General features: G+C 37.3%; 1 protein-coding gene across 1 annotated transcript; it reads right to left on the reverse strand.

Annotated features, from left to right (window-relative positions):
* Positions 1-23,447: 23,447 nt before the first annotated feature.
* Positions 23,448-120,736, reverse strand: LOC150082032 (uncharacterized). The gene is made up of 7 exons (XM_090379926.1): positions 120,582-120,736; positions 106,328-106,387; positions 94,943-95,206; positions 63,855-63,927; positions 44,184-44,363; positions 26,351-26,404; positions 23,448-23,817 (listed from the first exon to the last, which is right to left on the reverse strand). Exons 1-7 carry the CDS (start codon positions 120,681-120,683, stop codon positions 23,549-23,551), a joined length of 1,002 nt encoding a protein of 333 aa, XP_090236052.1. The 5' UTR covers positions 120,684-120,736; the 3' UTR covers positions 23,448-23,548.
* Between the last annotated feature and the right edge of the window lie 1,160 nt (positions 120,737-121,896).

The following is a 121,896-nucleotide window of genomic DNA, read 5'->3' on the forward strand; positions in this document are numbered from 1 at the left end:
TTTCCGCATCCTCCGTATTTTGTGGTGACGGGCTTGAACTCTGGTCTAATCAAGGAGCGTGTGCTACGCACTGCTGCTCCTTCCCACCTGGTTACGGAGGCACCAGAAATTACAGGCTTCACAACTACCCTGCAAACAAGTATGACAATTTCAAATCAATGCATTTGCGTTTCTTGACATGCAAAAAGTTACAATACCTCAAATTGCAATTAATGATGCTTGTGGAATTTTTTTTTTTTTTTTTTTTTAAATAAGATGGTCTCCCCCATTATTTTAGATTTTCATAATCATCAGCTTCACATATACACATATGTGAGTATACCCAACCCCAGAGGCCTATTTGAAGAATCAGCTTCACATATTGAATTTCTTGAGATGTTCTTTTAAGTATGGCCATCTTATTCATGACACGATTCTCTTTATACTTCTATTTATTGGGTTTTATAACACGCCGTGCAGCCACTTTATAAGGTACACCTACCTGGTAGCACGTTGAGCCTCCTTTAGCCTTCAAAACAGCCTGTATTTGTCTAGGCATGGATTGAACAATATGCTGAAAACTTTGTGCATGAATGGAATATCATGCAGACATGAGTGTGTCACGCAGTTCCTTGCAATTTGACGGAGGTCGAATTGCAAGGAACTGCAGGCAAAGGCCTGCAGCGAACAGCCCTTTCCAGCTCATCCTAAAGATGTTCAATAGGTTTGAGATCCGTGGACTGAGCAGGCCACTGCAGCAAAGAAAAGTCACTGTCATGTTCCTGGAACCATTCCAGTGATTCGGGCTTTGTGCACCGGCACATTACCCTGCTGGAAGTAACCATCTGACTGAGGATAAACTGTCAACATGAACGAATGGATACACTTGGTTAGCAACGATGTGGCATTCTGACATGAATCTATGGGTATTAATGGATCCAATGTGTGCCAAGAAAACATTCCCCACACCATAACACTGCCCCCCATCACCTTGCACTGTAGTAGTCAGACTTGACGGATCCATTGATTCATGTTGTTTTCGCCAAATTCTGAGCCTTCCATCAACATGATACACCGGGAACTTCAACTCGTCAGACCAAGCAACTGTTTTCCAATCCTCGATAGTCCAGTGCTGGCGTTGCTGTGCCCACAGGAGGCGTGCTCTCTCGTTCTTCATTGATAACAATGGTAGGCAATGTGGTCGTTGGCTGTTGTAGCTCGTTCGTGACAAATGGTCCGTTGCGATATTTTGTTCTGCGCACCAAGGTTGTATTCTGATGTGATGTGTGACATTCTGGCCCGTCTGTTTGTTTGCACAATTCTAGCCATCCTACTCTGACCTCTCATCAACAAGAGGTTTTCCCCCACAGGAGTGCCATTGAGAGGATGATTTCTGTTCGTTGCACCATTCTCGATACACCCTTGAAACTGTGGTGCGTTAAAAGTTCAGGAGAACTGCCATTTCAGAGATGCTTTGTCCAGCACATCGTGCACCTACTACCATGCTATGTTCAAAGTCCGTTAGATCACTCTTTTTCCTCATTCTTGTTACAGTTCATATGCTTAACTGATACTAGAAAGGTTGTTCTACTGCATTTATATCCTCAACTGTGGTTATGTGACTTGCAACGTTGTGGGACAAACTATTTGTGTGCACATCAGGGGCGTACCTAATAAAGTGGCAGCACAGTGTATCTGGAATACCATGTCTTTTCACAACTCACCAGTGGGATGGGGGAGAGAATTACAGTCATTGCTCAAGTTTATGCTACTCAGATCATATGCTACCTAGTGGTTTGGGGGACAATTAGTAATTTTTTTCCCTCACTTGCTTCTGGCAGATATTTTGTAACTGTGTTCATTAAAATTGTGAAATGTAGTTGTAAAGCTACTTTTATGGTTTCCTACATGTATTTGATATTTATGGTATATAGGTTTCCTACTTTGTTCTGTGTTGTCAGGCCTTAATTAATATTGGTCAATGTAACTCTTGCACATACCTTAAGAGTTCTTATCTGTTACCCCAACTGGACGTATTATCTAGATGTTCTGGGGGCAAAGACGTTTCACGTGAGCAGGTAGCTAATATCAGGGAAGAGAGCCTAAAAAACTTCAAGGGTTGTGTTAGGGTTGTTAAATATACAAGAACAGTAAATCTTAATTGTTTATACAGTAACGTTAGAAGTGTCGTCAATAAAATGAGCGAATTCGAACTGCTGGTTAAAACAAGTAACGCGGACATAATAGGGCTTACGGAGACGTGGTGCCACCCGGAAATTGGGGATGATGAGTTTCAGTACGGCTTGTATAATGTATTTAGGAAGGATAGAGTAGATAGAAGGGGTGGTGGGGTAATGCTTCTTATCAGAAGCAGCCTGAGTGCGACGATAGCTTTCCCAGATTCAGACATTTCACATGCTAGTATAGAGTCTGTATGGTGTGAGATAGTTGGAAACAAAGGTACAATGCGAGTAGGCGTAATCTACAGACCAGGTGATTGTGAAGACTATGACAAAAGCCTCTACATGCAAATGGAATGGGCAAGTAAGCGTCAATGCCTTATTATGGGTGATTTCAATTTGCCTCTAATTGATTGGAGTAAATGGGAAGGAAACTCGACATGGGGAACAAAATTTTTAAATCAACTAGATGACTGTTATTTGTATCAACATGTCAGGGAAAGTACTAGAGAAAAGAATATCCTAGACCTCATCATCACACATGAATCAGATGACATAACAGCGCTGACAGTAGAGGAACCAGTAGCAGGAAGTGATCACGGAGTTCTACGGTGGATGATGACGAGAGAGGTAGCAGAAGTAAAAGGCAAAGGAATGGGTTTTAATTTCAGAAAAGGAAATTACGATGCCTTAAGGTACTACATGGCCTCTATTAACTGGGTAGATATCGCGCAGAGAATGACTACATTTGAACTGTGGTACGCTTTTAAAACATTAATCACCGATGCCTTGAATGCGTATATACCATTAAAAAAATACTCCACGAGAAGGGTTCCAAGTTGGATGAATAGTGAAGTTGCCACATTACTTGAGCAGAAAAAGGTGGCATGGAAACGTTACAGAGCAATAAAAAGTACTGAAGCCTATAACAGCTACAAGGTGATGTGTAATAGAGCCACAGAAAAGGTTCGACAGGCAAAGGCAGTTTATGAGAAATCACTAGCAAACAGAGCAAAGAGGGGGGATAAAGAATTCTTCACATATATAAATGCCAAGAAGAGCAGGACAAACCAGATCGGACCTTTACGTAAGGGAAAGGGGATAGTAATAAATACACCAGCTGCCGTTGCAGATGAACTCAACAGTTATTTTGCATCGATATTTACAAATGAAAAGCCTTTTGTGGCAATGGGAAATTGTGGGAGCGAAGTTAAAAAATATGTAATTAATGATATTGAAATTTCGCAAGATTATTTAATGAAAAAACTTTCAAGCCTACAGACTAGTAAGGCTCCTGGAGTTGATGGAATATACCCTATAATCTTGAGAGAGGCGGCAAGCGAGTGCATTGAACCACTGAGGCTGGTTATGCGAGCATCACTAGACTCTGGGGAGATTCCCTTGGATTGGAAAAGTGCAAATGTATCTCCCATACATAAGGGTGGCTCTAAAAGTGAAGTGGGAAATTATCGACCTGTCAGTCTGACTTCAGTAGTAGGGAAAATCATGGAGGCATTGATCAAGGGTGGAATTCAGGATCATTTGGATCGAATTGAAATTCTCAAGGATACTCAGCATGGTTTTGTAAAGGGAAAATCATGTTTAACAAATCTGGTTCGCTATTTCGAAAGGGTCACTCACGAGCTGGATTTAGGGAATAATTTCGACATTGTTTATTTAGATTTCAGCAAAGCTTTTGACTCAGTCCCACATGAGCGGTTGCTTTATAAGCTGGAACAGGTTGGAATCACTGGAAAAATCCTTAGATGGATAGAAGGATGGCTTCAGGGCAGGAGGCAGAGGGTTGTGATAAATGGCTATTCCTCAGATTGGGTTGATGTAAGAAGTGGGGTTCCCCAAGGATCAGTATTAGGACCACTGTTGTTTTTAATTTTCATAAACGACATTGATGAAGGGATAGAGGGCGTGATGTCTAAATTTGCAGATGATGTTAAAATTGGTAGAGTAGTTAATGATCACTGTCAAGCTGAGCTTCTTCAGAGAGACCTAGATAGACTTCAAGAATGGTCAGAAAAATGGCAGCTGTGCTTTAATCCAACAAAGTGTAAGGTATTACACCTGGGAAACAGTAATCCCAAAATAACTTATTCACTTGGTGGAGTTCAACTAAACCCAGTACTGGAGGAAAGGGACTTGGGTGTTACGATACGGTCAGACATGAAATTCTCTGAGCATTGTAAACAGGTTGCAAGGAAGGCCCATGGTGTCCTATCGATGATCTATCGAACTTTTGCAAGTAGAGATAGGGACGTGATAATCCCATTATATAAGGCCTATGTTAGACCACACTTGGAATACTGTGTTCAAGTATGGAGACCGCACCTAAAGAAAGACATCGAGCTTCTTGAAAGGGTGCAAAGAAGGGTAACTCGCCTGGTGAGATCGGCAAAAGGGCGTCCGTATGAAGAAAGACTTCGAATATGTGGGTTGCAGAGTTTGGAAACTAGACACCTTAGGGGAGATTTGATTGAGGTGTTTAAGGCTCTGAGAGGCATCAGTAAAATGAATGAGGACAAAATTTTCAAGATTATAAATGATGCTAGAACTAGGGGACATAAATTCAAGTTACGCGGGGAAATGTTTAGATTGGACTGCAGGAAGTTTTATTTTAGCCAGCGAGTTATAAATTACTGGAATAAGTTGCCTTCATGGGTGGTAGAGGCCGACAGTTTGGGGAAATTCAAAGGTCATCTGGATAGTACTTTCGGGTAAGGGAAGCGCATAGGATGATAGGATTAATTTCCTTTTTATTTAATTTTTAATTTCATTTTATTATTTTTATTTATTTATTAATTATTATTATTTATTTATTTATTTAATTTTTGTTTTTATCATTGTTTTGTTCGGATTTTTTTTTTTTTTTTTTTGTTTTGGCTGGTGCAGCATAAGCCATAGGCTTTCTTGCACCATACGGCCGTTACTAATACTAATACTAATTTTTACTTCTGGATTTATTATTAACCATCCTACAGCCACAAATTATTCTGGAAAAAAAAAAAAAAAAAAAAAATGTAATCCTACATACTGTTAATCCTATGATTTTGAATAGGTTTATGGCAAGTTAAGATTAATCCACTGAATATTACTCATGTATATCTTAATGTGTTATCAAATTAAAATACACACACACTAGTATTAATTCATATTTCTAATCTGAACTATGGTTTTATGTGACCACTCAAAATAATGTAAAATGATTTTTTCCCCCTTAGGAAGAAAACATCAAAAGTATAATGATCACTGTTTAAGCAGAACTCTAAACAAATTTTTAGATTAACTATTGTACTCAAAGCCATTGTACAATTTTTTGCCATTAAGTTTTCAGATATTAAAAACAACTTCTGCATTAACCTTTTCTTTCTTTCTTTTTTTTTTTTTTTTTGCCTCTTGATGAAGTCCTGGGAGTATTATGCAGATGCAGTCTGGATACTAATGGACCTCACTTTGAATGAAGAGAATGTAGTCCTAAACCTAATTTTGTTATTCAAAGGTCTCATGTTTTATGAAATATCAGAAGAACCATGTTCTTGTAATCCTTGCTCAGTTGCAGTTTTTTTTATGTGAATAACGTCTATACTGGGATGCTCAGGGTGTCATGAAAAGTGAAACACCTAACCGCTGCTATATCTCCGAAACTAATAGGCAAAAGTATAAAAACAATTGATAGTCATTTTGTTGGGTATATAATGCCGTCGAGGAATATGCAAGAAAAAATTAGAAATTTTGATATTTAATATCATTTTTTTCGAAAAAACTAAAAAATTCACATTTTGGTCATTTGCCGTTGTGCCTTGGTTACTTTCACTCTCAATAGCAGTGACAAGTACAACATATGCACCCAAGAAAACTTAACTGTATGCAACAAGTGCAGTGACACAACAAGTTGCATACAATTGGGAACAAAATTGTTGCCCTTTGACAGCTCTACAAGGATATATAACTAGATTTCAAATCGGGTTTTTAGTTTTCGAGAGTTGAACAACACATTAAAGTAATTACTTCATTCGGTTACTTTGCATTTGTTGAGCTGCGTGGGGCAAATGCAAAGTAACTGCATTTGTCACGCGCTCTCCATTTAGTTAAGTTGTGACGATGCCGAAAGTTACATCAACCAAACTTGTTCAAATATCGACAAAATCACAAATCTAAATTGAATAGCAAGCACATTCCTCGACTTCATGGAATCAACATTCAAACTCACATCAGATCATACAAAATCTACTATGCGTGATCAATCATGTATCGACTTGGTCTTCAATCAATGTTAATAGTTTGAATTGTTTCAACTATGTATCCTACTTTAGTTAGCACAAACCTTTATTGTTGATCGATCTGCCAACCCACACTGGACTAGCGTGGCAGATTATGGTCCATTTCCCTCAGCATGAATTGTTGAGGAGGCTTCCATCCTGCAGTGGGTTGATAATGGCTGCAATTTACTTTTTTTTATTGTTGATTGTAAATGAAAATACCGAATAAAATAAAACTGATTTTATTAAGCTTAAATTGTATTTTTATTCATTTCACATGACATTATTCACGGATCCACCTTTGGCTCCATGGAGCTAACGCAGATTTTTTTTTTTTTTTTTTTTTTTGTAAATGCAGCTGGAACAGCAACTAAGAAACTGTTTCCTGTTCCATTTGCCACACCTCTGTGATATATTTTCTCAAGACAGTATTATTAGTTCATTAAGGTTAATTTTACTTTTTTTTACTACCCTTACTAACTTTGTAATTACATTTATTTTCCACAAGCTATACTTCCAGCCTATTCAGAGTAAATTTGTTTTAGATACAGAAACAGTGTAGACAATCACTTCTATATGTATTCAAAACAGAATACATATAGAAGTGATTGCTCGTATGACTAGGTGGTTCATTCATTTTCTATGCAAGATGTCTTTTAAACAATACAAAAAAATAAATTAAACATTAATATACATTCGTGATCACTGAATTAGGACCATCCTATCCAAAATGAACTATGCAACATTGGTTGCAGTATAAAAAGGCAAACAGCTTTATACACTAGAGCAGTGATAAATTAGCAGTTATGGGGCATAATAAAGATACCACAGAGTTTCTAAAGGGCTTGACTGGGAGCTTGTGCGTCAGGTGCTCCCATATTGGAAATGGGATGTCTTGTTGGTTGTTCATGGCCCACTGTTAAGGTGTACAAAGAATTGTGGTGAATGGGTCAAACCACCTCCTGCCAACAGAACTGTAAAGGATTATGCAAGGTGAATGTCAGTGGTGGGCAAAGGGTGCAGCACATTGTATGGGGCTCAACAGCAAGCCACTGTGCAACAGTTAACATTGCAATACAATATGGGGAATGTAAGAACAATATCCCAAATGACAATGTGTGCCACATGCACATGTATAGGTTCCACAGTAGAAGACCCAAGAGACCCTCTTCTGACTACTGATCATCCTCAACAGCAAATTCTGTGGTGTCAACACACTGGTTGTACTCTGGAGGACTGGAAACAAGTATGCTGGTCAAACAAATCCAAATATCTGGTGTACCATGTTGAAGGATGCCTTTGTATGTAGCACAAACAATACAAGTCCATGAACCCATAATGCATGGTGCCATGCGGAGATGGGGGAACCACTGGTGCTGTTAGACCCAAAACACTTGTGCATGGTGCCCACTAATCAGAGAGGTGGATAGTGGGCACCATGCAAATATTAAGCAACCACCAGCACCTGGTGGTTGCTTAATATGGAGCATGTTTTGCTGGTAGGAACTAGGATCCCTTGGTGTGTATGGACCAATGTATCACTGATGAGGTCTACTGGCAATTCTTAGGACACCATGTGCACCCTGCTATATACATTTTTTCCTGGACAGAAATGGTATCTTCGAAGACAATAGTACGCCACGTCACTGGGCCTTCATTGTGCACGAGTGGTTCAAGGAACACAGTAAAGATATCACCCATCTTGATTGGCCTCTAAATTCACCTAACCTCAATCCAATTGAACACTTGTGGGACATTTTGGAACAGGAAGTGAAGCATATGAACATACAAGCATCATCTATTTTGATACTGGAAAGCCTTGCAGATTCCTGTGGACAACTTCAGACATCTGGTGGAGTTGATGCCTAGGCAAATAGTGGCTCTTATCCGTGCAAACAGCGGCCCAAAAAACAGTATAAGGTAGGTGGTCAAAATTCAGTGATCACTAAGTGTAAATTATAGGAGACAACTTTTAGAGGCTTTGGAAGGAGATCCATCCAACTGGTTTCATTTACCATATTGCTTTATTCCTGAACTCCTTGCATTTATTCAGTTTCTCAGCAACCTGTACAGAATCAATGGTTATGCATTCATATGAAGTGGAGCAATTCATCCATTTTCTTTTAGCATTAGCAGAGGCATATGATGCAAGAAAGAAAGTTTATGCAGCATCAGGAAAAAAAAACCTCCCATTTTCACCCCCCCCCCATTCATTCCAAATGCCTGTCAAGCTCAGCTTTAAATTTATTTAGGCTATCAACTTGCACAACAAAAGATGGAAGTCTGTTCCAACAATCAACTACCTACTGCCTAAAGGCAAATTTCTGCACATCTATTCTACAACTGTCTTTCCTCAATTTCAATCTGTGCCCCTCAGGTTCTTAATCTGAGCAAGAGGAAGAAACCCATCAGCATTAAGCTTGCTCAACCCATTGAAGGCCTTATACACCTCAATCAGATCACCTCGCAGTTGCCTACTGACCAGATGCTGCAATTTGCAGAACTTAAGCCTTTCTTGGTAAGAGCACCCCCTTGTTCTTCTCACCAATCTTGTTGCCCTTCTTTGTACTTGTTCTAGCAACTCTACATTCTTCCTAAGATGAGATCTCCAGATCTGTACACAGTACTCTAGGTGAGGCCTGACCATTGCCTTGTATAACAGGATAATCACCTCCCTGTCACTGCTAGCAAAATTCCTATATATCATTGACAAGACTACATGACCTGCCCTGGCAGCACTACTCAGCAAACTTCATAGTTGATTTCACAATTATCCACAGGCCTTTTTCACTCTCTCCACTTCCCTGAGTGTAGTACCACACAGTTGGTAAGTTTCTCTGCGGTTATTGCTACCCATATGCAGGACTTTGCATTTGTCAATGTTAAACTTCAGTTGCCACTTCTCAGTCCATTTGCCCAACTTATCTAGATTCAGTTGGAGCAGCATACTGTCTTTATTGTCATTAACAACCCTGCCGACCTTTGTATTATCTGCAAACTTGGACATTAAACCTGATATCAAACCTTCATCAATATCATTGATAAATAAACAAAACAACGAGCCCAACACCGAACCCTGGGGAACTCCACTAATAACATTTGTCCACGAAGAGCAATGTCCATTGATTACCACTCTCTGTCATCTCCCATTCAATCATCCCTTTATCCATTGTAGCAACTTACCCTTAATGGCATACCTTTCCAATTTGTACAGCAGTCTTCCATGTGCAACAGTATCAAAAGCTTTCCTGAAATCCAAGTATATGATATCAAATTTATTTTTGGCATTCAGTTCCTTTGTGACCACATCATAGTATCCAATCAAATTAGTCAGACAAGACCTCCCTTTAACAAACCCATGATGTGTCTAACTATTAACTGCGGTCTTGTTTAGATGATCCTACAATGCTTCTTTAACCAGCGATTCCATTATTTTCATCGGAACACAAGTTAAACTAACAGGTCTATAGTTCTTGTGTCACCTTTTGAACTCCCTGAATTGGTGATACATTTGCACAACTCCAGTCCATGGGGACCTCCCCTGAGTCCAAGGAAGCTCTCATAATTATGGCTAAGGGTTTGCTTACTTTCTTTGCTGCCTCCTTTAATATAACTGGATAGATCCCATCCACCCCATGTGTCTTTTTTATGTTTAACCTTAATTTCTCCTTCACTTTGCTCTCAGTTATTACAAAATCACTTAGCTCACTGTTAGAGTTTGATAAACTTCTGGCACTCCCCTCATTGAATAACTCTTCATGTATGAATGTAGATGCAAAATACCCATTCAGTTTATCAGCTACCCTAGCATGATCACCAATAGTCAGCCCATCTGTGTTAGGTGGTCCAATCTGATTCATCCCTTTCCTTCTAGATTTTACATAAGTAAAGAACTCTTTGCTGTTTTTATTTGCATCCTTTGCCAAGGACGTCTCATAATCTGCCTTTGCCTGCCTAACCTCCTTTGTGACTTGATTACAGACTAGCTTATATCAATATCATAGGCTTCTGTGTCAACTGATACTTTATATGCATTCCATACGTTTTTCTTCTCTGCCACGAGCCTCATTAGTTCATCTGACATCCATTTAGGCCTAACCTTGAACAGTATTTCTTAGTCGGTGTGTAAAGCCTAGTAATCTACAGAATTAAGTCCCTGAAGGCTTCCATTTAGAATTCAACTTTGGTAACTTATCATTTGATCCCACTGTACAGAATTTAAAAACTGTCCGAGACTGCTGTAGTCACCTTTACGAAAGTGCTTCCCTTTACCCTTAATGGTAGTTACATCTTTTAAGTAATTCCCACATCAGTACATTGTGATCACTGGCACCCAGTCGTTACTTTATCTGCAAATTCTTAATGCATGAATAATCACTGCTGATAATCAGATCAAGAGTATTACTCTCTCTGGCTGCCTCTCGAACATGTTGCTGTAGAAAACATGTCTTCAATAAATCCACAAAAATCTTGCTAGTGACAAGTGACCAACTCACTAGTTCCAGTCAATATCTGGAAAGTTAAAATCCCCATTATAAGACATTCTGATTTACTGACCCCACTATTTCTCTACACAATTGCTCATCAGATTCATTAGGCCTATAACACACACCTACTCTCATTTTTCCCTTCCCAGTGCTTATGTCACACCAAACAGACTCAATGTTGCAGTGTCCACCAACATCAATTGGATGCACTTAGATTTTGTGTTTCTTAATTAACAGCATAATTCCTCCCTTCCTGTACATATTGTACTCTCCAAATTCCAATTCTGCACTGCTGATGTCTGTATAACACTACATCTCTGATATCCCAACAATATCTGCCTTTGATGTCTTGACTAACACTTCAAGCTCATCAAATTTATTAACTATACTCTTAGCATTGGTGTATATGCAAGTATACATGTACCTGTTTCTACTCTTAGTTACCCTAACACAGCCCGTGTATTTATTTGTTCCACTATGACTCCCAGCAGTCTTGGAAATCCCCATTGCCTTACTTTCCAGGCTGCTGCTCATTCTCATAGCAGTGCAAGAATCACTTTTGCCTCTGCCTGCAGCCACTGTTAACCTTTTAGTCTGTTTATCCCCCCAAGCTAGCTGTTTTCCGACCCCCTTAACACTGCCTCGATAGCATCAGCAAATATTCTTGCACCCTTTCTATATAAGTGTACCCCATCCCTGTAGAAGCAGTCTCTCCTGTCAACAAGCGCAGACCAGGCTGAAAAAAAATTCTACCCCTTGAGCCTTGCACAATCTTTCCAGGGCCAAATAGATCGACAAAGCTCGTATCATATACTTCCTCCTATTGTATCTGGGCAGAATTGCAGACACTTTCACATTCAACCCTAACTCGTGACTTTTTTCCAACATTGACCTGTACTTGTTGAGTAAATCTGCAGTCTCTTACTCTTAATGTCATTAGTTCCAACATGTACAACAATATCACCTATTGTGCCCTTAAAAGATATCTGTTCTATGTCATCAACTTTTGCTCCTAGCAGACATACCCTGATCTTGTTCCACCTATCCTTCTTGCATAGTATATTCTCCATCTCCCTGACAATAGAGTCACAAACAATAACTAGTTCCTTTGAGATCAGCACATTCTGCCTTGGAGATTGCCTATGTTGCCTGATGCACTGGAGTGACCTCTGTTGTTGAGCTCAGCAGCTGAGAGCTTGATGGACCCCTCATATTAATTTCTTCGCATTTACCCTACACTTCAATCTCTCATTTATTATTTATTATTTATTTTTTTTTTGGTAGTTGTTGGCGCATCGGCTTCTGTGGCCATAGTGCACCCCCCAAGGTTTTTTTGCAGTACTTTGATCCAAGCCCGAGGCGGGATTCGAACCCGCGACCTTTGGGTTGCCAGGAAGGCACTTTACCCACCTGGCTAGCCCGGTCGGCTCAATCTCTCATAAACATCCATCAGAACACTGAGTTGGCACCTAATTTCTTGATGCTCTAGACACCTAGCGCACACACACACACAAAGGCATCCTCCTTGGCTAGATCATGTCCTGTTTCAGAAACATTGGCAAACATTTCACATTTTGCACATTTTTTGAGACTGATGCATTGGAGAAACGCCCCCTTCGTTTCTCCCCTGACTCACAGCACTCTTGCTAGTCTGTGATCTTTGCTTCACAGCTCTAGTCTGGGTCATGATTTTCATTTAAATACAATTTAATTAACAATGAAATTTAATAAGATTAATAATCCAAACTATGGTATAACCCTGGCACTAGGGAATTGGAAGATGAATCTGTGGTAACAAGACAAAGAAAATAACAATGGAAGACCTAGAGTTAATATTACAAAAATCAAAAAATTGAAAAAGCCCAGGCATAGACAATTTGAATATGGGGCATCTTACTAAAATTATTTAGCATATGGCATAAGCAACAGGTACCCAAAGATTGGGAAACAGGAATAGTAATCAATTTACGCAAAAAAAGGCTCCAGAAATAACCCTAACAACTACAGAGGGATAACACTGCTGTCAACTGCTGCAAAGCTATACTCTAATATAGTAAAGAATAAACTTAATAAATACAGTGAATAATTCTTAGAAGAACAATGTGGTTTCAGAAAAGGGAGAAGCACAATAGATGCCATTTTCTCACTAAACAACTTTTGGAGAAAAGAAGAGAATTCAATCTACTTACATTTCTGCTCTTTATTGATTATGAAAAAGCATATGACAATGTGAACCGGGGAAAAAACTTTGGCAGATTTTATGTGAAGAAAATATCCCAACCCAACTCCAGAAAGTGATGCAAAGCCTATATAAAAACTCAAGTCTGTATAAAATATTCTAATGGCCTACTATCAGACCAAATTAACACCAATAAAGGAGTCAAACAAGGATGTGACTATCACTAAATTTATTTAATATCTACATCAATAAAATTCTTAAAGAATGGAAACAAACAATTAACAACTGAACAACAGGAATAAAATCCAAACTATATTATATGCTGATGATCAAGTTATAATTGCAAAATTCAAAGATGAACTACAGATAGCAGCAAATGAACTGAATAAAATAGGTAAAAAGACGAGATGAAAATCTCCACCTCAAAAACAAAATCAATGGGATTATGTGGAAAAAACATGCAAAGAGTCAAAATTGTTATTGATGATAAAATAATAGAACAAATATCTGACTTCACTTATTTGGGAAATTTAATATCAAATGAAGGGAAAGACATGCACACTACAAAAATATAATAAATTGAATGGAATGATAAACGCCACTTCGGAAAACAAATGACAACTGAAACAAAATTACGACTGCACAACGTCACTTCAAAACCAGCCCTCTTCTACAGCTGTGAGACTTAGGTCATAAATAAGAAAGATGCGCACAAACTAGAATCAACACAAATGAGATTTTTAAGACCATTATTAGGCTTTACAAGGCTAGACCACCAAAGAAATTTAGATATCCGCGAGAAATTAAAAGTAGATAACAGTAAATGACATAAAATGGTATCAGAAAAAATGGATCAGCTACATAGAAAGAATGAACCCCGAATGGATCCCAAAATTAGCCTTTAACTACAAAATTAGCCTTTAACCTACAGGCAAGAGGATGTTGGTCGACCAAGACAACGATGGCAAGATCAAGACAACCTCCAAGGGCTACAACAGAACAGATCTTAAAAGACCTAAGCCGGACCAAGTTCATGATAATGATAATAATATTTTTGATTAATTGATAATACTATAATAAGCTAACAGATTCCTAATTGAGTGCTTCGTATTACGCTATCTAGTTTTACTTTATACCTTACGATATCAGTTCGAGATATATATATATATACACATTACACTATTTCTTATTGACTACAATATGGCGGCTAGTTCAACAATATTGGCGCCAACACTGGGAGTCGTAACTTCCAAAATCGCTAGTTTAAATTCAAAACAAGAAGCTAACGAATGCTACTAAACCTATTGAATATCTCTGTAAAACACCGCAATCCCCTAGTGGACACTTGGCCAGTACGGTCGAGTAAATTAGTGCTCCGTTATTTGAGTTAATTATTTTGCGTTTCTCGGATTAAATTCTGGTGTAGTACAATCCATATGAGAAGGTGAGTCTTTTGGTGTCTTTTTCAAGCTGAACTTCTAAGGCGTTGAACAGAAATAGAGATTTTAAAATTTTCACATCATGTCGTTTTTCTCTACGACGTGCACTATGGCGACGCCCTATAGGTTCGGCCATTGTTCTTCAGATTCTAATTAAGTATAAATTAGAGGCGCTTCAGAGGAAATAACTATAACCATTTTAAATCTTCTAATAGAACTGCAATGCCTTTTTAAATTATGTATCCTGTGAGTTTATCATTGTATACTCGTCCAGTTTTTTTTTTTTTTTCCCCGGGAGCTGCTAACTGCTTAGAAAATACAACCACGTGGAGGTGGCCATTCCTTCTTCCCTAGTTGAAGAATGAAGGGGTTAGTCTGCGGTGACTAACTGTGCCACGTGTCACTACTGTGTCACGTGACTCAGTTCCCATTGGCTGACAGTTCGGAGGTTGAAGTAGCGTTGGATAAATTATTTTAGTAATCAAACTGAACCCAATCTAATGATGATATCATGATATGGAATTAATAGTTGATTTTTATTAATATTGTATTATTGGCATCTATTAATAATGATTTTTGATCTTTAATCGGGTGCTAATTAGTGCTAGTTTGTACTGACGTCATATTCCACTGAACTCGTATTACAGTGACGTGTCTTCTAACAGAATACTGAATTAACTATGGTAGATTATGACACCCCCTTCTGAAAGTAATTGGAACTAATAAATACCAGAAGTAAATCTTTAGCCTAAAATAAATTATCTGGAAACCAACACTAAAATTGGTAGACTGCGCTACCTTATCGGATTTTCATCCAAACCAGCACAAACATAACGTATGAGTTCTCGAGAAGAGTCCAGCTCCTCAGCCCCAGAGGATGTTCCTCAGGATGCGGGGGATGAGGCTGAGGCTTCGGGGCCCCCTCCTCCCTAGGGCGCCAGTAAGAACTGCTTCCAGGAAGAAGAAAAAGAAAACTAAAAAGAAATCCAAGTACCGGGAGCCTCACTCTCCCCCTCTGCTTCCCCTTGATGATAACAGTAAGTCTCCTTGTGCCGAGCCCCCAGATTCCGACCCAGACCCGCTGATGTCATCAAAATTAGAATTTAGCATGTCGACACCAGTTGCCAATTCAACTACTAAAAATCCAGCTTCAGATTCTTCTCATCTACAAGCCTCCCCACCACTTCTGAAACTGGCCACTAAGGCTTATTCTGCATCTCCAGCAGCCTTTCAACTTGCTGCAGTTCAACCGATATTGCCAACCCCAAAAGCAGCTTCCGCATTACTCTTAGCAAGCGATGCTACCCCAGTTCCTGCAGTAACTAGCAATACAGCCTCTACTGCCCAACCAAGCTATTCAGCTGCAGCCACTCCTGCTACTCTAACTGCAGCTGCTCTGACACAATCGGCCCTCGATCAAACTATAGCGGCTGGAATTCAAACCTCCAGCAAGCTGGCAATTCCATCTACATTAGTCCCAACTCTGACTGTCAACACTGATAATACTTCATCTCTATCCCTGCATCAGGTAGTAGCAATGCTACACAAAAAACTGGTTGTGTTCCTTAACCAAGACTCCAATAGAATTACAAAGTCAGCTAGCAATACGGTACAAGAGCTTTGGAATAATTTGGAGACTATCTCCACAGCTCTCCTAATAGACAATGAGAAACTAAAAGCAGTTAATGCTGAACTCAAGTCCAAAATCCAGCTATTAGAAAAAGTGGTTGATACAGTCTCCAAGTTCTCACCAAATCTCTCAGAGAGTTCTGAACAAGACATGAGCCCTCCTTTGGAAATTCTGCTGGCACGCACCTATGTTGCTGCAGTGAAAACACAGCCCTCCGGAACCAGACCAGAACCAACCTCCAACCTACGGATAAATAGATCAGAAATGCAGAGCCCACAACATGTCCTACTACTGAGAGCCATTGAAGATTCTGAGTTAAAAACAAGTAGCGCGGTAAAGAACCTTGTTCAAAACACCCTGAAGAATGAATTTAAATCAATCAAAGTCAAGTCACTGCGCCCTGTAAGAAACAGAGGAGTTATTATTGAAACTGCCTCAAAACAGGACCTGGAAAACATCTCTACAGCGAGTTCATTTCAAACTGCTGGGGTTATAGCTGGTCCTCCAAAGATGAGTAACCCATCAGTGATCATCTATACTATCCCCAATTCAATGACCAACGACGAGTTGGCAGAAGACATGTACCACAAAAACCTGGTGGACTATGGAGTCACCTTGGATGAAATAAAGAAAGGAGTAACATTCAGATTCTCCACAAGTGCGAAAGGCAGGTCTACTGCCCATAGAGTCATAAAACTAGACCCCTATCTTTACAAAAAAGTTATATCGCTCAACAGAATTTTTCTGGGCTGTAGTTCCCACAAGTTCAGGCCATTCATCACTGTGGTAACCAAGTGCTTCCTTTGCCTGGGTCATGGGCACACTTCTGTCCACTGCACCCACACTTCTCCAACGTGCGGACACGTTCATGCTGAATGTCCATACCGAGACGAACTTCCAAGCTGCATCAACTGCAAACGGAGAAAGAAAGACCATCAACACTCAAAGAGGTAAATTGCCCAGAGTATCAACGAGCTCTAGAGACTGCACGGCAAAGGACCACTAATGGATAAGAACCTAATTTCTCAACAACAGCTCACCAGACCTGCCCTGGCAGCATCATCCTCAGCAGCCAGTAATAGTCAGAACTCCAGCCAAATTAAATTATGCATCATGCAGATAAACGCTCACCATTCCCGCACAGTTGCGGATGAAATAAGACAGGCAGCCGAGACTCACCAAATCGACATAATTGCAATACAGGAGCCATACACCATCAAAGTCCCAGCAGAAAACACAAGATAGTGGGCTATTCAATGCAGACAAGACTCATACAGCCAGCTAGCACTGACCCTAAGACCTGCATAGTTGTACTCAATAAGCAAATTGATGTCCTTATAATTCACGGGCTCTGCACAAAGTTTGCTACTTGCATCCAGGTTAGGTTCTTTTCAATCACACTATATATCATCTCCCTCTACTGTTCGCCTTCCAGGGATATAGATGACTTCCTAAGATATATTGGGTTTGCCATTGACCTTCTTAACTCTAACAGTATACTAATAACAGCAGACGTTAATGCTAAATCCCCATTGTGGTTCTCAACTTCCTTGGATGCACGTGGGCGACTTCTAGAGGAATTAATTCTGAACAGAAATTTAACCATCCATAACCTACCCAACAATCTTCCGACATATTGTAGCACCACTGGACAAGCTAATATTGATGTCACACTAACCACCAATGACTTACGGACATGCGTCTGGGACTGGGTCACAATACCGGATTGGACGATAAGTGACCATCGGGTCATCTATTTTCACATTGGGACCAGGTGCCTGCCGACAACTACTAAGGAAAGAGTGACAGAATTAGTAAGGTTTTCCCTAAGAACAGTCGACTGGGATGCCTTCGACTTCTCCATCAATAGAGACTTTCCAACACATGACCCTCTCCAATATGAAGAAGCAACACCAGAAGAATACAGTGAAGTAATACAAACAGCAATTACCAGAGCTTCGTATAGAGCAACAAGGAAGAAAGTCCCATGCAACAGACCTTGTGCATGGTGGAACACGGAACTTATGACACTCACTAAGGAGGGAAGTCCACCGCGCACGAAAGCAGTATCAGAACCGACGAAACTGGCCAGCAGCAGACGTCGAAAGGCTACACAGGGAATACTTGAATAAAAGGAATACATACACCAAGGCAATAGCAACTAGAAAGCGAGAAACCTGGGCTACATTCGTCCTAGAATCTGGAAATTCAAACCCCTGGGGGTTACTGTATAAAATCACACGGGGAAAAACCTTCACAACAGATATCTCTGGCACTGTCCAGGCTGATCAAAATGAAACCACCAAGTGGACTGACTCTGTCAGTGCCATCATAAATAAGCTCTTCCCGGACGACAACCCTCAGAATGACTTGCCAGAACACAAAAGTATCCGGAAGAAGAATGCCGAATATATAACACAGACCCAAGCTGAACCCTTCACCGTTCTGGAATTGAATCAGGTCCTCAAAAAAGTAAATACGAAAAAGTGCCCGGGACTGGATTTAATTGAATATGCCTTCATCATTAGATTTCACAAATTAAAGCCAGAACATCTTCTATTATTGTACAATAAATGCCTCCAAAAATCAAAGTTCCCCCAGCCCTGGAAGGTTGCACTTCTCCACCTAATACCAAAACCAAATAAACCAATAACAAACCCTCGTTCATACAGACCAATTGCCCTGCTGGCAAACCTGGGCAAGACCAAGACCTTGGGGAAAGACTAATGGCCATCCGAATCACGAATCTCTTTCTCTCCAAAGGTATGATTTCACCAGCCCAATATGGATTCACCCAGGGCAGATCATGTGAAGATGCCCTCTCTGATTTGATCCTGCATCTGGAAACTTCGCAATCCAAATATGAACTCGCTCTGTTTATTGACTTCGAGGGGGGGCCTTCGATAATGTATGGTGGGAAAGTGCACTGGAACGTCTTTGCACAGCAGAATGTCCAAACAATCTTTACTGGCTGTTCGGAAGCTACTTCTCACAACGTACAATAGTAGTTAAGTCAAAATATCGCCAAGTCCTTAAACCCATCCACCGTGGGTGTCCCCAGGGCCCTGTCCTGGGGCCCTTGGTGTGGAATATGGTGCTCCAGAGCTGGCTCAGTAACAGTTTTGAAAATACGAAAATCATAGCATTCGCCGACGACCTCGCCATCGTGGTCGCTGGTCATTCAAGAGCAGCCCTCGAATCCACAGCACAGCGAGTACTCAACCATCTCTCTCTCTACCTGGACAACAATCAACAAACTGCAAATCAACCCTGCCAAAACTAAGATGATGGTGTTTAAAAACCGACTCGACTTACGAAGGCCTCCCAAGGTCAAAATCAACGGAACCCAGCTAACCTTCGTAGAACAGACAAAAGTCCTGGGAGTAGTATAGACAACCGCCTGTCTTTCTTCCCCCATCTACAGCATCTGAGTTCCAAGACCAAAAGGTTCTCCACTGCAATTATACAGATCTCAAGAAGTGAGTGGGGACTATCAAAACGAACCCTTCTTTATTATAAAGCTGTCTTTCTCCTAATAGTAACCTATGCTGCCGGGGTCTGGTTTCACAGAGTTCCCATCATTAAGATGAAAGAAAAGCTAAACTCTATACAAAGAGCTATGTTACTGGTGACCCATCGAATCTGCCGTACAGTCTCTACAGCAGCTCTCCAAATTATAGCAGGCACCCTCCCTCTCGACCTTTACACAATCTACAAGGGGCTCTGCTATCGAATTAAAAAAAGGTATTCTGGCAACAATCCTGGATATAGAACTCTCACTAACTACGGATATAAAGCAGGAGAAATCTCGATGTCTCAATAAACTCTTCAATGTATGGCAAACCAGATGGGATTCTTCTACTGTAGGGGTTGTAACTCGGAGTTTTCTTCCGGAGGTAACCTTTGCAACCACTAAAAATAACGCCCGATGGTTCTCCCTCAGCCTCGAATCTTCCTTTCTCATTACCGGACACGGTTCTCTAAATGAGAAACTGCATACACTGGGACTCATCGACACTCCCTACTGCTTTTGCGGACAAAGTGAAAGTTGGAAACACTTGCTTCTGGAGTGTGTACATTACAACGACATCAGAAACCGTCTCCAGAATAAGATCCAGGACTTCCCACCAGCAGATCTGCATCAACTGATATGTACCCAAAACAACCTCGAAGCCTTCCAGACCTTTGCAGCTGAGGTATTTGTCTGGAGGAGGACACTGATTGCCAATTACCAACGTGGAAATGCCGATCATTAACAATTCCACTGCCAACTGAAAGTCACCCCTTCTACTATTTTTTTTTTTTACCTTTTTTCTAACCTCCGTTCTGCATTGTTTCTGGGTCCTGCCCTGGAACTAGGAGCAGCTTTGGCTCACCTTTTCTTCTTTCTCACTCTGTGCAGGATAGATAACCACTCTCCTATTTTTTTCTTTTTTTTTTTCCATTCTCTCTCTGCTGGCACCCGATTTACATCTTTCTCTTCACTGTAGCCAGGGTGTGGGATTAAAATTATTTATTTATTCTTTAATTATTTTTATTTTTTATTTATTTATTCATTTATTTTTATTTATTTATTTTTTTTTTTCATTTACTTAGCTTCATCCCCCCCCCCCAACCTGCGTTCTGCACTGATTCCGGGTCCTGCTACTAGGAGCAGCCTTGGCTCACCTTTTCTTCTTTCTCACTCTGTGCAGAATAGATAACCACTCTCACATTTTTTTTATTTTTTTTTTCTTCTTACTCTCTCTCTCTGCTGGCACCCCGACTTACATCTTCCTCTTCACTGTGGGATTAAAATTATTTAAATATTCTGTAATTATTATTATTATTGTTTATTTATTTCTTTTTTTTTTTTTTTTCATTTACTTAGCTTCATTTTTTTTTCATCACAGGGAATTTATTTTAATTTATTTTTTATTTTTATTTTATTTATTTATTTATTATTATTATTTTTTTTCATTATTTTTTTATTTATTTAATATATTCTCTTTTTCACCACGGGGAATTATTATAACTATTTATTTGTTTATTATTATTATTTTTTTTTTTTTTTCCCCCCTCTCTGGAGTGGGCCCCCAGAGAAATCTGGCCCACCTTTTGGCAACATCAGGTGGTTCAGAGTCTCGTATCGAGACAGTACGTGCTCCATTGGTACTGGCCCACCTTCCCGTGGTGTGGACGAGTACCCAGAATCATCTGTCCAGGTGACTGATGCTTCTAGGTAGCCAAGAGGCCAGAACAGAACACACACACAATACACACAAACCGACATCACACACATCTGGCCCATTTGTAGTGATACTGTTCTTCACAGAGATATGAGGCGGAGTTGAACTCACGTTCTAGGAGCCACCCTTTACAAAAACACATGTCCATCTCTGTAAAACACAATGTAGTATGTTAATTATCAAAGAATACAGTAAAAATTAAAAATACTTATCCCTTTAATAATCCACCAATCATCAATAGCAGCCAAAAATCCACCAACTGTTCTCTTCCGCGACTAGAGCTTTAACTAGTCAAGAATATTAGCAAGGGACTCTTTGCTTTAACAAAAGCAGAGTCCCTTGCTAATATTCTTTGCACTCTTAGTGAAACTGTTTGTGCACCTTACCATGTTTCAGCCCCCTAAATAACTAGATTATACTAATTTATATGTACTTTAAGCTTCTGTGCTGCATGATAACTTAAACATTCCAATGCATTTTTTTCTCTGCCACTGAACTCATCAGTTCATTGAACATCCATTTTGGTTTAAGACCTGAACATTTTAGTTGGTATAAAAGGCTTAGTAGCCTCTGTGAGCACTTCAATTGTTTAAAATGGGAAATGTTTACAGAGGCTACTAAGTTTTTTAAGGAAAGTGCTTACTGCTTCCCTAAGCACTTTCTATTTCTTAAAAATCAGTTGTCAAATTGCAAATATCATTTAAAATAGTTTAAGTAATGCCTGAGCTAATATCACCTTTGCAAAAACAAAGTGTATCCTATCCCTGTAGAAGCAGTCTCTCCTGTTAACAAGCACAGACCAGGCTGGGAAAAATTCTACCACTTGAGCCTTGCACAATCTTTCCAGGGCCGGATTGATCGACAAAGCTCCCATCATATACTCCCTCCTATCGTGTCTGGGCAGAATTGCAGACACTTTCAAATTCAACCCTAATTCACGGCTTTTTTTCAACGGTGACCTGTACTTGTTTAGTAATTCTGCCAGTCTCCTACTGTTAATATTATTAGTGCTAACGTGTACAACAATATCACCTTTTGTGCCCTTAAAAGATGATATCTGCTCTACAATGTCATCAAACTTTGCCCCTGGCAGACATACCCTGGTCCTGTTTTTACACAAAATGTTCCCCGTTCCCCCTGACAATAGAGTCACCGACAACTTCTAGTTCCTGTGGGACCAGTGCATTCTGCCTTGGGGGTTGCTGCCGTGTTGTGTGATGTTCAAGTGCAAGCTCTGCCATTGATGTGGGCAGCTGAGAGCTTGATGGGCCCCCTCAATTTAGATCATTCGAGGGCATCCACCCTGTCCTTCAAGTTCTCATATAGGCCCATAACAACACTGAGTTAATCCAAGCTCAGAAAAATTCTACCTCAAAGCCTTTTACAATGTCTCCAGAGCCAAAGCGATCTAAAATTTGAGACACTCAAATTTATTTGTAACTTGTAGATTTTTCTCAGCATCACCTCATACCTTTAAGTAAAGCCTCAGGTTGCCTATATAACAATCAGTTTTTGTGCCTTTAAAATATGATAATTGTTTAACAATCACTAACTTTTGCCCTGGTAATATGTGATGTTTTATTAATTTAAATAATTGGTATCAAATTCTTAACCAATGGGCAAGATATTTAACTCAAACTGCCTAATTATCATAGGACAGAAAGAGGGCATTAATTAGTTATTTTATTATTATATCTAGTATAAAACATATGTTAAAATATTATGATATCCAGTCAAATACAGTATAATAAGTGTTTGAAAGTAGCAGGAGACCAGTGCTGCATAGAGCTTGCTACTCATTGCCTTTAATTTTTAATTTGTGACTAATGTGATTTTATCTTCAATAAATAATCATCTACCTGTAACTAACCTCGTGAAATGGGAAAGGATAATGGGAAAGTATTCAAGTTTTGTATTTTAAGCAAAAATTTATTGATCAATTAATTTAAAAAACCATTTCTTAAAAAAAAAAGTGTAAAAAACTACAGAAAACATCTTTGATGAAATTACATTTAGAAAAAATATAAAAGGTACCAATCCATTTATTTCCTCACATCACCATTGATAAAAGATATTTTTTACAATTACATGTACTTTACCTCTCCATAGGAGATAATTTAATTGTTAGGCCACATTAGCTGTATTTTCTTCAAGCTTAAGAATTTTGAGTTATATTTTCAGAAACCATTACAGAATCCCACCATAAAATTGACTGCTGTTTTAAATTAGCAAAATATAATTCACTAACATGCCATAATTTAATGCTCTCTTGTCTAGTAAACCTCCAGGCTTCTTGTAATACTTCCTGTAAATCACCTAGGGTATTAAGGTCATGGCCTAAATATAAATGAACTGCTACTGCATACCCCATTATGGAAATGTAGATAAAAAATAGCAATCCAAAAAACCAAATTATCCTTGAACCTAGAAAATAAATTTTATAATTAGTTTAAAATAATTATAAACTAATTATAATTAGTTTAAAATAATTTTAGATAACAGACATGTCCACAATAACACTACTAGAGAAAACTAATGATGTAGAATATACAGCAGATTCTGATTAAGATAGCCTTCCATGCCACCTGAGTTGGAAAATTAGTAGTAAACTCAGTCATACACAAATTTCTTGAAATAAACCTAATCATTTATATAAAGAATATCTATACAGGTACAGCTCACCCAAATGATTACCAGAGACTGCTTGAATAAAAAAAAAAGTTATTCACAATTTCAATGCTTTGCATTTTTTTCTCATTTCAACTACTTTTAGTAATCTTTATATTCAAGTGAAGTCCTTGTAATTACTAGTGCTCAACTTCTGTACAGTAAATATCTCAGATATGATATTCATCTGAAAAAATGTTCTGAACATATACTGTTATTGAAAGAGGATTATCCCAATCTGAAGTAGTATTTCATGTTGGAGGATTCACTGATCATCACAATTCCCATTACTAGGCAGATTATATGCCAGAAGTCAATTTTATTTAGAATGAGTACCACATACTTTGTTGTGTTTGTATCTATTAAAGGGACACCACAAAGAGTGAATGCCCCCTTTCAGATGTTTTAAATATCACATGGCCAACTGTTTCATTGGCTGGTCATGATCCAGTGGTTAGTATGAATGGCTACAACTAGAGGTAGTGGATTCAAGCCCATATGCCACCATGAAAATTGCACAGCCCATTTGCTAGAAAAATCCTCCTGACTGCCCTTAATTTCATACTTTTGCATTCACAATAAATATGTAAAATTTTCTGCCCTCAACTGTGATGAAAAAAAAAAAAAAAAAACACAGAACTTTTATTTTAAATGTACAAAAAAAAAAAAAAAAAAAAAACATTATAGACCTGCTGTTCGTGCAAGATGGTGCCCCTCCACATTTAATGCTAACCATCCACATATGGCTGAATAATCACTCTTTCAGGAGGTGATTAAGGACAGTACAAGTTAGATCTGGACTCTCAGCAGATCGTTAATTTGTCTGCTAGGGGTTTAGATCTAACACCTTGCGACTTCTTTTACTTAGGGCTGAGCAAAAAAATAAAATCCGAATCCTTTTGAATAATTTTTTATCTGGTACAGACACTCACATAAAGCAAATCGAAATATTAAAATGTAGGTAAGCATTAATTTTTGATGAAACATTTCACAGGACATTTGGATAATTCTTGCAGAACACCAATTGAAAAATACTGGTCTGGAATATATCAAGAATGGTCCAACCACCATAAAAAATTCAGCCAAAAGCAGTCCTGCAGGCAGAGACAGTAATTTGAGAGACCAATGAAGGGTGAAAAGAATTGCGCAGTCTAAAAGATCAAACTTGGTGAAACATTTCACAGGACGTTTGAAAATTCTTGCAGAACACCAGTTAAAATACTGGTCTGGAGGGTATTAAGAATGGTCAAACAACCATAAAACATTCAGCCAAAGGCAGTCAAGTCCTGCATGTGGAGACAGCTAGTTAATTTGAGAAGCTAATGGAGGGAGAAAAGAATTGTGTAGTCTAACAGATACGCACAATCAGTCAGATGATGTCACACAGTACAACAGTGGTGTGCAAAGGGATATCAAAACAGAATACATCACACACCTAACCATGGATTGGGAGCAGATGACATTTGGAGAGGGAGGGGGCATTCGTGTAACTATGGTCATAGAGGGCACAAAGAACACTGACACTGGACATTTGAGGAGCAGGAAAAGGTTATTTAGTCCAACAAATCCTGTTCCACTTGTTTATTGCTGATAGCAGATCGTGTTTAGGGCATAGCAACAACACAAATCAAATGGATTCATCATGCCAGAAGTCAACACTACAGGCTGTCAGTGGAAGTATGAAGAGCTTGTGGCATACTTTAGCCCCCCCCCCCCCGATTAATTTCAGTGATCTTGAATAATATTCAAGTAAGCTGTGGAATTCGAAAATTGCTCAGGAGACTTAAAGTGTGCCACAAATTCTGCAAGTTTGCAATTGCAGAATTTGTGGCACACTTTTTTTTTCACAGCTTTTGTTTGCAACTCATCCCACAGCTAATCTAAAACAACTGTAGGATGCAATCGAGTCTACATTGCCCAGCATCACTGCACAACTTTAGTACCTTTTTGAGTCCACGCTCTGAGGCTGTTTCAGAGCTAAAGAGTGCTACTTGCTATCAGGTTGGTGTGCCTCATAAACTGGCCACCCAATGTATATTACAAACTAATGCACAAATCGTTCCTACATATGTTGCGCTTTTGTAGCTTAAACAAAATGAAATTAGGAAGTCACTTCACCACAGATAGTTTAGATTTACATATCTTTAAAACTGATAAAGCATTTTAAATTGAAAACAATACCACATTGATTATCAAATCAACTCTAAAGTGAAACTGAAATAAAAGGATTATAAGCATTAATAAACTACCCTTGTTCAAACAAATTACTTAATTTAAATGTAATACATACATGATTCACTTATTGCACTTTTATGATGTAATGCATCTCCATTCTTCTCAGTACCTAAAGAAAATGATTGGTAAATAGTGTTAAATACTTAAAATATTTATTTATATTAAATACATTATTTAATGAAAAATGCTATATTTTGAACTTTAGAATTTATTCAAAATAAGTGAAGTTAAAATTATTTACAAGATATTAATGAAAGCTGTCCTTTCCTCATATGGGAAGGAGGATATCAGTGCAAAACTAATTTTGGATAGCCCATTACAAAACTGTTTATCCATGTGCAGATAATTATGATCATTCTTTATTGAACAGCCCTCATATTTTTAACAATCTAACAACATAAATTTACCTAAGTGTACTCCATATGAAATGATAGTATAAACCAGAGCTACGATGCTCAAATATGTTCTACGTTGATTTCAATATTTGAAAAAGTTTACCTCAATGTGATATGTACAACACTTCCATATGATACTCTCCAGAAATTAAAATGAATGAAACATTAACACAAAATGATTATAGTAAAAAAATTAAATTGAACACAATTAAAAAATAATTAAATTAATTTTAAAATGTTTAATATAAATTTTAAAAAACATTGATTTTCCTTCCTGAAGCTGACAATGCTTTGACCATATTTTGCAATCACAGGAATGAAAATTACCGTGTATGTGAACATGAATCTTAGAGATTGATAGTCTTTGCGCATGTGCTTGTAAAAGACCACAAATCGGAGATTAGATATGGCTAGCGAACGTTAAAAGAATTCATGTAATTTAATTTCAACGTTTCTGTAATTAAGTCTTATATAATTATGTTGGACACTAAGTATTTTGGTCTCGTTGAATAAAAATGTACATTTTTCATTAACAGCATGAAAGACTAATTCTGATGCTGCTAAACAAGAAGCACAAACTGAGGCCGCGTGTTGATTAACACAAATTCAGATGAAACCACGTAGAACCTTAGTAAGATAAGTCACAATCACCACAAAAAAAAAAAATGTTGTATAACAGATCATTTATTTGTGTTGCAAAAGAGGAAAGAACTGAACAATTTTTCAGTATAGCATGTAATTTCTGTATTGGTCTGGCCACAATCTTAAATTCAGTATCTTTAAAGAATGTGTTAAGCTGTTTGTGCCACTGTTCAACATATGGACAGAAATAAAGTATTTTTGATGCTACTATTGTTGGTTGGTGCAGTTTTTTTGTATCCTATCCTTAGCTTGTACCTTAATTCAGTTTATAGTAGGAAAGGGGTAACTGTTGTTTAAGAATCTGCTGGTAAATATCTGTATTTCTGAGTCTAAAGCAGATTCCATCACTGAATATTTATAGGCATTGAGAAATTGGTTAAAAGATAATAGACCTCTTGTAGTTGAACAGGTGATAGCTGTTATAATGCAGAAGCATACCGGTGTTTGATGGTTTATGATAGATGTTAAATTGGATTTTATTCAAGACCTGAGTAAGCATGAAATTTTAAAAATTTAATGACTTAGTATCAATATTTTTCCTTTCCAATGTAAAATTGAGTCTGGGATGAATATTATTAAATGAATGTAAAATGTCTTGGCTAGGGCTACTATCAGTAATAACAAGAACATCATCTAAATATCTCCCATAGTATGTGATATGGGGTAGAAAAGGGATCAAATGTAAACACTCAATCGTTGAGAGACAGACCTCTGATATTAAGCCACTTAAACTTAATTCCATTGGCAAACCAAAAATTAGTTTGTACACTTTTTCTCAAAAGGATGTAGTTGGCTTCAACTAAGAGTTTAAGTGAAAATTTTCTTTAATAGGAAGCTTCGTATAATTAATCGGTATAGAATTATTATTTAACATATCCCAAAGAATATCTAATGTGTAATCAATGTTTACATTCATATGAAATGAATGTAACATCCAGTGAGAATAAATTATCATCACCGAGTCTCGAGTCCTTAAGATTATTAAATAAGGTATCAGTTTTTTATGCCAAATCGTCTTGCCCATCTAAAGGGTTTTATAATACTGTATGCATATGTGGCTAAGGAGGAAAATGATGAGTTTCTGAAAGAAACAATGGGCCCAATAGGAAAACCAGTCTTGTGCAATTTTATCTGACCAAAAAGTGCAGAAATATTGTATGTTCTGGCCTTCCAATTCCTTTAACTGAGACATAATGTAGTTATTTTTTCTATAGAGGGTTAACAAGTATCAAAATTGGATTTCAGGAAAGCTTTTGATACTGTTGCACATGGAAGACTGCTGTACAAATTGGAGAGGTATGGCATTAAGGGTAAGTTGCTACAATGGATAAAGGGATGGTTGAGTGGAAGATGGCAGAGTGTGGTAATCAATGGACACTGCTCTTCGGGAACAAATGTTGTTAGTGGAGTTCCCCAGGGTTTGGTGATGGGCCCATTGTTGTTTTGTATATTTATTACTAATTCAAATCAAAAGGGACTATGAAGCCCAATAAGTCCTATTATTATAATAATATTATATTATAGGTTAAAACCTCATACCTTTGTGTAGGACTGTTAATCTTTCAACACTCAATTGTGAATGATTATAATATGAACTTACCCCCCCATGTATTGTAATATATAAATCAAGTTAAAATAACTATTAATTAAAATAAGCATGTATTCAACTCTCATATCACGTCGAGGGAATCGGAAAGAATCACAGAAAGAATCACAGAGTCTGAGGTCGAGGGTTTCCTGTGCGGACGTGCCTTTCTGCCGCTCTTGGAATAGAGAAGTTTTTTCTGATTTATTTTCTGCTTTATTAGTTTAAATTGACATATTAACTTATTTCCGGTACTTAAAGTTAAAATAACTTAGATAGAGATTTTGTAGGTATTACTTAGTATCGGAAAGGGTATCAAATCCACGTGTTTACCGTTCATAAACGGCCGCCATTGTTACGTGAAAATTAATCAGTAAAATCTATTAATCTTGTCGAACTTCATTGGCAATTAAATTGTAATTTTAACTATACATATAACCACTTAGGTTACGGAACATAAATAATTAGTAAAAATAAATAATTAATACATAACTTGATACAGAAGTTATATAAAGGGATTTCGTAGATAACACTCGTTACTGAAGCGCGATACAGCACATCCGGAATTCGATAGCATTAGCTTTGTATAGTATAGTGCATAATATAATATTGTCAATTAATCAGTACATCTATTAATCTTGTTAAACTTCATTGTCAATTAAATTGTACTTTTAACTATATATATATATATATATAGACTTAGAGTACAAACGTAACAAATAATTAATACATACTTGATACGGAAGTTATATAAAGGGAACTCGTAGATAACACTCGATACCGAAAAATAAATATAGCGTTATAACTGTGTTAAGATACAAGTTTAAGGTTTTAATTTTGTTCTGAAATTGTAATTTTATTGACATTTAAATCGAAATCATGACTCTGACCAGAGCAGCAAAGCAAAAGGCTCAAGCTAATGGGAGTGCTGTGACTCAGGGGAGAACTGAGGGGGGCGGTTGCCCCCCGAATCACGGCCTTTTAAGATGCACTGTTTGCTTGATGTTTGCGGAGCAATCGGGTACGGGACATGATACTGCCATGGGGGATGTCTTTGTGTGTGCACGATGCAAGGAGTGCAAGGAAATTAGGCGACAACGCGGCGTTGTTATGGGCCTATATGAGACCTTGAAGGACAGGGTGGATGCCCTCGAAGGAAATAAATTGAGGGGCCCATCAAGCTCTCAGCTGCCCACATCAACACCAGAGCTTGGACTTGGTCATCTTGCAACACAGAGGCAGCCCCCAAGGCAGAATGCGCTGGTCCAACAGGAACTAGTAGTTGTTGGTGACTCAATTGTCAGGGAAACGGGGAACATGCTTTGTAAAAAGGATAGGTGGAACAGGACCACGGTATGTCTGCCAGGGGCAAAGGTTGATGACGTTGTAGAGCAGATATCATCTTTTAAGGGCACAAAAGGTGATATAGTTGTACACGTTGGCACTAATGATATTAAGAGTAGGAGACCAGCGGAATTACTTAACAAGTACAGGTCACTGTTGAAAAAAAGCCGTGAAGTAGGGTTGAATTTGAAAGTGTCTGCAATTCTGCCCAGACACGATAGGAGGGAGTATATGATGAGAGCCTTGTCGATCAATTCGGCCCTGGAAAGATTGTGCAAGGCTCAAAAGGTAGAATTTTTTTCAGCCTGGACTGTACTTGTTAACAGGAGAGATTGCTTCTACAGGGATGGGATACACTTAAATAGAAAGGGTGCAAGAATATTTGCTGACGCTATCGAGGCAGTGTTAGGTGGGTCGGAAATCTGCTAGCTTGGGGGGAGACAAAGACTAATGGATTAACAGTAGCCACTGGCAGAGGTGAAAGAGATTCTTGCACTGCTTCTATTGGAATGAGCAGAAGCCTGAAAAACAAGATGCAGGATATTTCAGAGACTGCTGGAAGTCATTGCGGTACAAGTAAACACATGGGTTGTGTTAGGGTAGCTAAGAATAGAAACAGGTGCATGTATACTTGCGTGTACACTAATGCTAGGAGTTTAGTAAATAAATTTGATGAATTTGAGGTATTACTCAAAACATCAAAGGCAGATATTGTTGGGATATCAGAGACGTGGTGTCACACAGATATAAGGAATGCAGAACTGGAATTTGGGGAGTACAACGTCTACAGAAAGGATAGACAGGATAGGAAGGGAGGAGGGGTTATGCTATTAGTTAAAAAACACATAAAATCCAAGGAAGTGAAGCCAGTTGACATCGCTGGACAGTGCAGTGTTGAGTCAGTTTGGTGTGACATAAGCATAGGGTTTGGGTTTTTTGGTTTTATTGGCGCATCAGCTACAAGGCTATAATGCGCCAAGACCACATAAGCATAGGTAAATCAAAATTGAGAGTAGGAGTGTGCTATAGGCCTAATGACTCTGATGAGTATAATAAGATACTGTACAGGGAAATAGAATGGGCCAGTAAATCAGAGAGTCTTATAATGGGGGATTTTAATTTCCCAGATATTGACTGGAATTTGTGGGTTGGTCACTCACACACTAGCAAGGCTTTTGTGGATTTATTGGATGATTGTTTTCTACACCAGCATGTTCGGGAGGCAACTAGAGGGAGTAATACTCTTGATCTGATTATCAGAAGTGATTCTTCATGCATTAGGAATCTGCAGATAAATGAACCACTGGGTGGCAGTGATCACAGTGTGTTGAAGTGGGATTTACTCAAGGAGGTAACTACCATCAGAGGTAAAGGGAAGGGTTTTTGCTTTCGTAAAGGCGACTATGATGGTCTGAGACAGTATTTAAATTCTATACAGTGGGACCAACTGATGATGTTACCAACAGCAAATTCAAAATGGGAAGCATTCAAGGAACTAATCTTGGAAGCTACCAGGCTTTACATACCAACCAAGAAATATTGTTCAAGGTTCAGGCCTAAATGGTTGTCAGATGAACTAATGAGACATATGGCAGAGAAGAAAAATGCATGGGATACATACAAATTAATGGGTGACGTGGAAGCCTATGATAGATATAAGTTGGTCTGTAACCAAGTCACAAAGGAGATTAGGCAGGCAAAAGCAGATTATGAGAAATCCTTGGCAAAGGATGCAAAGAAAAACAGAAAAGAGTTCTTTACCTATTTAAACTCAAGAAGGAAAGGGATGAATCAGATTGGTCCACTGGATGTTGATGGTTCAACAGTTGAGGATCCAGCTCAGGTGGCTAACAATCTAAACGAGTATTTTGCATCTACATTCACACATGAGGAGTTATTCAGGAAGGGGAATGTCGTAGGTGAAGTAAACATTGGCAGTGAGCTAGATGATTTTCTAATAACTGAGAGGAAAGTGGAGGAGAAATTGTTGAGGATAAACATAAAAAAGGCACCCGGGGTGGATGGGATCTATCCAGTTATATTAAAGGAGGCAGCAAAGGAAGTAAGCAAACCCCTAGCCATAATTATGAGAGCTTCTTTGGACTCAGGGGAGGTACCCATGGACTGGAGATGTGCAAATGTAACCCCAATTCACAAAGGAGGATCAAAGGCTGACACAAGTAATTATAGACCTGTTAGTTTAACTTCGGTTCCAGGAAAATTAATGGAGGCACTGGTTAAAGAAGCACTGCAGGATCATCTGGACAAGAATTCAGTTATAGCTCAGACACAGCATGGGTTTGTTAAGGGCAGGTCTTGTCTGACCAATTTGATTGGATACTATGATGTAGTCACAAAAGAACTGGATGCAGGGAATAACTTTGATATTATATATTTGGATCTTAGAAAGGCTTTGATACTGTTGCTCATGGAAGACTGCTGCACAAATTGGAGAAGTGTGGCATTCGAGGCAAATTGCTGCTATGGATAAAGGGATGGTTGAGTGGCAGAAGACAGAGAGTGGTAATCAATGGACACTGTTCAACGTGGACTAATGTTATTAGTGGAGTTCCTCAGGGTTCAGTGTTGGGTCCATTGTTGTTTTCTGTATTTATAAATGATATTGATGATGGTGTATCAGGCTTAATGTCCACGTTTGCAGACGATACAAAGGTTGGCAGGGTTGTTAAGGACACTACTGATACTATGCTGCTGCAACAGGATCTGGAAAGGTTGAGCAGATGGGCTGAGAGGTGGCAAATGAAGTTTAACATTGACAAATGTAAAGTACTACATATGGGAAACAGTAACCCCAGATCAACGTATCAACTCTGTGGTACTACGCTGACAGTGGTAGAGAATGAAAAGGACCTGGGGGTAATTGTGCAGGCAGATATGAAGTTCTCTGAGCAGTGCAGACGAGCTGCAAGAGTAGCTCATGGTGTCTTGTCAATGATATACAGGAATTTTTCTAGCAGGGACAGGGATGTGATTATTCCCTTGTATAAGGCATTGGTCAGGCCACACCTTGAGTACTGTATACAGGTCTGGAGGCCTCATTTTAAGAAGGATGTAGAGCTGCTGGAACGAGTACAGAGAAGGGCAACAAGATTAGTGAATGGAACAAAGGGTTGCTCTTACGAAGAAAGGCTTAAGTTTTGCAAATTACAGAGCCTGGAGACTAGGCATCGCCGAGGTGATCTGATAGAGGTGTACAAGGCTTTGAATGGCTTGAGCATGCTCAATGCCGATGGGATTCTTCCTCTTGCTCAGAATAATCACCTGAGAGGGCATAAATTCAAATTGAGGAAGGACGCATGTCGGATAGATGTGCGGAAATTCGCCTTTAGCCAGCGGGCAGTTGGTTTGTGGAATAGACTTCCATCGCTTGTTGTTGAAGTTGATAGCCTAAACAAATTTAAGGCTCAGCTGGACAGGTATTTCAAACGAATTGAGGGGTGAAATGGGAGTAGTAGTTGTTTTTTTTTTTTTTTTTTTTTGGCTGATGCTGAATAAGCTTGCTTTCTTGCATCATATGCCTCTACTAATGCTAATGCTAAAAGGTGGCCACCAACCTCCAAAAACCAACCAACAACACAAGCCATAATGAGAATTGAAAAACAGTTGTTGGGAAATTATAAAAACGACGACACTAATAAATTAATTCACACATAAGTTAAACTTTAAAATAGTTATTAACTTCTTTTAAGAGACCACCTTATTTGGTTTGTTACCGTGTTCACAAGAAGTACAAAAGTGATTCACAAATGATATCCCCCTGTTTTATATCAAATTAACGACACCTGAAACGAGATTTATATAAACCAATGTATGAATTGCTATTCATGCATGCGCGTAAGAGTCCACGAGTCTACGAGTCTGAAATATTATAAGGTCTGCATATATTAATAGAATTAACATTTAATTTCATTTCTAATGTTTCGGCAATTAATAATTTAAAATATTCATGCTGTTTATTAAGAACCTTGGGTTCATTAAAAAGAAACACATGTCCATCAGTGATTGCATGAAACACAAGCTCAGATGCACCCATCCTACCTGCTCTAACTGATGCCAAATGCTGCTGTATCCTTACCGAAAGTAAATTTTGGGTCGAGCCAATATAAGTAGAATTGCATCCACCACAAGAAATATTATACACATTGTGAGCTTCCATGGTAGGAACTACATATGCCCTATATTTTAAGAGAGCATGGAGCTTACTCGTGGGTTGTGGAACAATCTTAAATTCAGTGTTCTTAAATATGTTAATAAATATGTATATACGGAACTTTAATAAAATGTTTGTAATCTGCCCTGTCATTTGCTGTACCCGTCTCTAATTTATATTTCACCTGTTGACTAATCTGCATAATGGTACCTAATGAATAACCTCTATTTAAAAATCTTTGTCAGTTCCACGAGCTCATCCAATAAGGATTCTTGAGTAGAGCTGTATCTATATGCATTATGAAACTAGTTAAAAATAATGCTCCTTTTATATGTAAAAGGGTGGTAGTTCGAATGTTCTAATCTGAACGATGTCCATTTCCACTTGCAGTCTTCCAAACCCCATCGTTCTAATCTGAACGATGTCCATTTCCACTTGCAGTCTTCCAAACCCCATGTACTTTTTCTGACTGAATCTCAGTTATCAGTTGATTCAACTACTGCTCATCTCAGATGTCCAAATTATTTGCTGTATGATTCCTTTCGCCTCAAAGGTGGTACTTGTGCATATGTCCGTTCTGATATTCCCTGCCAAAGACTTGGCAATTTGGAATCTCCTCTCTTTGATCTTCTCTGGCTTAAAATCTCTCTACCTCATTGTGTAAAATTCATCTGTTGTCTCTACCATTCTCCCAACTCCACTAATCACTTGGAGCTCTTTGACTTCCTCTCTTTGCAACTTGACTTTCTCCAGTCCAACTTTCCTAACAGTGAGGTAATTTTCCTTGGTGATTTTAACGTTCACAACTCCAGCTGGCTTCCATTTTCTAGTCACACCGACCCAGCAGGTCGAGATGCTGAGGCTTTTGCAATTACTAATGACCTAGCACAGATTGTTCATTTACCTACAAGAATACCGGACAATCCTAATCATACAGCCAATACGCTTGATCTTTTTCTCACAAGCAACCCTTCTAAGTACAAGGTTGAAGTGAGAGGTCCTTTAGGCACTTCAGATCACAACTTGGTGATTGTCTCTTCTCCAATGGAACCTTTATCTCATGGCTATTCCGAACCTCGTATTGTTTGGCATTACAAGAATGCAAAATGGGATGACCTGCGAGACTTCTTTTCTTCTTTTCCTTGGTCTGATTACTGTTTCAAAACTTCTGATGTCAACGTTTGCTCAGATCGTGTCAGTGAAATTATTCTTGCAGGAATGGAATCCTTTATCCCACACTCCACTTTAAAATCTCGTCCTTTATCTAAACCTTGGTTTCCAATAAATGTGCTAAGGCTGTCCAAGAGAAGAACGTTGCATATCGTAATTGGCTTGTTTCTAATTCTTCAGTTTCATTTTCTGCCTACACCAAAGCTCGCAACAATTGTAAAGCAGTTATTAATCAGTCCAAACTAGAGTTTGAACAGGCTAAGAGTAGAAAACTTGCTTCTTGCCCTAATGGTAGCCGAGCATTCTGGTCTCTTGCCAAAGCTATTGGCCGCAACTTTTGCACATCTCTGCTCCCACCTCTGTCCAAACCAGATGGTTCTGTTGTCACTTCAGCCAAGGATAAAGCTGACCTGCTAGCATCCCATTTTTCTTCGAGCTCATGTATTAATGATCTTGGTAAAAACACCTCCCACCATTCCTAACACGCTCCATTCAATGCCTCCTGTGGTCTTCCGTCAAAAGGATATCAGAAGGATTTTGATGAATCTTGATGCTAAGAAAGCTCCAGGTCCTGATGGTATTTCTCCACTTGTTCTCAAAACCTGTGTTCCTGAACTTACTCCTATTCTTTGCCGCCTTTTTTCACTTTCTTATTCCAAAGGTGTTTTTCCTTCTGCTTGGAAATTTGCTCATATCCAGCCAGTTCCTAAAAAGGGTGACAAATCCCTCCCATCCAATTATCGTACCATTGCAATTACTTCTACTCTTTCTAAAGTAATGGAGAAATCAATTAACCGCCAACTCTTAAACTACCTAGAAACGTTCCATCTGATCAACGATCGCCAGTATGGATTCCATCAGTGTCGATCCACTGGTGATATTCTGGCTTATGTTACCCATTTATGGACTAATTCAATGGAAAGGTTCGGTGAAACACAAGTAGTTGCTCTTGACATCTCAAAGGCTTTTGATCGTGTTTGGCATAAAGGTCTTCTAAACAAGCTTCCATCTTATGGTTTGCCAACTGTTTTTAGTAATTGGTTATCCAGTTTTCTCTCTGATCGCTCACTGAGGGTGATGGTAGATGGCTCTCTGTCTTCTAACTTCTCCACTAATGCCAGTGTCCCCCAAGGTTCAGTTCTTTTCCCCGCTCTTTTCCTCTTGTATATCAATGACCTTCTTCCATTGACTGGAAATCCTATCCATAGTTTTGCCAATGATAGCACATTGCATTCCACTTTCCATTTTGAGAAACTTTGCCCTGCTCAATCAGCTTCAACTTCTCGAATATGTGCTACCAATTTCTTAAATGCCGATCTCCAGGTAATTCTCCAGTGGGGAAAAAACAACTTAGTTGATTTCAATCCTACTAAAACTCAGTCTTGTCTTATATCTCGCAAAAAGGATTCTTCTGCTCCTATGCTTATCTTTGGTGACACTGATTTCTAGGCAAAATGATATATCTCTTTTGGGGATTACCCTGACTTGTAATCTCTCTTGGCACAAGCACATTACAAATATTGCTTCGTCTGCATCTAAAAAACTTGGTTTTCTCTTTTGCTCTCGGCGTTACTTTTCTTTCAAACAGCTGCTCACTCTGTATAAATCGCAAATCCGCCCTGCCATGGAATATTGTTCCCACATCTGGGGTGGTACCCCCAACACCTCTGTCAGACTTCTTGATTCCATTCAGATGAGGGTAGTTAGGTTAAGTAATGATTCATCTCTAACAGAGTCTCTCCACTCGCAGTCTCATAGACGTACTGTTTCTGCTGCATGCCTCATGTAGAGATACTTCCATGGGCACTGTTCTTCTGATTTGGCTTCTATAATTCCCGCTCTCTCTTTCAAAACAGTACGAACACGAACAACATCCATTTACTGTCCAACTTCAAACTCACAGAACCAACTTTTCATCTTCCTCATTTATTCATTCAACTGTGTTTTCTGGAACAACTTTCCTTCATACGTATTTCCTGAAAATTACAGTCAACAGAAGTTCAAGTCCAATGTCAACAAATATCTTCTTTCGTCTTCTCAACCTCCAACCCATGCACAGTACTAAGTACTATAGGTTCTAATACCTCTCATGTTTGGGGTTTACATAAAAAAAAAAAACATTTTCTAGAATTTAATATTGACGATTTGAATCAGTGACTACCACATATAAGTGAAATTTCCACACTCTCTCATTCGATATTTTAGTGTTTTTAGTACTTTCTCGCATCAAAATTCTCTTAGCAACTGTTACTGTTACAGTAAAAGAGTTGAATTTTCATAGAAGAAAAATTGAAAAAAATGTTTCTGAATGGCAAAAAAATTTATCACTATCATATTTCAAGTCCAATATCAACAAATATCTTCTTTCGTCTTCTCAACCTCCAACCCAAGCACGGTACTAAGTACTATAGGTTATAATACCTCTCGTGTTTGGGGTTCTCAAAAAAAAAAAAAAAAAAAAAAAAAGAATGGTGCAAAACCTTTTCCGTATTCGTTGACTTCCTATAAATTTTAAAAATATGTTTTCATTAATTCTGGTTAAAGTAAAATTTATAGATTTGTGATGTGGGATTTCCATTTATAGAGTGAACTTAAATCAAGCATGAATGTTATATTAAATGTATCCAGGACCTTCTGTACTATATATTTATTGGTAATTATTAAGATGTTGCCATAGAATGTTATATTAGGGATATGTGGTGTTAAGTATACCTGCTCGATCTTATTTAGATAAATTTCAGCTACCAATCCACTCAGGCTAAGTTCCATTGGTAACCTGAATATCTGCCTTTAAATTTTATCTTGGAAATTAATATAATTGGTTTGTACAAGAAATTTAATCAAATAAAATATTTCATTTCTGGGTAAATTTGACATGTTTAAACAGATTGTCTGTCTGATCATTGATAAGGTCCCATGTTATGTCAAGGGCATATTCTACATGTACGTTGGTGTACAAGGAAACATCTAAAGAGAATAATTCGTCATCTCCATTTAGTGTTTTTTCTTTTAATTGGTTGAACAACATCTCTGAATTCTTTAGACTAAACTTTAATGTTAAATGCAAAGATTTAATAATGCTGTGAAGATACGCCGCAAGCGATTCAAAAGCTGTGTTCCTGTAACAAACAATAGGTCTAATAGGATATTCTATTTTATGAAGTTTGACTTGTCCGAAAAGAGTTGGTATCGCATTAGTCCTAGCCTTAAGGGATTTTAAAGTGGCCATCAAAATATAGTCTACCATGGAAGCTCACAATATTGTTTACAATATTTCTTGTGGTGGATGCATTTTTACTTATATTGGCTTGACCCAAAATTTACTTTCGGTAAGGATACAGCAGCATTTGGTATCAGTTTGAGCAGGTAGGACAGGTACATCAGAGCTTGCGTTTCATGCAATCACTGATGGACATGTGTTTCTTTTAAAAGAATCCAAGGTTCTTAATAAACAGCGTGAATATTTTAAATTATTAATTGCCAAAACATTAGAAATGAGATTAAATGTTAATTCTATTAATATATGTCGACCTTATATTTCGGACTTGTGGACTCTTACGCATGCATGAATAGCAATTCATGCATTGGTTTATATAAATAATCTTGTGTCAGGTGTCATTAATTTGATATAAAACAGGGGAGGGATATCATTCGCGAATCACTTTTGTACTTCTTGCGAACACAGTAACAAACCAAATAAGGTGGTCTCTTAAAAACTTAATTTATTAGTTTCGTCATTTTTAGAATTTCGCAACAACTGTTTTTTTAATTCTCATGATGGCTTGTGGTGTTGGTTGGTTTTTGGAGGTTGGTGGCCGCCGTCTTTCCGATTCCCTTGACGTGATATGAGAGTTGGATACATGCTTATTTTAATTAATAGTTATTTTAACTTGATTCATTTATGACAATACAGAGGGGGTAAAAGTTCATATTATAATCACTCGCAATTGAGTGGTGAGAGATTAACAGTCCTACACAAAGGTATGAGGTTTTCACCTATAATTTAATATTTGTATATTTATCAATGATATTGATGAAGGTATATCAGGTTTAGTGTCCAAGTTTGCAGATGATACAAAGATTGGCAGGGTTGTTAACGACAGTATGCTACTTCAACTGGATCTAGATAAGTTGGGAAAATGGACTGAGAAGTGGCAACTGAAGTTTAACATTGACAAATGCAAAGTACTGCATATGGGTAGTGATAACCAAAGAGAAACATACCAACTGTGTGGTACTACACTCCACTCGGGGAAGTGGAAAGTAAAAAGGACCTGGGAGTAATTGTGCAGTTAAATATGAAGTTCGCTGAGCAGTGCAGATGGGCTGACAGAGCAGGTCATGGCATCTTGTCAATGATATATAGGAATTTTGCTTGCAGGGACAGTGAGGTTTGGGTTTTTGGGTTTTTGTTTTATTGGCGCATTAGCTACTAAGGCTATAATGCGCGGACAGTGAGGTGATTACCCTGTTATACAAGGCAATAGTCAGGCCACACCTAGAGTACTGTGTACAGGTCTGGAGACTTCATTTTAGGAAGGATGTAGAATTGCTAGAATGAGTACAAAGAAGGACAACAAGATTGGTGAGGGGAACAAAGGGGTGCTCTTACCAAGAAAGGCTTAAGTTCTGCAAACTGCAGCACCTGGAGAGTAGGCACCTGCAAGGTGATCTGATTGAGGTGTATAAGGCCTTGAATGGGTTGAGCAAGCTGAATGCTGATGGGATTCTTCCTCTTGCTCAGACTATGAACCTGAGGGAGCACAGTTTCAAATTGAGGAAAGATAGTTGTTTTTTAGTTGTTGGCACATTGGCTTCTGTGGCCATAATGCACCTCCCAAAGTTTTTGCATTTATTCTGATCCAAGCCCGAGGCAGGATTCGAACCAGCGACCTTTGGGTTGCCATGCAGGCACTTTACCCACCCGGCGAAAGATAGTTGTAGAATAGACATGCAGAAATTTGCCTTTAGCCAGGGAGTAGTTGATTGGTCAACAGGCTTCCATCTTTTGTTGTAGAAGCTAATAGCCTAAATAAATTTAAGGCTGAGCTGGACAGGCATTTGGAACAAATGGAAGCATTTTTTTTTTTTTTTTTTTGTCTGATGCTGCATAAGCTTGCTTTCTTGCATCACATGCCTCTACTAACGCTAACGCTAACATTTTATTGTACTGATTGATCAAATTGGTAGAAAGTGCGGGTCTACTTCAAGATAAGTTGAATAGACATGGAAGTTCAGCTTTGTGAACTTCTGGAAAATAAAGACGTTATTATTCAGAGAGCAGAGAAAGGAGATACAGTTGTAATACTCGATAAAACTGATTATATAAATAAGTTAGATTCAATTAGCATTAGCATTAGTAGAGGCATTTGATGCAAGAAAGCAAGCTTATGCAGCATCAGCCAAAAAAAAAAAACCCATTTCCACTTCACCCCTCTGTTCGTTCCAAATACCTGTCCAGCTGAGCCTTAAACTTATTTAGGCTATCAACCTCCACTACAAGGGATGGAAGTCTGTTCCACCAACCAACCACCCGCTGGCTAAAGGCAAATTTCCGCACGTCTATCCTACATCTGTCTTTTCTCAATTTGAATTTATGCCCTCCCAGGTGATTATTCTGAGCTAGAGGAAGAATCCCATCAGCATTGAGCATGCTCAAACCATTCAAGGCTTTATACACCTCTATCAGATCACATCGCTGGTGCCTAGTCTCCAGACACTGTAATTTGCAAAACTTAAGCCTTTCTTCGTAAGAGCACCCCTTTGTTCCATTCATTAATCTTGTTGCCCTTCTCTGTACTCGTTCCAGCAGCTCTACATCCTTCTTGAAATGAGGCCTCCAGACCTATATACAGTACTCTAGGTGTGGCCTGACCATTGCCTTATACAAGGGAATAATCACTTCCTTATCCCTGCTGGAAAAATTCCTGTATATCATTGATAAGACACCATGAGCTACTCTTGCAGCCCATCTGCACTGCTCAGAGAACTTCATATCTGCCTGCACAACCACCCCCAAGTCCCTTTCATTCTCTACCACTGTCAGTGTAGTACCACAGAGTTGATACATTGCTCTGGGGTTGCTGTTTCCCATGTGTAGTACTTTACATTTGTCAATGTTAAACTTCATTTGCCACCTCTCAGCCCATCTGCTCAACCTTTCCAGATCCTGTTGCAGCAGCATAGTGTCAGTAGTGTCCTTGACAACCCTGCCAACCTTTGTATCGTCTGCAAACTTGGACATTAAGCTTGATATACCATCATCAATATCATTTATAAATACAGAAAACAATAATGGACCCAACACTGAGCCCTGAGGGACTCCACTAATAACATTAGTCCACGATGAGCAGTGTCCATTGATTACCACTCTCTGTCTTTATTTTTTCTATCTATTTTTATCAATTATATCAGATACCTCCACTTATCTTGAAGTAGACTTGGCACTTTTTACCAATTTGGTCAATCAGTAGAATAAAACACTAAAAATGTATCGAAACAATGACTACATTACTATGTCTCATTTAAAGGAATTGAAATCCAGAACATACAATATTCCTGCACTTTTTGGTCAGGTAAAATTGCACAAGACTGGTTTTCCTTTGGCCCACTGTTTCTTACAGAAACTCTGCATTTTCCTCCTTAGCCACATATGTATACAGTATTATTATTCAGAGAGCATTATAGAAATTTAAGCAGGTGATACAATTTGGGTTAAAAAAAACTGATATATTATTTAATAACCTTATGGACTGTAGACTTGTTGATAATGATAACGTATTCTCACTGGATGTTACTTTGTTATATACCAATGTAAACGAATACCTAATGTGAATACACATTATATATTCTTTGGGATATGTTAAATAATAACTATACCAATTAATTATATGAAGCTCCTATTAAAGAAATTTTTCACTTAATTACACTGAGTTGAAGCCAGCTATATCACATTTTGAGACAAAGTATACAAACAAATTTTTGGTTTGCCAATGGGTTAAGCGGCTTAATATCACAGGTCTATCTCTCAATGATCTATCACATACTTGGGAGCGATATTCTTGTTATTACTGATAGTAGCACTAGCCACGACATTTTACATTCGTTTAATAATATTCATCCGAGACTCAATTTTACATTGGAAAGGTGAAATATGGATACTAAGTCATTAAACTTTCTAAATTGCATGCTTACTTTGGGACTGGAACAAAATCCAATTTAACATCTATCGTAAACCAACAAACAGCGGTATGCTTCTGCATTATAACAGCTATCATTCGTTCAACTACACGAAGTTATTATCTTTAATTTCTCAATGCCTATAAACATTCAACAACAGAATCTGCTTTAGACTCAGGAAATACAGATATTAACCAGCAGATTCTTAAACAGGGGTTACCCCTTTCCTACTATAAACTGAATTAGGGTACAAGCTAAGGATAAGATACAAAAAACTACACCAACTAACAACAGAGCATCAAAAAAAAAATACTTTATTTCTGTCCCATATGTTGAACAGTAGCACAAACAGCTTAACGTATTCTTTAAAGATAGCAAATTTAAGATTGTGGCCAGACCAATATTTTTTTTTTTTTTTATGGAAACCCCGAACACGAAAGGTATCGAAACCTATAGTACTTAGTACCATGCATGGGTTGAAGGAGAAGTATGGGGGGGGGGGATGCCGGAAACTTTGCTCTAGAGACTAAACACGGGTTTCACCACTTCAAGCCTCCAATAAGCAAAGTGGTGGTATTTCACCAGTTGATGAAAGTCATCTACCACTTACAATATAGAAATTACACACTATACTGAACAGTTGCCGTTCTTTCCTCTTTCACAACACAAATAAATGACCTGTTATACAACATTTCTTGTGGTGATTGACTTGTCTTACCAAGGGTATAATGCCGTTTCCTCTGAATTTTCATGTTAAACAGCACGCATTCTCAGTTCGTGCTTCTCATTCAGCAGCATCAGAATTAGCCTTTCATGCCGTTAATGAAAAACCCATTTTTCTTCAACGAGACCTCTCCTCAATGAATAAGTGACCTCCATACAGGTCTGGAGGCCTCATTTTAAGAAGGATGTAGAGCTGTTGGAACGAGTACAGAGAAGGGCAACAAGATTAGTGAATGGAACAAAGGGTTGCTCTTATGAAGAAAGGCTTAAGTTTTGAAAATTACAGTGTCTGGAGACTAAGCACCTGTGAGGTGATCTGATTAAGGTGTATAAAGCTTTGAATGGTTTGAGCATGCTCAATGCTGATGGGATTTTTCTTCTTGCTCAGAATAATCGCCTGAGAGGGCATAAATTCAAATTGAGGAAAGACATTTGTAGGATAGATGTGCAGAAGGTTGCCTTTAGCCAGCAGGTAGTTGATTGCTGGAATAAACTTCCATCTGTCGTTGTAGAAGTTGATAGCTTAAACAGATTCAAGGCAGAACTAGACAAACATTTGGAGTGGGTGGATGAGTAAAATGAGGTGTATGTGTGTGTGTGTTTTTTTTTTTTTTTTTTGGCTGATGCTTTCTAGTATCATGTGCCCTTGCTAATGCTAATAACTGACTAGAGCTATCACCTGACGTTTTTCTTTTTTTTGAATGAACTTCCTTGTTTTCAAGTTTTAGTTTTTCCTGGTGCAATTTTTCTTCCCTTTGTGCCCTCAATTCTGCTTTGCGCTTTTCTTTTTCCGCTTTCTTTAGTTTCCTCTGTCTTTCAAGTTCTCGTTCTTCTTCAGCCTTACGAACTGCTTCCTTTTCTACATAGAAAAAAATTGAAAATGTTTAATTTTTCTAAAAATTAGATTGAAATACTTTCAGAACTTCAAAGTTCTGGTGAATTTCATCCAAGAATCTTAATAGGTTACTAAATATGCATTACTAAAGACCTGATTTAACATTTACAATTCTAGCCTAAATAAATGCAAAATTTCCAATGTACAGTAAGAATTTGACACCACAAACCTTAAACTTACAAACTTCTGCTAAATTCAACAACAAAAAAAGTTACTTTTGAAAGTAACACATATAAGGATATTTTACACCTAACTTATATACACTCTACATACACGTACAATAGAATACAGTACTTTTTTGCTGAAAAGTGTTGCGCTGATATAATTTTTGTTAAACCCAACATAAAATGCCTAACTTGATATTTATCATATAGTAAAGTGCAGCACATTTATCATACATTTCTTGTTCTTTGTGTTTTTAGTAACTACTCAAGCCATAGTGCGTCAGTACTTAAAGTACTATTTAGTTCATATTCATCTACATTCACACATGAGGAATTCTGCAGGGAAGTGGAGAGGACATAAGCTTATTTCAGAAGTTAAATTTTTAACAAGGAGCCAAATGACTATAATAACTGAGAGCAAACTGGATAACCAATTAAAACTGTTTTTTTGTAATTGGTTATCCAGTTTTCTCTCTGATCACTCATTGAGGGTGATGGTAGATGGCTCTCTGTCTTCTAATTTCTCCCCTAATGCTGGTGTACCCCAAGGTTCAATTCTTTCCCCCACTCTTTTCCTCTGGCATATATTAATGACCTTCTTCCTTTGACTGGAAATCCTATCCATAGTTTTGCCGATGATAGCACATTGCATTCCACTTTCCATTTTGAGAAACCTTGTCCTGCTCAATCAGCTTCAACTTCTCAAATATGTGCTACCAATTTCTTAAATGCCGATCTCCAGGTAATTCTCCAGTGGGGAAAAAAACTTAGTTGATTTCAATCCTTCTAAAACTCAGTCTTGTCTTATATCTCGGAAAAAGGATTCTTCTGCTTCTATGCTTATCTTTGGTGACACTTGGATTTCTAGGCAAAATGATATATCTCTTTTGGGGATTACCCTGACTTCTAATATCTCTTGGCACAAGGACATTACAAATATTGCTTCCTCTGCATCTAAAAAACTTGGTTTTCTCTTTCGCTCTCGACGTTACTTTTTTTCCAAACAGCTGTTCACTCTGTACAAATCCGCCCCCATGGAATATTGTTCCCACATCTGGGGTGGTGCCCCCAAAACCTCTCTCATGCTTCTCGATTCCATTCAGAAGAGGGCAGTTAGGTTAATTAATGACTCGTCTCTAACAGAGTCTCTCCACTATCTCATAGACGTACTGTTTCTGCTGCATGCCTTTTCTACAGATACTTCCATGGGCACTGTTCTTCTGAATTGGCTTCTATAATTCCTGCTCTCTCACAGTCCGAACACATGCTGCCACCAGCCAACATCCATTTACTGTCCAACTTCAAACTCACAGAACCAACTTTTTATCTTCCTCGTTTTCAACTGCCGTTTTCTAGAACAACCTTCTTTCACACGTATTTCCTGAAAATTACGGTCTACAGAAGTTCAAGTCTAATGTCAACAAATATCTTCTTTCATCTTCTCAATCTCCAACCCAAGCACAGTACTAAGTACTATAGGTTCCAATACCTCTCGTGTTTGGGGTTTTCATAAAAAAAAAATAAAATATACAGCATCAGCCAAAAAAAAAAAAAAAAAAAAAAAAAACCACTTCCCATTTCACCCATCCATTTGCTCCAAAATGTTTGTGCAGTTCTTCCTTGAATTTATTTAAGCTATCAACTTCCACAACAACAAACTCTTCAAGGCATTATACACCTCAATCAGATCACCTTGCAGGTGCCTAGTCTCCAGACGCTGCAATTTGCAGAACTTAAGCTTTTCTTGATAAGAGCAACCCTTTGTTTCCCCACCAATCTCATTGCCCTTCTCTGTACTCATTTAGTAGCTCTACATCCTTCCTAAAATGAGACCTCCAGATCTGCATGCAGTACTCAAGGTGTGGCCTGACCATTGCCGAAGATCTGAAAATCATCATATAACTCCATAATTATTCAGAACTAGATCCATGTTTCATACAAGTTTTCAAAATATATACATCCTGTATATCTTTTGTGAAGTTCACTTCAAATAATACGTTCATTATGTATAAAGTATCTTGTAATCTTCTAGTATGTACTGCCATCTCTTGCTTGTCTTCAACTAATATATGGTTGCAAAAAATAGCTTTTATGTTAATTATAAAAGCTTTTTTTTCTTTTTTTTTTTTTTGCTTTATTTCCCTTGTGAATCAGAGGAGAAACTAGAGTGGTGATGAATATATCATTAGGTTATATTAGTTGTCTGAGCAGGGCTTATGCATGCTAGAAATTTTATGTATTTATGTATAACTTGATTAAGTTTCATCAATTCCAGTAGTTGATGAAATTGATTCAAGTTATACATAGAGGTAGTGGATATCACTGCATCAAATGAATAAAGTAACTTTCTTTTTTTTTTTTTGATTCAATATCTTTTAAATTTATATTTAAACTTAATATCTTTAAATTTTAATTTGTACATATTTTGACTTTATTACCCAATGTTAGCTTAAATTATTATTCTGATCTGATTTTTGGCAATAAATTCACTCAAGTTTTGGGTAACAGTCAGAAGAATATGAACAAATTAACATTTAGAAATATTTATGTTCAAAGGTTTTTTTTTTTTACTAAACTTAATTTCCACTAAAACTCCCTCCACACAAAGCATGCCCCTAGCAGAAAACTCATTTCACCAAACCTAACTATGTGATATTAAGTTCAGCAAACTCACTACTGAAAGGATTGACTTACATTAAGAAAACCATACATTACAGAAATGGGAGTGACAAAATTCACATTACAATACACTTTAATACAATTCACATTACAGATGATTTTACAATATATTTTTGGAATTTATATCAGTTATGCATGATTGTAATAAATATTTAGATAATGACAATCAGTGTACATGTTTCCATGCAAATTTGAAAGCTTTGTTTGTTATTTGTTATTTGGTTTTTAGGAGCATTAGCAACTAAGGCCATATTGCTCCGGGATATGCGGTGGTTTTTCCGCATCCACTGTATTTGGTGGTGACAGGCTCGAACCCCGGTCTAATCAAGAAGCATGTGCTACGCACTGTTTCTTGATTAGAAGCAGTGCGTAGCACACGCTTCTCCTTACCACCTGGCTACGGAGGTGCCTAATTTGAAAGCAAAGAATGCATAGCATGTTATGATTGTTATTTTGGTTTTTTTAAGGAGCATTAGCAACTAAGGCCATATTGCTCCGGGATATGCGGTGGTCATTCCCTGACCTTTCCGCATCCTCCATATTTGGTGGTCACGGGCTCGAACCCGGTCTAATCAAGAAGTGTGTGCTAAGCACTGCTGCTCCTGCCCACAGAGGCGACGCGATTGTTATTTTGTAACTTTCAGTTTAGTATTAGCAACATGATGCACGGAAGCAAAGCTTATATAACAGATGTGGCTGAACTGTGGCTCACGGGCCATATGCAAACGCTTTAAAACTTGAACTGTGGCTTCTGAGAAAATATGGACTGGGAAAATTGATGTCTCCAAATAATACCTCAATAGGAAATTATTATTAAAAAAAATAACTTCTGGGCAGAAGCCAAATATTTAATATCAGTTAGAATATTTCAAGAACAAAAGCTCAGTACAAAAATTCCCAGGGCTAGAGGAAAAAAAAAAAAATTTGTGCCTTTATTCAGGTGCCATTTCACTACTGGGAGTTTCGCCTCCAAAAAATCTGCTAGCCTATTTTTTAAACAGATCCTAAGATATGAAATTAATCATAAAATTCAGCTCTAGTTTTTTCTGGCTGTATTTTCCTCCATCAGTTTACAATGAGTAAATTTTTTTTTTACTTTATTCATTAATGAGTTAAATGTAGTTAAAATAAAGCTATTAACTGATTATGAGATAGCTCAATCTGAATATTAAATTTTCCCTGCTCATGTTAATTTTATTTATTAAAAGTCACCTAAGCACGTTTTGAAGGTGTGTACTTCTCAAATATTTGAAAATTATATTGTCTCTTGTGCTGCCAAATACCATCTTTGTATGGCTATTAAGTTTTGGTACCCATTAATAGAATCAACAAAAAATATTTCATTTGCCTATTCCTTCTAATAACACTGGTGAAAAACAAAAAAGTACCACCAGAGCAACAAAAGATAGATTCTACAGGAAATTGATTTGCTGATTCAAAAATCACCAAAATTATATCTTTAATCAAACATATAATGTACTATGTACATTCTATTTCCTTAGAAATAGTTTTCTACCCAAAGAGTTCCTTATAGTCCATATTTTTTCCCTCTTAAAGAGTAATATCCAATCGTGGCATACCCCAGTGACCTTGGTACTGCTTTTCCATTGTGGATATGTCCTGATGAAACACACCACTTACATTTTACAGACTGAGGATGACACAAAGATGGCAATGAAAAAAATGAATTTTCAAAGACCATATCTTTATAACATTGCAGTAAAGTTGACGCCAGAGATTCATATTTATCTTCTTTCCTCCTTTCAAATCCATGCAAACTGCCTTTAAATGGAGAATTTTTTATTTGAGCTCTAATGAAAATTCCTTCTTTCAGTTTTGTCATTTCCAGTCTTAACAAAATTCTTCCTATTAATCCAAGCTTTATACACAAAAATGGAAGAACTTTCTTTGGTTTGCCAAATGAAACATTTTTTATTACTTCTCAATAGTAACTATTCCTCCCTCTTTTCCCACCACTGCACAATCTATGTGTGTGTGTTTTGCACAATTGTCCCACAAACAGAAAAAGGGCAGTATTTTGTGAAGCCTCCCTGTAGACAATGAGTATATCCAATTACCTTAATACTAACACTGTCATTCCAAGCAAAGCCATGGTACTTTACTGCACTCAGGATCTTGAATATACTTTCATATGTTTCTTTCACGTCAACAGCATGAATTATTGGAACTAATAGGAATGCAGTTCCATTGCACATCAAAACGGTTTTTAAACTTAATTTTAAGGCATCAATACATATATGTCATTCATTAAGATTGTGTTCAAAGGCCAGTTCATTCAGAAAGACCATAACACCTTTATAGAAACACATACTGTCTTCTATAATGAAATCTTTTGGAACACCTTGTGACATTTTCAATATACTGAAATTTTAGTTCCTGCTTCAAGTAACGTCCACCATTGTAACCAAGAACTGCTTGCTCTTTAATAAATTTAAATCATAAACTAAGTCACTCAACTCTTCTTACTTAAGTGTGGCATGTGATAATTTTCTGGTTGGTAGTACAAATTGTTGAATGTCTGAAATACAATCCTAAATAACTGCTTTCTTTATCCCATGATTTTGGGGGATTTGGTATCAATAGTTCTTCATTATGTGAAATAGGCCTTTACTGCAGATGATGCTGTGATTGCTGCATAGTTTGAACAATCAAAATAACAATCAATGTGATTGAACAGCAAAAAAGCACTTTTAATTTTCCCTGTTAGCCTCAGACTTATGGTGCAAGTAATACACACATGTGGAGCTCAACTTTGTCCTGATAACCAATGTTGCAACCAGAATACAAACATGCTTGTTTGGCAATACTGTAGATTTTTTTCCTAAATGAGTTTTTATTGTAACATTTTAACGTTTCATAACATTTTAAACGATTGTAAACTGTCCACACACATAGCAGAAATTCAGAGTGATTCAGACACTTCCTTTACTTCTGCTTAAACATTTTAACAATTCAATGCTAAGCAAAACACAGGAGAAACAAAACAATATGCAATAGATACACAGTTAAACACTTCAGATGTACTTGCAACTGTACAAATGCCTTTCTGTTACTGAGAGGTGGGAGTCAGACAAACAAGGCAACATGCTACCTTTCCCAACATTAGTGCCATTTATGACATGTGCATACATTACTATATTTGCAAGTAATACAAACAGATCATTGACATTCCTATATCCTTAAGTGTAATGAGATGTGTGATATGATGGGTAAACACAAAAAGCTGTATATGCAGAAATTGTGAAGTGTGAAATTAAGAATAATTATTTTTGAAATCTACACATAAAAGCTGAATGCACACAGCTAATATATTAGCAGGCATAAAAATCATCTTGACCATTATAATTTGTCCATGCCTAATAAAATTTATTTGAAATACCCACTTCCACAATGCAAAAATGTTTTCAAACTATCAATTATTTTCTGACTGAATACAAATTCCTGCACATCTATACCACAATCAATTTTATTTATTCATTTATATCCCCTTGTGTGAATGTCATCTGAGAAAGAGTAAAGATGCCATCAGCATTTAGTTTACCTTGCTTAACCATCCCTTTAAAGCCTTATACACTTCAATTAGATGAAGTGCATCGCCATACAGATGTTGAGTTTCCAGATGCTGCAATTTACAGAACAAGTTTTTCTTCATAAGAGTACAAACCTTTGTACTGTTACTCTTCTCTGCACCTGTACAAGAGATCTACATCATTCCTAAAATGAGGTTTCCAAACTTGTATGCAGTATTCCAGATGTAACCTAACCACTGTCTTATACAATGGGATAATTATATTTTTTTTGTCCCCACCAGCACAGGTCTGTATAACACCAATGGAACCTCATGAGCTGTTTTAGCAATCGAAACAGTTATGCAAACTTTGTCAGACTGTACAAGTTTATCCCAGGTTATCTTAACCAGGGGATTTTTCCTTATCAATTATCTTGAGTTTAGTACAACCAAATTGGTAGGTTATTCAAAATTACTGCTACCCAATTTCAGTATTAAACCTAAACTGCCATTTTTAGCCCACCTTCCTAGTTTACACAGATCTTAAAGCAGCATACTGATTCCTGCCATTAACCACCTTGCTCACCTTCATATCATCAGCAAAATTAAGACAAAAAACATGAAATTCCTATATCAATTTGTTATTAAATATTAAAAACAGTAATGGGCTCAATACTGCTGATGTGGTACCCCACTTGTAACATCAAACCAAGAAGAGCAGTGGCCATTAATTAAAAATTCAAAACTTGATTTTGAACAGATGAATGCAGCTAAACAGCAGTCATATTGACTGAAGCTGTGGAACAGCAGCTAAAATTGACCTCTTAGCAAAATTGGTTGCATAATTTTGAAATTATGTCATGTAATTTTTTGAAATAATTCAAACATTATTATAATCATTTGCCTTTCAATATACAGCTTTCCTTCACTGCTGAAATTTAACATGGTACACCAAAATTATTTTTTAATGATAGTGTAAATTACAGGATATTAACAAAAAATTAAAGACGTTCTTAAGCAAATAATTTGTGGCAATCCAACGCCAGTTTATCAGAATTTGCAGCAACTGCTTCAGGTCAGATCAGCTGAAGAACACTAAAAAAAAAAAAAACATTTCAACTATGGGGGAAAGTGTAACATTCGGGCAGTGGATGCTCAATTAATTCTGCTAAAAATAAGAAATAAACATAAGTATGAAATATAAAAAAGAAGGTATTAATATCCCCCATTTTCCAGTTTATAAAATCATCAAGCATGTGAAATTTAAAAATTATGTCCGTGCACATATTTCTGCTAAAATATGTATATAAATATTTTCCAAAAAAAAAAAAAAAAAAAAAAACACCAGAGTTGGCTTTGCATTAACAATATCCACCTAATACCTGGTAGGTTTGCGTTTTGCCTGTAATAGAGTTTGTAGACGTCTTGGCATGAAATCCACAAAGTGTTGCAGGGTGCCCTGTGGTGATGTTACCAGGCATTGCACAATATCTCCAGAGTAATGCCCACAAATTGTCAGGGGGATAGTCATAGCATCGAATGTCCTTTCGTGGTAGGTCCAAAACATTCTCAACTTAGCAAAAATAGTGAGTTGGGAGGAGAGAGAGAGAATTCATTGTCGTGTCCCAAAACCAGTCAGTAACCTGCCAGGCCTTATCATGGCACACTGTCTTCATGGATGTCAGAGTTCCTGGATACATTATCATCATGAGGAGACGTACTTGGTCAGTGATAACAGAGAGGTAGGCATTCTAATCAAGTTGTTGATTAATGATGATCAGAAGACACAAGACGGGCCATGAAAACAGTCCCCAAACTATAACATCACTGACTCCAAGCTTGCCAACCACCAAACATCCAAGTAACATGGCTTTATGCTGCTTTCTCCATTAGCATGACAGAGTTGGAAATGGGATTCATCAGACCAGGTGACAGGCTTCCACATGTGATGGTCCAGTGTTGGTACTAATGTGCCCGTGTAAGGTGCAGTTTGTGTCTCACAACAAGCACGGGTACCCATGACAGCTGTTGGCTACCATAGCCTGCATGATCTAATGCCAGGCATATACTCCATGTTTGTTGTGTCCCCTTTCTTCTTTAAGTCTTGCTATTGTTACATCGTACTGGGTGGTTAGCTAGTAGGTACACTAACACACAGAATCTATGGTACAAAACGAAACACACTGCATTCACCACAGGTATCGACTACAAGTGGCTACCTGCGTGACCTTTGGCTGGTTGTGTGGCTTCTGTTGAAGCAGTCATTGTAGACTTCGCACCACAAAATGGGAGCACTTAAACATGTTGGATGTTATCAAGATACATCTGCACATCTTGCCCTCACTCTCATTCCACATTCAAAGTTGGAAAGATGGCACCAACCCATTATTCCTTGTAGACACTCAAAAAAGTGATTATCACGTGTGCAAACTACAACCATATGGTAGTTCACACACGATTGAAATTGAGGAAGGACAGATGCAGAATAGATGTGCAGAAATTTGCCTTTAGCCAGCAGATGGTTAATTGCTGGAACAAACTTCCATCTGTCATTGTGGAAGTTGATAGGTTAAATAAATTTAAGGAGGAACTGGACAAACATTTAGAGGGGATTGTTTTGTTATTTTATTTATTTATTTTTTTTTTTTTTTTGGCTGATGCTGCATAAGCTCATACACTTGCTTTCTTGCATCACATGCCACTACTACATATCAGCCATTCCCAACTTTGAGCCTTCACCAGCATCAGATTAGTCCATTCCTGCACAAGTAGGTGCTACTAATGCAAATCCAACTTCTGTGTATAAACACACACACACACACACACACACACACACTTTTTTCAATATGTATATTAATATTAAATGCTATTAGTTGCTTCCATTTTCACACTTCAAATTTCTTGTGCTGTTAACACTTTTGCTTCTGACTTTTCTGACGACCTTTTTGATGCAAGATTGAAAACCATGGGATTGAGTCAATCTGGGTTGAAAAGAGCAGAGACATTTTAGGGCTTTCTTTTCACTATGACTGAGTTAATCAGCCTCCAGTCATCTTTTTGAAGGTTGACTGACAAAAATATCTGTTTTTCTTGTTCAAATTGGAAGTTCTAAAAGTAGAGTGGTTTTCCCTTCAAGCAGATTCAAAATCCAAAGCCACAAATTTGAATGAGAAAGCAATGAATGTGTTAAGCAAGCAAAATTTCTAAATTATGCATTTGAACATTTTTATGTATATAAATGTAATTATATACATATATAATCAAAATAGAAGAAAAAAAATTTTTTTGGGAAGCATCTGTGAGGTACCAATACAGCTATTAAGCAAAATTTATTGCTAGAATGCTCCTACAGCAAAACTTCAAACTATATATCTCTACAGTTTGAACTTTTGTCGTTTACCTTGAATGAACTGTTTCAGAAGGAGCTCTTAGGTTCCTTTCAAGCATTGCCAGGTTAAGGCATCTAAATGAAAACCTCAAAGAAAATGAATACCTTTTTTTACCAATAACCATTGTTTCCAATGGAACAATGCACAGGCAACACTATATCCATTTGCAATATATTACAAATTTAAAAGCTAGAACATACTAGTTGTGTTGCTATATCTGGCTGCTTAATCCATAATACTATAATTATTCCCTTTTTAAGCAATTACTGTTACATTTTATTATTGGCCCATATTAACATAAAGAGATGGAGAAAGGACAGACAGGACGGGTAGAGGGGTTGATTGGTTGGTTGGTTTTGATTTTATTGGCGCATTAGCAACTAAGGCTAAATGCGCCAAGACCAGGTCATATATAAAAAATTTTAAACTTTCAGTGACCTAATTACTTAGGTCATCTAGACGCTACATTCCAGCAGCCTGCTGACCCACACACACCGGAACAGCTACAGCTCTGCACGGAAAATGAAACATATCACACATCTGCAATTGAAGAACCCTTCACCACAACCGAGCTCAACTTAGCTGCATCTAGAATCAGAAACAAGAAGGCTCCGGGCAGAGACATGCTCGATCCAGAAATCGTCCAGAAGGCCATTGAACTTATTCCCACTACAATACTCAACCTGTTAAACCACTGTCTCCACCAAGGATTCTTCCCCACACAATGGAGGACTGCAATCCTTAGACTTATATTGAAGAATGCAACCAAACCACATGATCTGCCACAATCTTACCGGCCCATTGCACTGCTGCCAGTCTTCAGCAAACTTCTCGAACGGATGATCTCCCATAGAATAGAAGCCCACTACAATGACGCTGGTCTCTCCTCACCTAAGCAGTACCGTTTCCGGAAAGGACGCTCCACGATTGATGCACTGGAAACAATCATTGAAGCTGCTACCAACTGCAACTCCAAATACTTTCTACTAATCTCCTTTGACTTTGCTGGTGCCTTCGATTCCCTCTGGTGGCCCAGCGTCCTGGGCAGGCTCCGAAGAGCGCATGTCCCAGAAAACTTATATAGATGCATCAAGACCTATCTCCAGGACCGGCGAGTTGTCGTGTCTGCTCCCCACTGCAGTGTCTCCAGACCAGTCTTCAGGGGATGCCCTCAGGGATCTGTCCTGGGGCCTCTCCTCTGGAATCTGGTGCTGGATGATTTCCTGAACACCAAACTCAACAATGTACAAACCCAGGCCTATGCAGATGACCTGGTCATGCTCTTTTCTGCCAATAACAGAACCCAACTAGAAGCAACTGCCAACCACGCCATCTCCACCCTTCAAGCTTGGGCAGAGCATAACAACCTAAAGATCTCCCCAGAGAAAACCAATTCGATCCTACTAAAAGGCACCCTTGATTTGAGAAGACCACCCCAAATCAAGGTCAATGGTGTTACAGTAAAACTAAAAACAGAGCTTAAATATCTAGGTTTGATCTTAGACAAAAACCTTTCCTTCACTCCTCATCTAGACCAACTCAGGATTAAGATCAGGAAGTATGCTGCCCAAGTCTCAAGAGTTGCCCGGAAGGACTGGGGCTTAAAGAAGAGAACACTGTCACTCTTCTATAAGGCAGTTTTCATCCCGGTTATCACCTATGCTTCTGGAGTCTGGTACAAGAAGGCCAATACCGTAGTAAACAGATCGCGCCTAGGAACTATCCAGCGCTCTCTTCTCCTTCTGTCCTCGCATGCCTGTCGCACTGTCAGCACCCATGCGCTCCAGGTCCTCACTGGATCTCTTCCACTGGACCTGGAGATTGTTCGTCATGGGTTGCTCTACCAAATAGCCAAAGGAAGAGCAGTTACTTGTGCAGGTTTCACCACTGACCCAGCAAATAATAGAAATGCTGAAAAGAAGAGACTTAATGAACATCTAACAGACACCTGGCAAGAAAGATGGCAGGCATCAACTAAAGGCGCTGTCACCAAAAGATTCCTCCCTGATGTCAGGGCCTCCTACCCCCTCACACCTGTCTGGTTTTCACCAGGACTCTATGCTACCTACCTCCTCACTGGACATGGCTCCTTCCAGAAAAAACTACATGACTTCAGAATTTCAGACTCACCCCGCTGCCACTGTGGAGAGGATCAGACGTGGGAGCACCTTGCCCACTGCTGTGAAATCTACGAGGACTTCAGGAGGATCCTAATAACAAAACTACGCTTCAACTACCAAAATCAAGAACACCTCACCCTACAGAATGAAGAAACTTACCGAGCTCTGACTCAATTTGCAATGGACTTATTTACCAGGCAGAAAGCGCTACCACCACCTTAGTATCCGAATCAATAGGTCATAACAACCATGACTGCCAATTGTTGCTACGCATCATTGAGCCATGGATGCTAACGCCTTGGACCAACTTGCACAAGACTTGACCAGCAGTGCAATAAAAGACAGGGTCCGCACATACCTTGACAAATTCCTCATCATTGATTTCTGGACAAACTTCTCTCGACCAGATGTGACATTTCATCAAGAAGAGGCCTAGCATCGATCCTTGGACTTGACCATCAATCTTGGACTCCCGGTTTTGACCACCCACACTGTTCGTTCTGATGGACTACTGGACCAGCCTTCAGTCTGGATGCGACACAGACTCACCAAATGGAGCCCCAATGACGGCACCTGAACTAGACCTTACTGAACATGACCCATCCACCATAGCAGCACTCACACTGCTGGATTTCCAGCAAGTTGTCGGCTCCAACTAACTGGCCGTGCTAGCTGTACCTACCCTGAACTTGCGGAGTATATCTCTCTCTCATTTTTTATTTTATTTTTTTATTTATTTTTTTTTTTTTCGGCTTCTTTCTTCTGTTTCCTGCCATCCGTTCTTTACTCCCCCCCCCCCTATTTTTCTCTTACAGAATGATTTTTTTCACTCCTCTCTCTGGTGAGGCACTGGGCATGCCACACTGTCATCAGGGGCCATCTTCCCTATTGGCCCCTTTCTTCTGTTTCCTACCCTCCAGTTTTCTGCCTTCCTCCCTTACTTTTCTCTTGCACAACGTTTTTTTTTATTTTTATTTAGTTTATATATATATATATATTTATGTGTGTGCGTGTGTGTGTGTATATACATATATTTATATATACACACACACGCATTCCCCACAGGTCTAAATCTAAAAACATCAAAATTACTGCCCGACCTATTTGGCCCTAGAACAAGTTATCAGCAAACAACCCTACGCTCTGTTAAAATTACAACCGTTGCTCAAGAAACAGCGATCATCTCATTCTCAAATCTGGTCCTAGCCACTGAAATCCCAGGAAAGTAGGTGGCAGGACCCGCCAGAGTACTCTAGCTACAGTGGTACACCCGGTCAGCCTCCCCGTGGCATGGTGTGGTAACGTCGGGTCCCACTAGAGGCTCGGCGGCTAATAGACCGGAGGAACAAAGGGCACAACACAATATACAGCACATGACCCCCACACACTTCAAATCTCTGGCCCCGATACAATGTACACCCGCGGAGATGGGAGAAATCCCAGGAGCCGTTAGACACTAACATACCTTATACCTTATGTCAAAATATATAACAAATGTATAAAAGATAAATCAATAGAAAATCACAATAAAATGTAAATTTTATATACGAGAAAAAACATTTATTGATTTTAAAAAGCTAAAAACAGCAGACACATGGTCACTGTCGGATGAAATCTGACTGAGTGTATAAGGCTCAGCCGGATGACTAAAAACGGTGGGGGAGTCATGCTTTGGGTTCAGAGGTACACAATCTAAAAAAGTGCATCCAGTTGATGTAGGTAAAGTGTAATGTTAGGTGTCAGTTTGGTGTGACATATGCAAAAATGAGAATAGGAATGTATAGGCCAAATGACTGTGATGAGTATAAAACTAACTATACAGAAAAAGAGTGGACCAGCAAAGCAGAATGTCTTATAATGGGGATTTTAAATTTTTAATTTTAGATTGCTGTACATGTTGTTCCGACATGTACAGTAATTTTCTATGTACAACTGGAGCTTATGCCTATGTCACATACTTGATTTTGATCAAAATTAATAATATTGCTATATTTATCTTGTATTAGGCAGACATTAACTATAGCCCAATGACTGCTAGTTACTGTCTTATTAATCTAATATTAAAAATAGCAAGAGCTTCTTTTTAAGTAACTCACCTCATGCACTAGCATTTAACTAAAATTGGTGGTCACTATTAGAACAGCATATCTGTAAACAGCGAATTTGATATTTAAATTAATTCAAATCGGAATTAAGGAATAATTCAATAATTACAGTAGGGTTCTCAAAGCACAATCTTTGAGTGCACAACCCAGCTCATGTGCAACCATCCTCCTTATCCATACCTGTATCGTGACTCGTAGTTATAGTTTCTCTGTTTTGTGATGGTAGCCACTGACATGTGAGAGGGGTAAGAAGGAAAGGTCAATGTCACATCAAATATGTAGCAAATGGCTTGATGTTCAGAAGAGTAAGAGTTCTTTACTTGAACTATATGGTACCTTATGGATTAATAACTATAATGTGTGTATCTTTATAAGGATAGACTCATCGTGACTATACTTTAAGATTTATGTACATCCAATTTACAAAAAGTTTATATACATGCATACAATTATTTATGTGCGTGTGCCTAGTTTTACATTAATATTTTACCTTAGTGCAATAGTTTTTATATGTGGGGGGCCCCAAACTCATGTACTTTGAAACTCTACTTATATTGAATTAGTAATTCTGGAAATTGACAATACTAAAAAGAATTTTTTAAATTAGTTTCATCATTTGTAAGGTAAGTCACAAACAGTTACAGATTTTAATGCTAATGAAATCCCAGATTTTCTGACCTGTATGCTATATAAAAGGGAACTCCCATAGGCTATAAGGAACAGTTTTAATCTGTAATAATGTCAAAGGTTTCAAAATTTCTTATTGAGTTTTATATAGGTAAAAATGGCAATTTGAATCTGGATGTCCAACTGTATGGTATATAGCTAGAGTTCAAACAAAGAATTCTACAAAATGAATTAATTTCTGTTACTAATAAAGTATAGATGGATTCTGGATAATTATTGTGTCAATGGATCCATTTTATCTTGGCTATTGTAATGAAAATTGTGGTTTTTTTTGTTTTTTTTAAGTACATTCAAGAATAGAAGGGAGTTGTGTTCTTCCAGTTTGAAGTTGCTTTCATGTAGGCTGCTGATGTGCAAGTGGAAACTTGCACAAAGCCTCTGTTGTAGCACTAGACTAGAAATATCTCATTCATACATTGGGCCCACAGCTTAGATATGTCTGAATGTAGCTATAGCGTCTAATTCTAGATCAGTCATAAAGACCTCAGTAGGGGGGGGGGGAATCCACATGAATTCCAAATTATTAACTCTATCACATGCAGTAAAGTGTTACCGCTCCACAGTTATAGTTACCTAGATAATAAAGCATGCCCTTTACCTTGCACACATCAGAACTGCTTTTACTTCATTTTATTTCCTTTTTTTGTGAATAATAGAAATTAACCTTCAGTTTCTTTCAGTACACAACTGTATTGTGGGCTGAAAGGAACTGCTAAACTGCTAATACTAAATTGATAGCTCCACTTATGTTAACAGTAAACAATAAAGAGAAATACCCTCATGCAAGTTGAACAAGTATGCAATTTACATTCTAACAAGAATCACTACTGTTTTAACAGGAATAACTACTCTCATTCTTTTCCATTTTTAGTTGATTGGCTGGAAAAGTTGTCACTTTTCTAGCCAAATAAATCTTCATGCTAAGTTAACAAGTGGGCATGGTGAAAGTGACAACTTTCCTAGTCATGTCCACTTGTTTACTTAGCATAAGGGTAAGTAATAAGTACAAAGGGTACTAGGAAAGTTTTGCAATATGACGCAACAATGAATCACAGGAAGCTGCTTGTTGAGACATGTTCATACGTGCATAGTAGCCGCCGCGCCAAGTCGATGGGCTCAGTTATTCATTAGTAGTGAGAGTGTAAAGTGCTTGCGATGGCATCGTGGTCACGAAATGAGATAAGGACAGTTTTGCGGTATAATTTCGTGCGTGGTTTAACCATAGACCAGTGCTTAGAAGAAATGACTCTTGCACTAGATGATGATTGTCCACATCGTACAACGATATTCAGGTGGTATACAGAATTCCAAAGGGGAAATTTCACTCTGGAGGATTCTGAGAGGCCGGGAAGGCCACGAACATCAGTTACGGAGGAAAACGTTACTGCTGTGAGGAAAATGCTTGACGAAAACAGGTGAGTGACCTACCAACAGATAGAGGATACTTTGGGCCTAAATGCACCAGCAATTCGTTCGATTCTGCAAGATCATTTGCACGTGAAGAAACTTTGTTCTCTCTGGGTGCCGCATCAACTGACTGAAGAGCAGATGACACGACGTGTGACTTGGTGCCGGGAGATGTTAAAAAAGTTTGATAAGGGACAATCTCGGTATGTGAACAACATCGTGACAGGTGACAAGACTTGGCTGTACTATTACGATCTGCCGACCAAGGCTCAAAACAAAGTTTGGGTCTTTGATGATGACGACACACCCGTAATTGTCAGAAAATCCCGATCTGTAAAGAAGAAAATGATAGCTGTATTTTTCAAATCTAGTGGAATTGTGGAACATGTCGTTTTGGACACGTAGAAGACAGTCACAGCTAAGTGGTATACTGAACAATGCCTGCCTAAAGTCATTGGATCTATGAAGAACCTGCGGCCAAAGTCAAGAATGGACACCTGGTACCTCCATCACGATAATGCTCCAGCTCACCGCGCCAAAGCCTGCACCGAATATTTGACCACGACAGGACTGAAACTTCTCGAGCACCCTCCCTACAGTCCAGACCTTGCTCCCTGCGACTTTGCACTGTTCCCGCATGTGAAAATGAAGCTAAAAGGGAGGCGGTTTTCCAGTGATGAGGACCTTCTACGGGCTTGGGACAACGAGTGTGCTTTACTCCCTAGTGAAACTTGGCAGAACTGGTTTAAAGATTGGTTTCGGAGGATGGAGAGGTGTATTGAATGTAGAGGAAATTACTTTGAAAAAATTAAATAAACAAAGCTGTATTGCAAAACTTTCCTAGTACCCTTTGTAGTTATTCTTGAACAGCAATAATCATTGTTAGAATGTAAGTGAAATGACAAGACTTTTTTGTATTAAGGAAGGGCCTAGAAACTGGTGAATAGCATATTCCGGTTCCCATACTTACCTCAATAACATGATCACTCTTTTCATTCTCCTTTATCTGTAAATATGGGCATACATAATAAACTATTTCTCTAGCCTATTTACAGGTTTACATGTCTTAAATGAACCACAAGCAATACACAATGCCATTACCTCATCTTGATACAGTTCTGGGAAAATCTAAATAACACTATTCTGCATTATTAAAAAACTCATTGATGTTTTCTCAGAAAAGGGTGGGTGTTTCTGAATCAATTTCTAATGCTGATTTCAAAAATGACTTCCATCATTTGTTTCCATCACATCAGGTTTCTTCAAAAATTACAAAAATTTTCTTTTGAAAAATCAAAAGAATTTGATTTTTCTTTGATTATAATTTGTATTTTCTTTCTATTTGGAATACTGTGTTCAAGTATGGAGACCTCATCTGAAAAAACAGTTTCTTGAAAGGATCCAAAGACAACTTGAATGGTGAGATTGGCAGAAGGACAACCATATGAGGAAAGACTGATTATGTGGGCTACAGAGCTTAGCAACCAAACACCTCAGAGGTAACCTGATTGAGGTTTATAAGGCTGTGAGAGGGATTAGTAAAATGAATGAAGGTGGAATTCTCACTGTTATAAATAATTGCAGGACTAGGGTTCATAAATTCAAATTACAGGGGTTGAGGTTTAGATTAGATTGTAGGAAGTTTTCTTTTAGCCAATGAGTTGTTGACTGCTGGAACAAGTTGCCCTCTCAGATAATTAAGGCTGACAGTTTGAATAAATTCAAAGGTCAACTGGATAAGTGTGTGAGGAGGGAAGCATAAAATTTGTATTTTATTATCTATTTGTTTGTTTGTTTGTTTTTTTGCCAGTGCAGCAAAAGCCTGTGGCTTCCTTGCACTATACAGCAAATACTATGATTATATTACTAAGCCAGAGCTTACTCCTTGTTCGACTGTCCCACTCACACAAAAATCAAGGAATGGAATTTTTGTGTAGCCAGATACCTGCCCAAGTAACATGCTTATCACTCTAAAGTCAGCACAGACCAATCAACCATGTTTTTCATACTTAATATTTGTCAACAATTTTCAAGTTCTGATATGTTTCTTTCAAATGCACAGAGTGAGCTATGGAACTGACCCATACTTATTTCCATTGAAGAGCAACAACCTTTGAGACTCGTCTTTGATGAGTTAATAAAAAGTCTTCACTGTGTAGGACCAACTAATTCCAAAATAGTTCATTAATATATTGCTGCAAAAAAACATAGAATCATCCTCACAAAAGTAGGAGACTAGATTCTCATTCTCTGCATCTGTACCATGTGCTGGAAGATTTTTTGACTTAAGTCTAGAACCAAGGAGTCCTGCAAATAGGTAAATTTAAATCTCTTACCAGATCACTGAGTTCATGGTGTGAAATCAGTTGAGGAGTGGACTCATATGTATTCAGGCATGTAGACTTCAGTTTCATTGTCGAAAGCTTCACTTTCAGCACTCTCTCTGCCACTACAGTCTCCAATATAAGTAGAGGGCATGAAATTACAGATTCTCTATGTGAGACTTCTAATGACAGATGGAATATTAGGCTACAAAATGCCCTTCTTAATCTTTGCACTGTATCTCTCTACATTAACTATGCAAAACTAGTTAGTGTCTTCGCAAAAGTAGTTAATACTTGTCGCAGTGGTTTGTAGGCTCCAGTCAAAGGCATAGCCTTCCTTTTACCACTTTCTACAATCTCAATGCTTCAACACAGGTTCAGCAAACATTATGTGAAGCCCATTATCTTATTTACAGAGTTTCACTCCAAAATAACTCAATACACATTTTTTACAAGTTCTGTAATACCTTTGTCTTTGTTTGAGAACTGCATAACTTCCACAAATATAACAAAATAAGTTACAACATTTGTGTGAAGACATTTCACTTGCTCATCAGCACAAGTTTGACACGATAATCTCAAAAATAAACTGAACTCACAGTGATAAACACTGTGTGCATGGTGCTCACAAAGCCAAGAAACAAATGACTGAAGGCAGTGTTGCCAACGTGTGAAGATTTAGTTAAATTCCCAACATTTACTCCTAACTTAATATTCAGTAATATAACTCGTGATCTGTAAAAAAACAGAATGTGATAGAAAAGAAATTAATAGCATTTCTGAAATCAGCATAAAAAAACTTAAAAACATCATTAGTTTACAAACATCAAAAACCATGCAGAATGGCGTAGTCACCTAACTCCTTACGTAAAGTTTTATTAAAAGTTGTTGAACTCTTATGAAGGAGAATATAGTTAGGTTCATATTTCTTCACTATTTTTGACATGCACAATAATTATTTATACCACCTGCATAAATAATACATACATAAGATTTGTGGCTGGGTAATATAAGAAATGGGCTAAACCAGATGATAAAGAATAACAAATACCCCTTTCTTCTTTAAGTCTTTTTTGCTTTTCTCTCTCTAAATCAGATTCCTTAGTCTTCATAAATGCAACCACCTACAAACATTAATTATCATAAATTATGTGGTCATACTTCAAGATTATTGCAAACTACAAAGTAAATAAACTGATTTACAATTACAATAACTAGCAAAAGTAATGCTGATATGTAACGATAAAACCTGATAATCATTACCTATCAAGTTTATGTTCATTGTACTTTCAACATTCTCAGAATGCTGTAGTTATAATTTGTACAGTCAGACTCAGTTATGGCACCACTGAAGAGACTAATATTATTAAAATTATAACTGAGGTTGATGTTTTACCTTAAAAATTAGTAGATCAATTAAATTAACTTGAAACTAGTAATTTTTAATAATTAAATTTTATTAACAGATATACAATGCATACATATCACACAGTTATGACTCCAGTTACACTAAATACTGTTCATAGGCAATGCAACACTATTTACAAAACAAATTAATGTAAGTATTTTTACGGTATACAGAAATCTGATTTGTTTCCTGACCATTTTTTCCAAATTATATTCAGTTTCTCTGCAGTCTGTGAAACAATATTATGATTGTACTCTGTGTTCTTATAAAAACAATCCAAAATTTTAACTGCTTGAAGTGTTTTACTAATAGTTGGAATGTCTTCATCTTGCTCTTTCTCATCCATCCGATTCATCACCTTTTCAATATCGTTATCTGTTAAAATTTGTGATGTGATTAGATCATCAACCTTAATATAAGTGTCCAATGTGGACTGATTTAAATCCACATGATTTGTTTTGTAAATCTATTCTGATAAAGGAGTTTTAATTTTCGAAAAGCTGGAAATCAGGTATTTAGAATCAGGAAGAAAACAGATTTTCAAAAAATAAAACCGCAAGTGTTTTTTTTTTTAAATACACACTGCACTATAAATTGAATTTCACTAACAAAACATACATTTTATATCAAAATACAGACAGGATTATTTGCCGAGTATAGTATGTTTTCAAAAATTCACTTAGGATTTCTGTTCAGATTTTCTGCTAGATATTGACTGATTTTTATCGCTTCACGAAAGAAAGATACTGTTGTAGACTTCACACCTCTTCAAAGAAATGTTGAGTCTGAGTTTTGTTTATAACAATGTCATGCTATTCAGACTTGATTGTCAAAGATATTTCCAAAACCTCTTGGCAAAACCCTTTCTTCCTCTTGCATGAAGATGCATAAATTCAAACTGAGAAAAGATGGGTGATTGCCGAAAAAACTTCCATCTGTTGTAGTGGAAGTGGGTAGTCTGAATAAATTCAAGGGAGAACTAGATAAGTTATGGAGGGGATAAGCAGGTAATGTGAAAAGTGATTCTATTTTGAACTGGCACACTTTCAATTGTTGTCAGGAAACACTTGGGTCTTCTCAATTCACAACAGAAAATCAGCTAATACCAAACTAATTTATGAAATTTATTCATAATATCATACAGCATCTGCTATCACAGTAATATTTCATCTTTTCTTTATTTTATTTTTTTTTTTAATGAAACCCCAAATATGAAAGGAATTAGAACCTATGGCACTTAGTACTGTGCACAGGTTACAGAATGAGAAGATGAAAGAAGATACTTGTTGATATTAGACTTGAATTTCAGTAGATGGTAATTTTCAGGAGAGATGTGCAAAAGGAGTTTGTACCAGAAAATGGCAGTTGAAGGGGAAAAAAAAAGTTGGTTCTGTAAGTTTGAAGTTGGACAACACAAGAAAGAAAGAAAAGAATGTTGACTGGTTGTGACATGCATTCAAACTTGTTTAGAAGTCGGGGGGGGGGGGGGGGGCATTATAGAAGCCAATTCAGAAGAACAGAGCCCACGGAAATATCTACAGAAAAGGCACAAACAGAAAGAGGGTTCATTAACTAACCTAAATGTCCTTTTTTATAGCTGTTTAAAAGAAAAGTAATGCCAAGAGCAAAAGGGAAAACCAGTCAATGAAAGGAAGTCATTAATATACAAAGAAGAAAAAGGTAGGAAAAAGAACTGAACCTTGAGGAACACCAGCATTAGTGGAGAAGTAGTAGAGACATGATGCAAGAAAGCAAGCTTATGTAGCATCAGCCAAAAAAAACCCCAACATTTCACACATCCATTCCCTCTAAACATTTGTCCAGTTCCTCCTTGAATTTCAACTTCCACAACAACAGATGGAAGTTTGTTCCAGCAATCAACTACCCACTGGCTAAAGGCAAATTTCCACATAATCTATTCTATAACTGTCTTTCTCAATTTGAATTTATGCCCCCTCAAGTTTTGTAATCTGAGCAAGAGGAAAAATCCCATCAGAATTGATGCCTGCTCAACGCATTCAATGCCTTATACACCTCAATCAGAACATCTTGCAGGTGCCTAGTCTCCAGACACTGCAATTTACAGAACTTAGGCCTTTCTTGGTAAGATCAACCCTTTGTTCCCCCTCACCAATCTTGTTGCCTGTCTCTATACTCACTCAAGCAAATCTATATCCTTCCTAAAATGAGGCCTCCAGACCTGTATGCAGTACTCAAGGCATGGCCTGACCACTGCCTTGTACAAAGGGATAATCATCTTTTCCCGACTAGCAAAATTCCTGTATATCATTGGCAATACCCCATGACTAGGGTTTTTCGAGTCAGAGTACTCAAACTCGATGAGCCTTTTATGATACTCAGACTCTATGAGCCTGAATCTTGCTTTTCCGTTGTTTTAAGTACTGTTATCTTCACTTACCTGTTAAATGTTCTAAATATAATTATGATCTAATCAATATTGCTTTTTTTTTCATCTCATATGTGAGATGGCACTGCGTTGCAATAATTCATCTAGTTCATTCATAAACTTATAACGCATCATATCAAAAAAATGATTGTGATGCAAATATTTTAAGATTTATACAAGAGTTTCTTTACTGTTTCTGCACATTTTATGCATTTTTGCAAGCTGAGGTTAGATATTAAGTGATTTATTTTGTAGTTATTTTTCATTGTCTGTATTATATCAAGTTTCACAGAAACTGAGATTCTCTGAACAGTTCGAATTTATAACTAGGAATAACCTTTACTTTTAACAAATTAAATTTGTTACTCTACTCTCATGATTATCTTGTCTTATATAAAATTTTAAACACATCTTTACCTGTTAACTTACTTGTTAATCTTTATTTAAATATCTATTAAAATGTACAAAAACTAATTTAATATTAGTTTTTGTACAATTTCAGATAATTTTTAAAAAAAACTTTAAATTATGCCAAAGGAAAAGAGCTTAAAGGTTTGGGAACACTTTGCAGCAGGACCGAACTCCGAAATCCAATGCAAGAAATGTTCAATAAAATTATCAAACAAAGATGGAAACACTTCAACTATGATAAAACATTTTAAAAACTAAACACTGAATAATTTTACAAACAGAAGATGAAAAACAAAAATATAGTTCTTCCAAAAAAGTAAAAATTTTAGATAATTATTTTGTTAAAAAATCTTTGGAGGAGATTGTTTTGGAATTAGCTGCTTGATAATATATCTGTAAGAGCGATTACAAATTCTAGTTTTATTCAAGAAAGTCTTTGTAATTCAGGTTATAAGCTTCCTAAAGCAGAAAAAGATGTGATGAAATTGATTCACAATTTTTATAAAATTAAAAATCAGAAATGACAAATTTAATACAGAAAAAATTGAGTAAGAGTAAATGATTTAGTGTCTCTCTCTTAATGAGTGGACAAGTACAAAAATGAGACTATTTTTAAATATTAATCTTCATGGAAATGGTGTAACATATAATCTTGGTTTAGTTCAAATTCAAAATTGATGTTCAGCTCTGCAATTAGAACTTGTAAGAAATCATTTGAAAAATTTCAATATCAATTTTGAAAAACATTGTTGGATCAACTGGTGAGGTGTTAGTATTATATTAAAATATGGTTGAGTCTCCTGTACCATATCATTTGTGTCTTAACCATACAATACATTTAGCTGTATGTGATGTTTTGTACAAGAAAAGCATGAGTTACGAGGAAAATGAAGTTAAAACAGTTGATAACTTTGCTGATTCAGATTATTCAGAAGATGATTTCTCCTTTGACGAAGAGCTGTGTTATCAAAGTCTTATGACTTGAAGAAAAATATTCAAGTTGTTCGTCAAACAGTAAAATATTTGTGCGCAACGGTTTTCTACAACAGAAAATAAAATGTGAATTAAGATATGAAATGGAATTAATCACAGATGTTAAGACGCATTGGAATTCATTACTTGATATGATTTTAACTTTTTTAAGACTGTTTCAATTTGTTAACACTGTTGAACAAAAGCCGAGAATTGGGGTTGAATTTGAAAGTGTCTGCAATTCTGCCCAGACACGATAGGAGGGAGTATATGATGAGAGCCTTGTCGATCAATTCGGCCCTGGAAAGATTGTGCAAGGCTCAAGGGGTAGAATTTTTTTCAGCCTGGACTGTACTTGTTACTGTACAGGGACTGTACAGGGATGGGATACACTTAAATAGAAAGGGTGCAAGAATATTTGCTGATGCTATCGAGGCAGTGTTAGGTGGGTCGGAAAACTGCTAGCTTGGGGGGAGACAAAGACCAATAGATTGACAGTAGCCACTGGCAGAGGTGAAAGAGATTCTTGCACTGCTTCTATTAGAATGAGCAGAAGCCTGAAAAACAAGATGCATGATATTTCAGAGACTGCTGGGAGCCATTGCGGTACAAGTAAACACATGGGTTGTGTTAGGGTAGCTAAGAATAGAAACAGGTGCAGGTATACTTGCATGTACACCAATGCTGGAGTTTAGTAAATAAATTTGATGAATTTCAGGTATTGCTCAAAACATCAAAGGCAGATATTGTTGGGATATCAGAGACGTGGTGTCACACAGATATAAGGGATGCAGAACTGCAATTTGGGGAGTACAACGTCTACAGAAAGGATAGACAGGATAGGAAGGGGGGAGGGGTTATGCTATTAGTTAAGAAACACATAAAAACCAAGGAAGTGAAGCCAGTCGACATCGCTGGACAGTGCAGTGTTGAGTCAGTTTGGTGTGACATAAGCATTGGGAGATCAAAATTGAAAGTAGGAGTGTGCTATAGGCCTAATGACTCTGATGAGTATAATGAGAAACTGTACAGGGAAATAGAGTGGGCCAGTAAATCAGAGAGTCTTATAATGAGGGATTTTAATTTCCCAGATATTGACTGGAATTTGTGGGTTGGTCACTCACACACTAGCAAGGCTTTTGTGGATTTATTGGATGATTGTTTTCTACATCAGCATGTTCGGGAGGCAACTAGAGGGAGTAATGCTCTGGATTTGATTATCAGCAGTGATTCTTCATCCATTAAGAATCTGCAGATAAATGAACCACTAGGTGGCAGTGATCACAGTGTGCTGAAGTGGGATTTACTCAAAGAGGTAACTACCATTAGAGGTAAAGGGAAGGGTTATTGCTTCCGTAAAGGCGACTACGATGGACTGAGACAGTATTTAAATTCTATACAGTGGGACCAACTGATGATGTTACCAACAGCAAATTCAAAATGGGAAGCATTCAAAGAACTTATCTTGGAAGCTACTAGGCTTTACATACCAACTAAGAAATATTGTTCAAGGTTTAGGCCAAAATGGATGTCAGATGAACTAATGAGGCATATGGCAGAGAAGAAAAATGCATGGGATACTTACAAATTAACACATGACACAGAAGCCTCTGATAGATACAAGTTGATATGCAACCAAGTTACAAAGGAGGTTAGGCAGGCAAAGGCAGGTTACGAGAAATCCTTGGCAAGGGATGCAAAGAAAAACAGCAAAGAGTTCTTTACTTATGTAAACTCTAGAAGGAAGGGGATGAATCAGATTGGTCCACTTGATATTGATGGGTCAACTGTTGATGATCCTGCTCAGGTAGCTAACAAACTAAATGAATATTTTGCATTGACAATCACACATGAGGAGTTATTCAGCGAGGGGAATGCCAGAGGTGTATTCAACTCTAGTAGTAAGCTACAGAATCTTGAAATAACTGGGAGTAAAGTGGAGGAGAAACTGTTGAAGATAAACACAAGAAAGGCACCCGGGGTGGATGGGATCTATCCAGTTATATTAAAGGAGGCAGCAAAGGAAGTAAGCAAACCCTTAGCCATAATTATGAGAGCTTCCTTGGACTCAGGGGAGGTACCCATAGACTGGAAATGTGCAAATGTGACACCAATTCACAAAGGAGGATCAAAGGCTGACAAGTAATTATAGACCTGTGAGCTTAACTTCTGTTCCAGGAAAATTAATGGAGGCACTGGTTAAAGAAGCACTGCAGGATCATTTAGACAAGACTTCAGTTATAGCTCGGACACAGCATGGTTTTGTTAAGGGGAAGTCTTGCCTGACCAATTTGATTGGATACTATGATGCAGTCACAAAAGAACTGGATGCAGGGAATAGCTTTGATATTATATACTTGGACCTTAGAAAGGCTTTTGATACTGTTGCACATGGAAGACTGCTACACAAATTGGAGCAGTGTGACATTGGAGGCAAATTGCTGCTATGGATAAAGGGGTGGTTGAGGGGGAGAAGACAGAGAGTGGTAATCAATGGACACTGCTCATCGTGGACTAATGTTATTAGTGGAGTCCCTCAGGGCTCAGTGTTGGGTCCATTATTGTTTTCTGTATTTATAAATAATATATTAATGATGGTATATCAAGCTTAATGTCCAAGTTTGCAGACGATACAAAGGTTGGCAGGGTTGTCAAGGACACTACTGACACTATGCTACTGCAACAGGATCTGGAAAGGTTGAGCAGATGGGCTGAGAGGTGGCAAATGAAGTTTAACATTGACAAATGTAAAGTGCTACATGTGGGAAACAGCAACCCCAGAGCAACGTATCAACTCTGTGGTACTACACTGACAGTGGTAGAGAATGAAAGGGACTTGGGGGTGGTTGTGCAGGCAGATATGAAGTTCTCTGAGCAGTGCAGACGGGCTGCAAGAGTAGCTCATGGAGTATTGTCAATGATATACAGGAATTTTTCCAGCAGGGATAAGGAAGTGATTATTCCCTTGTATAAGGCAATGGTCAGGCCACACCTAGAGTACTGTATACAGGTCTGGAGGCCTCATTTCAAGAAGGATGTAGAGCTGCTGGAATGAGTACAGAGAAGGGCAACAAGATTAGTGAATGGAACAAAGGGGTGCTCTTACGAAGAAAGGCTTAAGTTTTGCAAATTACAGTGTCTGGAGACTAGGCACCAGCGAGGTGATCTGATAGAGGTGTATAAAGCCTTGAATGGTTTGAGCATGCTCAATGCTGATGGGATTCTTCCTCTAGCTCAGAAGAATCACCTGAGAGGGCATAAATTCAAATTGAGGAAAGACAGATGTAGGATAGATGTGCGGAAATTTGCCTTTAGCCAGCGGGTGGTTGGTTGGTGGAACAGACTTCCATCCCTTGTAGTGGAGGTTGATAGCCTAAATAAATTTAAGGCTCAGCTGGACAGGTATTTTGAACGAACAGAGGGGTGAAGTGGAAGTGGGTTTTTTTTTTTTTTTTTTTTTTTTGGCTGATGCTGCATAAGCTTGCTTTCTTGCATCAAATGCCTCTACTAATGCTAATGTTAAATTTCGGTAATTTATTCGGTAATAAAAACAGTAAAATATTTGTGCGCAACGGTTTTCTACAACAGAAAATAAAATGTGAATTAAGATATGAAATGGAATTAATCACAGATGTTAAGACGCATTGGAATTCATTACTTGATATAATTTTATCTTTTTTAAGACTGTTTCAATTCGTTAAAGCAGCTCTTGAAGATCTCGGTAATATGGATTTAATAAAAAATGAACATTCAATTGCTTCATGATTTGAGCAACTCCTTAAAGCCGATTAAATTACCTATAGAAGCACTTAGTAGACAAGATGTAAATCTTTATTTAGCACATTTGGCAGTTAACTTTATGCTAAAAAAATCGGAAGAAATTCCAGGGAATTTATGTCAAGGACTATTAAATAAAATGAAAACTCATAAATGAACGTCAAAATGAAAATCTTGAAGACATTTTGGATTTTCTTGTAAGTGCTAACAGATTACCAAAAAAAACGGCTTATAGATTTTGCAAACTTAATGATTAGACTGTTTCCAAGTGAAATTGTTCAAGTTAAAGAGAATCAAACTGATTATAATGAGAATGTCGCGAATATTGTACACCATATGACAATGGAAGAATTAAAGACGATTTTAGAAAATGCAAAAAATCCTCGTCCTCCACTTTCAGAAACAAATTTTAATAAATTTATGCAAGAATTAATGTTATTTTTAAGTACTGAACAAAGAAATGAAAATCTGAACAAATTATATTATGCTTTATTAACAATTCAACTTGCATTCAACAACTGTCGAGTGAACATTCTCTATTGCGGCAAACTTTTGCACTAAAGTACGTTCTAGATTATCTGACATATCACTAAATGCCTTAAGTTTTTTTAATAAAATACTGGTTTTTAAATAAAGTTAAAAGCGTAATTTATTTTATTTATTGTTAGTTATTACTTCTGGATGTGAAATATAAATCTAAATAAAAATTTACTAATGTACATAATACCCATTTGTTACTCAATTAAAAAAATAGATTGCTCAGAATTTTTTAAGCTAGGACATCGGCTCGGACCCGAACTCGGTATCTTGGACTCGACTCGGACACAGACTCACTTAGCCCTAAAATACAGTCTTCCCAAACCCTACTCATGACCTACTCTGGTAGCCTGGCTGCGCTACTCAGAAAATTTCATATCTGACTGCACAATTACTCCGAAATCTTTTTCATTTTCTACCACCTTAAAGTGTAGTACCACACAGTTGGTATGTTTCTCTGGAGTTACTACTACTACCCATATGCAGTACTTTGCATCTGTCAATGTTAAACTTCGGTTGCTACTTCAGCCCATATACAGTACTTTGCATTTGTCAATGTTAAACTTCAGTTGCTACTTCAGCCTATATGCCCAACTTTTCTAGGTCCTTTTTTCAGTAGCACACCGCATTACTATAATTAACAACCCTGCCAATCTTTGTACCATCTGCAAACTTGGACACTAAGCCTGATATACCATCAATATCACTGATAAATATACAAAACAGTGGTCCCAACACCGAACGCTGGGGCTCCTAATAACATTAATCCACAAAGAGCAGCATCCATTGATTACCACTCTGTCTTCTCCCACTCAACCACCCTTTTATCCATTGTAGCAACTTGCTCTTAATACCATACTGCTCCAATTTGTACAGTAGTCTTACATGTGCAACACTGTCAAAAGTTTTCCTGGAATCCACATACAGCCACTCCCCAACTTACATAAGGGTTGTGTTCTGTGAAACTCTACGTAAGTTGGAATTTCCCTAAATGCTTATGCAGCACTCAAAAATTTGACTGCACATCTCATTTTACAAAAATTTCAAAATTATAAAATTACAAAAGAGAGGAGACAGGCATAATGCCAGCAAGTTTTACCTTTCAAATATCGTTGCCAGAATTAACTCTCCAACTGATAAGAACACCGCTACAGAAGTTGAGAGCTGTGGAGATTTAGAAGGGGTTTTTTCCAATGCATCACAAAATTTCTCTGCAGCCACAGAATCAGCACTGGCGACTTCACCACATACTTTAATATTTTGGAAACCAGCACGATGCTTCTACCTAAAAACCACCCACTGCTTGCCATGAACTTGGCTTGGTGTTCACCGTACTTATCCTTAATATCTTCATAAATACTTCTTGCTTTTGCTTGAATGGCCATTGGACTCAGGGGCACTTGCTTCTAAATCTGATTTTCCATCCATATTATTAATAGCTTTTCCATCTTCGACATAGCACCTGAACACTGTTTTGTGATCACTGTTGATCTTAAATGTGCTGATCCTTTAAAATGTTCTTTTATATGCACACCATCCCTTAAAATAGCATTCACTGTTGAAGCAGCAAGATCTAATTCCCGTGAAACAGATGATAAACTTTGTCTGCTTCGTACTTCTTAATTAATCATCTTCATTTCTAAATCAAATTTGTTTCATTTCCTAGACTGCCAACACTTGCATTTTCCATTGGTCCCTTTTCCTTCACTATTGTAATAAGTAAACAGGAACGAAGAGAAGATTCTGAAAATTTATTTATGTTTTTTATATGATTGAAGATTTCAGTGAAGGGAAACTCATTTTACCAATAACACCACAAAGCAAAAACCCACAGAATTCCAATTACTGATATTATCGCAAATGCAATAAGATAGTTTACTATCCGTTTGTAATAGGTTGCGCTAACAGAAAAACCCAATAAACCAGAAAGTGCAAATTGTTTTTGTTTTATGGTGGTGACTTACAGAAATGTGTTTTAGAAAGATATCACAAAGGCATTCAAAATTGATTCTTATAACAGAACATATGATAACGATGAAAGTGTAGTGCAATTTCCATTATAAAACCTTTTACAGAGATAAATAGCTTAGTTATATAGCAAAAATTTCAACTTCCGAGGTGTTGGAATGAATTACCACAAAAAATGTGTAATTCAAAAAATGTCTTATTACGTTCACATTACGATATTTTCATGATACCTCCATTTATTCCTACAGGATGCAAAATACATTTCCACGATTCTTTAAAGTTTGCACGGGCCGACAATAACTTATGTAAAGTCAAATTTCCGTAAGTCGAATATTATGTAAGCCGGGGAGTGGCTGTATATGATATCAAAATTATTTTTTGCATCCAGTTCCTTTGTAACCACATCATAGTATCCAAAAAAATCTGTCACACAAGACTTTCCCTTAACAAACCCATGCTGTGTCTGAATTATTACTGCAGTCTTGTCTAGATGATCTTCCAATGCATCTTTAACCAGTGAGTCCATTAATTTCCTCAGAACAGAAGTTAAACTAACTGGTCTGTAATTACTTGTGTTACCCTTAGATCCCCCCTCCCCTTTCTGAATTGGGAATATATTTGCACATCTCCAGTCCTGTGGGAACTTCCCAAGTCCAAGGATGCTCTCATAATTATGGCTAACAGTTTGCTTACTTCTTTTGCCGCCTCTTTTAATATAATTGGATAGATCCCATCCATCCTGAGTGCCTTTCTTATGATTAATTTCAACAATTTCTCCTCCACTTTGCTCTCAGTTGTTAAAAATCATTAAGCATTCTGTTACAGTTTGATAAACTTCTGGCATTCTCTTCCCTTAACTCCTCACGTGGGAATGTAGATGCAAAATACTCATTCAGGTCGTCAGCTATCTGAGCAGGATCATCAATAGTCGAACCATCGATATCAAGTGGACCAATCTGATTCATCCCATTCCTTCTAGAGTTTATATACCTAAAGAAGTTTCTGCTGTTTTCCTTAGCATCCTTTGCTAAGTGTAGAAGGCAGAGCTACCTAATATCACTTGCAGCAAGTGGTCAGAGAGAAAAGTGGATAACCAATTACAAGAAAAAAAAAATTGGTGAAATAAGAAAGTGTAAAAAGGTGACAAAGATGCAATCCATAAGATGGAAGCTTATTTAGAAACACAATCAAATGACTGAGATTTCAAGAGCTGGTGAGGGGAACAAAAGGGTGCTCTTACGAAAAAAAATCTATAAGTTCTGCAAATTGCAGCGTCTCGAGATTAGGCACCTGTGAGGTGATCTGACTGAGGTGTTAAGGCCTTGAATCCCATATCAATGCTGATGGGATTCTTCCTCTTACACAGATTGAGGGGGCAAACCTGAGGAGGCATAAACTGAAATCGAGGAAAGACAGTTGTTGAATAGATATGCAGAAATTTGCCTTTAGCCAGTGGATAGTTGATTACTGGAACAAACTTCTATCTGTCGTAAAGTTAATAGCTAAAATAAATTTAAGGGAAAAGTGGACAAACTTTTGGAACAAATGGATGGAAAGGTTTTTTTTTTTTTTTTTTTTTTGGCTGATGCTGTATAAACTTGCTTTCTTACATCATATGTTTCTACTAAAGCTAATAGCCTTTTTTTTTTTTTTTTGTTAGTTGTTGGCGCATCGGCTTCTGTGGCCATGATGCACCTCCCAAAGTTTTTTTTTTTTTTTTTTTGCATTTTACTCTGATCCAAGCCCGAGGCGGGATTCAAACGGGCAGCCATTTTACCCACCTGGCTAGCCCAATCGGCACTAAAAGCCTTTGATATTTCAAGAGCAACTGCTTGAGTTCAAACTTTTCCACTGAATTTGTTTATTGATAGGTAGCATAGCCAGTATATATTACCAGTGGATCAACAAGGGAATCCATATTAGCAACCACAATCAGATGGAAGGTTGAGGAGTTGGCAGTTAATGGATTCTTCCATTACTTTAGAAAGGGTAGTAGTGCAATAGGATGATAATTGGATGGGAGGGATTTGTCACCATTTTTAGGAACTGGCTAAATGTGAGTAAATTTTCAAGCAGAATGAAAAAAAAATTGGTGAAATAAAGTGTAAAAAGGTGACAAAGAACAAGAGTAAGCTCAGGGGCACAGGTTTTAAGAACAGGCGGAGAATATCATTAGGTGATGATTTTTGGTTTTTATGTCACAAAAACATTGAAGGTTATAATGCACCAGAAAGAAATACCATCAGGACTTGGAACTTTCTTGGCATCAAGATTGTTCGAAATTCTTCTGACATGAACTTTCTTGGCGTCAAGGTTGTTCAAAATTTGAATTTATGCCCTCTCAGATGATTATTCTGAGCAAGAGGAAAAACCTCATCAGCATTGAGCTGCTGAAACCATTTAAGGCTTTTACACCTCAATCAGATCATCTCACACAATCATATCATTTGCCTTTCTTCTGTTTTCCGTACATATCTTTTTTTTAAACCATTTTCTTACTTATACAGTAAGCAATGGTTATAGTGATCAAGTTTGCAAATTGAATTTTGATTCTAATAATGGAAATTCTAATAGGCAAAAATCGACACCACAGGCTAGAAAAATAAAGATATAAAACAAAAATTTACACTTTATTACCAAAAGTTTATTACCAATTAAATGACATGTGAAAATTGGAAGAATATTATCCACAGGCTAGCAAAATAAAAATAAATTTATACTTGCATACATAGCATAATTAATATATATATTAAATAAACATAGCACTTTGTAATATGATTATTTTTTTTTTAGTCACTTATTTTAGATTGTTTTAAATTATCACTACCAACCCTATTTATTTATTTTTCAATATTGTATAACAGTCTATATTCATGATCATTTGGACCAGTTTCTTCCAACGCTCTCCTCGGGATGGCTATAGCTTCACGAGTTTGCCATTTTGTAACTGGAATTTGTTCAGGTTAATCTTCATTTTCCTCCGACTTGGCAAAATTATCAGTAACAGACTAGGCAATTTCTTCATCTGTTAAAGCTGTAGTAACTTGTATTCATCTATATCCATCCAGTGATTAAATTCCTGTTCACCCATATCTTCAGGCTTTTCAACATGATCAGTATTGTGACTTAGTTGAATAATGAATAATAATTAATCAACTTTTCTGAAACAGTTGCTAATGTTCCCAAAACCATCATCTATAGATAGGATGATTCTTCACCTCATATCTGAGCTATAAAAGGTCTTAAAGATTTTTATTATTCCCTGGTTGAGAGTTTGAATTAATGATGTGGTATTTGAAGGTAGAAAAACTAATTTAACGTTTCTGAAAATCAACTTTAGATGAGCTGGGTGGTTATCCAAATCCACTGCAATTTTTTGTTTGTTTTTCGTATCCAATTGCAAATCCCATTTATGAAGAAGAATCTTCAAATAAAGAAGCTGTCATCCAAACATTGACGTTATTGGCATATTCAACAGGTATGCTGGTTTACTCCTTTAAAATATCTAGGTGATTTACTCTTGCCTATAACTAATGGCTTCACCTTGATTGTTCCCATCACGTTGCATGTTAAAAGAACTAATCCTGTCTCTGATCTTTCCTGCAGATGCAAGAATTTTTTTTTTTTGGTAGTTGTTGGTGCATCGGCTTCTGTGGCCATAATGCACCTCCCAAGCTTTTTGCAGTACTCTGATCCAAGCCCAAGGCGGGATTTTTTTTTTTTGAACCCGCGACCTTTGGGTTGCCAGGCAGGCACTTTACCCACCCGGCTAGCCCGGTCGGCAGAGGAATTTTTAAAAATCATGCAATGGTCTAAGGTAAGCCCTATAGTATAACCTTGTTTCATCTGTATTAAAAATGTCAGCTGCAGAACCACCGGAATCCTGTTTTTTCTCCGTGAAGTTTTTTTTTGCAAACAATGTCACTGCTCTCCTTCCATCTTATCAGTCATCCATCTGTCGCCTTAGACTCTTAGTATAGTTTTTCAGCAAAATCATTAGCTTTTTGAAGAAGAATGCTATGACTGACTGGTGCATTAAATGAGTTGGCCTGTTCAAAGCAAATGAACAGAGCTTCATTACTGTTTGGCATTTCCCTTCACACTTCCTTTTTCTGGTTTCACTAATTGATTTTAATAATTTTGATAAAGATGGCTGAGGCACTCCTAATTTTACTGCTGCTTTCCTTTGAGACATTAATTAAGTTTAATTTGTCGTATGTTTCTATAATTCATAACTTATCTTTTACACTCAATTTCATCTCTTTCTGTTCACTGATTTTTTTTGGGGGTAGTAAAATTAAAAACACAGTAAAAAAGATAAGCATCAATCAATAACAAAGCACATGGCACACACAAATTTGAATTAACACAACATGTGCAAGTGAGATACGGAGTAAAACGTTTACGAAGTTTAGATAGAGGAATGAAGAGCAGATTCTGAAAATTTATTGTACTGTAAATTTCAGTGAAGTGGGAAACACATTTCACCATAATACAGTAATGTAAAAACAGAAGTCTAGCTATCAGTGTTACTACAAATGCAATAAGACAGAGTTGACTACCTGTTTATAACAGATTGTACAAACAAAAAAGCCCAATAAACCAAAAACTGAAAATTGTTTTTATTGTTATATGGTTGTGACCTCTAGAAATGTGCTTTAAAAAAATATCACAGTGGGATTCAAAACTGATTGTTATAACCAAAGCTGTGATTTTAATAAAGAATGAATGAAATTTTATTTACGTGAATTGGTTCTTTGAAATTTGATTGTATAAAGCAGTTGATTCTAATAACAAGTGATCACTATAATTGGCACTTACTGTACTTCATCTTCACTTAAACTTAGACATATCACACACAAAGCCTGTTCTAATTTACCAACCTACCTTTCTTTTAGATTTGCCTTATTCATCTTTAATTTCCCTTTAAATCCACTTATACTGCATACCTTGGCTTGTTATTATCATAGGTATACATTGACTCGTTATTATTATTTTAATTTTATTTAATTTTACTTTAATTTTACCCTAATTTTGTCACGATCACTGCATTGGGATTACCCTCCCTATCTTTATGGAAGAATTTGCTAGGTTTACTCTCATTATAAAAAAATTAAATATTTTTAATACTTTCTTTTTGCATATTATTTTCATTCTATCAAGATATCCTTTTTAAGGTCTGTAGTCTAACGAAGGACCCTTATAATGTCACTCGATTGTCTGTCTGTCTGTCACAGCATTGTATATCTGGAACCACTCAAGCTATTGACTTGAAATTTTGCATTGGTGTGTACATCATGTGGGCCAACATAACCTCATATTGATCATTGTTGACAAAAATTTGTCTGAGAAATGGGGGTAAATGTTGGGGGGTGGCAAAAATGTTGTTGCCAACCTATAGCTTATTATACACCATTGGAACAAGTAGGTTTAAAAAATAAATTTTAAAATATATTTTTTAAACCTACCAAGATTGAAACTAAGTTCCTCTTACTGTCCTTTAGAAATAAGAATAGAGTTCGTCCTTAAAAGAACAATTTATTTATAAAATTTTCTGCGAAATCCACTATCCGAAACAATTAGCATCAAAGCAGCGATTGCATCTAAGCTCTCCAGAGGTCTGCTTTTATCTATTCAGCAGTGACCAGCGATTGGTCATTGGAAAAGGAGTGGGATATGTTTTACAGCTCAATGATCCACAAACTTATTTCGCTCGCGACCCCCTTTATTAAATATAAAATGGACGCGACCCCCTCTATGTAAACCCCGAGGTAGGATGACCAGATTTTTAGAGAAGAAAAATGGCATATTATAAATTATGTATCAGAAAATTTTATTTGAGTACTGAGAAAGGAATAAAAAAAATTGTTTCCTTTTAATTTACACATTAATATAATTGTTCATTATTTTATTTGAATACAGCAAAAACAACAAATCATTCTTATTCTTCAACTAAGATTACAAAACATTAAAAAATTAACAATTACAAAACAAAACACAAATCAGAAGGATGAGCCTCGATAACCAATAATATTTGGTTCATATTTGGCACAATATTTGAAATTGCTACTCCCATGTCATCATCTGGACCAAGTCTGCAATGTTGTTTTGTTTTTATAGCTGTTAATTTTGAGAAACCAACCTCACATAAATATGTAGACCTGAAAGATAGCAATGTTTGTATCGCTATTTTCAATAATTATGGATACTTGTCTCAAAGAGAAAGCCAAAATGTTTCACAAGTTGTAGTCTTGCAACAAGCACATAATTCTCTGTCAGAAGACAGGTCGATAAGATCTTCCTTTTGCTGAATGGTAATTTCGAGACATGAAGAAATTCCAAAAGCAAATGGATCACAAATCCAATACAACTTTTTTTCTGGAGTTACATTAAAGTGTTTATTAAAATCCTTAATTAGCATTGTTAGGTGGGTGGCAATGATATCCGTAAATTGTAAAATGTCAATATTATTGCTATGAACAAAAAATCAGAAAAACATGGGAACATTTCAGTATTACATTTTTGAATTTTTGGAAAACTGAATTTGAGTGTAAACTCAAATTCAGTTTTCCAAAGAATAAGTTTCTTTTTGAAGGCTTCTATTTTATCACTGGGTATTAATATATTTGTTCCTTGCCCTTGAAGATTTAAATTTTAATCATTAAGTTTTCTAAATATGTCAACAAGGGAACTAAGTTTTCCCAAGCCATTTTTGATTTGTAAACAATTGAGCAAGGTTCAGATTTTTATCCGATAAAAACACTAAAACTTCATTTTTGAGGTCAAAGACGTAGCAACACTTTACCACTGGACAAGCACCTCACTTTCATATATAAAAGAAGCGCTTCATAAGTGGATCTCATTTCATTACAAAATACAGAAAAAAGTCTGTTATTTAAGCTCCTAACTTTTAATTAAGTTGATCACACTTACTGCATCTTTCAAAACTTTGTGCAAATCAGTTTGCATTTCCTTTGCTACTAATACTTCCCTTTGTATAATGCAATGATTTAAAACTATATTTGGAGCAATTTCCTTTACTTTGCCTTTTAAACCTTTATTTTCTCCTGTTAATGGTGCCGAACCATCAGTATCACAACAGTTGTTCCAAGTTATGAAAGAAAATATTTATAACATCAAAAATCTTTTCGTCCCTCTTTCTACTTTTAATAAAGCTTTGCAAAATAGAAAATCCTCCAAAATATCCACTCATAGCAGTATCTGACATACAGTAAGTTGAGCAAGGTTGTGTGTGTGTGTGTGTGTGTGTGTGTGTGTGCGCGCGCGCACATGTGGATTTGTCTAACTGTATTGCAAAAATTGGACTTTCAATGGATTTAAAACATTGAATTGTTGTCTGCAATAACTGTAATACGCTGCGACATTCCTAAAACCATTCCTCTGTCTGTGGACAGAGGAATGGTTTTTAAATTGTTGCTGTACTTTTCTCCATGCATAATTGAAATCATATTTATTGCAGTTGGGAGAACAAAAGATTCAGTGAAAGATGATTAAATTTTTTTTTTATTAGCTCTGGATGTTTTGTATGTGTGTGTCTCTTTAATTTAATGGGTTTCATGTTTTCTTTAGCCAGTTTTTTGTAACATGTTACGCACACAAGACTTTGCTCATCATCAACAACACTGTAAGTGAAGCAGTACTTCATAAATTCCTCTTGATAATTTCTCTTCTTTTTCATTCCTTTTGATTTGGAATATGATGGCTCTCTACCAGAAATTGGTGGTTGCACTACACTTGAAATCATTAGTATCCAAATTTTCAGATGATATATTTCTTACCTTATTAACTTCTGAAGTACTTGTAGAAACATTGTGGTCACTCCTTGGCAGTTTTGTTCTAATAAACAATGTCCACGGAAAAATATTTTTTTTTCTTCTTAAAAACAATGATAATAATAATGAAATATGTAATATAAAAAGTATCGGTAGAATGAAAAACACAGCCAAGTTGACATGAAAGCACCAAATTACAACGCAGAATAAAGTATGCATGCAATAGACTTGCTATATAACATATACGAGGGAGTATCACAAGTTTGTACCATTACCTAGAAATAAAATAGCCCTAGAAAGGTGAAACTTCACAGGAACTTTAATCCTTTTCTATGTACTCTCCACAAATAGTAACACATTTCTCCCATCTATGGATCAGTTTTTTAATGCTTTGATCATAGAAGTCCAAATTTTATGCCTGAAATTGATATTAATCGTCACACGTCTGTCACTCAGCACCAGCTGTTTAACCTTTTCAAAGGTTAAACATCTGGTGCTTTTAACCTGTTCAACCGTCTCATTGTCTGTGGATGTTGTTGGCATTCCTTCTCTTGACTCGTCAAAGACACTTGTACAATTGCACTGGAACTCCCATTTCCACTTTTTTACAGTGTCATAGGATGGGAGTTCTGCCCACACACACACAGCTTTCATTTCTTCAGCTTTCTTGCCCTGCAAATGCAGGAACTTGATCACTGCTTGATGCTCCACTTTGTCAACCATAGCATCCTTCCTCAGATTCCAGGCTCCACACCTCTGGTGTATGATCACCTACCGGGATGAAATTTCACATGTTAGTTATTGAATATGTAGAAAACTTATATTAAAAACAGCATCTTCCTACTGATCTAGGTCAGGGTATGAACTTTTGATATCCCCTCCTATTTACTCCCACCGCATATTCACACCTCTTGCCTTTCGGCAATACAGGCAATTTGAGAATTTGTGCCGTATGAAGCATGAATTAAGAGCTAGATGGATTACCATTCAAAGATTGAGTAATACTGGGAAATCACTAGTCAGCTGCTTTCTGTGTGTCCCATAGCCAGTGAGCAAATTAAGGCGTATTCCCGATGGGACAATAAGTAAGAATGCCACCTTCGTCACATGTTTAATCCTAACAAAATAGAGTGGCAGTAGCATTCATTTGTATCTTGGGCTTCATTCGAGTAGTAAGGTCTCTACGCAAAAATAATTTTATTAAAAATTTCCGTGACCCCTTTGATTTATCCCACGACACCTCTATGGGTCACGCCCCACTGTTCTAGACAATGGATTTCACAGGCAATTTTGCAAACTTTTTTTTTTTTTGAAGGAAAAGTAGGAACATTCTTCTCGTTTGTAAAGGATGGCAAGAAGCACCTGGTTTGCTGTACACAGTGGTATGTTCTCTCGTTATATCTGGGACGTGCTTGTTACATCCAAACAATGCTGTGTGTTTTTAAATGAGACCAAATGAAATATCTCAGTTTACTCGTAAGCGGGCTCGTTATAAATGAGTTCAACTGTGTGTGTGTGTGTGTGTGTGTGTGTGTGTGTGTGTGTGTGTGTGTGTGTGTGTGTGTGTGTGTGTGTGTACTCGTGAATTCTTCTTCACATGTATCCCTATACAATCAGAACATCCATTACACAGCCTTGTTTTTCATATTTTTTTACATCAATCATTCCATATCTAAGGATTTCCACATTCTCCACACTAATTTATGTTTGGATGATTAAACAAACTTAATATTCAGTTATTTTTACTCCTTTTCCCCCACTTAATTTGACGGGGACATTATCTGCAAGAATGAAAACTAAAAAAATTTTTTGTTCAACAATGACATCATTCTAGGTTGGAGATCACAAGTGCATCCTAAAGGAACAGTGACATTCCACCATCTTTTATTGGTGTTCTAATTACTACACTTTTTTATATATAAAAATGTATCCTTTTTGCAATTCATTGTCCTATAAAAAATAAAAATGAAGATTTTTAATTTTTAAGTTTTATAGCATAACATATCTTCTGAGTTACAGGTAAGCAATATGCAAAAATTCTGGCTTATCAGCATTTGCAAAAGCATTTGATGCAAGAAATGCAAGCTTATACAGCATCAGCCAAAAAAAAAAAAATTTCACCATTTCACCCATTCATTCACTCCAAAAGTTTGTCTAGTTGTGCCTTGAATTTATTTAAGCTGTCAACTTCCACAACGACAGATAGAAATTTGTTCACAATCAGCACCCACTGGCTAAAAGCAAATTTGTGCACATTTATTCTACAACTGTCTTTCCTCAATTTGAATTTATGCCTCCTCAGGTACATAATCTAAGCAAGAGGAAGAATCCCATCAGAATTGAGCTTGCTCAAACCATTCAAATCCTTATACACCTCAATCAGATCACCTCACAGGTGCCTAGTCTCCAGGCCGTGCAATTTGCAGAACTTAAGCCTTTCTTGATAAGAGCAACCCTTTGTTCCACTCACCAATCTCATTGCCCTTCTCTGTACTTGTTCCAGCAGCTCTACATCCTTCCTAAAATGAGGCCTCCAGAAATGTATGCATACTCAAGGTGTAGCCTGACCATTGCCTTATACAAGGGGATAATCACCTCCTTATCCCTGATAGCAATATTCCTGTATATCATTGACAAGATGCCCATGAGTTACTCTTGAAGATTGTCTGCATTACTCAGAAAACTTCATATCGGACTGCACAATTACACCTAGGTCTTCTTCATTCTCCACTACCCTGAGTGTAGTACTGCACAGTTGGTAAGTTATTCCGGGGTTACTGTTACCTCGCAGCACAGGCAACTCTCAGTTTACGAACATTCGATTTACAAACATTTGCTATTACGAACATCACAATTCATTCAAAATTTGTTCAAGTCTCCAATAGATAGTTCCTTATAAAACAAAATGCCAAATGTATAATGAATACAATTGTAAGATTTAAATAAACTTTTAAAAAATGTATTTATTACAATAATTATCAGAAAATTATTATATGATAATTATACTGAACTGTTCTTGGTTAATAAAACTAAAGCATACAACATTTATAATGCACTGCAAAACATTGCTGGTGCCTGGGGGGGGGGGGGGGAGATGTGAAGGAAACAAACTGAAGTGGTGTACGGAAAAAAAACGTGTCCACGGTTCGTGAATAATTTAAGTGATTTTGAGGATCTAGTAGTACCTGTGACTGAAGAAATTGTTGAACTGGCCAATAAAATGGACCTCGACCTTGATGAGACTGATGTGAGAGAGCTATTGGACTCTCATTTTGAGGAATTAACAACTGATGAAATAATTGAAATAGACATCTAAATTCTGAAGTAACAGAAGAACCAGATATTACACAGCCTCCCAGAACATTTACTAGGCAGAAAATGGCTGCAGGTTTTAAATCAATTTCTGAGGGATTGGCAATCTTTGAAGAAGACAAATATGGAAAGAATTGCAAAAGTGAAAAGAGGCATTTATGACTGTCCAGCATGCTACAGTGAGAATTTAAGAAAAAAAGAAACTAACTGTGCAATCTTCTATAAAAACATTTTTAAAAAGTGGAAAACCCAGCTGTTTCTTCATTATCAGATGCTTCCATCCACCTCATCTGCACCTAGTGTCACTTATGTGGAAAATATTGAACTCTAATGAAGATACTGACGAGTAAAAGTTGAATACATACGTATGTACAGTACATAAATTATGTTAGTACTCATTTTCTTTATTTCTATTTTGTAACTCTTATGTTTAATTAAAATTAAAGTATGATATCTTGTGTTTTTTATTCTACATTATGTATCGTATACGATAAACCATAATGCATACATACATTATAATAAAATGTATTGTATAGACCATTTAATGTTTAGTACATGGTTTTAATGCTTTAAAATGGCTGCTAATGTATATGTAACGTATCGTAAAAGTTCAGGAATGCAAGGTATACATAATGAACATCTTGGAATGGAACTCATTCGTAACCTGAGAGTTGCCTGTACTTTGTAGATCTTTTCTAGATCTTGTTGCAATAGCATACTATCATATGTATCGTCTGCAAACTTGGACACTAAGCCTGATATACCTTCATCAATATCACTGATAAATACAGAAAACAATGGGTCCAACTCCAAACCCTGTGGGATTCCACTAATAACAAGTCCACAAAGAGTAGTGTCCATTGATTACCACTGTCTTCTCCTACTCAACCATTCCTTTATCCATAGCAGCAACTTGCCCTCATTACCAAACTGCTCCAATTTGTACAAGTCTTCCATGTGCAAACAGTATCAAAAACTTTCCTAAAGTCCAAGTCTATGATATCAAAGTTATTTTTTACATCCAGTTCGTTTGTGTTCCCATCATAGTATCCAACCCAACTGTCAGAGAAGACTTCTTAACAAACCCATGCTGTGTCTGAACTATAACTGCAGTCTCGTCTAGATGATCCTGCAATGCTTCTTTAACCAATGACTCCATTATTTTCCCAGAACAGAAATTAAACTAACAGGACTGTAATTAGTCGTCACTCTTTGTGATTTGGGGATACATTTGCACAATTCCAGTCTGTGAGGGTCTCCCCTGAGTTTAAGGATGCTCTCATAATCATGGCTAAGGGTTTGCTTACTTTTCTGCCTCCTTTAATATAACTGGATAGATCCCATGCATCTCAGGTGTCTTTCTTATGTTTAACTTCAACATTTACTCCACTTGCTCTCATTTATTACAAAATCATTTAGCTCCTTGTTAGAGTTTAATAAGCTTCTGACCTCCACTTCCCTACAGAATTCCTCACATGTGAATACCTGAGAAGAATCATCAACAGTTGAACCATCGATGTCAAGTGGACCAATCTGATTCATCCCCTTCCTTCTAAAGTTTAAATAAGGAAGTCTTTGCTGTTTTTATTTGCATCTAAAGATTTCTTATAATCTGCTTTTGCTTGCCTAACCTCCTTTGTGACTGATTACAGACTAGCTTATATTTACCATAGGCTTCTGTGTCTTCTGATAATTTAAATGCATCCCACGCATTTCTCTTCTCTGCTATGAGTCTCATTAGGTCATTTGACATCCATTTAGATCTAAACCTTGAACAATATTTCTTATTTGGTATGAAAAGCCTAGTAGCTTCCAAGATTAATTCCCTGAATGCTTGCCATTTAGAATTTGCTGTTGATAACATCAGATGGTCTCTCTTTTATAGAATTTAAAAAATGTCTGAGGCCACTGTAGTCACCTTTACGAAAGCAAAAACCCTTCCCTTTACCCCTGATGGTAGTTACATCTTTGAGTAAATTCCACATCAGTACACCGTGATCACTGCCACCTAGTCATCCCTTTATCTGCAGGTTCTTTATGCATGAATAATTATTGCTGATAATCAGATCAAGAGTATTACTCCCTCTCAAACATGCTGATATAGAAAACAATCAACCAATAAATTCACAAGTCTTGCTAATGCGCAAGTGACCAAACCACAAGTTTCAGTCAATATCTGTGAAGTTAAAATCCCTCATTATGAGGGATTTTAACAATGAGGGATTATGAGACAATCCAATGTACTGGCCCACTATTTCTCTGCAGCTATTCATTGTACTCAGAGTCATTAGACCTATAACACACTCCTACTCTCAATTTTGCTTTCCCAGTGCTTATGTCACACCAGACTGACTCAACATTGCACTGTCCACCCATGGCACTTCCTTAGATTGTGTTTTTTAACTAACAGCATAACTTCTCCCTTTCTATCCTGTCTGTACATTGGAATTTGTACTACCCAAATTCCAATTCTGCATTCATTATATCTTTGTGACACCAAGTCTCTGATACCAAACAATATCTCTGATATCTTAACCAGCAATCTCATATTCATGAAATTTATTTACTACTCCTAGAATTGGTATAGATGTGCAAGTATACGTGCATCTGTTCTTACTCTTAGTTACACTAGCACAGCCCATGTATTTACTTGTTCCATTATGACTCCCAGCAGTCCTTGAAATCCTCAGCACCTTGCTTTCCAGGCTACTGCCCATTCTAGTAGAAGCAGTGCAAGAATCGCTTTCACCTCTGTTTGTAGCTACTGTTAATCTTTTAGTCTGTGAATCTGCTCAACCTAGCAGTTTTCCGACCCACTTTTTGTTGCCTCAATAGCGTCAGCAAATATTCTTTTTCACCTTTTATATTTAAGTGTATACCTCATTGCTGTAGAAGCAGTCTCTCCTATTAAGCACAGACCACATGGAGAAAAATTCTACCTCATGAGCCTTGCACAATCTCTCCAGGGCTAAATTGACTGACAAGGCTCTTATCATATACTCCTCCTATCGTGTCTGATCAGAATTGCAGACACTTTCATTAACCCTAACTCATGACTTTTTTTTTTTTAACATTGGCCTCTACTTAGCATTAGCATTAGCAGAGGCATATGATGCAAGAAAGCAAGCTTACTCAGCATCAGCCAAAAAAAAAAAAAAAAAAAAAAACACCCACTCCCATTTCACCCCTCCGTTCGTTCGAAATACCTGTCCAGTTGAGCTTTAAATTTGTTTAGGCTATCAACTTCAACAACAAGTGATGGAAGTCGGTTCCACCAACCAACCACCCGCTGGCCAAAGGCAAATTTCCGCACATCTATCCGACATCCGTCCTTCCTCAATTTGAATTTATGCCCTCTGAGGTGATTATTCTGAGAAAGATGAAGAATCCCATTGGCATTGAGCATGCTCAAACCATTCAAAGCCTTATACACCTCTATCAGATCACCTCGCCGGTGCCTAGTCTCCAGACTCTGTAATTTGCAAAACTTAAGCCTTTCTTCGTAAGAGCAACCCTTTGTTCCATTTACTAATCTTGTTGCCCTTCTCTGTACCCGTTCCAGCAGCTCTACATCCTTCTTGAAATGAGGCCTCCAGACCTGTATACAGTACTCAAGATGTGGCCTTACCATTGCCTTATACAAGGGAATAATCACCTCCTTATCCCTGCTAGAAAAATTCCTGTATATCATTGACAAGACACCATGCGCTACTCTTGCAGCTCGTCTGCACTGCTCAGAGAACTTCATATCTGCCTGCACAATTACCCCCAGGTCCTTTTCATTCTCCACCACTGTCAGTGTAGTACCGCAGAGTTGATACGTTGCTCTGGGGTTACTGTTTCCCATATGCAGCACTTTACATTTGTCGATGTTAAACCTCATTTGCCACCTCTCAGCCCATCTGTTCAACCTTTCCAGATCCTGTTGCAGCAGCATAGCGTCAGTATTGTCCTTAACGACCCTGCCAACCTTTGTATCATCTGCAAACTTGGACATTAAACTTGATATCCCATCATCAATATCATTCATAAACACCGAAAACAACAACGGACCCAACACTGAACCTTGAGGAACTCCACTAATAACATTAGTCCACGTTGAGCAGTGTCCATTGATTACCACTCTCTGTCTTCTGCCACTCAACCATCCCCTTATCCATAGCAGCAATTTGCCTCCAATGCCACACTGCTCCAATTTGTGCAGCAGTCTTCCATGTGCAACAGTATCAAAAGCCTTTCTAAGATCCAAATATATAATATCAAAGTTATTCCCTGCATCCAGTTCTTTTGTGACTACATCATAGTATCCAATCAAATTGGTCAGGCAAGACCTGCCCTTAACAAAACCATGCTGCGTCTGAGCTATAACTGAATTCTTGTCTAGATGATCCTGCAGTGCTTCTTTAACCAGTGCCTCCATTAATTTACCTGGAACAGAAGTTAAACTAACAGGTCTATAATTACTTGTGTCAGCCTTTGATCCTCCTTTGTGAATTGGGGTTACATTTGCACATCTCCAGTCTATGGGCACCTCCCCTGAGTCCAAAGAAGCTCTCATAATTATGGCTAGGGGTTTGCATACTTCCTTTGCTGCCTCCTTTAATATAACTGGATAGATCCCATCCACCCCAGGTGCCTTTTTTATGTTTATCCTCAACAATCTCTCCTCCACTTTCCTCTCAGTTATTACAAAATCATCCAGCTCACTGCCAATGTTTACTTTACCTACATCATTCTCCTTCCTGAATAACTCCTCATGCGTGAATGTAGATGCAAAATACTCGTTTAGATTGTTAGCCACCTGAGCAGGATCCTCAACTGTTGAACCATCAATATCCAGTGGACCAATCTGATTCATCCCTTTCCTTTTCGAGTTCAAGTATGTAAAAAACTCTTTTCTGTTTTTCTTTGCATCCTTTGCCAAGGATTTTTCATAGTCTGCCTTTGCCTGCCTAATCTCCTTTGTGACTTGGTTACAGACCAACTTATATCTATCATAGGCTTCCATGTCACCCATTAATTTGTATGTATCCCATGCATTTTTCTTCTCTGCCACATGTCTCATTAGCTCATCTGACAACCATTTAGGCCTAAACCTTGAACAATATTTCTTAGTTGGTATGTAAAGCCTGGTAGCCTCCAAGATTAGTTCCTTGAATGCTTCCCATTTTGAGTTTGCTGTTGGTAACATCATCAGTTGGTCCCACTGTATAGAATTTAAATACTGTCTCAGACCATCATAGTCGCCTTTACGAAAACAAAAACCCTTCCCTTTACCTCTGATGGTAGTTACCTCCTTGAGTAAATCCCACTTCAACACACTGTGATCACTGCCACCTAGTGGTTCATTTATCTGCAGGTTCTTAATGCATGAAGAATCACTACTGATAATCAGATCAAGAGTATTGCTCCCTCTTGTTGCCTCACGAACATGCTGATGTAGAAAACAATCATCCAATAAATCCACAAAAGCCTTGCTAGTGTGCGAGTGACCAACCCACAAATTCCAGTCAATATCTGGGAAATTAAAGTCCCCCATTATAAGACTCTCAGATTTACTGGCCCACTCTATTTCCCTGTACAATATCTTATTATACTCATCAGAGTCATTAGGCCTATAGCACACTCCTACTCTCAATTTTGATTTCCCTATGCTTATGTCGCACCAAACTGACTCGACACTGCCCTGTCCATCTATGTCGACTGGCTTCACTTCCTTGGACTTTATGTGTTTCTTAATTAATAGCATAACCCCTCCTCCCCTCCTGTCCTGTCTATCCTTTCTATACACATTGTATTCCCCAAATTCCAGTTCCGCATTACTTATATCTGTGTGACACCACGTCTCTGATATCCCAACAATATCTGCCTTTGATGTTTTGAGCAATACCTCAAATTCATCAAATTTATTTACCAAACTCCTAGCATTGGTGTACACGCAGGTATACATGCACCTGTTTCTATTCTTAGCTACCCTAACACAACCCATGTGTTTACTTGTACCGCAATGACTACCAGCAGTCTCTGAAATATCCTGCATCTTGTTTTTCAGACTTCTGCTCATTTGAATAGAAGCAGTGCAAGAATCACTTCCACCTCTGCCAGTGGCTACTGTTAATCTATTAGTCCTTGTATCCCCCCCAACTAGCAGTTTTCCGACCCACCTAACACTGCCTCGACAGCATCAGCAAAAATTCTTGCACCCTTTCTATTTAAGTGTATCCCATCCCTGTAGAAGCAATCTCTCCTGTTAACAAGTACAGTCCAGGCTGAAAAAAATTCTACCCCTTGAGCCTTGCACAATCCCTCCAGGGCCGAATTGATCGACAAGGCTCTCATCATATACTCCCTCCTATCGTGTCTGGGCAGAATTGCAGACACTTTCAAGTTCAACCCTAATTCACGGCTTTTTTTCAACAGTGACCTGTACTTGCTAAGTAATTCCGCCGGTCTCCTACTCTTAATATCATTAGTGCCAACGTGTACAACTATATCACCTTTTGTGCCCTTAAAAGATGATATCCGCTCTACAACGTCATCAACCTTTGCCCCTGGCAGACATACCCTGGTCCTATTCCACCTATCGTTTTTACAAAGTATGTTCCCCGTTTCCCTGACAATAGAGTCACCAACAACTACTAGTTCCTGTGGGACCAGCGCATTCTGCCTAGGGGGCTGCTTCTGTGTTGCCTGATGACCAAGTGCAAGCTCTGGCGTTGATGTGGGCAGCTGAGAGCTTGATGGGCCCCTCAATTTATTTCCTTCGAGGGCATCCACCCTGTCCTTCAAGCTCTCATAAAGGCCCATAACAACGCTGAGTTGTCGCCTGATTTCCTTGCACTCCTTACATCGTGCACACACAAAGACATCCCCCTTGGCAGTATCATGTCCCGTACCCGACTGCTCCGCAAACATCAAGCAAACAGTGCATTTTAATAGACTGTGATTCAGAGGGCAACTGCCCCCCTCAGTTCTCCCCTGAACCACAGCACTCCCATTAGCTTGAGCCTTTTGCTTTGCTGCTCTGGTCAGAGTCATGATTCCGATTTAATTCAATAAAATTCAAAACAAAAATTAAATCCTTAAGTTATATCCCAAAACAGTTATGTTATATATATATTTTTTTCGGTATCTAGTGTTTTCTACGAGTTCCCTTTATACAACTTCCGTATCACGTGTACCACTATAGTTATGTATTAATTATTTGTTACGATTAAGTCGTTATATATATATATATATATATAGAGTTAAAAGTACAATTTAATTGACAATAAAGTTTATCAAGATTAATAGATTTACTGATTAATTGACAATATTATATTATGCACTATACGACACTAAGCTTATGCTATCGTGTAAAAATGGCGGGAATCACGAACGGTATTTCTACGGACTCGTAAGTATTGATTAGCTTCCAAATCTCGCTATCTCAATTTAGAATAAACTAAGGATCCTGACTAGGTCTATAATCTACTTATAGATGATAATTTGATATAACAGTTGGTTAATAAATCGACTAAATTTGGTTAAAAAAAAATTTGGTTTGTGACACGTGGATTTGATACCGTTACCGATACTAAGTAATATCTACGAAATCTCTGTCTAAGTTAAACTTTAAACTAAGTATCGTAACTAGGAATATAAAGCTACTCTAGAAAATAAGTTAATATGACAATTTAAACTAATAAAGCAGAAAATAAATCAGGAAAAACTTCTCTGTTTGAAGAGCTTTAAGGAGCAATGTCCGCACAGGCTAACCTCGCACCCAGACTCCGTTACTGCTTACTCCGTTACTTGTTAAGTAATTCCACAGATCTACTATTCTTAATATCATTAGTGCCAAAGTGTACAACAAGATCACTCCTCGTGCCCTTAAAAGATAATATCTGCTCTACAACGTCATCAACATTTGTTGTGGCAGACATACCCTGGTCCTATTCCACCTATCCTTTTTGTCCACTATATTTCCCGTTTCTCTGACAATACTCTGTGACTATCGTCAGAGAAATGGGAAATATAGTGGGCAACTAGCTCCCGTGGGAGCAACACATTCATGTTGAAGACTGCCACTGTTTTCCTGATGCACAAGAGTGAGGAGTCTGGTGTTGAGTTGGGCTGCTGAGAGCTTGATGGGTCCCCATTTTAATTCCTTCGAGGACACCTACCCTGTCTTCAAACTCTCAGGCTTCCATCAGAATGCTGAGTTGGTGCCTAATTTCTTAGCATATGTCTGCAAATGTTACAAGTAGCATCACATTTTTTGTACAACTTCCCCCCCCTTTAGTTCTCCCCTGAGCCACAGCACTCCTGCTACTTTGTGCTCATTGCTTTGCTGCTCTAATCTGGGGCATGATTTCCATTTAAATACAATTTAATTAATTAACAGTGAAAATTAATAAGGTTAATAAATTTAATTGATTAATTAGCAATACTACACTAAGCTAATGCAGTGATACGTATTACACTGTCTAGTTTTATGTTATACTTTACACTAACAAGTTAGAGATATGCTATACCGTAATGATCACAATGTTAGTTAAATTAGTTATATCCTTAGCTAAATAAAAAGAATATATGCCCAACAAGTGATTAAAACCTTCAAACTACTTATTTATTACAATAAGTAGTTTGAAGACCCTACTATTCTTCTGCACTACTGGTTATGGGCTACAATATTTGAGCCAAAACACCGATACAACAGCGACATGGGTAGTGAGTCATAACTTACAAAATCACTAGCTAAATTTAAAAAATAAGCTAAGGAATGCTGAGCTTATTTAATCTATTTGTAAAATGCAATTTAACATGTTAATTAATCGAGAATACAGTAAAAATTCCAAAAAACCCATCCACTTGCAGGAGTTCAAAAAGTCTACGACTTTGCACTTAGTCTTGTTCCCCATATATGAAATTTAACAAACATGGAGGTAGCAGACCATTGAATGCTAACAAACTGATCTAAATTTACTTAGAGAAATTAATTAATTAATTAATTATCCAGAAAGTAAGATAAATGTGCCAAGCAGGAGATGCCATGTGTACAACAGAAAGTGTAATTACATCACGTTGCAAGAGAGTCAAGAGTTAGAGGTGTGTTACCAGTACAAATGTTAAAAATGAAAGAAAACATTGACCAAAAAAGGGTGGGGTGTCAATGCACTAGTTGTCTCGTGTTGAATAAAGTGGGATGTAATGTGCCAAAAAAAAAAAGCCTAGAACTATTGCAAAAAGATGTGTGCTCTTGCTTCATGATATCACACACATTTTAGAACATCCACTATACAGTCAAATTTAGTAATTGGGCAATTTATAAAATTACCCCCCTTGGGTTACTCAGACATCTTTTTCTGGATTAAAAACTGTCACTTAAAGATCAAGTGGCCTTGCTGCAGATGCTCAACTAGCATGACAGTCATTTACTATTCATGCACTATATCCCTGTGAATAATCAATCAACATATCTTTCTTAATTTCTGGACACCACTTGCATACACATAAAAACAAATATCAAATTGTACTTTTAATTCACAAAATACTGATTTAAGCAACTTTACCTTTTCAGCACACAACTGACACTGTTTTTCATCCAAACAGTCTCCAGCCACACTGCTTATTCCAGGATCAAGAGGATTATTTTTTAGATCTAACCATCGCAGATTCTTCAGCCGAGCAAAACTGATTGGCAGCTTTTCCAGTTTATTACCATATAAATCCAAGTATTTAAGATTTAATAAATTGCCAAAGTTGTCTGGTAACTCTTCCAACTCATTTTTAGACAGATCTAATTTCACAATATGAGTAAGAGATGCAAAATTTGCCTGTTAAAAATAAACTAACATTTATCCACTAAGGTTGAAACATTCAATATTTACCAAGCAAAAATTGAAATCATGTAAAGTTATAAGATACACACAAAATTTTGATGAATCTGAAGGAAATTATAATGCACTATATATATAAATATATATATATATATATATAAAGTTAAATCAGTACTAGACACACCAATGTGCTGAAACTTTAATTTAGAATAATTAATAACTATAATTTTAACCGATAACCACATGTTCCAGGAAAATCAACATCATTATAGAATCTTCTACCACTCCACACATCACAACCAAAAAATTTCAGTCCTACCATCCCATATATTATGGGTCTTTTCCTAACTGAATGACATGAAACATACACAGGACTTTAGCCCTAATTTTTTTTCAATAATTAATGTACACCTGTGATATTAACATGTCCATTAGAAAAATTTATCAGTATTGTAATAGTTTATCATTCCATGCTTATAACCTCAAGACGTGATATTAAATCACTGATTTGCTAAAGTGATCAAACAGAAAATGTATTCATTTATTTAAATAAAAATAAAATGTACGAAGAGAAAAATAAATTATCTTCCTTCTTCTCAACCCTTGTTTGTTTTTTTGTTTTTTGGTTTTTTTAGGAGCATTAGCAACTAAGGCCATATTACTCAGGGATATGCGGTGGTCACGGGCTCGAACCCCGGTCTAATCAAGAAGCGTGTGCTACGTACTGCTGCTCCTGCTCACCTGCCTACAGAGGCATCTCAACCCTTGTGTATTGCTTGATAATACAAGATAATTGATGTTGGACTTTAATTTCTGTAGATTGCAACTTTTGGGAAATACGTGTGAAGGAAGACTATTCCAAGAACAGAAATAGAAAGGATAAATGAGAAAGAGGAAAAGCGAATTCACTGAGCCTGCAGTTGAACTGTGAATGGATATTGACTAGTTCAGACTGTTTTGGAAGAAATAGCTAGATTACAGATACTGACTGCCATGCTGCCCATGGAAATAACTACAGAAAAGACATGCAACAAAAAATGAACATCTGTGTGACATGGAGTGTAATGCTTTTTTAGCAAGGATTTATAAAACAGTAAACTCTTTTATATGGGTAACTAAAGAGCATTGGGTTTTAGAACTGAAATTTCTTTCTCCCTATTAGAAAATTACTCTGAGATCTTGAACTGGGTTTGTGAAAGGGTGTGTGTTTGACAGTAAACCATATTTCAGTGTAAAGTGAAATATGGTGTACTATCATCAAGAAAACTATGGAAAAATGGAAGACCAATGGAAGCTGGTTATTGACATTAGAACGAAGAGAGCAAAAGAATGAATCTCCAACCAGGAGAACTCCAATATCAGTTGAGGAGTTAAAAAACAAAGAAATTATCATCACATTCAGTGAGCAGTCAGAAAGGAAACTGTCTACCCAACCACAAAAATTGGAAGGCAGATTATAAGAAAATAGCTTGTTTAGTAGATGTTCATGCCATACAACTGAAAATGTTAAAAATATCAAAAGCAATTTCTAAATTTTTTCAGGGAATTTTTTGAAAGATGAATAAAATAAACAAATATTACATCAGTAAGTTAATCCTGATGGAATCATATCGGTGAGTGTTAACAAGAATATAGGTATCAATATAGCGCAACTGTTGGTCAGAGGCAGAATGGTTGTAATTGGTCCTAAAGGTCCCAAAAATATTTGCCCCCCCCCCACAACAGTAATACTATAAATACTACTGGCCATACAGACTAGATGCCTCTTGAAACAATTTTGAAAGGACAATCATTGGAAGGGAGAGATTTTACCTTTCTAGGAATCAGCTATAAACGGGAAAATTCAAATGCAGAGAGAAAAAAGGCTAATCAAAATGGGTGTTAGCACTGGAACCCAGTATTTAAGACAAATGAAAAATGCTACCAAGATCCAGATGTCTTAACATCAAGATTTAAGGATTCTTCTATCTTTCTATTGTAAAATCAAGGCATTAAAATATGTTTAGAATAGTAGAAAAATATTTACCAGGATCACCAATGCAAGATGTTAGAAGAAGTAAGATATTAATAAGGTGGACATTTATCTTTACATGAAGATGAATGGAGCAATCAGAATGTAATATAACGTAATCAGAAGCGTAGATGGTTGGTTGGTTGGTTATTTGGTTTTTAGGAGCATTAGCAACTAAGGCCATATTGCTCCGGGAATATGCGGTGGTCATTCCCTGACCTTTCCGCATCCTCCGTATTTGGTGATAACGGGCTCAAACCCCGGTCTAATCAAGATGCGTGTGCTATGCACTGCTGCTCCTTCCCACCTGGCTACGGAGGCGCCAGAAGCGTAGAGAGACAGAAGTTGTGGCCAATAACTGTAGTAAGAGACTGCATGTTTGAACTGACATAAAGAGATAAGTTACTCACTTAGCCTTTTTGAAATAATCTGGAGTTATCAATGTAGATGAAGACAAAATCTAGAGTTATCAATGTAGATGAAGACAAAATCTAGAGTTATCAATGTAGATAAAGACAAAATCTAGAGTTATCAATGTAGATAAAGACAAAATCTAGAGTTATCAATAAGATGAAAATTCATTCTCTTCATGCACTTAATGCATTGTAGAGCACATAGAAAATAAAAATAGGGATTTAGATACAAGCCAGAGGAAATATGCTTTAACAGTATAAGTTCTGGAAAAATTATGCAAGGAAACAAAGAATATACAGCATCAACAAAAAAAAAAAAAAAAAACCAAAACCCTCTTGCCCCCTTCATTTCCCTTTTACTCTAATAAATTGTTTAAGCCCTTCAATTATTCAAACTACTCATTTTTACCAAACCACTAGATGAAACTTGATTTCAACTATCAATCATCTATTTTGCAGCCATCCCAATTTAACTTGGCATTAGTGGTGCTCCATTTATAGCAAAGGTGGTGGGGCATCTGATAGGTGTCCAAGTCCATTTTACTTGTAATTTTTGGAAAAACTTTTTTTTGTTTTTATTCTGCTTGAACAATACCAATATTTCATCTTTTCTTAATGGATTGCAATATTTATTGTAACTCTGTTTTAAAAAAATATATTAAACTCCTTAAAACACGCAGTAATGTTTTGCACTTTTCAAACAAACACACACAAATTTTTTATAAGGATACAACAGTATAAAATATTATTAATTAATGGTATATGAACCAGGAACACTGCTATAATTATGCAAAAAGAACCCACCGACCATAACGGATATATAAGTTTGTAGGTAGAGAATGGCAAAGTGTTAACGGAACTGAAATCATAATTACGGAGAACAAAGAAGGGACCAAAGATAATAAGTAATAAGAAGTACTCAGTGGTTGACCCTGGTGCAGGTGCTGAAGTCATAAGATACACAGCATTAAGTATTTCTTATTATCCTCGGTCCTTTCTTTGTTCTCCATAATTACGATTTCAGTTCCATTAGCCATTCTCTACCTAACTTTATATTCTACATATATTCTATATATATATATATATATATATATATATATATATATAAAATGTAATATAAAATCTTGAGTTTAAACATGTAGTTTCAGTTAGTAGATAAAAATATAAATAAGTAAGGTATGATAGATGCACCAAAACATGCAAAGCAGCAGTAAAGGATGCAAAAGTTTATATATGTATGTAGGAATTGATAAGTCTGATAAAGTTTGATAAAGGTGTGCAGATGGAAGTGAAAAATACACAATGCCAGGAACTAGAAGGATGAGGATAACAGAAATAAGTACTGCAGGTTTGTAAAAAGAGAGAAAGAATGTGAATATTCTATATGTTATGATGAATTAAGAAAATTATAGTCTGAATTGCAAAGCCAATCAGTGGTGAGGGAACTATAAAGTAAAATGATTAATACAAAATGATTAAACAAATAAAATAAACGGTGAGATAGCTATCACATCAGAAATGGGTGGGCAAATTTAGTTAAGTCAAAAAAAGGATAGCAAAAATCTGATGTTAACTAAAGTAAATATTGATATATAGTCAGGTATTTCATCAGGGGACTACACCTGACTATGTATCAGCAACTGCATTTCTATACTTGTCCATAACAGTGGAAGAGAAGTGAAATAAAGTATAAAAGAATAAAATTGCAAGTGATAAAGTGGAACCACTCTCACAGTATGAACAAGGTAGTCCCCCAACACAGTTTCAGTGATATAAAAATAAGATAAAATAAGGATAAAACCAAAATCAAAATAAGTTTTCAGAGTAGAGCAAAAAAAAAAAAAAAAATTATGTAGGTTTTATGCAATATTGGAAAAAATATTAGTGCTGGAATTTGGTGGAAAAAGTACATAAATTTGATAAATTAAATTTAGAACAAGCAAATGGTACATGGTAAGGTATTAAACTGAGGATAGGGAAGGGATAAAGGAGTAATTAAATAAAGATGAAAATAGCAATAGAATGAGGATAGCTGTATCACCCTCGTATTGCACTAATAACTTTGCGAACGGGGAAAAAGGTAGAAGTAGAAAGTAAAAAGTATAGAAAAAAGATATTGAACGTAGTAGGCTAGTTGGGGGTGTAAAGCCCAACCTTTTAGTTAGGGCCCTGGCTTTGTAAATGTTAGTATAAAAAGGAGACTAATACCATATGCTTGTAATGAAGGGAAAACGAAAGCGAAAATCAAGAGCCGAAAAATGTAACTCAAAACATGCCTAAAAATGAGCCAAAACGGAAACCAAATTCTGATAAAATGTCAAAGTTTGCAAATGCTACAAAGGTTGGCAGGGCAAGCTACTGCAACAAGATCTAGGAAAATTGGGTTAATGGGCTGAGAAATGGCAGCTGGAGTTTAACATTGACAAATGCAAGGTACTGCACAATGTACTAGTAACCCCAAAATAACTTATCAACTGTGTTGTTTCATTCTCCACTAAATTCAGGGTAGTGGAGAATGAAAAAGACATGGGGTAATTGTGCAGTCAGACATGAAATTCTCTGTGCAGTGCAGACATGTTGCCAGGACAGCTCATGGTGTTTTGTCAATGTTATACAGAAATTTTGCTAGCGGGGATAAGGAGGTGATTATCTCTTTGTATAAGGCCATGGTTAGGCCACATCTTGAGTAATGTATACAGGTCTGGAGGCCTCATTTTAGGAAGGATATAGACTTGGTGGAGCGAGTGCAAAGAAGGGCAACCAGATTGATGAATGGAACAGAAGTGTGCTCTTACCTAGAAAGGCTTGTTTTGTAAATTGCAGCATCTCGAGTCCAGGCACCTGCACGGGGTGCCTCCGTAGCCAGGTGGGAAGGAGCAGAAGTGCGTAGCACACGCTTCTTGATTAGACCGGGGTTCGAGCCCGTCACCACCAAATACGGAGGATGCGGAAAGGTCAGGGAATGACCACCGCATAACCCGGAGCAATATGGCCTTAGTTGCTAATGCTCCTAAAAAAAAATCAAAAGCACCTGCACGGAGATCTGATTGAGGAGTGTAGAGCAGCGAATGGATTGAGTAAGCTAAATGTTAATGTTATTTTTTCACTTGTTGAGACTGCACACGGGGGGGGGTTATAAATTAAAGTTGAGCAAGGATGGTTGCAGGACAGATGTGCAGAAGTTTGCCTGAATGCAAACTTCCCCAAGGTGGTTAATTGTTGGAACAGGCTTTAGTATGTTGTTGTGGAAGTGGATTGGTTGGATAAATTCAAGACAGAACTAGACAAATTCTCAGAGGATATGGCTGGGTGAACTGGGTTTTTTTTGACTAATGCTATATAAGCTTGTTTTCTTTCATCATTTGCCATTACTATTACTACATTATTCAGTATTACTACATTACTCCTTTATCCACAACAGCAATTTTCCTCAATACCACAATTCCTTTGATTTGTACAACATGCTTATTCTGAACAGCCTTAGCGTATTTTAGTGGGGGGGGGGGGGAAACTGGTTTAGATAAAGTATGAAGTATAGGTCTGACCAAACAAGTCTGACCAAGAAAAAAGGAATAAAAATCATGTAGATCATTCACTTTGGCATTCATATAATTCAAATGACATTAGGTTCAGGCTTAACTGGAAAAAAGATTATCACCACTTTTTTATCTGAAGTGTCTAGATGACAGCTTGCATTAACTATGTACTTCAAAGGGTTGTTGATAAAGAAAAGTGTTAGGTGTGCTAACACATTTTTCAAAAATACTGTTCTGGAGACTAAAAAAAAAAAAAAAAAATTTAGTAAGTTTAGAAATAAAAACACTAAAGGTGTACTTATATATTTTTATTCATAGGTAACACAAAAAAAAAAACAAAAAAAAACGGAACTTTCAACCACAATGACACATGTATAGGCCTTTAACAAAAATAATTACTTATTCTTTGCTGCACCATTTTCGAACTTCATTTCTTTGCTGCTAGATCTATCACTCTTTTCAGCAAGAGTAGTTGAGTTGGACAGCATTCAGTTTGTTGATTGTCGATTTTCATGTATTGTTTAATTTTGTTAATTGGCAAGGTAATAAAACTGTAAATTTGTACTTTATAACTTCATTTTTACCTGTGGGTAATATTTCTTTGATTCGCTTATTAGAATTGCCATTTAATGGAATCAAAATTCAATTTGCAAACGGGATCACAATAACAGGCAGTTACTGTAATTATTTTATGGCACCAGTATAAAAAAATAACTAAATTCTGGCATGTTTGGATTCTTGATGCTCTACTGCACAACAATTCTGAGACTTGGTGTGCCTGATGAGTTCCGTTCTGCAATGTACATAGGAAGAATATAGGGTTGAGTCCTGAATTTTTTTTGGACAGCAGTGATTCATGGTGTTTCCATTGCATGAAATGTTTTATTACCCTTTCTCCCCGATTCCAGTGATGAATCTACATTTCACTGTTAATTACAATTCTCAAAAGAAACAATGTGATCTGCATAATGCATTGGTATGGTGTCCACAAATTTTAGACTGTTTCTGAAGAGGTGCAACTAGCAAGAACTAACCTTCAACATGGTCAAGTGTTCGTAGAGGATATGGTCAGTATTAAAGTGCCAATCACAGACAGACAATTTAATACATTTCTCCTGCATAATTACATATTCAATTTTTTTGGCACATCTTTGCAGTTATTACTTTTGCTGGTCATCTTGATGTCATCTGTGGATACTCAACCCCATTTCACATGTTAACTGCACATTAACATGTCACAATGGAATCATGGAGTTTTTAATCCAGTTAAATGGGGAACCACCCAACTTTAAGAACCATTGTATAGAGAAATAGGGTGGGCCAGTATATTAGATTGTCTTATAATGGGGAATTTTAACTTCCTAGATATAGACTGGAATTTGTGGGTTGGTCACTCGCACACTAGCAACACAGTTCTGGATTTATTGGATAATTGCTTTCTACAACAGCATGTTTGAGAGGCAACCAAAGGGAGTAATACTCTTGATCTGATTATCAACAGTGATTATTCATGCCTTAAGAATCTGCAGATAAAGGAACCATTAGGTGGCAGATGTGGAATTTACTCAAAGATGTAACTACAGTGGTGGAAAAAAAAAACTGCATCACCTTTTGAATTTTGCAAATAATGTTTTACTCTCCATTGTGGGTTGCAGAAATGTTCGAAATGCATTTGTTAGATGGGATATATATCTCTGTGAATGAAATTCAATAAAGACTCCACCTGATATATTAATTCCCATAAATATCTTCCCAAAGTGTAAAATGCTTAATTAATGGAAATATCAGAAATCATGCAAGTGGCAATCATAACAACCAAACATACATCTTATTGCATTTACATGTACAAACTGAAATGACAAGTTAACATAATAGTATTATGTACTGTAAATCAGAAAAACAAGTCCTCAATATTTTGTTGTTCTTCCTTGAGCTACAATTACAGCCTTGCAACAATCTGACATAGAGTTAAATCAACTTCTGGATATACGGTTGCCCAAATTCATGGTACCACACCCTGACAATGCTCTCCTGCAACTGAATCTTGTTGCCTTCTTCTGAGCAATTTTAAATGACATTATCTACCAGCAATTTTCAATAGGGTTCACATCTGAACTGTTGCTGGGCCAGTCCAACACTGTAATGCCAACATTTCTGAGGTATGACTGCACCTTAAGGGAGAAAAACCAAGGGGAAACATTGGTGTATGTTTTAAGCCTTGTGAAACAAGGAGACAAGCTCATTATTAAATCTAAATAGAATAAAACTTACCAATTTTATGTGTAGCAAGGTGCTGAGGCCTGTTGAAAAATGCAGTTTTGAACATCTGTGTGGTGATCCCTAATAACGGGTTTCAGGCATTCCTCCAAGATAGCAGTGTAGTTTTCTGCATTCACCATTCCGTTAATAAACTTAATTCACCCCCATCCCTTTGCTTGCTATGCATCCCCAGACCATCTGACCGGCGGGGAACTTTACAGCCAGTGTTATGCAGTCAGGATGGTATGCCTCAGATTTTTGTCATCTGACGCATCGCTTCCCATCCGAGCCATGCAGTTTGAATTTCGATTCATCAGAAAAGATGACTGTGCCCCATTGCTTTTATGTCCACGAAACATGCATTTTAGCCCAAGCAAGTGGCTTCTTCCTCATTTGTTAAGTCAACAAAGGCTTCTACTTGGGCCAATAGGCATGAAGATAACATTTTGAAAGCCATCTTTGGATAGCTCGTGCACTTGTTTCAACACCAGAGGCCATCTCAAAGCCCAGTTTTAAATCAGCACTAGCATGGCGATTACGAAGGCACAGCAGTTTCAATATCGATCTTGGGAAGGAATAGTCACTTCATCAGCTGATGAAGAGGCACTTCGCTTCGAAAGCTACTATGTATTTTAATGCTTTTATCTTAATGTTTTTATCTTAATGTATTTTAACGCTTTTATCTTGTTTTATTTCTGTTTTATCTTATGTATATATCATTTTTATTTTAATAAATTTATTTTAACCAGTTAGTCAGTCGTCACAAGAAACTTTAATAATATAATGCAACCCGACGCACAAGGCCTGTTTTCTAATGCAAACTGAGTGATCACTGAATTATGACCACTTCTATGAAAACTGAATGCGATCTGCTGACCACGCAATGTACGAGAGTGCACAGTTAGTCGGCCTACGCAGCATAGATAAGGTGTCAGTGCTTCAGTAGGTATTAAAATTCCGAGCGTGATGGGTAAAATGAAAAATTTATCAGACTTTGATAAAGGACAGATTGTGGGAGCTCGACGAGGTGGTGCCTCGATTTTCCAAACGGCTGAACTGGTGGGGTGTTTGAGAGCCGCCATTGTTAACGTGTACCAGGACTAGCGTCAAAATAGTCAACCAACGACCTGCAGCAAAACTGCAAAGGTCAGCGAAAGATTGATGTTAGAGGTGAGTGCCGGGTCCGACGACTCGTACAGGTGAACAGGCGCAGCACTGTTGAAGAGTTGACTACCCAATACAACATGGGCCAATCCAGAACAATATCTGCATGACCATGCATCGCACATATGGGCTATACCAGCAGATGACCCCTACGGCATCTTCTCCTAACCAAAGTTCATCGGCGTAAAAGACTCTCCTGGTGCAAAGAGCACGCAAGTTGGACATTAGAAGACTGGAAGAAGGTGTGCTGGTCAGATGAGTCACGTTATTTATTCCACACCGTGGGTGGTCGTGTACGGATTTAGTGTCAACAACATGAGGCCCTTGTTCCATCATGCATGGTATCAAAAGTGCAGGCCGGTGGAGGCGGTTGTATGGTGTGGGGCATGTTTCACTGGCAGGAACTTGGACCGCTGGTGCACGTGGAACAATGTATCACAGGTCTCTGCTATCATGAACTCCTTGCTGATTGTGTACACCCCACTATGTTACACTTTTTCCTGAATGGTAATGGTATCTTCCAAGATGACAATGCACCAAGCATTGGGCACTTGATGCGTAGGAATTGTTTGAGGAACACAGTTCTGAATTCCAACATATCGATTGGCCTTTGTACTCCCGCAATATTAATCTGCTGGAGCACTTGTGGGACACTATAGAAAGGCATATCAGGTGTCTGGATACACTAAAATCACCTCCATACCTGAATTGCTGACCGCATTACACACAGCTTGATTGGCCTTACCTCCCAAAAGCTTCCGACATCTTGTTGAATCAATGACACATCGGATAGCTGCTGTACTGTGGGCAAAAGGAGGAACTACGAAGTATTAGGTAGGTGGTCATAATTCAGTGATCACTGAATTATGATTTATAGTGAAGGTAAATTAAACTTATTGAACATCCCTCATAATCCCATGTAATAAGAGGCTTCTACTTCAAAAGTTTGACAGTTCAGGCTAAAAAGAGAATTTGTTATCTTCATATACACTAACTGTAGAATGCTGTATTAAAAAAATAACAATCATGTTTTTTTAATAAATTTTATTTTCTGAATTCACTTCAATCACATCGTGTATTTTACATAATTTACTGCATTCCAGTATAATTATGCCATTTTGCATCCATTTCTGTTATACTGGAACTGATATCATGAAACTTTAATGTTTTTTCTTAAACTACCCTGTTTTTTAAAAAATTGCTAAGAACATTTGATTTCTTCTGTTGTCAGGCACCTACTATAGAATTTGTCTTTCATCTGTAATCAGTTCACTTCGTTCTATGTAGTAAAATCTTTATATGTTGAATATAGCTGTTTCCAAAAAATAAATCAAAATCCACAAGATCAATCACATTTATATCAATTCAGTGGTAGATGACTTTCATCAACCAGTGAAATACCACCACTTTGCTTATTGGAGGTTTGAAGTGGTGAAACCCATGTTTAGTCTCTAGAGCAAAGTTTCCAGCATCCCCCTCCCACCATACTTCTTCAACCCATGCACGGTACTAAGTACTATAGGTTTTGATACCTTTCGTGTTTGGGGTTTTCATAAAAAAAAAAAAAAAGTCCTTTATAAATCTTAAAGCTAACCACATTGCATTGCTCAGTCCTTAAACTTAGGTGGCTACAATAGTTAGATACTGTAAACATTATTACTAATTAAATTTAACATAAAAGTATGATCTCTATATACAGATAACTCAATTTCTGAAATAATCTTATTGAACTTACAGGAAGAGTTTTGATATGGTTGCAAGACAAGTCCACATGAGTTGCTTTTGGCAAGGCAATCTATGAAAAAAATAAAATAAAAGTTTCAACTATTAGGACATAATATGTAAATAAAAATTTACACCACATCAAATTACACTATTACAAGGAATACAGATATACAGTTGAAGTGTTGTAATACTAAGATTTTCAGGCATGCAATATTAACTAGTACTATTGAAATATTACACTGAATGGCCACTTTATTAGGTACACCTATCTAATAGCAAGTTGACGACCATCTTTAGCCCTCAGAAGAGTCTTGATTTGTTAAGGCATGGACTCAACAAGGTGTCTAAAGAGTCATAGGGATGGTCCATGTTGATTCAATTGCTTCCCACAGTTGTTGCAAACTGGATGGTTGCAGATATCTGAAGGAGCTCATCCCGCCTCATCCCATAAGTATTACTGGAATGAGATCCGGTAATTGGGGAGACCACTGCATTATGATGAATTCACTCATGTTCCTGGAACAAGGTCTATACAATTCTGGCCTTATAACATGGCCATCATTTACAGGCCAATTGTAAGATTATCCAGCTGAAAGAACCCATTCACACATGAAACCAAGAAGGAATGTGCCAAGTTTGGAAACAATTTCAAGAAGCAACACAAAAGCAATATCAATATGTTGCTCCAGGGTATCACAGTCCAATTTGCACCACAAAACATTCCTCACAACATCCTGTATTGTGGACACCTGACAGGATGTATCCATGACTTGTATTCTGCTCCTTCCATTAGTGCGAAACAGCAAGAACCAGCATTTTTCAGACCAAAAGCAAGATCTTCCAATTCTCCACTGTCTAGTGTTGCCGTTACTGAGCCCACTGTAACCATACCTTGTTTTCTCTGACAGGAATGGCACCTGGTTTGGTTTTATCTCTGTTGGACTCTTCATCAATGAGCTATTTCTACAGGATTGCCAGTTATTTGTTAACATTCAGTTATTAACAAATAACTGAAGTGGACCGACAATTAACTGGAGTGATCCAATCTCATCAGCAACCTTGAATTATCAAAAATAAGAACTTTTTATTAATATTATTATTGATTTCTCTCATTTATTTTTGTTCGACATTTTGTAATTGAGTTTAACAATAATCTTAGATCATGGAAATTAGTGAAATAATGAGCACTTCAACCTGTATGGAATCTGCCTTTAATTTCTTAAATAATTTCAGATTATTCTCAGATATTTGATGGTACTTCCTGTAGTACCACTGACTGTAAAGATAGCAAAAATGGTAAATTACGGTGATTTCATTTACAGAGTTGTTAATTTGATTACAAATTTCTTATTCGTTAAAATGCAAGAAAGCAAGCTTATTCAGCATCGGCAAAAAAAAAAAAACCTTCCCATTTCGCCCATCCATTCACTCCAAAAGTTTGTCCACTTCTTCCTTGAATTTCTTTAAACTACCGACTTCGACAACGACAGATGGAAATTTGTTCCAGCAATCAACTAACTACCCGCTGGCTGAAGGCAAATTTCCACACATCTATTCGAAAATTCCCCTGGGGCTTACATCTGGTGAGTATGGGCTTGGCACACCCAGGGTCCTGAGATGGATATCATCATTCTTTTCTTTCTTGGTGATTCCCTTCTACTTCTCTCTCTTGGGGTAACTCAGGAAATTTTTTTTTTTTGGCTGGTGCAGCATAAGCATCAGGCTTCCTTGCACCATGTAGCTAATAATAATAATAAAATAATAATCGTCTTTCCTCAATTTCAGTTTATGCCCCCTCAGGTTTGTAATCTGAGCGAGAGGAGCACTGAGCCTGCTCAATCCATTCAAGACCTTATACACTTCAATCAGATCACCTCTCAGGTGCCTAGTCTCCAGATACTGCAATTTGCAGAACTTAAGCCTTTCTTCGTAAGAGCACCCATTTATTCCCCTCACTAGAGTCTTGTTGCCCCTCTCTGTACTCATTCTAGCAATTCTACATCCTTCCTAAAATGAGGCTTCCAGACCTATATGCAGTATTCAAGGTGAGGCCTGACCAGTGCCTTATACAAGGAGATAATCACCTTATCCCTGCTAGCAAAATCGCTATATATCATTGACAAGACCCCATGACCTGCTCTGGCAGCCTGTTTGCACAGCTCAGAAAACTTTATATCTGACTGCACAATTACCCCAGGTCTCTTTTATTCTCCCTGAGTGTAACACCACACAATTGATACATTTCTCTGGGGTTACTGCTACCAATATGCAGTACTTTGCATTTATCAATGCAAATTTTATCATAATATTATTATGAGGCTTTAGTAATTATATGTGTAATAGATACTGAATTAGTCAATCAGTAGCTATTGGTAAACATCGGGAAAAGGTTAATTTTAGTAATTTAAATTATTTTTTAATTTCGTTAATTAGATCAAATTTAATAAAATTAAACTTAAGTAAATAGATAATTATATTCTTGCAATGCTGTCCTGATAACACCATCAGATTTATATACCAAGACAGTGGTTTACAATCAATTATATGTTCCATAAGTATTTTACAATATTCCTATTGAATAGTAACAACAGTCCTTACAACCTGCTGGGCAAACATGGAGTCATTTATTGAATGTTGTAATGTGTGTATGAAACATGATTGTAACTGTAAACCATTACCAGTGACACCAGCTACCATATTTGGTCCAGAATATTCCAGTATAAGGAAGACTTTTTTTGAGATCTTATATTCTTCTAGCACATAGTTCAACTCTTCACTGATACATATCCCTGTATAAAGGCCTGAAAATGGAAGAATTCTTAGGACAGCCCTGTGTTGTTGAAATTCATTTGAAAACCAGTGGTCTGTAATACTCAGAAATGGATAATTATTTGTAGTAGCTGTCCAAATATCAGTGGTTAAAGAAATGTTGATGGCTCTATCAAGGGATGTTTGAAGTTTTGTTTTTACCTTCTGAAATATATCTGGAATGATTTTATTAGTGAAATATTTTCTACTTAGGATATTGTAATTTGGGCAATTTTTTTTTAATAGCCTTTGGAATCCAATATCATGTGTTACAGAATATGGGTGAATGTCAACAGCTTTCATTTCTCCAATTAAATAATGGATCTCTTTGGCCTTGTGGTCATTAATATCCCAAAGCTGCTTCTTTGTTAATACTGCTTCTAATAGTAGTTTGCACTTTAGCAGAAAGTTCAATGATGCTGCTACTTCCTGAACATTCATCATATGTCCTTTTCAAGTTATCTGATGCTTATGTTTCTTTTGACATTTCTTCTGGATGGAACTTTGAGATGATTCATCATATTTATGGTTGTAAATGTTTTGGCTGTTTTATCACCCCTTGATATGGTGGTATCACAAAAATTACATATGCAAACAGTTTTGTCCTTTGGATTTATCATAAAATACTTCCATGCAATACTTGGTGCCATATGGTCACCTTGACAATTACTCAAATCCAGGACTGTAGCGGAGGGTATATGCCATATACCCTCTGAATTTTTTTTTTTTTTTTAGGTGAATAGCATATACCTTCTGGTTTTTGAAAAACTTGAAAAAACAAATATTATTTAAATATTTACTGAAAATTAAAAAATAAGTTTATTGGAATTTGATTCCTAGGTAATACCTATAGTATGCGACCGAAGCAAATTCGATTAATAAGCTGATATGCACAGTATGCTTTCCGCTTTTCTAACATTCATAGAGTATACCTTCTGCTAGTTTTATGACTACAGTACTAATTAAATGTTAATAAAATTTAATCTGAAAAAATATTGAGGATTAGAAACACATTATGGTTTAATAAGGTGTACAAACAAACTGAATACAAAATGGGGCGAAGGTAAAGAAAGTCGACATGAGAACCACAAGAAACTAACCAATAACACTAGTCTGTTTACCGATAATGCAGCGAGAAACTGTGGTAGCAGCAAAGCAATTTGCCGTGGTTCTCGTGTTGGATTCTGTTCCAAATTTTCAGCATCTCCCTCGTAAATGACTTTATCAAGTCCCAAGTTTGACAAAAATAACCATCAAATATATTCTAACACCATTATTAATACTGCAATAACAAAATATCACTTCAATTTACCTATAAAACCATTAAAATCATTAAACTTATTGGTGTCGAGTAGAACTGTCAAAAGTCCAGAACAGTAGCAATGTAGAAAGACTTGAGTAGAAAAAAATTTTTTTTCATCCACAAGTTAAATTCTTCTTAACAGGTTCAAGTGAGATGGGCAGACTATTGAAGGAGTCATGTGACTGGTGTTTAACTGTGTGTATCAGGGAAGTGCTTCTGAAATGCAAATGATATATCAGTGTCACTGGGATGCAAAAAAATGCCTGCTGGAGAAGGTGGTCTAAAAGAACTAGTTATAGATAGTTTTAAAACAAGTTACAGATATGTAACTAATTCTGTGATTGAACACTTAGACATTAATCATTGTAATATTCTGTATAGTAGAATTATTTAGTTGATATTTGACTGTATGTACTGTAATTAAGCAATAGTGGGCTGCTGACTATTAAGGTGGGAAAGCAGTGTAATGACTAATTGGCCAATTTTCTTATCGGTGCAACTCTTTTGCACAGATAGAAAGAATATCTTGACAGATGAGGGACAAAAACTGGAGGAGACAGTTGAGTTATGGATGAGCAGCTTCAGAACAGGATCTGACAAAGCATTAATTAAACAAACTAAAGAATGGTAAAGCACTAGGATGTGACATTACCTAGGAGCTCCTAAAAACCTGGGTGAAGTAACCAAAATTGTAGGTGGTAGATGACTTTCATCGACCGGTGAAATACCACCACTTTGCTTATTGGAGGCTTGAAGTGGTGAAATCCATGTTTAGTCTCTAGAGCAAAGCTTCCGGCATTCCCCTCCCCCCATACTTCTCCTTCAACCCATGCACGGTTGCTAAGTACTATAGGTTTCGATACCTTTCATGTTTGGGGTTTTCATAAAAAAATAAAATAACTATTTAAGATAATAAACGACACTTACAAAACTGGTATAGTACTGGATGACTTTGAGAAAAGCTTGATAATTCCAATTCAAAAAAAAGGTCAAAACATAAATGTGAATATCATACAACACTTAATTTAACACATGCTTACAAGATAATAAAAATCACTGCAAGAAAAATTTAACATAAAGAAGAAAATATCTTGAGGGCAAATTTGGAGTTATAAAAACAGAACTACAAGAGAAGCAGGCTTCAACCTTAGAATAGCAATGAACAAGTTATAAAAAAAAAAGCAACTTTTATGAGAGAAATGAAGACATTGTTTCAGAGAATACACCACAATGCCTATGGTGTAATCACACACACACCAACAAACAATATCCAGTGTTTCAGATACAATATATGGTGTATATGGACAGCATATGTGAAAGAAAACAAATAACTGCCAGATTTCCATTGATCCGATTTTAATGAAATTTGGGAGGTTGGATGGACAAAGAAATAAAAATTGCCATATTTCTATCGGTCTGCTTTCAGTGAAATTTGGGGTGGCTTAACAAACCTTTCCAAAAAACAAAGCTAAATATAAAATTCCATAAAAATCCATCTGCTAGGAGTCAAGTTATTACAAGAGGATGATACAATAACTTTACAGATTACATGAAGGTTTGGTAAGATAGTTAATGAGGGGGATCAGGATATGCTACTACAAGATCTAAAAAAATTAGGCAGATGGCAACTAAAGTTTAACATTAACAAATTCAAGGTACTGCAGCACATGGATAACAGTAATCCCAGAATAACATGCCAACTGTGTGGTACATTATTCTAGGACTGGGGTATGCACTCAGCATAGTGAAGTGTCAAAAAAGATTTGGGGGTAATTGTGCAGTCAGACATGAAGTTCTCTGGTAGTGCAGACTACTTACAGGACAGATCATGTGGATCTGTTGCAACAGGTGCAAAGAAGAGCAATGTGATTAGTGAGGGGAACAAAAGGGTGCTCTTACTAAAAATGGCTTCAGTTGTGCAAATTACAGTGTTTGGAGACCAGACACCTACGAGGATATCTGATTGAGGTGATTAAGACTATGAATATATTGAGTAAGCTAAATGGTGATGGCATCCTTACTGTCAATCAGACAACACGTGAGGGGGCATAAATTTAAAGTGAGGAAATATAGTTGCATGATAGATGCTCACAAATTTCTCTTAAGCCAATGGGTAGTTGATTGCTAGAATAAACTTACATGCGGTGATTTGGAAGAGGGTAGTTCGAATGAATTCAAGGAACTGCAAAAATTATTAGAGTAGATAGATGGATTTTTTTTTGCTGATGCTACATAACGCTGTTTCTTACATCTTTTGCCACTACTATACTAATTATTGTTTACTAATTTAATAATAGTTAATGGTTTATAATTAAAACAAGAGAAATTATCTCACAGATCGCATTTAAGTGCATAAGTAACCGAGGATTAATTAGCCCAACTGCCCTCTTTCGTACAGCCTTGGAATTTACGAGAAGTTTTAAGAGCACCCCATCATGAAACATTGTTCTGACACCACAACAGATGTCAGAACAATATTTCATGGTAGGGAATTTTCATAACATATGAAGTTTTCATATGTTATGAAAGGAAGGATATATAGTTGCTAGAACGAGTACAGAGAAGGGCAAAAAGACTGGCGAGGGGAACAAAGGGATGCTCTTATGAAGAAAGGCTTAAGTTCTTCAAATTGTAGTATCTGGAGACTAGGCACCTGTGAGGTGATCTGATTGAGGTGTATAAGGCCTTGAATGGATTGAGCAGGCTCAAAGAGGGATTCTTCCTCTTGCTCAGATTACAAACCTGAGGGGACATAAACTGAAATTGAGGACACAGTTGTCAAATAGATGTGCAGAAATTTGCCTTTAGCCAGTGAGTAGTTGATTGCTGGAACCAACTCCCATCTGTCATTGAGGAAGTTGATAGCTTAAATAAATTCAAGGAAGTGGACAAACTTTCTGGAGCAAATAGATGGGTGAAATGGTAAGTTTTTTTTTTTTTTTTTTTTTGGCTGATGCTCTACTAATGCTAACATAAGATTGTTTGTTATTTGGTTTTTAGGAGCATTAGCAACTAAGGCCATATTGCTCCGGGATATGCGGTGGTCATTTCCTGACCTTTCCGCATCCTCCGTATTTGGTGGTGACAGGTTCGAACCCCGGTCTAATCACGAAGCGTGTGCTACGCACTGCTGCTTCTTCCCACCTGGCTATGGAGGTGCCCTAACATAAGCAAGATATCAACTGTAGCGATACAGACAATCTAACTGGTTAGTGTTAATCAGAAGCAAGGTTTTAGAATGGTGGAAGAGTTGACAATTGATAGATTAAATAGGCCAAAAACTGGAAAGAATATAGTGAAAGAGGCCTATGCGCTCCGGATTCATATTATTAAAATGAAAATTATAGTTCCTCAGAGCGGTTTAATATACTTAGAACATGCATACAAAGAACGGTTTAATATACAAAAAGCTTTCGGCTGAGTAGACAGCCTTCTTCAGTTAAACAGAAAATATTAAATGACAGTTAGAATGGAGATGTGCACTGCCAAAATGGTGCGTGAGGCACGTGGCTAATTGTTTGAGGTTGAAGTTTGTGGCTGTGACGTATGGTGGTGACGTGGCCAGCGTTTGTCTATGGACAGAATTATTGCTTCTGTGATGGGGTTAACTTGACAACCACTGTTCCTGCTCAAAGAGGTATCCGAGCATTTTATGTTTAACGATTCCAACAAGGTGCGTCGTAGGTAATGGTGGGACCTGTCCACAACCATGACATCGCGGTGTGGGTCAATGTCGTGGTGGGTTGTCCAGACGTGCTCGGCAATAGCTGAGTGCTCCACATCTGCCAAACGGATCGCCCTTTTATGTTCTGAGAGGTGTTTCTCGAGCCGACGTCCAGTCTCTCCAAAGTAACAGCTCGTGCAGTCACGGCAAGAGATGCGATAGACCAAACCGCTCTGCAGAAGGGTGGGGACAGGTGTTTTCACGTTGGAAATGAGAGAGCGTAGTCTCATGCCTGGGAGTTGGATGCACTTTATCCCATGTGATTTTAGGATTCTACCGATCCGTTGCGACAGGTTAGGGTAGTATGGGATAAATGCCCTCGTGGATGACTCACCACTGTTGATGTTACTGTTGGTCGCTACGTTGTCGCTACAAGTAGGTATCTTAGTGTTACAATAAGTGATAACCCGGTTATCAAGTATAACTCCACAGTATGGGAGATGTCAGTCTTCTTCACTGGTGAAGCGTTTATTATTCGCGGTAGTGCAATATCAGGGCAACTCATTGTAAGCCACTGGCAATATGAAATATAACAAAAATTATGCCATTTCACCTACTTCGGTGATTTACTACAAACTAACATGATGCCATGCACCAACTTGTTCAATTAGTGAATTTTTCTTAGTCTGAGGCTTTTAGCCATAAAACCTTTAGTCTATGCTGTTGCACACCATCTAGCAACTCTCATATTGTGGAGTTATATTTCATAACTGGGTTATAACACCGGGGTACCCACCCACCGATAAGAGGACAAAAAGCCCTGAAACGGTGAAGTCTGGAGCCTGATGTTTCCCTTCATTACCAAAAATAGATAAGTCTTCCCTACTGAGGAAACATCCATTTGAGGGATTTATGAGTGAGCTGGTTGAGCGAGTGCGAGTTTGAGGAGTAACTGCCCCTTTCCTCTCTCGAAGGCATTTCTTCTTAAATCGACAGTTTCCTCTCCTACTATCAGTTTCCTATACCTTTTTGCTTTTCTAGGTCTAATTGGGACAGAGATGTGGATAACAGAGTTTTTATCCAATACCCATTTACAAACTGTGCCATCTGGGTGGTGGTATCTGCCAAAGAATAAGTAACATTAGTCTTCTTCACTGGCAAAGCGTTGCTTATTTGAGGTAATGCAATATCAGGGCAACTCACTGTGAAGGCATTCACAATGAGATATAATAAAAATGATGCTATTTCACCTACTTCGGTGATTTACTACAAACTAACATTATGTGCTAACTTGTTCGATTAGTAAATGAACAAGTTATGCAAAATCACTGGAAATAGCAGAGCCCCTCAACATTTCTACCAGCAGGTTCATATAACTAAAAATTGAAGAACACTAAAATCACAGAGGAAAATTAATTCACTGTTAGGAAAGCCATACTAGAAAAAGTTCAGTTTAACCACAACTACCAAGTTCATTGAATCGATTACTGTATATGCTATGCTGGTGTTCCACATTTAAAAAATATTCTCCTCCAAATAAAAGTGGGATAAACAGCATTGAAAATAAACACATCAATTAGTGACTATTTTTTAATTTAGAGTAAATATGAACACCTTACATTATATTATCAAATGTAGTGATAGAGACAATAAGTTCTCCCCAGGACCTATTGAATGGGTGCATTGCTTGGCTAAAATTTAAGCAATTTTGCAGTACTGCTCACTGATCTAAATCATTTTTAATTTGAATATACTATGCAATCGAAGTCAATGCGACAGGAGCATGTAAAGTTAAATTATTATGCAATTAATTTTTGCTCTGGATCTTAGATCACATTTATAAATAACAGAAAATTTTATAATATTGCGAAGTATTACACTTCCCCACCCGGCTACTTCATAATGCCACCTGACTAGCAAAATTTTCTGGGGAGAACACTGAGTGAGTACTAAGAGAAAATACAGTAGTTCACAGATCAGATCTTAAATTCTTTTGGCCTGATATATATGGTATCACCTTCGTAGTACACTTCCCATCAAATTATAAAGTGACAATGGAAATATTTTTCCATACATCAAAAATGCTTTATAATTGGATGTACCCCATAGACAATATCTTGCACATCTTTCTAATTTGTTCTATTTGGCTGATTGGTACAGTGAGTCAGACCAATTATTTTCTCCAATTGTTACATTATTTTCTCCAAACCAAACAGTCACACCAAGGCCTATAAGACAACAACCATGTATTTTACAAAAATAATAAGATACTGCACCATAAAACTGAATCTGCATTGAGAGAGTTCATTACCGAGGTTGGGAAAAGATCCCTCCTGCAAGGTAGTCCACAAAACCCATTATTCTAACATATACATCACGAAGAGCAAACTAACTATCAGACAACCACCATTATGTGCTTCAAAGTTAGAATGATGTCATCCTGCTGAAAATAGTCCCAAGGTGGGTTGACATTATTGCTGAATTTTCAGCTTAAAGAAAGTAACATAGTCAGATTAATCACATTTGAGAATCTTTTTCCACTCTTCTAAAGGTTAGTTCCTTCAAACACAATCTCATTGCACCTACCAGTGTGCACTTCATTCTTCCAATGAAAGCTTTGTGGGCAACAGCTCATCCAGAGAATTCCTTTTAATGCATACGGCACATGCAATTACAACTACCTCTTCCTAGACCTCTTGGGTGTTCATTGTCTCATGATAACACAACTAACCATTCAACAGAGAGACTGACTGGTTGGAGCCATTGGCACTTGGTCATAAAGCACTGGTTCATATGGTACTAGATGTGCTATTTCTAATCTGTATTATGTCTGTATAAATGTGTGGAAACATTGATTTTCATACTGCAAAGGCTGTAAAACTCAGAATAATTTAGAAGTGCATATTCCTTCAACTTAAGTGGTTAAAAATCTCATCAAAATAATGCAGCCTCCAGAGTCATTGTTAACTGATTTCTACTGACACATGATATTCCAAGCAAAGGTTTCTGATAGGAGGGGAAATTTCAAAATCACACGACATAAGTTAATTCTTTCCTTATAGCATATGGATTGTATTTAAATTATCCAAGCTTGTTGCTGTCACTCTCAGTAGAGGGGTTACAGCATCCACACCCAATCATGACAGAAAAACAATGCAGAGTAGTGTTATTTTCTAAATTAGTTTAAATAACCTACATTGAAATAACAACCTGCTTCTTTATTAAATCAAGCTTATTTCTTCAAGTCATGCCAGTTGTAAATGGCACCTTTACTGTCTGCAGCCTATTTATACCTCCACTGCTACCACACTGTCATTTGCATCATTCATTACCTCTGTGCTACCATCTAAAATGTTTGGATATGTTTCATGTCAAAAATTGACATTGAACACACTTCTGATAACGCAATTTATGTGCACATTAAAGAGTAAACTGTTTGGTACTTTGCAGGTTGGCAATAGACTTTTGTAGCAAAACTGCAAAAAAACACTCTTAAAACTGTTCTGAAACCAAGGGTAGATTGAACCATCAGAACACTGAAATTTCTCAGTGGGTCCACAGGAGCAAGACATTGTATATATTGTCATGTAAATTTTAAAACTAATGTCATTTTCTTAAATTTTTTAATAATATATTAGTAAAAGATATAAATTTATTATAAATTTGGTCATTCTTGGCATTCTGGTTCCATCACGGTAAACAGGATTTATCATGTATTATGGACACATCATCATCAGCCATTTTCAATCCACTGCAGGATGAAGGCCTCTCCAGCAACTTTCCAGTTCCTTCTGTTTTGAGCACTGGCCATCCATTTACTACCCACAAACTCATGAATTTCATCTATCCATCTCCACCTTTGTCTTCCAGGTTTTCTTGTAGCTCCTCTTGGATACCATTCTGTTATTTTCTTAGTCCATCTGTCATCATGTCTTCGTACTATGTGTCCTGCCCAAGACCATTTTAGTTCTTTAGTTTTGATAAGAATGTCCTTTACTTGAGTTTGCTGCCTAATCCATGTTTTTCTCTTCTTATCTAACAGTTTGATTCCCAATATAATTCGTTCCATTCTTCGCTGTTTAGTTCTCAGCTTCTCTTCCATTCTTTTGGTGAGTGCCCAAGTGTCACTTCCATAAGTCATGGTGGGGAGTATACATTGATTCATTATTTTACGTTTCAGACAAACTGGGATATTGCTCTTCAGTATGTGACTATATTTCCTGAATGCTATCCATCCAAAATTTATTCTTCTCTTGACTTCCAGCCATTTATCATTATTACAGCTAATAACTTGTCCCAAGGTAAGTATATGACTCCACCTTTTCAATTACTGCTCCTTCAATCATTATTTTCCTTTCTGTGGCATACTTGTTCATCGTTACTTTTGTTTTAGCCATATTCATCTTTAGTCCAAAATCCTTACTAACTGTGCATAACTGATTAAGATTTACCTCTAATTCTTTGGGATCGTGGCCCATGACTACAATGTCATCTGCAAATCGTAAATGGTTTAGGTACTCTCCGTTCACATTGACTTCTTTCTGCGACCAGTCTAATCTTCTGAAATCTTCCTCAAGGGCAGCAGTAAACAGCTTCGGAGATAGTGTCTCCTTGTCGAACTCCTTTCTCCACTTTAAATTTCCTACAGCCTTTATCTAGTCTAATAAAGGAGGTAGCACTCTCATATATTTCCTTCAAAATCATAATATATGGGGTATCTATGCCTTGTCTTGCAGTGCCCGAAACATTGCCTTATGCTGTATGGAGTCAAATGCCTTTTCATAATCCACAAACGCCAGGCATAATGGTGTTTTATATTCATTTGCTTTCTCCATTAGCTGTGATATTATGTGAAGGTGATCCATAGTTGAGAATCCTGTCCTAAAGCCAGCTTGCCCCTTCGGTTGATTCTCGTCAAGTATCCTTTCTAATCTGTTAGTAATGACCGTGAACAACTTGTAGATGTGGGATAACAAGCTAATTGGTCTATAATTTCCAATTTCTGATTTATCTCCTTTCTTATGCAGCAAAACTATGATTGCATTATTCCACTGCTTAAGCGTCACACCTTTTCTAATGCACTAAGAACCTTGCCAGTTTTTGTGTTATGTCTCTTCCTCTCAATTTTAACAACTCTACAGTAACTTCATCTTCCCCCGGGGTTTTCTGATTCTTCATTTTCTTCAATGCATGTTCTACCTCATCAGGAAGAATATTGGGTATGTCGTATGTGTTGCTACTTTGCAATCCATCTTCCCCACTACTGGCATCATTCCCCTGCTCCTTGTATAATTCTCTATAGTAGTCTTCTGCTATTTGAATTATGCCTTCTCTGCTGTTTATAAGTACACCATCGCTATTCTTCAGTTTCAGTATCATTTGTCTTTCTGTATTGCTGCTCATGGCTGCTGGTTTAAATCCTTTGTTTTCCCTTAATGCTTGTTCTACTTTTCTTGTGTTAAATCTTCTTATGTCCTCTCTGAGTCTCTTTCTAATGGCTTTGCATAACTCAGTATACTCAATTTTCTCTCTGTATTTTTCTTGCTTTTCATTTGTCGTCTTCAGTTCATCATGACAAGTGTTCCTTGACTAATTTTTCTTCTTTGGATTTCTTTTTTCCTATAGGTTTCTTGGGCTTTATCACTTTCAGAAAGTTGTAATATTCCTCATCGATATCTTGGTCCTGAGCTGTCTGCATTAGCTCAAACTTGTTCTTAAGTTACAGTACATACTGCTTTTTCTCCTCTTCTGTTATCTCAAAGACCTTTGTGTTATTTACTCGAGTCAGTTTTTCCCTTTACTTGCATGTTCTGAAATATACAAAGTTGTATTACTCTATAAAGAATACTATTTACAAAACGATTAATCTTGAAGCCAACTTCCACCTCCACTGCATCTAGCTCTCCAATCAGCAAACCCTATCATCTTCTAGTATGTCAAACCTTGTGAATGGTATTTGTTGAATCACCGCATTACATAATTTATAATAGTAATTTTTCTTATTTTTTTCTATTGTTTAAAAATTGCATTTCTTGCTTTCCAACTCATGTGCAACTTTATCCGTCCTTTTCCATTATTTTGCAGATTTTTTTGCGTCTGCCCTACGACCCATGGGCAGATTTAGGCTATCATGCACAGAAGGGCCCCCTGACCATTTCCTGGAGGCTCTCGCTTTAATTCAGTACGTAGCACCTCGTGCATAAATGCGCACTGCCTAATTCGGTGAAGGATACCATAGTTTTAAAAAAGTTGTTTCCCACCCCCCCAACCACTTAAAACTTCCAATACATTCTTGGCCGCAACATTATCATTTCATACCGAAAATTAGAAAACCGGCAAAATGTAAGTAGTAACTTGACTGCTGTTTCTCAATCTGCTATTCAAATTACAAAGAAAAATTGTATTACAGACAGCAAAATAGGGGAGAGCAAAAACATTGCATCTACTAGCTATTAAATATTTAAAAATAAAATATTTACATGAACTAACCAGCTCTTTCACTGGAACATCGACAATTTCATTTAAGCTCAAATCCAATTCATTGCCTTCTAGCTTATCTTTTAATATTACTTTCGACATCATACAGCACATGCAAACAGATAAAACCACCAAATCTCATTGCAGTCGTAATGTAACCGACGTGGGCCACGTACTATGACATTTGAGAAAAACAAACGCCCTCTCGCGTTTAGAAACATTATCTGTAAATATTTTTAATTACATCTCTTTAAATAGGAAATTAATGCAGAATTAACGAGTTTCGCTTTTAGCGGTTCATTGCGATTACCCAACCAACCTTTTTATTATTATTATTATTGTTGCTCTTATATTATTTCTCCTTGATTGGGGAATTCCACTCCGTGACAGGTACTGCTACCAAGTACATGGGGTAGTTGTAATGTCTGGTGTTACTGTCGATCGAGGAAATCTCTGACTATCCTACAGGTGTTCAGGATGCGACTTTCTGGAGTTCCTTTAGGTGTTCCTCTGGGAGACCTATTGCTGCTAGGCTGCTATGTAGCTATGATTCTGCTATGTAGAATCTTTGGTACCGGTTGTTGACACGATGATTGGGATGGTTGATACTTCTTGCATATGCCACATCTCCTTGATCTCATGTCTCAGGTTCGTGTACTTCCTAATTTTTTCCTCTCGGGTTTTCTGGACATTGCTAGTGTTCGGCACCGCTAAGTCGATCAGGTAGGTAGCCTTTTCCTTCTTGTCCACAAGGATTATGTCCGGTCTGTTGTGCAGGATGGTCTTATCCGATATTATGGCCCGGTCCCAGTACAGTTTGTGGGTTCGGGTCTTTATACTGCGTGGGGTTCGTACTTGTAGTATCGTACACTTTCTTTGGTCAACTAGTATTTCCTCGCTAGCTTCTGATGTATTATCCAGGCTACCTGGTCGTGTCTATTAATATACTCAGTCTGGGTGATCACCTTGCACCCAGCGGTAATGTGTTAGATCGTTTCTGAGGCCAGGTGGCATCGTCAACATGTGTCATCTGACATTCCGGGCTCCTTTGAGATGTATTTTCTATTGTTCCTGGTAATGAATACCTGGTCTTGGATGGCCAGCATGAATCCTTCAGTCTCGGGGAAGAGCGTCCCGCTTGTGAGCCATTCATTGGAAGCAATGTTATCGATGTGATCTTGAAGGAGGTCATTGTATTGTCTGCTATGGAGTGTCTTCTTTGCCCATCTTTCTATCATAGTTTCTTGTACCGTATGGGCAGGAGAAGTTTCCTCGCTTAGGTTGAGTGAGGAAGATAGATACTTATCTATCTTCCTTATGGCCTGGT

Source organism: Mastigoproctus giganteus, chromosome 8 (genome assembly GCF_048544385.1).
Source record: "Mastigoproctus giganteus isolate SK-2022 chromosome 8, ASM4854438v1, whole genome shotgun sequence".
NCBI classification, from domain to species: Eukaryota; Metazoa; Arthropoda; class Arachnida; order Uropygi; family Thelyphonidae; genus Mastigoproctus; species Mastigoproctus giganteus.

What these genes read in the sequence shown, in the direction of transcription:
- LOC150082032 (XM_090379926.1), bottom strand. Translation starts at nt 120,683, where the DNA reads ATGTGCTGTATGATGTCGAAAGTAATATTAAAAGATAAGCTAGAAGGC. An exon ending in ATGTTCCAGTGAAAGAGCTG is followed by an intron (nt 106,388 to 120,581) that starts GTTAGTTCATGT and finishes TTTTTTTCATAG; the next exon opens with ATTGCCTTGCCAAAAGCAAC. An exon ending in GTCAGTTGTGTGCTGAAAAG is followed by an intron (nt 63,928 to 94,942) that starts GTAAAGTTGCTT and finishes TAATGTTTGTAG; the next exon opens with GTGGTTGCATTTATGAAGAC.